This window comes from Muscardinus avellanarius, assembly GCF_963383645.1.
Source record: "Muscardinus avellanarius genome assembly, chromosome: 10".
NCBI lineage: Eukaryota > Metazoa > Chordata > Mammalia > Rodentia > Gliridae > Muscardinus > Muscardinus avellanarius.
The window spans coordinates 105,255,475-105,399,653 of record NC_137796.1 but is presented as its reverse complement, the minus strand read 5'-3'; positions in this window follow the sequence as shown (position 1 = coordinate 105,399,653).

Sequence of the window (144,179 nt, the reverse complement as noted above, 5' to 3'; positions counted from 1 at the left end):
GTATTTAGCACTTAATTACATCTTGTCTTCTGTTGTGCACTAATTGTTTCTCGTGGTTCCTCCCCTCTCCCTGGCTTCCTTGCCAACTCCTGGAGGGCAGAGACCAAGCCGTGTAGGCTGAGCACCTTACAGAGAGGCAGAGCAAGAACTTATTAGATAAATACTTGTTGACTGAAAGTTCCCACCAGGATTTCCCCCTAGGGCCTCATCCCAGGTGTCTGCAAGGCAGTGTAGAAAGATCACAAGGGACTTGCAAGTTGAATATGCATACAGCTTATGTATAATTTGCATACTCCTTCATGCAGTTGACACTCAACGATTTCATATTTAAAATGCTTCTGCTCCTCTGAAGGCTGTCTTCCTTTCTCTCTCTCTCTCTCTCTCTCTCTCTCTCTCTCTCTCTCTCTCTCTCTCTCTCTCTCTCTCTCACCTTCTTCAATGTTGTGTGCATCTCCATCCAGTAACTGAGGCATTGAATGGTGTCTAGGTTGAGCGGAAGAGGGTCAGGGTGAGGCTTCCTGCTTGCAATTTTGTTTTCTCTTTCAAGGGTAATTGTTGTCTTCATTGCTCATGCTTTTAGGCACAATTGATTGCTCACTCCTACATCACTGTGTGCATGCCACCTGCGGTGTCCTGTGCTGTCATGAATCCTGGCTAGGAATTAGTCAGCATTCTTTCAGTTGTGAGGGATTAGAGACCTTATCAACGCTGGTGCTGCCAAGAAAAGGAACTTGAGTTCATTGGGTTCTGTAACTGAGCAGTCTGGGGACTTCAGATATGGCTAGATCCAGGAATGGAGACAATGGCATTAAGAGTTCCTCAGACTCTTTCTTCCCCTTTTCCTACTCTGCTGATTGTCCCAGCTGACAGAGCCTCAGTGGCCCAACAGAAATCAGACTCTCAAGACCACATCTCATCGGTCATTTCAATCACTGGAATCAGAAGAAAAATATGTTAATTATCTAATTTTGGGTAAGCATCATTCATATGGTATGGTCCTGGAGAAGGGAAAAAGGAGTTATCGAAGTCTGGGGGCTGTACTAGAGAAAAGGTAGAAACAAATCACAGATGCCACCAAATGAGGCACCTCTCTTCCTAGAATGGGGACCCCTTGAGGACAACGAGTGGGGTCGCTTATAGAATGGAGAATTTAAAAGGATGAGAAAAATAAATCTTTGGGGCACTAGACCTTAATTTCCCAACCAATTATTGAGTGCCAAATGCCCAGATGACACTGATAAACAAAGATAGATCCAAGTCCCACCCACAAGGCAGCTCCCGGTCTTGCCGGTGGACAGAGAAAACAGCCAACTGTAATAGAGAAGAGGATGCATCATGCTAGATGTATAAACAGGCCTCTAATTTCAGCCTAGGACATTTTAGACTGCAAAGGGGTGATGACATTAACATCTTACAACCTCTTTATAAAGCCCCTTTCTACTCCTTCACAGAAACTGCAAGGATACGGGATGTGATGGGACCCTGTCTTCAAAGGAAACAGACCCTTTGAAAGGGAAGTACACCTACACCATGCTAGTCTCATCTAGATAAACTTGTATTTTACTAATTTACCCAACAGCTCATGAGGTAGTATCTTGCTTTATAGATGAGAAACAGCATCTTAGAGTGAAGAAACTGGCCCATTCACATTGGAGCCTGAGTCACCTGAGGCCCATGTGACTGAGTATTGGACTAACAGCTAGGTCTTATACTTATTACACAAATGAACAAGCAAACTCAAGGCGGGGTCAGAACTCATGCTCCAGCTCCTGGCTCCAAGTCCAGTGCTCCCTCCTTGGCCAACTGTGTCTCCCTGGGCCATACTTCTTATCAGCTGCTCAGTCTGATTGGTCATCAGGTAGCAACTCTTACAACAGGAGGAGCAGCTATTAGCAGCTGAGGCCCAGAGGGTGGGGTAAGGTGCCCTTGCTGCTCTCCTTGCCCAAGCATACATTCCTTGCCCCAGAAATGCCAACCTCCTTTCTCAGAAGGTATTTCTGTCCCTCCCATCAGTCATCACTAACCCTGTCCCAGGCGCTGGGCGGTGATGGTGGCAGTGGCGTGCAGCCAGCCACAGAGCCTGGTGGCCAGTGTGGGTGGTAGCAGAGATCTGGCCTATTTTGCTCATGTGATGAGTGAGTGTCTGCTCGCTCCTGCCTGTCCACGGCAAAAAGGAGCCTGCTTTTCTGGTCCTGACTTTTAAAAGTGCCAGATTCAAAGCAAGTACTTCAACAGGCATAACATATTCAACAGCTATGTCTTAAAGTTATTAAATAAACGAGCCAATAATCTGATCAGGAGATATGTCTTTAATGTCCTCATAATACAGGAAAGATGGAACGCCAAGTTCAAGGCAGATCTCTTCTCTCAGGTTACTGACAGCAAAACACAAATATTACATACATACGCCACGTGCCTGGGTTCAATCCCTAGTACTACACCCTAGCACTTTTTTAACATTTTAAAACAGGGTCTTGCTAAAATGCCGAGGGGCTCACTAAGCTTCTGGGGCTGGCTTTGAACCTGCAATCCTCCTGTCTTGGCCTCCAAGTACTGGGATTACAGGCATGCATCATAGCACCCAGATTACCTAAATATTTTTTAGTATCTCCTTTGCTCTGACTCCAAGTTTGATTGGCTTTATGCTGACACTTACATATATTATTGATAAACTTAGCAGCATTCCTTGAAAGTAAATACTATCACACTTATTGCATAGTAGTCAAAAGATGAACTTGACCAAGGTCACACAGCCAGGAAGTGCTAGATTCCAAACTGTACCTGATTTTCATTTACTTATTTGCTCAGATTCCTGAGCACCTACGGCATTCATTCACTTTGTCAGGTCCTGGGGACACAGAAGTGAATGGAACAGGGACAGGTTTCTCTTCTCCTGAAGCATATATTCTTCAAAGAATGAACCATGTATGTTTCTATCACTCTGAACCTCATTAGAGTGTGTAATTCCAATGCACCAATAAGAACATATTATTAAAAATGTGTCACATACATTAAAAGTTACGGGGTGGTCGGTGCTATAAAATATTAAGTAGGCTTGGGGAGCAGGGTTGGGAGTATACCTGATTTGTGGTGGTTGGAGAACACTTCTCTTAGAAGATTGCTTTTGATCAGAGGCCTGGAAGAAGCCCAGGAGCAATGAGTCAAGTGAATACCTGGAGGAACGGTGTTTCAGGCAAAGGGGACAGCTTGATGCAGAGGCCCTGAGGTGGGATGTCCTCACCAGTGCCATAGGATAAGAAGAGCCATGTCAAAGGGCTTTGGGCAGGCACTGTAAAGACTTGGGAGTATGTATTCAGAGGGAGATGAGAAGGTGCCAAAGGGCTTTGAGGAGAGCGATGGCTTATCAGAGTGTTTTTTGGGATGACTTAGATGTACCGTGGAGGATGAACTACAGCAGCATGTTATAGTTGGACTGTGAATGTCCCCCAGAACCTAATGGCCAAGAGGCAGCAGTGCTCAGGGGTGGATCCCTGGAAGAATAGCCTGATAGAGCATATTGGTGTGTGTGTGTGTGTGTGTGTGTGTGTGTGTGTGTGTGTGTCCCAGTCCAGCCCAACTGTGGCACCTGCCTCTAATCCTGTTTCTCTGACCCATGTTTTCTCTCTGCCCCCAGCCATCATGCCTTAAGGACCTGCAGGCCCAGCTCCTGTTTGGTAGCTGGTGTAAAACAGATTGCATACATATGGGATAGATAGATAGATAGATAGATAGATAGATAGAAAGATAGATATAGAGATATAGATATAGATATATACATGGACGGAAATCTCTACATCCATATGCAGAGAAATCTTGCTTCCTCTAAGTTGTGGTCAGCAGGTATTTTGGGTCACAGTGGTGAGAATGCTGAGTAGACAGGGATGGGACCCAGGAACCCAGTTAAAAAGCTATTGCAGTGATTCAAGGAAAGAAGGTAGAGCCTCAGACTGAAATGGGTGATCTGGATCTATTTCAAATGTACTTTTTTTTTGTAGTACTGGGGTGGAACCCAGGGGCTTTCTACTTCTGGGCTATACTCCCAGACCTATTTTATATTTTATTTGGAAACAGGGTCTCACTAAGTTGCTGAGAGCCCCACTCAGTAGCTGAGGCTGGCTTCGAACCTGTGTGATCCTCCTGTCTCAGCCTCCCAAGCGCTGGGATTATAAGCATGCATCACACGCCTGGTTTCAAATGCACTTTGAAGGAAATAGTGTAGAATTTGCTAATTGCTTAGACATATGCTTCCAGAGAAGGGGAAGGATCAAGAATGACTCTGACTTTTTTTTTTTTTTTTTGGTCTGAGCAACTAGTCAATGCCATTTATCAATACAGTGAGATTTTGGTCAAAGCAGAGTTTGAGCAGACTGAAATAAAGAGTTCAACTTTGTTCCTGTGAGAGTAGATACGTATTAGACGTTCCAGGGAAGATAATCAGCGGCAGTGGAATATGGAAAGAAGATGCTGGGGATGGAATGGTGGGAGATGTTACCATAGTAATGGTATGAACTGCCATGGGATGGTTTAAAGCTCTGGGGAGTCTGGGTAAGAAGGAGAGAATGAATTAGGAGATAGCCCTGGAGCCCTTCCATCTCAGAAGACAGGAAGACAAGATCCATCCAAAAAGACAGAGAAGGTGTGCTCAGTGGGCAGGACAATAGCCAAGAAGAAGACCATAGAAGGCAAGTGAAGGCAAGACTTAAAGAAAAAAGAGTGGAGAATTGCAGGAAATGCAGCTACTGCATGGAATTAGGTTAGGACGAGGAATCTCTGTGGGTTCTAGCACACTTGATACCACCGGGGACCTTTCCTGAAGTAACTTTTTGGGGTGATGGGAAAAAAGCAAAAGAGAATGGGAAGAGTGGAGACAATTGTTTTTATGTGTTTGAAATAAAGAAGGACAAAAAATTATACAAGAGCTAAACAGACCAAAAGTGAGTTTTTCTTTTCTTTTCTTTCTTTTTTTTTTTTTTTTGGTTCTGGGGTGTTCTACCTCTAAGATACACCTCCAGCTATTTTTATTTATTTTTGTTTTGTCTTAAGACATGATCTGGCTAGGTTGTGGAGAGGCTCACTGTGTTTCTGAAGCTGCCCTGGAATTTGTGATCATCCTGTCTCATCTCCCAAGTACTGGGCTGACAGGCATGTGCTGCCATGCCCAATCAGAAATGATTCTTCTGGAGACAAAAAAAAATTATTACAGCCTGGTTGTGTTTTGTGGACTTATAACAGAGAGGCAAGCTTTTATGAGGCAAGGGGCAAAAGGGGTCAATCACAGGAGTGGTGTCCCCCAGTTGGCTTCATGGGATGGCAGTCAGGGGACGGCTCTAGTGTCTGGCCTTAGACCTCATGCTCTTTTCCCTCTGCGCAGCCAGGTGGCTTCTGCCCAGCGTGGTATGTGCTTGGCTCTTCCCAGAACCACTTCAAACATCCCACAGAGTGCTGCTGTTTGAAGGAACAAAGCCTAGGACACAAGGCTTGCTATTTCTGCTACCGATAACTATGAATTAGAGAGAAGAGAAAGACAGGAGGTGACAGAGGACTTTGTCTGAGTTACTGAATTTAGGTGTGTGCTCCATGAGGAGGCTTGCGAAATCACCTTGCTGGGATGTCTTCAAGGTTGGGAGGTAGATTCACAGAGAAGTTGAGACAAAATTAACCAAAGTCACTGAAACGCCAGAGAGGACATGGTCTAAGAAGTCCACTAGAGACGTGGTACTTACCATTGCCCCTGGAACTCAAAAACACTTTGGTTTCTTTCAAGGTCATTCGTGCAACAAATGTAAGTGAAAATCTTAGGGACACCCTGGAGAGAGAGATGATAGATAGATAGGTGATAGATAGATAAATAGATAAGATAGCTTGGTCCTCAGGGAGCTGGATCCAGTGATCCTATAGGATTTTCATGGTATGGCATCCCATAATGTGCTTGGAAACAATTATGTAGGATTGCTATGGATACAGAAGCCAGAGATGGGCAACAAGAAAGAAAGGAAAAGATGAGGCTTGGGAAAGTCTTCAAGGAGGCATGGACTCTGCAGGGTCCTGTAAAGAGAAATGTGTTTCTGACATAAAGGACAGAGCCGCAGGCATGTGAGATACCAAGGCACATTCAGAAAACACCAAATACAGGGCTGGGTGGAAATGGTACTTTATCCTGAGTGCCATGGGGACATGAAAATTTCACTAGAGGGACAACTAGGGTGGATGTGTTTAGGCTGCAAAACACAAAAGAAGGTTAGAAGAAGTGGTCACATCCCAAGGCATTCCCTGCAAAAACAAGCACCTGTTCATCTCATGGGACAGTTGAGTTATGGTACTAGCCAGAATTTTGAGGGTCTAGAGGCAGATGTGGAAGGAGTTTTCTGTTACCTGGCTGTTCTACCAAGCCAGCATCTTGGGCATCATTGCGAAGCGACTTAGGATTTAGAGTTAAGAAATCAAGTTTTCTAAGCTCACAGGTCTTATATAATTGATACCCACTTTAGAACCTGCTAGTGGGCCCAGAAAATACCCACTCCCGGGTAATAGAAACACCCCTGGAAAATATGTGGGAGAGACATACCTCTGAGGACATCTAAGTTTATTTTAGGTGGTACACAGGTGAGCAAAAAGTAACAGGAGCACTGTGTGAGAAAGTAACTTGCTTTTCAACTAACTCTTGATAATTTTGAACACTTCAGTGAGAAATGCTGTTTGGTGCTAATGGCTCTTTCACACCACGTTAATACTAATCTCTCCTTTGAACATGTGGAAAGTAATCCTTAGGCTTAGAGTCTCCAAGACATCAGTAACCAGCTAGAGTTAATTAACAACTATTTACTTATTATTTTTATTGAGATGTAATTCACAACAGCATTTAATTTGGTTTCTATTTGTTTTATAGCTACCTCCCATTATTGTAAAGAAGTACTGATTGGCTCTTAGTGGTATTAACTCCAAGTTTTCCTTTAATGTGTTTTTTTTAAAAAAGTGATTAATATTTTTAGGATAATAAGTAAGGGATATTATGCTGGGTTCCATAGTGCATACATGTCATCCCAGTACTTGGGAGGCAAAGACAGGAGGAAGACAGGTTGAAGGCCAGTCTTAGTAACTTAGTGAGACCCTGCTTCAAAATAAAATATACATTTTAAAAAAGGGATGAGGGGCCAGGCATGGTGACCGCATGCTTGTAATCTCCGCACTCGGGAGGCAGAGACAGGAGGATCACGCAGGTTCAAAGCCAGCTGCGCTGGCTTAAGAGACCCTGTTTCCAAATAAAAATATAAAAATAGGTCTGGGAGTGTAGCCCAGAGGTTGAAAGGTTTCCAGGAACCCCAGTACCACCAAAAAAAAAAAAAAAAAAAAAAGGGGATGAGGGATGTAACTCAGAGGTAGAGTGCTCCCTGGGTTCAATCTCTACTCCCAAAATGAATGAAAAAAAAAAAAAGAATAGCAAAAGTGGCATGTGGTTATGATAAGAAGTTTGAAAGCAAGCAACATATAGGTATAAAGTCCTACTAATGAAATCCTACTGAAATATAAACCTTGAAGATGTTACGCTAAGTGAAAAAAAGCCACCTGAAAAATACCGTACATAGTAGGACTCCATTTAAATGAAATGTTCACAGAAAGCAAGTCTAAGTGATGACCCCAGCTGAGGAAAGAGGAAGGAGCAGGGGGAGAAGGAGGAGGCGGAGGGACTGAGCTGGGCATGAGGGTTCTTTCTGGGGTGATGAAAGTGCCCTAAACTAGCTCATGGTGGTGATTGCACAACTATGTAAAGCTACTACTAATAAAACAAAACAATAACAAAGATAATAATAGTAGTTCACTTAAAACAATGTTATGATATATAAATTAGATTTCCATTGGCCTACTTTATGTTAGGTCATATTTAATTTTTATCTTATTTCTTTTATTTATTTATTTTTTGCAGAACTGGATATTGAACCCAGGAGTATTATACCTCTGAGCTACACCCCAGGCCTATTTTTATTCTTTATTTTGAAACGGGATCTCACTAAGTTGCTGAAGGCCTCACAAGTTGCTGAGGCTGGCTGTGAATCTGAGATCCTCCTGTCTCAGCCTCCCAAGTACTGGGATTACAACCATGTGCCACCATGCCCGGCATCATCGAGCTGTTTAAAAATCATGAAAATGGCCGGGCGTGGTGGCGCACGCTTGTAATCCCTGCGCTTGGGAGGCGGAGACAGAAGGATTGCGCAGGTTCAAAGCCAGCCTCGCTGACTTAAGAGACCCTGTTTCCAAATAAAATATAAAAAATGGATCTGGGAGTGTAGCCTGGAGGTAGAAGGGTTCCATTCCCAGTACCACCAAAAAAATAAAAATCATGAAAATGGCATATGAATGTCTAAAGATTTGGAACCCTTGGTTGATTTTCAAGTTTGTCTCTTAGAGCTTCCCAGGGTCCTCTTCTCAGGGGGAGACCTGAGGATGGTTAATCAGTGCTGGATCAAGACTTCTCTAATCTGTCCCCATTTGCTTTATAAACAGTCCATCTTACAAATGTGGACCTCGCTAAGAACCAACAAAACTACTCCCCTCCCAGGGACAAAGGCAGGTCCGCCAGCACCAGAGGATGATATAAATGCTGTGCAGGGCTGTTTAAAGTCTAGGTGTTGTGGTTTATTTATGAAGGTGACTCATGCCTTATTTATGGTGTAAAGAAGGTCAACATGTCGCTTCTGTGGGCATGGAACAGAATGAGATGTGTCAGCAGGCAGATGTGTCTCTGTTTAGATGGCTGTGCCTATCTTGGGTCCAAAGTCCTGGATGAACCTTCAACCTCAAAGGACCGAGTTCATTTGTAGGTCGAGGAGGCCCTGCTCGGAACTTCAGTAGGGGAGTCTATCACAGAACAAGCGCCCTGAGCTATAGATGCCTGATGGTGGTGCCGAGGGTGGACACGCCGTCACGGAGTTTTATTCAGTTTTCTAAGCTTGCCAAATTGAAGTAATTACCGCTTGCAGTTTCCTTTATGGGTAGCCAGATGAAGGCTGTGTGATAAAGACAGCTGAGGGAAGAATGATGCGGTGGGCCGGCCTCCCTTGTGGAGATCCATCTGTGTGAGGCCAGCCCCTCGGGTTCAGATGGAGGGGCAGGAGGGGGACTGACCAGCTGTGAATGTAGCCACCTCTGTGTCTGGGACCGAGGAGAGTCCTGCTACTCATGTCCCTGACACGTGGCTTTGCAGACTGGATCCCCTGCTTTCTCCCATGGTAGAAAATCTCCCCCAAAGCCATCGTGATCCTCTTCAAACACACAGGATGAAGCCAACACCTGCTCATCACTCTCCAGGATCTTCCCGTCTTACTGAGAATAAAACCCAAAGAATAATGATGTGACAGATGAGTTCAACCTGACCTCAGTCTGTGCTGACCACAAGTGAATCCAGGGCACTGCCGAAGAAGGCTGGTTGGCATTCAGAAGTGCTGTGTGTGTGTGTGTGTGTGTGTGTGTGTGTGTGTGAGAGAGAGAGAGAGAGAGAGAGAGAGAGAGAGAGAGAGAGAGAGAGAGAGACATTCCAGATATGCATTTCTGTGTTTAGAGTATTTAAATATAGTGTGAAAAATAACATGAGCTGGTTTATTAGTGCTTCTTTTTTTTTTTGCGGGTCTGGGGATGGAATGCAGAGGCATTTGACCTCTGAGCTGTTACACCCCCTGCCCTATTTTTTATTCTTTATTTTGAAACAGGGTCTCACTGAGTTGCAGAGGGCCTCACTAAGTAGCTGAGGCTGCCCGCGAACCTCGATCCTCCTGTCTCAGCCTCCCAAATGCTGGGATCACAAGCGTGTGTCACAATGCCCGGCTATTAGTGCTTCTTGATAGTACTACTGGTAAAATAATAGTACTGTGGATCTAAAGGCTTAATAAAACATGGTATTAAAATCAATTTCCCCTGATTTTCTTTGAAAATTCAAAGCCAGAGGTAGTTATATAAGTGAACAGGTAAGTACTGCATGATCTCACTTGTGCGTAGAATATGAAAAAGCTGGTCTCATAGCAGTTGAGAGTGGAATGGTGGTCAGCAGAGGCTTTCGAGAGCAGGGCAGAGGCTGGCCAGTGGGTACCAAGCTACAGCGAGGTAGGAGTTAGAAGCTCTGGGGTGTTATTACACAGCAGGATGACTGTAGATGACACTTATGTACTGTCTGTCTCAAAAAGCTGGAAGAAAGGATGTTGAATGTTTTCACGATAAAAATTGGATAGATGATCGAGGGGCCAGGTATACTTAACTTGACTTAAACATTACACAATGTATACATGTATCTGAACTTTACACAGTACCTACCCCATTATTAGGTACAATATTTATGCTTTTATGTATTAGTGAAAAGCAAAATAAAAATGAAGTTACATTTGTGACCACGTTGTGTTTCAATCAGTCAACCCCGACCTCACTCTTGTTTCTTTCCTACCAGCTACACCAGCCCTCTTCTCTCCCTTGGGTAAGGCAGTCATGCTCTTGGCTTTTGCATCTGCTATCTCCTGAGTTTGGAGAGCACTTCACTCAGTTATCAGGGTTCATGTGCCCCTACTTGGCTTCCTCCGGGCTTCTACACAAATGTAACTCATCAGAGAGGACTTCTCTGACCACACTTAGTAAAGAAGCCCTAATCACTCCCAGTCACTATTTCACTATTTCTTCTTTTTCTTGCTTTGTTCTTGTTCGTAGGACTTATAGTCACTGATGCTAAATTGCACATTCATTTGTTTATTTCTGTCTCTCCTACTTGAAGTGTGTGTCATGGAGCAGGGGCTTTGTAAAAGAGCATCATTGGATCTTCTAGTGCCTGGAAGAGTACCTGGCACGGGGAGGATGATACCTCTGCCCACAGAATTCTTGCTTATAAAGAGGAGTTAGCAAGTCTGCAGGTCTCTTCTCTGCAGGGCAATAGAGGCTCTTGTGGGGGTGTTGTGGCCTGGGAGGATGCAGAGCACATGGTAACATACTGACCTTAATGGTCTCCCTCCCCTCCCATCACCTCTTTGTTACTAACAGAATCCCAGTATTATTCAGGGACCTATGCCTCTCCTGTGGCCAAATTCCTTATGAGCAAGGGACTCCCTCCCTGGAGGGTCTGGTTCTCCTTGCCATTGATTGGTTGAGGAGTGGGTACATGTGACCTAGTTCTGGCCAATGAGGCTATGAGGGCTTACCGAGGGAATTATGGGAAAATCGTATGCTTTCCTAAAACAAGAAAGGGTCTATTTTTCTTCTAGGCATCGTCATGCCTGCATATGATACCTGGAGCTGTCACAGCCACCTTGTGACAGCCAAGGAAGAAGGCAGTGCTAAGATGGGTCAAGTAAAGGTACAGAAACATCTCCAACTCTAGGGTGTCACTGAGGGGGCGATTGGCCAGCCATAAAGTCTATCCTACTTTAAGATTCTCCATGAAGGATGATAAATGTCTCTATTTCTGAACAATTTGAAGTTAGGCGTTAGATGACTTTCCAGCTGAACGTTTCCTGCATGTGACATCAGACTTAGTCTTTCAGGGATATCAAGGACAGCTTCTATCTTGAAATAGCCTCTCTAGGAAGGAGGCCTGAGGTGAAAATTTCCACACAGGGTGTTTCTTGGGGAGTGTCCTTGAGATGGGCCCCTGATGGAGTGAGACAGGAAGACCAGAGAAGATAGGGGAGCCAAACTATGAGAGTAGAAAGCTCTGGATCTGTGGCAACCCTGTGTGACAAGTGCTAGATGGGGGCTGATGACAGACAGTAGAGTGGCTTGAGTGGGGTAATATCTTTGGATGAAGGCATTTTCTGGAGAGAGACTTTGAGAAACTTAAGTGTAAGTCACTGACATTTACTGTACCTGGAGGTAAATCTCAGTGCTCAGTATTGGGCTTAGCATTGATGAACAGCCATATAGGGACAGGCAGCTAAGCTACTCTCTGAAAAGATGAGCAAGCGTTATCCCAGACGAAGGCTGGGAGAATGGGGACCATCCAAAGGACAGGAAGCAGTCCTGAAAAGACTGAGCACAGTGCATCCTCAGAGGCCAGAGGTGATGCTGGGCTTCATTTGGCCTGCCCGCCTTCCTTTCTTTCTTTTGATAGTGTGTGTGTGTGTGTGTGTGTGTGTGTGTGTGTGTGTGTGTGCGTGTGTGTGTGTGTGTTACTGGGGATTGAACCCAGTGGCATTGTAGCTCTGAGCTATACTCCCAGTCTTATTTTATATTTTATTTGGAAACAGGATCTTGCTAAGCTACTGAGGCTGGTCACAAACCTGTGATTCTCCTGTCTCATCCTCCCAAGTACTGAGATTACAGACATGCATCATCATATTCAGCTTGCTCTTCCCTCCCCTCCCTCTCTTCCTTCTTTCCTTCCCTCCTACCTTCCTTCCTTTCTTTCTCTCTTTCTCTCTTTCTTTCTTTCTTTCTTTCTTTCTCTCTTTCTCTCTTTCTCTCTTTCTTCTTTCTCTTTCTTTTCTTCTTTTTCCTTATTTCCTTCTATTTGCACCCACATTCTCATTGGTACCTATAGATGCTTAGTGATGGAGTCAAGATTTATATATATATTTTTTGGTAATGCAAGAGTTCATAATCTTAACACACTACAGGGTCTCTCCAGCTAAATATTTCACTATTTCTTAGCCTGTGTCTGTAGGAAGGATCTTCAAATGGCCACAGGGTTTTTTTTTTTTTTTTGGTGGTACTGGGGTTCCTGGAAACCCTTCTACCTCTGGGTTACACTCCCAGACCTATTTTATACTTTTTATTTGGAAACAGGGTCTCTGAAACCAGCACAGCTGGCTTGGAATCTGTGCGATCCTCTTGTCTCCACCTCCCAAGTACAGGGATTATAAGCGTGCGCCACCACACCCGGCTGGCCACAGGTTTTAAAATGAGGTTGCATGGCCAAGCATGTTAAGTCTAGCATGTGTGTATTAGAAGCAACTTTCATTTCATCTCCTCTGAATTTAATATCTGTTTATGAACCTTCCTTTATCCTGTCTCTGTGAAGCAGGGAGGAAGAAGAATAGGGCTGTGGAAAAGGCAGGAAATCAAGCAGTTCATCATAAACTGAATCCTAAAGATGGAAAGAGATGATTTCATTAGTGGTAAATCTGTCACCAGAAGACAGGACCTTTGTCACCACCTCTGAAGGCTGAAGGCCGGATGTGCTCTCAAAGTAAGCTCATCACATCAAAGTAGCATCCAGATAGCAGCCAACATAAGGGTTGGGAGGTATAGACAGCCTGACTCTGTTGCCCTGCCTCAGCCGCAAGTGAGCCACCAGGAGCCGCAGAGTCTCATGCAAGCTCCTGAGATCAGTACATGTCTGTTTTAACCTATCACTGTATTCTATGGATGTCACTGAACCTAACACATACTATTGTAGCTTCATATATTTCTAATGAATAGAAATAAATTTTTGTCAAGTTGGATTCAACTTCTTTGGGGTTTATTTATTTATTTATTTATTTATTTATTTATTTATTTATTTTTTGGTGGTACTGGGGTTCCTGGAAACCCTTCTACCTCTGGGCTACACTCCAAGACCCATTTTATATATTTTTTAAAATTAAAAACAGGGTCTCTTAAGCAAGCAAGACTGACTTTGAACCAGTGCAATCTTCCTGTCTCTGCCTCCCAAGCCTGGGGATTACAAGTGTGGACCACCACGCCTGGCTAACTTGGGTTTAACTTCTATTGAACTGCGTTGAATCAAAATTCCCTGAGAATCAGGGGCAAGGTAGCTGGCCCTCTCAAAGTATCACATATCAAGGTATCTAGAACTATTTATACTGCAGAAACTGACTCTGCACTAATCAATCTTTCCAGACACTTTCCTACATCAGTCATTCCTTTCTGGAAGGAAGGACACACGAGTTGATTTTGGTATGAGTTGATTGGTATGTGTGTCTCTATTTTCCATAATTTTTAAATTTTCTTTTCTTATTCCTGATCTCATCAACTACTCATTCAATAGTGTATTATTCAATCTTCATCTATTTCTATAGTTTCTTTTGGTCTTTCTGTTGATTTTGATTTTCATTTCATTGTGATCTGAAAAGATGCAAGAAATTATATTACATCTTTTGAATTTGCTGGCCCTTGCTTTGTGGCCCAGGATGTGATCTATTTTGGAGAAGATTCCATGGGAAGCTGAGAAGAATGTGTACTTTGCTGTTCCTGGTTGCAATATTCTCTATATGTCTATTAGGTCTATTTGATTTGTTTACAGTTTTCTTTAGTTCTAAAGAGTCTTAACTCATCTTTTTCCCTGAAGATTGATCTAGTGGCATGAATAGTGTTGACATTTCCCATTATTATTGTATTTGGTTCAATTTGAGGCATGATATCCTGAAGAGTTTGTTTTACAAATGTGGATGCACCCACATTTGGGGTGGAAACATTTACTCTTATATCTTCTTGCTGGATTGTTTGCTTTAATATTAGGAAGTGCCCTGCTTTATCACTTCTGATATGTTTTGGCTTAAAGTCTGTTTTATTAGATATCAGTGTTGCTACTCCTGCTTGTTTTTGGTCTCCATTAGCATGATATATCTTCTTCCATCCTTTTACTTTTAGGCTATGAACATCTTTGGTTGTAAGGATGATTTTCTTGCAAGCAGCATATATTTGGATTATGTCATTTAATCCACATTGTCAGCCTATGTCTTTTAATTAGTGAGTTAAGTCCATTGACATTCAGTGTTATTATTGAGGTATGAATTTTGTTTCCTGTCATTTTGTGTTCTATATTCTGCTTGATGTAGTACTATTTCTTCTTTGCTTAGTAGCCTTGCTGTTTGAATTCATCTCTTTTCCAGTTCTGAAATTTGCTTCTTTTTTCTTCTTATGATTTATTTCTTTAAGTGTTTTCTCTAGTGCTGGCTTAGTGTTCATAAATTTTTTAAGATTCTGCTTATCTTGAAACATTTTATTTCTCCATTAATTTTAAATAATAACCTTGCTGGATATAGCAGTTTGGGTTGGAAGTTGTTTTCTTCCAGGGTTTTTATTACATCTTACATGTCTTTTCTGGCATTCATGACTTAGGTTGTAAATTCTGGAGTAACTTTTATTGCTTTGCCCCTTGATATCACCCATTCTTTCATTCTCACTGCCTTTAAGATTCTTTTGTGAGCCTCTATGTTGGTCATTTTGATTATTAAATGGGATAAGGAGATTCTTCTTTGATCTTGTCTTAATGGTGTTCTGTGTGTCTCCTGTACATGGATGTCCAAGTCTCTTTCCATGTTTTGGTTAATTCTTTGAAATTATTTCTCTGAAAAGATTATGGTTACCCTTGGTCTGTGCCTCTATCTCTTCTTCAATGCCTTTTGTCTGTAAATTAGAAAATTTTATATTGTCCCATAGTTGTTGGATGTTTAGTTTCTGTTGTTATAATATCTTCTGTATATTATTGACTGTGCTTTCAGTTTTGAATGAATTATCTAACAGCTATATTCTCTTTTCCATTTTATCTAATCTTTCAGAATTTATTTCTATTGCTGTCTTTATTTATTGATGTTTTCATTTCATTCCAGGCCTCTTTGTAATTCCTTCTTAACATCTCAATTTCCTCTTTCATTTCCTGTACACTTACTGTGATGTCTTTCATCACACTGAAGATCAGGATTTGGAATTCTCCTTCTTGCCTTTCTTGTAGGTCAGTATTCATGATTTTCCTTATTTCCTCACCTTTCCTTGTTCTCATGTTTTCAGAATTCTTGGGTTTGTGTTTCTGCTATCTTGGCATCTTATTTCCCTTTGTTTGTGATTTGTTGTTGATAGATGCTATTCCAGATCACTGTTGGGAGAAATGGTTCCAGCTGCCACTCACCCTTTGATATTAACACTGAAAGCTATGTCTACTATCCCCTCACTATTGCTCTACCTTTAGATCATCAATACTGAGTTGCTCTTGGGTTCTTTCTGCTTGTTGTTATCATGGTGTTGATGGATTTCAGGTGTTAAGGTCAATTATTTTGTCTGCCTAAATCTTTATAGAGTCATCTTAGTGGTGTGGGCAGAATATTTTATTGCCACGGCCCCACTCAGCATATATGAGCATGACAAACACTTGTATCACTTGGCAAGGTCCAAGGAGGCCACGCCCCGAGGAAGGAGGCATCATCTCTGGCAGAAATACTCCCTGCTCTTAGATTTCTACACTAAAAAGCTCCAATGATGTAAAACAGGATTCCAAGAATTAGGACTGTGGAAGAAATTGAGTCCATGAAAGATAAATTTTCTAGTAAAATGTCTGAGCCTTCAGAATTTCCCTATATTATCCCAGCTGTAATAAAAGGCAGTCAGAATTCAGGGGTTGCAAAAATTCCTTTAGGTCTTTCCCCCCTCCACAGGCAGGTCCTTTGAGCTCCCAGCACCTCTCTACCAGCAGGGGAAGCTGCTTGCCCCATTTCCCAAAGAGATGTAAAACTGTCTCTGGAACCTGGGCCATTTGTTTTTCCTCTTAAGAGATGCTAATAAGCTCTTATCTGGCCTTACCAAGCCTATCCTTAGGACTCAGCAGCAGGACAGTAAAAAACTCAAAAGTCTGCCCCAAAATCATGCATTAAAGAACAATTATAGAAATTCAATCACCTGTGTTATAATGTTTTTGCCCTGTTTTACTAACTGTGATATAAGTATTGCCTCATAGGGGATGGCGGATCAGACAGGACCGGACAAATCTGCAATGCAGCCCATGGATCTTGATAAAGGAGGGCCTGGACTAAGCCTTAGAGACAAAAAGACTCTGGAAGGATCAAAGGAGATCCTAGAAGACTGAATTTCCCCAAAACTGACTTTGGGTGTGAACCCCCACCTTTACAGATGCCTGCCTGTTCCAGATGCCTTTCTGGACTCCAGACCTTGCCCCCTAAGGCTCACCCAAGGCCAGAAACCTGATTCCAATGACAAAGGCCAAGGGGAGTGACTTTAATCACCTAGTCCCAGACGAATCTTAAACTGTGATGCCATAGATCCTCTTTTATCCTGTTTATCTTGTTTATACTTAATGCCTCACTATTGTCCCTTAGTGCACACACAGGGTATAGGGTATAAATACTGGTGATGGAAATTAAAACTTTGTCAATTGCACGGAAGGCAGTTGTCCAGTGATTCTTTTCAGATTCCTCTCTCCCAGGTCCCCAGGGATGAGACCCCACACTTATGGGGGTGCTTGAAGGAGCTCTTACCTGCTAAGAGAGAGGAGTCTCTGCAGGTATTAACCCCTGCAGGACTGCAACCAAAGCCCTTGTTCATCTTTCTGAGGATCTTGGTCTTAAATGGACTCAGTGTCAGATTTCCCCCCAGGACTGAGCAAGTTCGTTTCAGCATTTTATGACCTATGTGCTTTTTAAAATGCAGTCTATTGAGTATTTCCTTCTATTGGTTGAAGCTAGTTTATCTTTATTGTCTGGTTGTCCTTTTCTGTGGATCATCTGTCTGATCAAATCTTAGCCATAACAATTTAGAGGTGAAAACAGGTTCATGCATGTGTAAGTAGTGTTGTTTTCAATGGTGCGGGTTAGGTGAGGGGGAGAAGCTGGAGTAATGGGTACAAGAATAGGGTACAGTAGAGGAAATGATCAAGTTGAGGAAGAGTTTAAGTATAATAAGGTAGTATCTGGTTGAGATAAGAGATAGTGAATGTATAATAGGATTCTTGTAGTCAGTGTAGAGCATTTAGGTATAGAGATATGAAATAGCTTAAATATAGAACAAAGAGATACAGAAAGAGAAAAAATATTTGCAAGAAAAGAGAAGATAGGCTAGAGGGAGGAACCTTGTAAAAGAAATGGGGGAGGGAGATAACAAACATGCAGAAAATAACAAAACAATCAACCAACTACCAATATTAACTATAGCAAATCAGTGACAAAACCAACCACCACCACCACCAACAAGAAACTAGGGACAGTGAAAAAAAGGAAATTCTGCAAATTTACACATACAGGGCCTACTTGACATCTTCAGGGATACATTCAGCCATTTAGTGTCTGTTCACTATAATGGGTTCTGGACCACATCCCAGTATCTCTCATTTGCTCAGTAACCTATTGTAAGTTTTTGGAATCACTTTTTAAGTGTTTGCACCCCTCTCTCACCTCCCACTGCTTTGTACTCACATCTCAGGGTGGCTGGTATCACTTTAAATGGGTTCTTTGAGCTTTCTGGGCTCCTACCCACACTTGTGGAAAGTGTCTAGTGTAATCTTGAAGTGACTCCTTATGAGCCTGTGTGGGTTCTGCACCCTGGGCACTATGGTCTTCTTCTGTGTCTCTGTAGGTTAAAACCCAACCACCTCAGGAGTGGAATGCCAGATCTTAGTCTGCCAGGGTCCTTGCAGCTCCTCTGGTGGTCATTCCTTGAGAAATGTGGTTACCTTACTGTCTTGCAGGCCTGGGTCTCTGGAAGGCACAGTGTGCTGTTGGAGGTGCCAGGTTCTGGTGAGTGTATGGGCTTTTGGACCTTTCTAATTTTTTTTCTCTGTCCCTGAAGCATGGTGCTGGTCACTTAAGATGTTGGAGCCAGGCATGTTGCCACACTCTTGTAATCCCAGCATTTGGGAGGCTGAGACAGGAGAATTGCTGTTAATGGACAGCCTCAGCTACTTAGTGAGATCATTTGCAATTCAGTGAGATCTTATTTCAAAATAAAAAATAAAAAAGTAGTGCTGGGGGTATAGTTCAGAGGTAGAATTCCCCTGGGTCCCATCTCAGTACTACAAAGAAAAAAAAAAAGATGTTGAAGTTCTGCCATCACTTAATTCACTTCAGGTCCCTGGTTTTCTTGCTGGGATTTTATGGGGCTGTGGAGCCATCAATTGTGGTTTGGGGCCAGCAGCTTGAGATGGTGCCAGCCACCACAACAGGTTAGGCACACACTCATCTCTTTGCTATTTTTTTTCTATCAAATTTTTGATTTTATTAATTACAGTGCTATTTTTATTCAGAACAGAATAACTGGTTTTATTCTTTATGTGAACAGAAGAAAAACTAGTGAAAACCCCTTCATGATGTTTTAACCCATATTGAGATCTTGCACATCTCCTTGAGATGATGATGATGATGATGATGATGATGATGATGATGATGATGATTTTATGGTACTGGGGATGAAATCCAGGGGCATTCTACTTCTTTTTTTAAATTTTTTATTGAACATAAATGTTCGGGACAATCATTGTTTCATTGCTGGGAGGGGGGAAGGGAAAACAGGGGCAGGAGGGGGGAGAGGGCATCAAGTATAGCTCTTTGCTATTGATCTCACATTCTGACTATTGGGTTTTATTCTGCTGCAGTTCCCTATTTTGTGTTTTCTTCACTGCTTTGTTTTTCCTGTTAAGGGGCTGCCTTCTTGGTAGTTGATTTTTGTTTGTTGAGATGTGCTATGACCCACAGTCACCATTTACTCCTCCCTATAACACTATATATATATATATATATATATATATATATATATATATATTCATAGTTCAAATTCCTTCCAATATTATGTAAAAATGCCTATTTCTCTACATCCTGGCCTAGCCACCCAATTACTGATATTTTCAGTCTTTGCCACTCTGCCTCCCTAATGATTTGACAGTTATTCATCTTTCCCTCATATAAGTCTTTCTGAACAGGAGAAATGCTCTAAGCTATATTAATAAAATTAAACTCTCTTCATTAACTTCCAGGCTCAGAATATACTGAATTCTGCTTCCAGTTGTCAATTTTCTCACTGGTGAAGGCTGCCCCTATTAGATCAGGGTTTGGTGAGTCCTGCTCCAGGTAAGACCTGGATGTTATTTTTTAAAATATACATTTATTGTTGCATTGCTATTATACATCATAGTGAGGTTATCAATGATATAAGTTTACATGCACACATCACTTAATGTGCTTGCTACAGGTTCCTTCCATCCTCACCATATGTATTAGTGAGATTAGAAGTGATACCTTCATATATGGACATAGCATTATTTGAACTGTTTCCTTTCTCAATTCTTTTTCCCCTTCCCACCTACCTCCCCCAGTTCTCCCCCACTATTCTCCTAGTCTCTCTCCTCACTTATATAAAAACCTGTTTGCTTTCTATTTTCTCTCTAGTCTATATATATGAAAGAGAATATATAACCCTGGACATACCAAAATATATGGGATACTGAAGGGAGCGTTAAGAGAAAACTTTATAGCATTGAGTACCCACATAAGAAAAACAGAGAGTCGTCAAGTAAACAACCTAATTACACATCTCAAAGACCTAGAAAAAATAGTAAAATACCTAGGGATAAACCTAACCAAAGGCATAAAAGACCTCTACAATGAAAATTATAAAACATTAAAGAAATAAATTGAAGAAGACCTTGGAAGATATAAAGATCTCCCTTGTTTATGGACAGGCAGAATAAACATAATCAAGATGGATGTTCTGCCAAAAGTGATCTACAGATTCAATGCAATTCCTATCATAATACCAGCAATATTCTTTATAGATCTAGAAAAATCATTCATGAATTTCATATGGAGATACAAAAGACCCTGAATAGCCAAAGCGATTCTCAGAAAAAAAGAGCTGTGCAAGAGGCATCACAATTCTTGACTTCAAATTATACTAGAGTGATATTAGCTAAAATAGCATGGTACTAGCACAAAAACAGTCACACAGACCAATGGAACATTTTAGAAGATATAGAAACAAACCCACACACTTATATTCAGTTGATCTTTGACAACGGGGTCAAATTCATATGCTAGAGAAAAGACACCTTTTCAACAAATGGTGCTGAGGGAACTGGCTATCCATTTGAAGAAAGGTGAAACTAAATCCTTATCTCTCACAATGCACAGGAATCAACTCAAGATGGATCAAAGACCTGGAAATCAGACCAGAGATGGTAAAGCTATTAGAAGAGGGCATGGGTTCAACATTCCAACACATAGGCACAGGTAGTAACTTTCTCAACAAGACCTCCAAAGCCCAGAAAATTAAAATAAGAATTAACAAATGGTATGGCATCAAACTAAAAAGTTTCTGCTCATCAAAAGAAATCATCAAGAATCTAAAGAGAAAGCCTACAGAATGGGAGAAGATCTTTACCACCTACCCCTATGATAGAGTGCTAATACCCTGAATTTACAAACAGCATAAAATTCTTTACACTAGCAAAACAAATAACCCAACCAAGAAACGGGCAACTGAATTGAATAGACACTTCACAAAAGAAGGGTTACAAATGGACAATCGATATGTGGAAAATGTTCAACATCATTAACAATCAGGGAGATTCAAATAAAACTATACTGAGATTCCATCTAACCCCTATCAGAGTGGAAAGCATAAAGAAGTCAAATAAAAACAAATGCTGGCAAGGATGTGGGTAAATAAGAACTCTTTTACACTGTTGGTGGGAGTGTAAACTAGTTCAGCTACTATGGAGATCAGTGTAGAGATCCCCTAGAAAACCGGGAATAGATCCACGATATGACCCAGCCATACATACCACTTCTGAGTATCTTTCCAAATGGGATGAAATCAGTGAACTACAGTAGCATATGCATACCCATGTTCATAGCAGCACAATTTGGAATAGCCAAAATATGGAACCAACCTAGGTCTCCATTTACAGATGAATGGATTGAAAAATTATGGGGAATACACACAATGGAATTCTACTCAGCACTAAAGAACGAAATTATGTCATTTGTAATAAGACAGAAAGACAAGGAGAATATTATATTATGCGATTTTAGCCAAGCACAGACAGAGAAGGGACATATGTTGTCTCTAATATGCTCAAGTTAGGGGGCATTAGAGATACCAGAGGGACTCCAGACAATGTAGGGGAAACTTCAGCAAAGCTAAGAAGGAAGGCTAGAGGAGGAAGAAGGCTGAGGCTCATTAATGGAAAAGCTACATGCAACTATGTGATGTGAATACAACATTGATAAGCACTGTTAACCTGTACACTCAGTATCTGGAGGGAGGGAAATGGAGAAGCAAGGAGGGGGAGAACCAAGTACTGTGTGAATATACGCCCTTATCAACATGCTTATCAACATGATCCACATTATGTGAGACTATAGTCTATAGTGCACCATTTAAAAATACCTAAATAGGAACATGTTTAAAAATAAAAACTAAAATAAAAAAATAAAAAATAAACTTTATATTCTTTTTTCTTTTTTCACAATTTTGGGAATTGAACCCAGAACCTTGCTTATGTTAGGCAAGCACTCTACCACTGAGCTTATACACCCAGCCCTTTTTTTTTTTTTTTGGTGGTACTGGGGTTCCTGGAAGCCCTTCTACCTCCAGGCTACACTCCCAGACCTATTTTTTAATATTTTTATTTGGAAACAGGGTCTCTTAAGCCAGCGTGGCTGGCTTCGAACCTGCGCGATCCTCCTGTCTCTGCCTCCCAAGCGCGGGGATTACAAGCATGTGTCACCACGCCTGGCAGCCTTATGCAAATATTTTAAGGAACTATTTAGTAATATCCTTCAAAACAAACAAAATATATATATTATTCAACCAAGATATTGTTTACAAATGTGCTTATATCTGTGCATAATGAAGGCGTTCATTGTTCATAATAGCATAGACTGGAAACAACTTAAGTGTCAACAATTGGGAATAGGCTAAAGAATGAATTTGTCAGAAAGGGAATGGGGTGAAAATTGGGTAAGGGCTAATTGACTGATGTGTGCATGTATGTCTCTACCATTTTGTATTCCATCAATACGTATGACTATAATACACCAATAAAAAGGAAAAAGAATGAATTTGTCTACACAGTGGTATTTGGAAAAAATAGAATAGTTCGACATTCCCTGATAAGAAGCCATATTCATGATATATTGTTTTCAGTGAGAAAAAAAACAAAGTATTCAGATCATACTTCTAAGATTAAACACAGGAATATGTAGATGTTTGGGGGTATTTCTGAAAGGCCTAAACATATGCACACACACACATACACATTTATAATTATGATTATTTCCAGAGAGAATTGGGGAGTGTGGTCAGGGCTGGGTCTAGCACTTAGTTTTCATTGCATATACTTTGTACTGCTTGAATTTCTACTATGTGCCTATATTAATTTATAGATTAAATCAATTCCTTTTAAAATGCAAGAAACTCGTTTAAGAAACTTAAGTTCATTTGTCCACTTAAATATTACTGGGCACATACATATAGCTGAAATTTGCAGACCTTGCCTTCAAAAATATGACCTAATATTTACTGAGAGTATTGAATAAAGTGATATACCTTTCTACAGTGCTCCCCAACCAAGATCACACAGAAAACTTGGCATCTCCCCAGGTTTGCTGTAGGATGGAGAAAGAGGGAGGAGAAAGGGCGACATTCTCTGAACTTCTGTTGCACCCCAGCTCCTGCCCTAGCTAGGCTCTCTCCGTGTGCCCGAGTACAGTCTCATCTGAGTGGTCTTCCCATCACTGAACGCCACGCTTCTGAATTAGAGCTTCATTCTTATTAACTAATGGAGGATCTAACGAGTCAGCAAAAATATGAGCTGAGGTGCAGGGGGCCTCTATGAAGAGGGGGCTGGTGGCCTGAGAGAAGGTATCCCTCAACTGAGCCCAAGACCCAGAGACCCCATTATGGGATTGGACAAATAGCTTTTCTGCTGCTGGTTCTGAGGAGAAAATGTGTAGAAAACACTTGGGATTTGTGCCCAGGGTATGAACCAGAAAATGGTAGACAGTGTATCCCAGAAGACACATTTAATATTTTAATTGTATGTATTTTTAAAATCTATCTCCAGGATACACTAATCAATTCCTTTTTGCTCTTATTACATCCTTTGAGTCCTGAAGGGTTTGTCTACTCTCTGGAACAGTTGTCTCTGTTGAAAAAAGTCTTGATTCTTTCACCAACAATTACTAAGCACTGTTATTAAGAGTGTTGTTGAGACTTCTGGGAAGATGGCGACGGAGAAAAGCGGGGCTTACGAGCCCCGCTAACAACCAATCTCTATTACCACAAAATCATGCCTTTCATAGCCAGAAAACACTATCAGCAGAGAAACAAAAAATGTAATTTCAAGGGACAGAGAAAAAGAGGGCTGGAAAAACGAGACTCCAGAAACCAGACCACAGTGCTGCAGCCGGAGCCGCGGCGCAAAGCGGTGGGCGCCATATTCCCTTGCAGCACCAGGCCCTAGAGAGAAGGGGAACTCATAACGGAGCTCAGAACCAGAGAGGAGATAAGCCGGACTCATGGCTGAGGACTCGGCAGCAGCGCCTTACTGCCGGAAGCAGTGGTGAGCTCACCAAACGACACCAGACCAACGCACTCAACAGCCCACCAGGCTCCAGAGAGGAGAGGCGGACAGCGAGCCGAGGTGAGCCACTGTGGATCAGCCGGGAGCAATTCAGCAGATTTCTCGGCACAGGGAGCATCTAAAGCTCCCAGAGGCTGGGCACAGCACACCCTGCAGGGACTCAGAGAGGAGCTCAAAACCAGAGAAGAAATACTCCAGCCTCATGGCTGAGGCGTGGCAGTGACGCCATATTGCTACCACCAGCAGCAGCAGCAGCAGCAAATTTACTGAGTTCACGACAGCTCCATCTGTGCACTCAACAACAGTGAGTCAAATTGTGGCCCCTAGAGGAGAAATTCCAGTACTGTACTCCCAGGGACTTGACCCAGTGGGGGAGTGGCAGTAGCAGAGATATCACAACCATAGTAGAACGCCCAACCTGGCACCCCCATGGTCTAAAGCATCCTCGATTGACTGCCTGGGTCTGAGACTCTGTGATACAACCCAGTAAAGGAGTAGTGGTGACTGAGATACCACAGACTCGAGATCCAGAGCACCTTAAGTGAAGTCATAGTGACCCAGGGAAGAACCCAGAGAAGGCACAAACTTCTGAAATCATGGGAAAGAGAAATAACAATGGAGCAATGAATGCCCACAACCCCACAACATCAGACCCTGATAAAACAGAAATTCATAGATTTCTAGAAGATCAAATCAGGAAAATAACTGTAGAAATAATAGAGGTGCTTCAAAAAGAATTCAGAGAGCCAAAGAGAGATAAAGGATGCAATTAATGAAGTAAAGGCCTCAATTCAAAGTATAAACAACAGATTAGACCACATGGAGAATATAATCTCGCTCCTAGAAGATGATCATTCAAAAAATGAACACATAGTTTCTAATTTAGAAAAAAAAATCTGACAGAAGGAATCTGACACTGAAGAAATATGGGCCCATTTTAAGAGAGCTAACCTAAGAATAATTGGAATAGAGGAGGGAAAAGAAGGTTAAACCAAAGGGATCAACAATCTTTTCAAGGAAGTAATAGCAGAAAATTTTCCAAACACAGAGCAAGAGGTCGATACACAGGCCCAGGAAACTTATAGAACTCCCTTTAGAGAGGATCGGAGAAGAGGATCCCCACGCCACATAATTGTCAAAATGACCAATGTGGAAGCCAAGCAGAGAATTTTAAAGGCAACAAAAACAAAGGGCCAAGTGACATTTAGAGGCAAACCAATTAGAATCACTCCAGACTTCCCAAACCAAGTCATGAGAGCCAGAAGGGCTTGGAGTCACATATTCCAAATTCTGAAAGAAAACAACTTCCAGCCAAAAATTTCCTACCCAGCAAAACTTTCTATCAAACTAGATGGGGAAATAAGAAGCTTCCATGACAAACAGAAACCGAAGGAATTTATGTCTTCAAAACCAGCACTAGAGAAAATACTCAAAGAGATTAAGTATAAAAAAGAAATAGGTAACACACACCAGAACCAGAGAAACAAGATTTTCCATCCAACAGACAAAAAGATTGGTTATCTGTGGAGATTAATTATTTATGTTAGTCTTTTACCTATCTCTAAATTGTATTGTTTGCTTTTATTGTTGCTAATTTTTAGGATTTCTAATTGGAATATTAATATACCTTCAGATATAGCATTTGGAAGTATTTTATCCCATTCTATCAGTAACTTTTAACTCTGTTTACATTGTCTTTGGATATACAATATTTTTTATTTTTTTATTTTTTAGGGAGTTTATTTACCCTTTTGTTGCCTGTGCCATTGAAATCATATCCAAGAAATCACTGCCAATTTCAATGTTGTGAGGTTTTATGACCCAGATTTTCTTCTAAAAGTTTATAGTATTAAGATTTATATTTAGGTCTTTTATCTATTTTGAGTTAATATTTGTTTATGTGTTAGGTAAGGGTCCAATTTTATTCTTATTCATGCAATCATTATTTTTCAACAATATTTAGTTAAAAGATTAGTATTTCCACCACCAAATGTTTGTGGAAACCTTGTCAAAAATAACTTAACAATATATGGAAGAATTTATCTCTAGGCTTTTATTTAACTCCAATGGTTTATATATCTGCCTTTAGAACAGTACTACACTGTTTCAATTATTGTAGCTTTATATGGTTTGAAATCAGAAAATATACATCTTCTAGCTTTGTTCTTCTTTGAGATTGTTTTGGGTATCTAGAGTCCATATTCCATATCAGGATAGATTTTTTCTGAAAAATAAATAAATAAATGTATGATAGTTTCACCTAAAAGAAAAAGAAAAAAATATTCTCTGGTAATAAATAAAGCAAAAAGAAATATTGAAATTTTATCATTAAGTCATCAAAAGCTTGTTATCAGACAAATGAAACTGTTATGTGAGATTATCATTTTTAATTTTGGATAAATTGCTATAAAACTAGATGTCAACCACTAAGCCAAGCATGGGAAGGAGGGATGGGGAGGGAATGGGTTGGGGATTGGGTAGGGGCTAACTGGGCGATGTGTGCATGTATGTCTACAAAAGTATTTTCTTTATCCCATTTTGATGTATGAATACATTGCATGAATAAAAAAAATAATGTTGTTTAAGGAATCACAGTAGACCTTCCCTCTTTTTGGAATAGTTGTTTCCTTCTTGGGTCTCATTGCTTATTCTGTGGAACTAGTTATTTCTTGTAGACAATGTGGGTCATGTAAAGTGTTGGGTTCTCTTTTTGTATTAGCTGCTAGGATGCACAGAAACTTCTAGCATACTTTATATTTTGTCCATGATGGTGGCTATACCTCTATCTTTTCTACTACTCTACATGATCTTTTCTTTAAACGTATTTTATCTTGTATTACAAGAACTCTATAAAAACTATTTTGGAGCAAGGCAAGCATATCTGTTTCCTTTGGGATGCTTTAACAAATAACCACTAAATACATGGCTTAAAATAGCAGAAATTTATTCTGGGGCCAGAGATCACAAATTGAGATGCTGGTGGGGTCAGAATGCTGGATAATTCTGGGGATACTGAGAAACAACTCAGTTCATGCCTCTTTCCTGGCTCCAGGGGGATGTAGTGATCCTAGACTTCGTTGACTTGGGTCCTGGTCACACCTGTCTCTGCCTCTGTCTTCACATGGGCTTTCCCTCTGCGTGTCTCCTGGTCTCTCTCCTTTTTTGTGTTTTGTGTTTTGTAAGGACGCCATTACTGAATTTGAGGCCCACCCTACCCCAAGATGGTCTCATCATTTTATTTTTTCCTGCAAATGTACTTACCCCATATAAGGTCACACTCTGAGGTCTCTGGTAGATATATCTTAATACTATGACAGGTAATAAATAAGTTCAGAAGTTAATAAAAATAGTGATATCTACAAGAGACGGAGGAAACTAAAGTAAATTGCATGAGGTCACAGCTTCCCAAGGAATTCATGACCACGTGCAGGACTACTGGCTGGCATGATTCACCTGATTTTGTTATCAAGAACATGTCATAGAGTGGAACTTTACTATTCTTTACTTATTGTCTTGGTCAACAGTCTCACTGTTGTAATATAAACTTAGAGGAAGGAAGACTTATTTGCTCAAAGGATATTTTGGGGTTTGATCCATGTGAGGCTGGAGTGGTAGGAAGGAGAGGGAGAGAGAAAGAAAGAGAGAGCGCGTGCGCGAGAGAGATAGGTTCTGCTCTCATATCAGGATAACTGGTAGCAAGAGAGCAAGCAAAAGGATTCAGAGACAAAAGCACAGTCCCTAAGGCCACACCCCAGGGACCCACCTTCTCCGGCCACAACTCACCTGCCCAGGTGACCACCCAGTAAATTCATTACAATGGATTTACACACCGATGAGATTATAGCCCGAGCAATCTCTCCAGGGGACATTCTATATCTAAGCACAACACCAATTTTATTTTAAAAGGTGTCATTTTGAGAGTACCAAGGCTGTGAGGGCTTGTCATAACCACTCATTCTGGATTTATCATGCTTTCACTGTGAATTACAACCCAGAGAGGGCAAGTAAGGCCGCACAGCAAAGCCACAGCATATGAGTCTCTAAATTCAGAGCCTGGATTCTTCCTCCTATTTTTCTAATCACTAAAATATATGGAGACTTGGCCCATCTGCCAACAAGAGTGCAAGTCGTCGTAAGAGTGCACTACATAAGATAAGCTTCAGATTATAAGAACTTCCTCCAAGAAGGAGTCTTGGGATGCTGGCTCCATGATCACAGGAAAAAAGATACACCTGAAAGATCAGGGTGCAGGCTTCTGATTTAGCTGTAAGGATGAGTTGAAAAATGCATGTAATACTGAGCCCTCATCCCACAGGAAAGAACAACAACATCCTTGTTGTTATCCCAGGGTATCCCACAAATGATCTAAGTCCTCTGCAACATTTCTGGAAGGGACTTCAATGCTCTCCTTGGCTCCCAGGTGGGGGAGCGAGTGAGTGGTTTGGACAAGGTTAGATGGCTTACTCAACATGGAACCAGGGACCAGCTGTGGTTCTTGGCCCAGCCCTATCCCTTCCTGTTTTTTTTTTTTTTGTCCTGCAAAAGACACTCTTTCTATCTGCACTTCAGTTACCCCATCTGCAAATGGAAAGGGTAGACAAGATGACCCAGAATATTCTGGTCCTAAAGTTTATGGCTTCCACAGTGGGGGGAGGAAAATTGTTGGTATGGATGAAATTATATGCCTCCAAAATCTGTATGATGAACCTGAGCCCTCAGTGCGATTTAGAGATGAGGCCTGGGCGGGGGCAATTCAAATTCAAAGTCAGGGGGGGTTCATACTTCTGAACTTCTAAATAATGAGAAAATAAATTTTTATTGCTTTGGTCTGGTATTTTGCCATGGCTTGACTGAATGGCTTCAGATTTTGGATTTGATTTTGGATATGGGCCAGGGTGAGGTGGACCAGGGTGGGGTCAGGGTAAAGGGAATGAAGGGAGAGGCTACAGTGGGCCCACACAGCAACATCCTTGCCATTTGCCCAAGGCCTTCCCAGACAGAGGGAGCCCTGGAGCACATAGCCCGGACTCCAGGAGGACTGGTGTGTGGTGTCTGCCGGCATGAGCAGGAATTCAAACAGTGTGAATGGACTGACTGGATAGGCGTGATGGTATGGTCTGGTTTGATCTTGGACAGTGACTCTTAGGGAAGGGACTTTTGGGGTTGCCTCCACAGGCTGTCTGTTGACACCTCGTGTGTGGAATTTGGGCGCTGAGGTTGAACGATATGAGCTCAAATCCTACCTCTGGTGGGACTGAGCTGTTAAATGTGAAGCAGGCCCCCCGAACCTTTTCCTTTCCTTTTATTCTCCCTTTTGATTGGCATGTGTAAATTATTAATCTTAATGGAATTTGGTGTGACATTTAAACACATGCCTATGAAGTGTCTTGATCAAATCAGAGTAACTTGCGTTTATCTCTTTTTATCACTTATTTATGGTAGAGGCCTTTGAGCACTTCTCTTCTAGGTATTTCTGTGCCTCATTTTCCCTATCTATAAAAAGGAAATAATATTAGCACTCCATGAGGTGCAAAAAGAACAGAATGAGAGGTTAGCATCACACACTAAATACTTAGCAAGGGCTCAGTGCACAGAAATGGCTTTCTCTGCCTTAATTTCCTTACAGAGCTGTAGAATATGGAGACAGGGACTTTCCCTGAAAGTCCTCCTATTTCTTGAAGCCGAGGATGGTTGTCTTCTTGCAGTCAGTCCCCAACCCCCTGCAGATGCAGGATTCCCTGCCACGGCTAGTGACCCTCCTGCCTGATCAGGGAGGCCGGGTAATACCCTTTTCATAAAAATGGAGTAAAGGAAGGTTTTTTTCTGAGATGGGCTGACTTGCCGAAGAACTCTCAGAAACCCATTAACTCCAGTATTACTGAACATCTGAATGTAATTTGCATGCTATAATAACATCTCTCTAGTTAGCAAATGTTTATGCCTCTCTATAATTTTCTTTTCCATATGAAAATAGACCTGTCATCCTACCATGGTCAGCCAGCTGCCTCTGTAATATCGTTAATAAGCAGGATGGATCGTTGGTCCTGCAGTGTGTTGGGCTGGCTGTGCATTTCTGTGCTGGACCAGGCTCTGGGGGCTACCTCCCATGTGTCATTCAAAAGGTAGAAAATGTGGACCCCAGAAGAAAGGAATCAGAACCACTGGGCTGAAAAGTGCTTGAGCAGAACTAATATTTTTAGAGTCTCTACTTTTCACCAAGCTGGGGGCTAGACTTTTCCCATATTTCAGTAGTATTCTGAGTCACATATAAATGTAAAAGTTTTTCATGGGCCACCCCCAGACTTGTTGAAAATTAGCAACCTGGTTAGTGGTGCCTGGACATTTGCATTTTAGTGTCTTTTTTGGCTACTTGATTTTCACGAATTTCAGGGTATGGGGGAAATATTTATCACACAGAGGCAAATGAAGTCATTTTCCAGGGGATGTGTTCTTTGACATAATAGATACAGATCATTAAAGCTCCTCTCTAAGATTCATTTCCCTTTCAAATAACTGGATAATTTAGATACCCTCGCCCCCCAATGGGTCTCTTAAAGAATTATCTGGTGCGGCAATTTAGTAAATATTTACCGAATGCTTGCTGAGTGCCTAGGCATATGGGGCTGGTATAGGAGTCAAGGCTCTGCCCCTGTGCAGGGTACTTTCTAGCTGGAGAGTCAGGCACAAGCACACAGGGTTATGAGAATAAGAACAGTGTTGTGAATGTGGAAGTGGGACCCTGAGGATGGGCGCCGACTCAGTCTTGGCGATCCAGGGAAGAGGAGGGGGCTAAGCTAAGCTGAAGACCGCACGTTAGCCCAGGGAAGGGCATGTACACTGGCCAGAAGGAGCAGCCGTGGCCGTTTCATCTGTCCATCTACCGTTGCCGACTCTTCGAGCTTGGACACCCTCTGTGAGCCTCAGTTTCCTCCAGTGTGCCAGGGAGATGATAATATGCCCATGTCACAGGATTGCTGTGAGTTCATAAATGAATTAACATATGTGTAGGGCTGGGAACAGTGCCTGGCACGTGGCGAGTGTGGAGTGACACTAAACAGGACAGTGTGTTTCCTTCAGCTCACGTGGACTTTGCCTCTGCAGCCACTGCTTCCTGTGGAGTGCCTCAGACATGGTGAAGCACCCTACACGTGTGGTCCTCAGCTCTCCCATGGCAATGAGTGAAGGCGGGAGCGATGGTGCAGCTTACCCTGCAGTTTGGGGAGGTGAGGTCCAGGGTGACCACCTGGCATGCCTGAGATGGAGATGCTGGATTCCGTGGGAAGTGTTCTGACTGGTTGCACACTACAGCCCTTCCCCTGACACTGTGCCACGCGCTCCTGATGGCTGTGACCAGTGACTCTGAAGGTGGCTGGATTGCTGCCAGAAGAATGGTGTCCTTGAAGGCACAATGAAAAATGCTCACTCTTCACCATCCTGAGAGCTTCTAATTAAGTCACCAGCTTCCTTTGCCCAAGGCTGGCCCAGAGAACGTTGGCTTGATAAAGGACCCTCTCTGCCGGAGGGTCAATTTTAGGCTTGGAATCTGTTCTCTTTTTTGAATCAGTTCCAATGGTCTGATTTGCTGTCATGAGCCTCTAATAAATGAGTCTTTTTACTCAATTTCCCAGAAGCTTGCCAAGAGTGAGAAAAGAAAGAAATTAAGAGATGGATCCCAATCTCTTACAGAGCCAAAGTTGAGCTCCTTCCTATGACTTTCATGAAAACACTGTCAGCACCAAAACAGATAGCCTGGCAGAAACAAGGGTAGCTGATAGGGGGACAGGGAGACCAGGGTCAGGGAGATGGGCATTGTGACTTTGTTCATGCTAGTTTGGGGATTTTTTTCTTCCAAATTTGCTACTGGAAAAATCTCAGCTAGAGTTGTCAAGAAGGTAAAATGGTATAGGAGGAGTTTTTACAGCCAGAGCTCTGAGTAAAAGAAGCATGTTGCAATGAATAATATGAAACCAGCTCTTTATTTTCTTGCTTCTATCTCTGTACTAGTTGTTTTAACAAATATGAGTCTCAAAATTAAGTAGGTGCATGAATAGGTTGTGGTCAATAGATGCCAGAGGAAGAGTGCAGTGTTGGAGTCAGTGGTCCTGGGGCAGGAGGTCAAATCTCAACTCTACTGCTAGTTATATGGCATTGGGGAAACCTTGGTTTTTATTTATATTTTCTCCTTTACACACTATGAATATTAATACCAGTTCTTCCAGGTTGCTTTGAGAGCTGCACAAGTTAGTGTGAACATGTGTGGGATAGGATTGCCACACACCAGGTGCCCAATAAATGTCAGAAATTATCAAGCTCAGGGTCCCAGATTCTAGTTTAAAAATGAAAGGTTAGGACCAGAAATTCTCTAAAGGCTGGTTGCTTCAAATTTTATAGCTCTGGAGGCTCCTAGCCAAAGGACTTTATAAAATATTTGTAAAAAGGCAGAAAGCTTCCCTCCCCTCTCTGTCTCTGTCTCTTTCTTTTTCTCTTTCTCTCTTGTTCATCCAGCCCACCATCAAACCCCTAGCCATTTCTCTATCATCTGCCAGAAGGGGTCCAAGCATGAAAGGTCAGATAACAGCTCTTCTTCAAATGCAATGATGAGCTGACCCATTCAGAAGGGGAGAACATGTCTAGTTAGCTGTCACTCATCCTCAGAGCCCTGCTCACAAGCCACTTCTAAAGAGTGTAGTCCATGGACAGTGTCATTGGCATCACCTGTGAGTTTGTTATAGATGCAACATCTCTACCCCAGACCTCCAAGACCTGCATGCTAACAAGACTCCTGATGATGCATGTGTACACATTAAAACCAGTGAAGCCCTGGCCAGGGTGTAGGCAGGAACATGATCCCTTCCCAGTGATACTCCCGTGGATACTATACATCTACTTTCTTGTAAACAGTGAAGGTTACCCTTTCTTGCTTGACTTCTGTCTTTCCCTACTGGACTGTGGGCTCTCCCCAAGAAAGGTCCCTTTTTGTCTTGCTAACCTCTGCATCCCTGAGTTATAGTGTAGTTCCTGGAACACTAAAGGGCTCACTTAATTAGCTCCAGGGAATGAGTGGGTGAAGAATGATGGGGTTGAGTTTTCTGGTGTGGTTGAGGTGTGGGTGCTGAAAGGCATCTAGACTTGCCGTGTGGGATAAGAATCAGTTGCCAGGACAAAAACAAACTAACAAACAAAAGGATCCCAAAGTGTATCCCATCCTCCATCCCTATAGAATCGCCACTGAGACCCAGGAGGGGCTGTCTGAGCATCCCATGGGTTCTATGGAAATAAGCATGGAGGGAAAGGGCCATCCCATCATATAGAGAAGGTTTGTTTGTTAAGTTTGACTAGTAAAGGATGACATGGTAGCAATATCATCGACTTAAGCAAAAGGGAAGAGCGGATTTGAGGAGGTGTGGGACACATCACATGCTCTAAATTAAACCCATTAAATGGAAATGCAAACATGTGCCCCCCAGACCTCACATGGTAGGCATGAGGATTTGTATTTATCTGCAAATTTCAATGTTTATGGCACTACGAGTCATAAATAAAAGTCATGAATAAGAGTCCTGGTGCATGAGTGATGTGGATGAAACTTGAACACGTGATGCCAGATGAAAGGAACAGAAGGCCACATGTTCCACATCAAATGAAGAGTAGGTAAATCTAAGAGATGGAAAGTAGGCTGGTGGTTTCCAGGGGTTTGGAGGATAAGGAGGACAGAAGGAGTCACTGTTTTATTTTTTTATTATTTATTTATTTATTTATTTAGTGGTACTGGGGGTGGAACCCAGAGGTTTTCTACCTCCGGGCTATACTCCCAGACCTTTTTTTATATTTTATTTGGAAACAGGGTCTCACTAAGTTGCTGAAAGCCTCACTAAGTAGCTGAGGCTGGCTTCGAACCCATGCGATCCTCCTGTCTCAGCCTCCCAAGCGTGGAGATTACAAGCGTGCGCCACCACGCCCGGCTGAGTCACTGTTTTAATGGTGGAGTCTCCTTCAGGGCTGATGAAGATGTTTTAGAACTAGATGGTGGTGGTTGCACAACAGACTGAATGATGCTGCTAAAGTGTTCCTTTAAAAGTGTTTGCTTTTAGGCTAGGTGAATTTTTCCTCAATTAGAAACAAAGATCAAATGGTAGGCTGGAAACATAGCATATGAACAGCCACTGGTCTGACTCATTTCATCTGCAAGATGCCCAGAAATGGGCTACTTTTGAAAGTTCTCCAAGAGTGCTATAATGGGCTGCCAAGGCTGAGAGCTAGGGGTTCAACAGAACGCATCCTAGTGCCTGAGGTGGGGCTTTGGAGTCCTGCTGACCTGGGTCTGAGTTCTGTTTCCACCTCCCAGTTGCTCATTTCCCAAACCTGTTTCTTATTGTAGGAAAATAAAAATTGTGATATTTATCACATTGGGACTGTTGTTAAACATCACATTAGATGGTATTAGTAATGCATGTGGGCTCAACATCTATTAGATGCTAAATAAATCACTATTATTATCATTAAGAGTAGATCTCAAAACTGATTTTAAAAGTTAAAAAAGCCATTCAACTATAAGGTAATGAGATTTTTAAAAACTATTATTCCAATGGGATTTATGGGAAGGCTTGAGAGAGGAAGCTGAATACAAAGTTACCTAGATAATTCTCTTTTCTAGATGTATCAATGTGTTTATAGGATTGTGTCTGAAATACAATCGATTAGAATCACAGTATGTGGTGATTCCTGTGAACCAGAGACCAAAAGAAAAAAAAGTAGCTCCTTAGTGTAAAAAAGGCCCTGAAACTTTCTTTTGTGTCTTTGGAAAAAATTACCAGGCAGAAGGGTGAGGGCTTGTGGGCCCCTAGTTGGGTTTTATTTTACAGCATTGTGATCTGGTTACTTTCTTTCACCTACTCAGCTCTCTCAGAATCGAATTAGTGGTTTCTTTCCTGCAGCCAATGCTGACAAATCAGAGGAATTAAGTTTATCCAATGGCTTTCACCTATTCCTAGTACTTTTACTTTCCTTCCACCTCAATTTTCTATTCAACCCATGTATTTGTTGGCTTCTTTGTACCCTTGTCTGTCTATCTAATTATCATCTATCTATCTATCTATCTATCTATCTATCTATCTATCTATCTGCCTATCCACCTGTTTGTCTGTCTATCATATCTATCATCTATCCATCCATCCATCTATTTATCCATCTATCTATCTATCTATCTATCTATCTATCTATATATCATCTAATCTATCTATCTCTAGCTCTTTCGGTGCTGAGGATTGAATCCAGGGACGTTTGCCTCTGAGCCACACCCAGCTCTTTATGTATTTGTATTTTTAAACAGGATCTCCCCAAGTTGCTAGGGGTCTTGCTAAATTGCTGAGGCTGGCTTTGAGCTTGCAGTCCTCCTATCTCAGCCTCCCAAGTACTGATATTACAGGTATGCACCACCACACCTGGCCGCCCTTTTTCTCTTCTTCCCGTGCATTCTGTACTCTTTAGCGATGTTACACTGATGTTACTGGTGGGGCTCTGGAGTCACACTCTAGATTCTTTACCAGACCTGTCTCTTCTGAGGTGTGTAGCATGAGGCAAGTTTCTTTGCCTCTCTGTGACTTGGTCCCCCCACGCCCCCCTTTAGTGACACTGGAGATTGAACCCAGGGACAATCTTTCTCCAAGAGCTACATCCCTGACCCTTTTTATTTTATTTTATTTTTTTAATTTTGAAACAGGATCTAAGTTGCCAAGAGCCTCGCTAAGTTGCTGAAGCCAACTTCAAACCTGCTGTCCTCCTGTCTCAGTCTCCCAAGTACTGAGATTACAGACGTGCACCACCCTGCCCAGCTTCCTCATCTCTTTGATGGAGACTTTAATAGTACCAGACGGATAGTTTAAGGATGTAAAGAGATGGCATATATACGAAGATCTTAGCATAGTCTTGTTATAATCCTTTGGGCTTAAAGAGTCTAGGGTCACTTCTCCAGAGCATATCGCCTGATCCCATTCATCTGGAGGCAAGAGCCTGTTTAGATACTTTACTGAAAAGCCTCCCTTCTTCCTCTGAGAAGGGAGGTTGCTGTCCTGAATCCTTTGGCTTTCAACCTTTCCCATCGAGTGGGGTGCAGCCATGTCCATGCTAAAGGCCCCACCCATGCACACGGGTAGATAGTGCCACTGTCGGGGAACCTCTCCCTCTGACATTTTGACTTTCCCGACTCACAGGATTTTTAAATGTCTGCTCCAGTTCCCTGCTTTAGGCTGGATGAGTTGAACAGCAAATTTATCTCTCCTCCCATCCAATTCCAAGAGCTCAGAACTGTTTCCTAAGTGGTACATAAGGCTGCTTAGTTAAGAGATTCATCTCCATAAAAAGCCGGTGTTCAGACGCACTGGGAATGTGTTCCTTAGAAATTAGACTCCTCAAGATCCCATTGCTCTTCTCTGGGGCTCTCCCCGGGGAGCAGAGGCTTTTCTCTGCAAGAAATTAAAGGCAGCAGCTCCATCTAGATCTAAGGAATAAATAGCTACAGGAGTGTGTGTGTGTGTGTGTGTGTGTGTGTGTGTGTGTGTGTGTGAATCCTGAGTTGGTCTTTGTGTTGGTTGTCTTCTTCCATCAAAAGGATTGATTATGTCAGCAACAGATGTCATTTCTTAAGCACAGGCAGCAAGACAGGAATCCCAATAAGTGCTTTTTCTTTAGACTCTCATTCAAATCTCACACTCCCTTTGAGGCACCTAGGAATTCAATCTTTTTTTTCGAAGACAAGTAAACTGAGGCACAGCGAACTAAGACACTTTCCCCCAAACCAAAGAGCTAATGAGTGCTAGATCAGGATGGAACCCAGGCATCTCAACACAGAACCCTGGTCTTAGCGTGCACGTATGCCTCTTCAAACAGGGTCCGTCCTTCTGAGATTGGTGTATGTCAGGTAGTCAAAGTCCTCTAGGTCCACCCATATTGTCAAACATGGTGGGATTCCCTTATTTTTAAAGTCTTCATGATATTTAATTCTATCTACACATTACATTTTCTTTATTCTTCTCTTTATCTGTTGATGAACATTTGAATTGTTTTCACCAGTTGGCAATGGTGAGTAATGATGTAATAAACCTGGGGATGCTAGAGTGAAGATTATAAATTACTAAAGATGGAAAATGAATAAAGATTTTTACAAGATGGACAGATATTCCATGTTCTTGGATAGGCAGAATAAATATAATTAAGATGGCCATTCTACTAAAAACAATCAATTCAATACAATACCTTTAAAATACTGTGGTCATTTTTACAGATCTAGAAACATCATTTATAAAATTTTATGGAAAAACAAAAGAACCAGGATATACAAAATATAAAAACCATGCTGGAGACATCACGATACATTACTTCAAATCATACTATAAAGTGATAGTAATAAAAACAGCATGGTATCGGCACAAAAACAGATACATTAGAACAATGGAACAGAACAGAAGACTCAGAAACAAAGCCTCCTATTTATAACCAGTTGATTTTTGACAAAAGATGCCAAATTAATACACTGGAGAAAAGACCCAGGATATACAAAGCATAAAAACCATGCTGGAGACATCACTCATGCTGGAGACAGCTTTTCCAACATTTGGTGTTGGGAAAACTGATTATCTATATGCAGAAGAATGAAATTAAACTTCAATATTTCACCCTGCAAAAATGTCATGTCACAATGGATCTAGAAACTAAAGCAAAAACTTTGAAACTGCTAGAAGAGGTCACACACCAACACAGAGGTACTGGTGGAGACTTCCAACATGGAAGACCAATGTGCCGACACATGGGTACTGGTAGAAACTTCCTCAAAAGATTTTTTTTGGGGCTTATACACCTGGAAGCAGTTGCTTCTACATCACCGTCTCTGCCTCACATGGCAGTTTTATTTTAAAATGTCCGACATGTTTTCCACAGCACCTGCACCACTGGACATTCCAACCAACAGTCCATGAGCATTCCAATTTCTCTACAGCCTCAGTGCCATTTGCTATCTTTTGTTTTGTTTTATTTTGATAATGGTCTTTCTAACAGACTTGAGGTATGCATATTCCCCTTATGTGATGTATTTAAAACAGTCAAACTCAGAGAAGCAGCAAGCTTAATGGTGGCTCTGTGGGGCTGGACTGGTGTTCAACAGGTGGAAGGTTTCAATTGTGCAAGAGGGAAGAGTGCTAGAGACCTGCCGCACAGCACCATGGCTGATTATCACTGCACTTGCGTTGTGTACTGAACATTTGTTAAGAGGGTAGAGCTCAGATTAAACGTTCTTGATGTAGCCCCCCCAACCCCATTCACCCCCAAACAACAAAGAGACAAAAAGAAACTTGTAGAGGTGAGAGACATGCTTGCTACTTCTATCCTGGTGACAGCACTCTGACTGTATGCACATGTCCAAACTCCCTGAAATGTGTGCATGAAAGATGAACTGGTTTTTGCATGCCAATTACACTTCAAGAAAGCTAGTTTTTGACTTCCGGGAAGATGGCGACGGAGGAAAGCGGCACTTACAAGTCCTGCTAACAGTCCAACTCTACTACCACAAAACCAGCGCCTTTCAGAGCCAGAAAACACCACCAGCAAAGAAATAAAAACGGTAAATACAAGGGACAGAGAAAAAGGGCTGGAAAAACAAGACACCGGAAAAAAACCAGCCCGAAGTGCCGCGCCCGCGCGGCGCGGAGCGGTCGGAGCAGCCGGAGCGGCCAGAGCCTCAGCGCAGATTGGGGGGAGCCACGGAGCGGAGCAGCCTGAGCAGCTGGAGCAGCCAGAGCCGCGTCGCGGAATGGCCGGAGCGGCCAGAGCCGTGGTGCAGAACAGCCACAGCCGCGGTGCAGAGCGGCCGGAGCGGCGCGGCCTACATCTCCCCTAGCAGCACCAGGCTCCAGAGAGGAGGGAGACTCAAAACAGAGCTCAAATCCAGAGAGGAGGTACTCTGGCCTCGCGGCCTAGGATGCAGAAGCAGCGTCTTACTGCTGGCGGCAGCGGCGACTTCACCGGATGGCCCTAGACCAACCCACTCAACCAGCCACCAGGTGCCTGAGAGGAGGGGTGGACAGCGAGCCGAGGTGAGCAGGTGCTGAACAGCCGGGCAGCAGTCAGCAGTTTTGTTGGTGCAGGGAACATCTAAAGTTCCCAAGGGCCGGGCACAGCACAACTGGCAAGGACTCAGAGCGGAGTTCAAAACCAGAGAAGAAATATGCCGCATCACGGCCGAGGGCGTGGCAGTGGTGCCATATTGCCAGTGGCGGCAGCAGCGAATCCACCGAGTTCACTACCGCTCCATCAGCACACTCAACAACCGTGAGTCAAATTGCGGCCCCTAGGGGAGAAATCCCAGTACTGCACTCCCAGGGACTTGCGCAGATAGTCTCCCTGGTTCGGAGATTTTAGCAGTGCAGCCCAGTGGGGGAGTGGCAGTGGCAGAGATATCATACCATAGTCACAACTCCCCACTGGAGAACGCCCAACTTGGCACCCCCCACGGTCTAAGCAGCCTTGATTGACTCCCTGGGTCTGAGACTTTGTGATACAACCCAGTAAATGAGTAGTGGTGACTGAGATACCACAGACTCGAGATCCAGAGCATCTTACGTGAACTCGTAGTGACTCAGGGAAGAACCCAGAGAAGGCACAAACTTCCAAAATCATGGGAAAGAGAAATAACAATGAGCAGTGAATGCCAACAACCCCACAACATCAGAATCTGATAACACAGAAATCCAAAGATCTCTAGAAGATCAAATTAGGAAAATAACTTTAGAAATAATAGAGGACTTTCGAAAAGAATTTAGAGAGAGTCAAAAAGAGATAAAGAATGCAATTAATAAAGTAAAGGCCTCAATTCAAAGTATAAACAACAGATTAGACCACATGGAGAATAGAATCTCACTTCTTGAAGATGATCATTCTAAAAATGAACGCATAGTTTCTAATTTAGAAAAAAAAAACCGACAGCAGGAATCTGACATTGAAGAAATATGGGCCCATTTCAAGAGAGCTAACCTAAGAATAATTGGAATAGAGGAGGGAAAAGAAGGTGAAACCAAAGGGATCAACAATCTCTTCAAGGAAGTAATAGCAGAAAATTTTCCAAACATAGAGCAAGAGGTCGATACACAGGTCCAGGAAACTTATAGAACTCCCTTTAGACAGGATCAGAGAAGAGGATCCCCACGTCACATAATTGTCAAAATGACTAATGTGGAAGCCAAGGAGAGAATCTTAAAAGCAACAAAAACAAAAGGCCACGTGACATACAGAGGCAAACCAATTAGAATCACTCCAGACTTCCCAAACCAAGTTATGAAAGCCAGAAGGGCTTGGAGTAACATATTCCAAACTCTGAAAGAAAACAACTTCCAGCCAAAAATTTCCTACCCAGCAAAAATATCCATCAAATTAGATGGGGAAATAAGAAGCTTCCATGACAAACAGCAACTGAAGGAATTTATGTCTTCAAAACCAGCGCTAGAGAAAATACTCAAGGAGATTAACTGCAAAGAGGAAATGGGTAATACACGCCAGAACCAAAGAAACAAGAATTCCCATCCAGCAGACAACTAAGCAAAGAAGAATAAACAGTATCTCAAACAGAAATAAGATCTTAACATGTTGGGAATTAAAAATTATCTCTCTATAATCACACTGAATGTAAATGGCCTCAACTCCCCAATAAAAAGACATAAAGTGGCAAAATGGATTAAAAGCCAGAATCCATCCATCTGCTGCTTACAAGAAACACACCTTACAAGTAAAGATAGGAACAAACTCAAGGTAAAGGGCTGGAGCAAGGTAATCCATGCTAATGGTACTCAAAGACAAGCAGGAGTAGCAACTATGATATCAGACAAGTTAGACTTCAAACCCAAACTTATTAGAAGAGACAAAGAAGGTCACATTTTACTGGTAAAAGGAATAGTCCAGCAAGAGGAAATAACAATAATCAACATCTATGCCCCAAACATAGGGGCAGCTACTTTCATAAATCAAACTCTTTGTGACATGAAGTCACACATAAATCCCAACACAATAATACTGGGAGACTTCAACACACCTCTCACAATACTAGACCGATCTTCCAGACAAAGGGTCAGTAAAGATGTCTCAGAACTAAAGAACACCATTAACCAAATGGACCTTTTGGACACATATAGAATATTTCACCCAACTACAGCAGAGTTTACATTTTTCTCAGCTGCTCATGGAACCTTCTCCAAAATAGATCACATCCTGGGACACAAAAGGAGCACTAGCAAATTTAAAAAATGTTACATACTTCCCAGTGTCATTTCAGACCATAATGGAATGAAACTAGAAATCAACTATAAGAAGACCCAGAGAAACAACATAAACATGTGGAGACTGAACACCACACTTCTGAATGAAGAATGGGTCATAGAAGATGTAAGAGGTGAAATCAAGAAATTTCTAGAAACAAATGAAAATAAAGATACAACATATCAAAACCTCTGGGACACTTTGAAGGCAGTATTAAGAGGAAAATTTATAGCACTGAGTGCTCACATAAGAAAAACAGAAAATCTTCAAATAAATAGCCTAACGACACACCTCAAAGCCCTTGAAAAGCAGGAACAATTGAATGCCAAAGCCAGCAGAAGACAGGAAATTATTAAAATTAGAGCAGAAATCAATGGAATAGAGAATAAAAAAACAATACAGAAAATCAACAAAACCAAAAGCTGGTTTCTTGAAAAAATTAACAAGATTGATAAACCACTAGCCAACCTAACTAAAAAAAAGAGAGAATCAACCCAAATTATGAAGATAAGGGATGAAAAAGGAGACATTACTACTGACAGCGTAGAAATCCAGAGGATTATCAGAAACTATTTTGAAAAACTATACTCCAACAAAATGGAAAATCTGGAGGAAATCGACAACTTCCTAGATAAATACAATCTTCCTAAACTGAGTCGAGAAGATATAGAACACTTAAACCAACCAATAACAATCAAAGAGATTGAAATAGCAATAAAGAGCTTACCATCAAAGAAAAGCCCAGGACCAGATGGTTTCCCAAGTGAATTCTATAAAACCTTCATAGGAGAACTAATCCCAATACTACTCAAACTATTTCGGGAAATAGAAAAAACCGGGACTCTCCCAAATACATTCTGTGAAGCCAACATCACACTAATACCCAAACTGAATAAAGACAGTTCAAGGAAGGAAAACTACAGGCCTATATCTCTGATGAACTTGGATGCAAAACTATTAAACAAAATACTAGCAACACGCATTCAAAACCACATCAAAAAAATCATTCACCACAACCAGGTAGGGTTCATCCCAGGGATGCAAGGCTGGTTCAATATACGAAAATCAATCCATGTAATTCATCATATAAACAGAATCAAAGACAAAAACCACATGATCATCTCAATAGATGCTGAAAAAGCATTTGATAAAATTCAACATCCATTTATGATAAAAACACTGCAGAGAATTGGAATAGAAGGAACATATCTCAACATTATTAAGGCAATCTACAATAAGCCCACTGCCAACATCATATTAAATGGGGAAAAACTTCAAGAATTCCCCCTAAAAACTGGAATGAGACAAGGATGTCCACTATCACCACTTCTCTTCAATATAGTACTAGAGACTCTAGCCAGAGCAATAAGGCAAGAAAAGGAAATCAAAGGAGTACAAATAGGAAAAGAAGAACTTAAGCTTTCACTATTTGCAGATGACATGATACTTTAGTTAGAAAACCCAACAAACTCAACCAAAAGGTTTATAGAACTGATCAACAAATTCAGCAAAGTATCTGGATACAAAATCAATCTTAAAAATCAGAAGCTTTCCTGTACACCAACCATAAATCCACTGAAAAAGAAATTCAGAAAACACTTCCACTCAGGATCTCCCACAAAAAAATAAAATACCTAGGAATAAATTTGACCAAGGAGGTAAAAGATCTCTACAAAGAAAATTATAAAACACTTAACAAAGAAATCAAAGAAGATCTTAGAAGATGGAAAGACCTTCCATGTTCATGGATTGGCAGAATAAATATCATTAAAATGGCCATCCTCCCAAAAGTGATCTACAGATTTAATGCAATGCCCATTAAACTACCAAGATCATTCCTCACAGACATAGAAAAATCAGTCCTTAAATTTATCTGGAATAACAAAAAGCCCAGAATAGCCAAGGTAGTTCTCAGCAACAAAAACCACGCAGGAGGAATCACAATACCTGACTTTAAAGTATACTACAAAGCCATTGTAATAAAAACAGCATGGTACTGGCAAAAGAACAGATATATAGACCAATGGAGCAGAATAGAAGACCCAGAAACAAGTCCACACACTTTCAGCCAATTGATATTTGACAAAGAGGCCAAAAACATACACTGGAAAAAAGATAGCCTCTTCAACAAATGGTGTTGGCAAAACTGGTTAACCATATGCAGAAAATTGGATGTTAATCCCACTTTTTCACCCTGTACAAAAGTCAACTCACGATGGATCAAAGACTTGGAAATTAAACCAGAGACTTTGAAGCTCCTTGAAGAGGGCATAGGTCCAACACTACAACACATAGGCACAGACAAACATTTCCTCAACAAGACCCCAAAGGCACAACAAATTAAAAGGAGAATCAATACATGGGATTGCATGAAACTGAAGAGCTTCTGTTCAGCAAAGGAAACTATCAAGAATCTCAATCGAGAGCCAACAGAATGGGAGAAGATTTTTGCCACCTACACCACCAATAGAGGACTAATATCTAGAATATACAGAGAACTCAAGAAACTCAACACTAAGAAAACAAAGCATCCAATAACAAAATGGGCAAATGAACTAAATAGACACTTCACAAAAGAAGAAATTCAAATGGCCAATAAATGCATGAAAAAATGCTCAACATCACTGGCAATCAGAGAGATGCAAATCAAAACTACCCTGAGATTTCACCTAACTCCAACTAGAATGGCCATCATTCAAAACACAAACAACAACAGATGCTGGCGAGGATGTGGAGAAGTGGGAACTCTAAGACATTGTTGGTGGGATTGCAAATTAGTGCAACCACTTTGGAAAACAGTATGGAGAATCCTCAGAAGAATGGGAACAAATCTACGATTTGATCCAGCAATACCACTGTTGGGTATCTACCCAAAAGAAAAGAAACCAAACTACCAAACAAATGCATGTGTATCTATGTTTATAGCTGCACAATTCACCATAGCCAAACTAGGGAACCAGCCAAGATGTCCATCAACAGATGAATGGATTACAAAACTGTGGGATATGTACACAATGGAATTTTACTCAGCCATAAAAAAAAACTCAATTACATCATTTTCAGGGAAATGGATGGAACTGGAGGACATTATGCTAAGTGAGATTAGTCAGGCACAAAAAATAAGAAATCAGATGCTTTCCCTAATATGTGAGAGTTAGGGAGAAAAGAGGAGCAAACAAGACAACCTAAAGGAGGAGAAATGAGGGGGGAAGAGGAAAATCTCTAAAGCTCACAATGTACTTAAACATATCGAAGTCAATCACTAAGCCAAGCAAGGGAGGGACGGACGGGGAGGGAATGGGGTGGGATTTGGGTAGGGGTTAAATCAGCGATGAGTACATGTTTGTACACACAAGTTTTTTACCCCAATAAGTTGTATGAATATAATGCACCAATAAAAAAAATTAAAAAAAAGAAAGCTAGGTTTTTAAACTGGCCTCTTCATAATGATTATATTTTTGTCCAACCCCCTTGTTTGAAAAAAAGAGGCAACCATTACTGAGAGAGGAGATAAGATTTGCCTACGCCACAGAGAAGCAGACAGAGACCCAAAAGAGAGCGAAGACTGGGACCCAAGCCTCAGGACCCAGAGCTTTCCTCCACATACCAACTTCTAAACTTCCAGCAGATGGGTGCACCATCTGAGGGAAGCTTCCTAGATTCCTCCTGACCACAGTGAGCCCCTTTTCTTCTGTGATTCATTCCCTCCATGCCATAAAGGGCAGACTGCAGGTCCTCAGCCTCCCATTTGGGATTCTAGCTCATTTTAGACTCAGGATCTCTCCTTCCTGCGAGGACTATCCATAACTGCTGACCTTTTTCTTCTCATGAGCATTTCATTCTCCAAAGATGAACAGAGACAAGGTTCTGGATCAGGGGCAGTGGTAGTGAGGAGAGACCCTTAAAGACTTTGGGGCTCAGCCATGTGCTCCAGTTGCAAACACCGGTGTGTGTGGGGGGGGGTGTTACTGGGTGACTCAGGGAGCTGCCAGGAACTTAGTGCTTTGGAGCAGAACTAGAACATTCACATTCCATCTTCTCACTGCATAATACACCCTAGATCTCAATTAGCAACCGCAATGATCAGACCAGGCTCAAGGAAGAAGGATGGTCAACTCGTGAGCTACAAGAACTTGGGTACCAAGTTTGTACTTTGACTTTCCTATCTCTGGAATGAAGATAAAACTGGCACATACCTTTCAGTGTTATGTTGGGGTTCAGTAAGGATATACTTAGTCTCGGGCTTGGCTGAAATGTAATGAGTAATGAATACTGACATTTATTTTCGCAATAGCATGAACAATTTCAGACTTTAGTGGAAGCATACATGAAGCTGCTTGGAGGAACAGGCCTCTTTTATCTTCATCTCCTGTACTGTGCTAGCACCCAGTGCTTGGCAGCATGGCATCATGAGAAAATGGGATCCTTCTTTCCAGTATTTAAAAATTATATTTGTCTGCAGAGTGACTTTATGAGAAGTGTGTGTATCCTTGCATTTTACAACTAGGATATTCTTCTCCCACCTGCTGCTTGGGCTTAATAAAAGCATGATGTAACAGGATTATATTTGGACCAGCTGAGTAAGAATTTAACTTTTAAGAATAAACCCAGCATCCTGGAGCATCTTCCTCAGAGCACAAAGGGACTGCAGCCTGCCACACCTGCTCCAGCTGGCCTCCACCTCCTCCCCGACCTGCTCTAGTTTCCAGCTATTGGGAGACAGACACAAGTGTAATGCATCTTCCCAGGTAATTCATAGCTCCAGGGTAGAAAAACAAAAATACAAATTCAGAATATGAGCCGGAACCAGGCATGAGGGTGCACGCTTGTAATCCCAGCATTCAGGAGGCTGAGACAGGAGGATGGCAGTTCATAAACAGCCTCAACTACTTAGTGAGGCCCTTTGCAACTTACTGAGATGCTGTTTCAAAATAAGGAAGGAAAAAAAATAGGGTTGGGGGTGTATCTCAGAGGTAGAATGCCCCTGGGTTCCATCCCCAAGACCACACACACACACACACACACACACACACACACACACACACAAATATATATGAGCCGGGTGCAGTGGTGGAAACAGGAAGATCTCAGATTCAAGGCCAGCCTCAGCAACTTAGAAAGATGCTGTTTCAAAACAAAAATAAAAAGATAAAAAGGGCTGGGAGTATAGCTCAGATGTAGACTTCTCCTAGATTCAATCCACAACATCACAAAACAAATACATTCAGAAAGTGGTGCAAGTTTACAGAAACCTACAATTGAAACAGAGTTATAGTCAGCATGCCTGTAATTCCAGCTACTTGGGAGGCTGAGGCAGAGGTCTCTCAAGTTCAAGGCCAGTAGGGGTAATTTAACAGGACCTCGTCTCAAAATAAAAAATAAAAAGGGCTGGGGATATAGCTCTGTTGTAGAGTGCCCCTGGGTTCAATCCCCAGTACTGAAGATAAAAAAAAGAAATTATATGTCAATTAAAAATGGAATAAAATGTAAAGGAAAACAATTAGAAATAAGCTCAGATTGCAAACTTCAGATCCACCAGGAGTCCAAGGCCCCTGTCAGATCTGACAAGTGGAATGTTTGTGTTATCTGGATGATAAGATTTCTTTTGTTCCTCCTACTGCCAAATTAATTGTTTTAGAATCCCCTGCTATGACAAGAGTTCTCCGCTGGCTTGTAAATTTTAGATAACATAGCTCTTCAAAGACCACGTCCATCTTGAAAAAAATCACAGGCTGAGAAAAGACCACTGGAGAAGATGGTGTAGAAATCCGTTCCTGTGCTTCCCTTGTTCTGTGGTGACAGGCAGGCTGAAATAAAATGGTCATAATTTTGTGCTTATTCAACTTGGCCAAGCTTTTCCGTCTCAGCTTAGAACGTGGCCATCTGATCCCCACAGCACGGGGGACACCTTAGGGTCTCTTAAAACCTCGCAAATGTTCTTTGTGTTATTTGAGGTGTCCACAGAGCAGCAATGGGAGGAATTCCAGTTACCATAATATTCAGGAATAAGGGCCTGGGGCTGCATCCTCCATCACCCCTCAGTAGGATTTCCAGGAATGGAAGGGCATATGGTGATTCAGAGATCTCCTCTGCTGCCCTGGACCTCTGTGCAGATCTCCAGCTAATTACTTTACTGAGAGCACCTTATCTTAGCTCCTCTCAGGGGGCCTGCAGCTCAGATGAAGACCTCTCTCTGGGCTCTGCATGGGAGGAGGCTGAAAGTAGCTGAGCCTTGTAGCTTCGTGCGAGACTGTGGAGTTACGCCGTCGGATGCAAATCACAATCCCATTGCTTGCCAGCTGTGTGATCTTGGGCACGCTACCTGCCTCTCTGAGCCTCAGTTCTCTTACCTATAAAATAGGGATGATAACAGTATTTGCCTTTTCAGTCTGTGAAGGTTAAATGACACCATGCATTTGTATCTGGATATTAAGGCAGTATCTGGCTCATGGTAAGTAATCCCCCCCACTAAAATGTAAGCCATTAACATCCACACTGAATGAATAAATTAATTGGGTGATTAAGCTATCTCTAATGCGATCCCAGGAAACTAACAATGTCACTTGTCTTCACCTTGAAAAAAATCCTGGGAAGTATTTCCTGGCTAGGATTCCAATGTATTCAAACTCTGGTGTCAAACAAGTGCCCTCAGACATCAATCCTGGTGCATGTTAACACTGAGAGAAGCCGGGCGTGCTAGCGCACGCTTGTAATCCCCACGCTTGGGAGGCGGAGACAGGAGGATCGCGCAGGCTTAAGAGACCCTGTTTCCAAATTAAAAAAAAAAAAAAAAATATATATATATATATATATATATATATATATATATATGGTCTGGGAGTGTAGCCCAGAAGTAGAAGGGCTTCCAGGAATCCCAGTACCACAAAAAAAAAAACCACAAAAAACAACAACAACACTGAGAGAGATTCAGTAGACATGACAGAGTCACAGAGCCATCTTTGGCAGGGACTCCAAGGTCACTGGCTCCTGCTTCTGTCTGATTTTCCACATCTCCTGTTGTTGGTCCCTTTCTACTGGTGGAAGCTTCATATCACTGACCTTCCCTGGATGAAAACAGAGCTGCTGCTCTGTGAAAGGCATTCTACTGGGTACTTCTCAATTCTTCATCTCCTGGAATATCCCCTGCTGCCAGGAAGAGTTGTGACCATTGTCCTCGTATTGGCATGAAGAAGGCAAGAACAGAGTTTAGGCAGCTTTCCAAGGGTCACACAGCTTGTAAGCAGCCTCTGTCCTCTGAACCCTTTCACTTCTCAGTACAGCCTACCACCATCAGGAAAGTAAAATGAGTTTTGCAAAACTGAATAATAGCCTTTCTTCCCCTTGGAAATGGAGGTATGGCAGTCAGGGCGTGCGTTTTAGTAGAATGCCAATTTGATGTCCCCTTCTGACCCCATTTACAGTTTCTCTCCTATACTCTCCAGGTTCCCGAAAGCCACAAGAGAGTACATTAAAGGGCTTTTTCCTGTGTGACACCTTCCTCGATACAGGGGTCAAAATCATTGGCCCCTAGGAAATAACCTCACAAAGTGAGTTTTCCTCTGAACCCAGCAGGTAATAAATACCCTGTTTTCCCTTTTCTTCAGTTCCCACCTCTTCATCTTCCTGAGTGTGATGGTGACTGGCCCTCACAAGGATGTTTTTGAACCTGCTCAGAGTTCCTGCTCCTTTTTGCAGGAGCTGAAGATGCTGGGCAGGGAGGGTGTAAATTTCAGCCTCAAGAGTACTTGTATCTTGAATTGGCCACTTCCTGGCTGTGCCACATTGGGGAGGTCACTTGTGTTCTCTGCACCTTCTCTGTAATTTTAGGGATCATTTTATTTATTCAGCATGGGTTTGTTGAGCTCTTTCAGGTTTAGATACTTTTTTCCAGGCATAGAGATTCAGTGATTAATAATCATTGTACCACTGGGTATGGTGGCACACACTTGTGATCCCAGAACTTGGGAGGCTGAGACAGAAGGTTTGCACAGGTTCGAAGCCAGCCTCAGCTACTGAGTGAGGCTCTCGGCAACTTGGTGAGACCCTGTTTTCAAATAGAGTATAAGAATAGGTCTGGGAGTATAGCCCAGAGGTAGGAAAGCCCTGGGTTCCACCCCCAGTACCACAAAAACAACAAAAAAAATTATTTTCCTGTTTGAAAGACCCTTTTGCTCATGTCAGTTGAGTTAGGAGAAAGAGGAAAAGGGAGAAGGAGAAGGAGGAGGAGGAGGAGGAGGAGGAGGAGGAGGAGGAGGAGACGGTTGAGAGGATAAAATTACAATTAAGCTAAGTTCCCCAGACAGAAGGGATGTCCTGCTTTGGGAGATATAATAGGACAATTTCAGTCTTTGAAGGAGCAGTAAAGATCCTAAAATTGATACAAGTCAGCCAGGTCAAGGTAGAAGGCATTTCAAGCTAAGAGAATGGCATGTTTACCTCCCTTGCTTGCAGGGAGATGTGTGTAGAAATGGAAGACATTCAGAGCTCCCACCATGGCTTTGGGCCATGACAAACGTTCAGGGTGCCCTACATCCCTTGGCCCACAGCCGCTTCTTCCTCTGTGTCAGATGGACATCGCTTTTCCTGATTCTCCACTGCTTGAATGGGGCAAGCCCAGGGTGAGAAGCCAGATCACATCCAGCTTCCATGTGCAGAGTTGTTTCCAGGGCCTCCACGAATACTCCACACCCCGGATGCTTAAGTCTCTCTATGCATGATGGTATAATGTCTGCATATAACCCATGCACATCCTCCTGCATACTTTTTTTTGTATGCATGGTGCTGGGGATTGAACCGGGGTGCATTCTACCCCTAAGCTCCACCCCCAGCACTATTTTATCTATTTGTTTTTTTGAAACAAGGAAGGTCTCACTGAGTTGTGAAGGGCCTCTCTAATTTGCTGAAGCTGTCCCCAAATCTGCAACCTTTCTGTCTCAGCCTCCCAAGTACTGGGATTACAAGTGTATGCCACCATAACCAGGTTCCTGCATAATTGAAATCATCTCTAGATTATCTAAAATATCTAAGACAGCAAAAATATTATGCAAATAGTTTTATACTATTATTTTTAGACAAGAATGACAAGGAAAAAAGTCTATGTGTTCAGTAGAGATGAAGGTTTTTCCACTAATATTAGTTGTGAAATCTCAGAACATCATGAGTGCTGTGTAAATGGTACTCATGCTGATGAGGATGACTATGGGGATGATGCTGAGGAGGAAGCAGTACCACAGGTGTTGATGGCGTTGCTCAGAAAGCTTTCTATCGGGGACGAAGCTAGGTAGCAGTCACATTCCACCACTGCACACCATCCTTCTTAGACAACATTATAAAAATTCTTCTCATAGCCAAAAGCCAGGAGGCTATTCAGAAAGCTCCCTTTATCTTCACAACACAGACCGCTGTGTCCCCAGAAACCACTTGCTCATCACAGTCCCCCTCCCTATATCTCAATGAGGCCTTATCCAACAAAGGCTGTCTTGGAGAAACACCTTCTTGTACTTCTCACAGAAACATTATTCCCTGTCCCCACCTGGGTTATCACAGCTCATTGTCCGGCCACAAAACCAACCATTTCCGTGGGACGCACACTTGGCAGAGGGATTCCTGTCTGAATGGTGTCTTTCTGTTGTCTTAAATGGCTTTCAGGAGCGGTTTAAAAGCTCTTCCTTCATTGACATAAATGGACTCTAAGACAGTCTCTGTCCCAGCTGTTTCCAGAGGCTTCTCTCCAGTGACAGCAAAGTCCTATCACTCCTGACACCTTTTCTTTGTGCTCAGAGGAGGCACAGAGAGAGCACAGGCTGGCCTCTCATGGGTAACCCTGCCTGGCTGCAGACAACACCATGCAAGCTGCTGACGCGCTTTGGAGAAAAGAGGAAGGAGGGATGCAGGATGGCGTCGAGGGGACATGGCCAGCCTTGGAGTTTGGACAGCTGGCTTCCCACCCAACTTCTGCAAATAGCCAGCTAAGACATGGCCAGGTGCCTTCTTCTCCCCAAAACTCAGTTTCCCCATCTGTCAAATATTATGGTCCATAGCATGGTGCCACTGCTCCCTGTGGTGTGTCTCCCTTGACCCCCACAGCAGGTCTACCACAAGGTAGGTCCTCTCATGAGTCCTGTTTTAGAGATAGAGATGATGGAGCAGAGCAGTTAAGTGACCTTCACAAAGTCACAGCCAGTAGAGCTGCATCTGGGACTATGAGACTTGGTACCTGTTAGTTTCTACCTTTAGCTGACTTTCCTCAAAAGCTATGACTCCTACCAGATCCTAAAGTAGAAAATGTTATGTTGGGCCATGCCATAAGCTGGAATGTGATGCTAACTCTTCTGTTTGGGCTCTGAGCCCATGTCTGAGGTCAATAGGAACCAAAAAAAAAAAAAAAAAGAAATCAAAGAAAGATTTCTTTTTTATTAACCAACATGTCTAAACAAGTTCCTCGACTTGACTTCATGATCAGGATAAACTGTTGAATCAAGTAAAGCCAGAAATCTCACAATAAAATTGTCTGCATCATTCACAATAGAAGATGCTTCGAGATACATGGCCTTCTGGGTTACTGTGGCAGAGGAAGAGAGTGTTACAGAAGTCACTGTTGCGATGACAAGGAAATGAGAGGATGCCAAGTTTGTGGTGTTTGGAGAAACAAAGACTAAATAAGAGAACAGAGGACACTTTACAAGGTTGATTACACCTCTGGGACAGCAGACTTGGGTACAATCCTCTCCAAATGTTTCTGTACCTGGATAACAAGGATAACTTTCACCTTCCAGAAGGTCCAATCAGACCACATTACACAGTCTGCCTATCTTTATATTTGAGTTCTACTTACCAAAGAAGCCTGAGAAAATAGAAGTAGTTGGGTGTAGGGGGTCAGAGTGATCTGAGATTAAATCTTGGGTAAGGCATTTGTTGACCTAATGACCTCTACGAATTTATAATATTGATATTTAATGTACTTCACCTTTACCCAAGATACAAGGATTTCATAAACAAATAGTAATCACTAGGATGAGATGCAATTTGTATAATTAACCTAAGACCTAAAGTGTTAAGGAAACTGTGGCTATCCTCCCCCTCTCTCTTTGTATGCTAATAGTGTACTTACTTTGTCAGAGCACTGGATACTTTGCTGTATTATTACCTGATTTTTTTGTACACCGAATGTGTACTGATGGTATATACTCAGCCTAAGCATAAGAGTCACTGTTATTTTCACATATTCATTGACAATGGTACAATTTATTGTGTAAAACCCAACATGCCCAGATCAAATTCACTGCTTATGCCGGTTGTGGTGGCGCACACTTGTAATCCCAGCATTTGGGAGGCCGAGACAGGATGATCACAGTTCGTGGACAGCCTCGGCTACTTAGCGAGGTCATTTGCAACTCAGTGAGACTGCTTCAAAATAAAGAATAAAAAATAGGGCTGGGGGTGTAGTTTGGAGGTAGAGTGCCCCTGGGTTCCATCCCCAGTACAACAACAACAACAAAAAGTGTTGCTTAATGTACTATGTTCATGTATGTTTCTATCACTAAATCTTAATATAATGTATAATTACAATACATCACAAAAGTATATTAAAAAAATAAAAAATAAAATGCCTCCTAGACTCCATGGTTTAGACAAGGCAGTCATGTTTGAAAGCCAGGTGTGACTGAAGGCGGGTTCCCTGGGTTTTGGTCAGGCATAGCATGTGGTCAGGCCCACCCAGCTGCAGTGAGTCTCTCTAATCTATTGATCTCCTGCCCCTACCACGATGCCCTGAGGACCTGTAGCCCTGGCTCTTGCTTGGATGCTGGCCCCCCCAAAATGTGCTGTGACTTCTGAAATCTTCAGAATCAAGAGCAAATAAATCTTTCTTCCTCTAAGTTGTAGTCATCAGGTATTTGGGGCCACGGTGATGAAAATGCGGACTAAAACAGTCACCTTGCTCTTAAACTCCTCATCCTGGAAGTGACACACATCTGAACTTCAACACTGATATTTATTCTCACATTTCATTGGCCAACATTAGTCATGTGGCTTGCCTCAGCCACACAGGAAGACAGGAAAGGCAGAAGGTTGTATAGATTCTGCCCCGGGTTCCATAAAAGTCCTTTGGCACATGTATAATCCATCTCCAGCCCTCACCTCACCTAGCATGTTTGGAAGCTTTATGATGGAGCTGAGATGTCCTTCAAAAGGTTAAGTGATACATAAGGCTAGTGATTACCTCTAGTGGGTGACGGGCAGTTCAGTTTCAGGAGTATAGCTCAGCAGTTGAGATCACTTCTAAGAGACTGATTCTTCTTACAGTAAATCTCATTTGCCCCTCAGTGCTCTCTGGATGGTAGTGGCAGAATGAGAAACTGATTTTGGAGACAAAACAAGAGGTGGGAACTTCTATTAGAAACAAATAACACTCCCTCATTTTGAGGATGGAAGACCCTGGTTTCCTTCATAGTCCACCTGAAAAACATGATTCCCATTCCCATGACCCTCTGTGGCTGACTGCTCGTCTTGACCTCATGTCTGGGTTTCATGCTGAAAGGACTGGCCAAGGCCGACAGCATCATTAAGGATTGGAAAAAATCATAAGAATTTAATTCGGCCTCACCAAGTCTGTCACCAGTGTTTCTGCCTTCTAGAAACAAAGACAGGGAAAGTTGAGGGAGGGCTGGCAGTCCTCCCCCACCAGACCTCCACAGGGAACTTGGTCTTGTTCTTTTGGAGACAGAAGTCCAAAAAAAGAGGTGGCTACCCGGGCTCCTGTTGTCAGGGGCTGGCAGTGATTTTGGTTGTCTCAAAATTTTAGAACTCTTCCTTTTTATATAAGGAGGAAGGATTCTAATTGAGTGATGGAGAGAAATCAGAAAATATAATTTTAAGATACTATCAGAACCTCCGTAAGAACATAAATTTCTGCAAACTTTTCAGAAAATGCACTATATATATATATATATATATATATATATATATATATATATATATTACGTATATATTTTCTATCTCCTGCACTTAAGAAATTTTCTACCTGTTGATGCAGTAATTCTGTTTTCAAAAATTTATCAGAAGAAAATGATCACAATGAAAACAAATTAGGCATATACAAAGATGCTCAAGAAAACATTATTTGTGATGATGAGATTTTGGAAATAATCTACATGTTCAGTTGGAGAATAAAGTGGTAATTATGGTATATCTGTATGACAGTATTATGTAGCTGTTGAAAATAATGTCTCAATTCTCTTTATGATGTAGGCAATGCTCTCCTGAGCTGAGACTTGTGAGCTGCGTAAAGAACACACGTGCTAATAAAATAGAATGATAACAACAGCATTCAAATGGTAACAATAAAGCATGCAGAGATTACCACTGATGTTTTATTTTATTCCTTTATATTTGTCTTTATCTTCCAAGTTCTCTTCAGTAAACATATATTGCTTTTATAATTTAAAAAGAAGCAAATAAAAGCATACATATTTTGGGGTTATATAAACCTCTTTAACTATAAAAGACCAAGAGCAATTCTTTTTTTTTTTTCACTTCTGTGGATGGAACCCAGGGTTTTATTCATGCTAAACAAGTATTCTACAGCTGAGCTATAACCCCAGCCCCTATTTTTAGTTTGTATCGAAGTTTCATTTTGAAACTTATCTCTGGCAAGACCGCTAAGTGGCCAAAGCAACAAGTGCATTTTGGGTAAAGGGGCAGGTTCCACAAAAGATGCTTCCTATTCAAAGTGATGTTGAGGTGATATGTTTTATCCAGAAGGGCTGGGAAGTAAAACGTATTTCTCCTGTTCTTTCAGGTGATGAACAAGCCCACTAGTCTCAAGTCCTACACTGTGGCTCTCTTTTTCTTATATCCACTTACAAGTTCAACAATGTATACTGAGCACAAACTACATACCAGAGATTGCCTAAGCCCCTCAATTTTAAAGCTCATCCATAGACAAGTTGGTTTTTTCCTAATAATAAAATGACTCATGAATTTCTGATGAGGCTATTTAATCAGTTGTTTGACCCAATTCAATTATTGTATTCACTTTACTCAGTCAACATTTGTTAACACACAGAGTACAGAGTACTAGCTCCATTCAAATATTATTCTAAAATGTTAGAATTCAAAAAGCTCACTCACTTAGTGCTAAGTACAAGTCCACATTTCTTGGCCCAGTTTCAAGACACAAAACCAACATCTAAAAATTCAACAGCAATGCTATATACTGGTAGCAAATTATATAAAATAAAAAAAGCAATGCCATTTCTGATAGTTACAAAAATCTAAATGCCTAGAGATAAATTTTACCAAAAGAGACCAAAGATCTCTACAGTGAAAACAAAACACTGGTAAAAGAGGACACCTCCAAAACTGAAAGACATCCTATGTTCATGGATTGAAAGAGCTGATTTGATTAAAATGTTCATTTAATCTAATAATCTCTAGGCTCAAAACAATTCTTGTGAAAACACCAGTGTTGTTCTTCAAAGAACTAGAAAAAAATCCTAAAATTTATATGAATCCCCTCACCCCCACACACAGACACACCTCAAATTGCCAAAGCCATCTTGAGCAAAAAGAAGAAATTATACACTACTGACCTTAAAAATATACTATACTGCCGGGCGTGGTGGCACATTTTTGTAATCCCCGTGCTTGGAAGGTGGAGGCAGGAGAATCGCGCAGGTTCAAAGCTAGCCGTGCTGGCTTAGGAGACCCTGTTTCCAAATAAATATATAAAAATAGGTCTGGGAGTGTAACCCGGAGGTAGAATGGTTTCCAGGAACCCCAGTGCCACAAAAATATATATACTACACTGCCACAGTAATAAAAGCAGCACAGCACGGTCATATGTACAAACATATAGACTAATGGAACAGAATAGAGAGCCTAGAAGTAAGTCCTTATATCTACAGCCAGCTAATTTTTTTATAAAGATGCTAAGAATAAGCATTGGAGAAAGGGAGAATCTTCAATAAATAGTGCTGGCAAAATTGGCTATTCATAGGCCAAAGAATGGAACTTATCTATGGCAAGACCCCTCTCTTTTACAAGATACAAAAGCCAAGGACTCAGGTGAGTGATGCAGGTAATCTTGAGCCACACCTGAGAAACTCTGCTCTGGGTAGATTGAAAAAATAAGAACAAAAAGCAGAACCTTCCCTCCAGAGCTCTAAGTCCAGAAGGATATATAAATAACTTAATTTATTAAGATAATTTAATAACATAATAAAAATAACTTCATCATAATGAGAGCAATAAATAATAGCTATCTTGATTTAAGACTTACTGGGAGCCAAGGATTATATGAAATACTTATCCCATTTAATCCTTACAAGTAAATGTGCTAGGAGTTAGATATTATTATGCCCATTTAAAAATTGAACAAGTGGTACACAGTTTTTGTGTGGTGTATTTAATCCACTATCTCAAGGCTTCTAACAACAAAGCTCATATTCTTAGTGTAATAGCCTGCACTGCAGATATGTTATGGTTATGGATGCTTCTCGTGGAGCAAGCCAGGGCCACAGGTGAGCTTTGAAGGACTTAGGAAAGCCTCGAGGAGGATGGACCAAGTGCCTAAACTGAGTCTTGATGACAAATCCAGGCTAAGTAAGTGAAGAAGGGAGAGGTGGAGCATGACGCCATGGCAGAGCTGGGCCCATGTTTGGGAGTCTGTCCAAACTTGGAGATGGCTGCATGGTGGGGAATGCTGTGTGGGTGCAGGAAGAAGACGGCACAGGATTGTAAATCATCTTCTATTCCCGCTTAGGGAGTTTGGATCTTGTACTACAATGGGAAGCAAGAAGTGGACATCATTAGTTTTTCATTTAGGAAGGATAATTTTATTTGGAGAGAAGACATGTTTCTAGGCAATATGATTACAAACCCGGGAAAGCCACCCCAAAAATAAAACTTAAACTAATGAGAAAGGGCAGCAAAATGGTTACTGAAGAAAATAAATATACAAAAATCAATACATTAGCAATAAGCAGAAAACATAATAGAAAACAATCCCATTTCCACACTGCAGCAAAAATGTATAGTTTTTAAATCTTGAAAGAATAAACTTAACTAGATAAAGCAAATAACAAAACTTTACCGAGAAACATTCAGAATTCCCCGGGCTTAATGTAGAAACGCGATGTTCTTTCATGGCAAGACACCATATTATAAATAGGTTCTCTCTTAATTAATTTGCTGGTTTAATGCAGTTAGGATATAAATCTCAGTAGGACTTTTTTGGGAAACTTGACAAAGCGATTTTAAAATTCATGTGGACAAATAAATGGGTGAAAGAAACAAAGCAAAAGAAATTAAAGAAGCTAACAAACTGAAGTCATGATATGTTTAATATCTGTGAGTGCTAGGGGTGCAATGAATTTTAAAGTGTGTGACAACTGCATTAAGATTAATGGTATAAAGAAAATCGACTAGCAGCACACCACACACACACACACACACACACACACACACACACACAGCAAATGCGCAAATGGTGCCATTTCAAATTGTTGTGAGGCATAAGGATCGTTTAATCCACAGTACTTGAACAGCTGGTTATTTGGGGGAAAAAATAGATAGCTTCCTATCTTGAGCAATATTCTATGCAAGGTCCCCTGGTGTCTAATCTTGGTCTTCTTTCTTAGTTGATATCACGCTTGCTCCAGCCTATTGGGTTTGGTGCAATTCTGTCTTGCTCCCTTTAGCCTGGTGCTAGTTGAGATAACTTGTAATCTTCTATTTGTCTGAACAGTTAAATGAACTCCCAGGAGGGCAATTGCTTTGCCTTCTTCATATTTGCATTCTCTGAAATACAGTGATCACTCAACCCATTTTCTCAAGTGAATAGAGATGTATGCCTTTATGCATCGACCTCCTTCTGGTCTATACGCTCTATGAGGACACAATGGCTTAACTTTACACTCTCCAAACCCTGTAAGTCAGGCTTCAACTATAACTCTCAATATTAGCAGAGTGCAAGACTTATGATCACATTGCAAGCAATTTCCACTTTTTCCCAACTTATTTAGAGCTTTTGTATTTTATTGTTGATGCTGCTGTCTTCTCAGTGATTGATCTTTGGTTTCTTGTGTACAATTTAATTAAAATGTGGACAAGAGGAAAAACATTTTAGCTTTTAAGAAACATTTGTTTATTGTTTCATCAAACAAATATTATTAGTCACTTATTCTATGCTATACTGTCTTCCAAAGACCAGTGGAAGGTCTATGTTTGGGTGGCTTTCTATGTATTACTTTCATTCCTTTTTTTTTACTTTCTGAATTCAGACAATCATTAGTATTCTTGAGTCATTCCTATCTTGTTGGGATTTTTCTTCTTTTGGGTGAGAGCAGAGTGACTCACACCAGGAAGTTCCTCCTGCAACAATAATCTCTTAAAATGGCTCCTTCTGGAAATTTCCATGGTTGGTCTGGAGAGATTTTCTCCTTCAAAGTAAGATAGGATAGAAGAAATACAAGAAATGGGTAGAAAAAAAGAAGAGAAGGAGAAGTAAAACATTCACTTTGATATATAAAAGTCTGGTGCTAAGTTTCCTTGTATCTTTACTCTCCAAACTAACTCTCTCTCCCAGGACTCAGGACTGTCTCTCTCAAATTCCTGAGAAATTTGCAAATCTTAAAGATAACAGCAACAAGCTATTGATTACCCGGTGTACTTTTAAGAAGACAGATACCATATCTGGGGAAACATACAAGTTAGGAAACTTTCCAGTTTACTTATTGATCAAATGACCGAGACCATGAGCAGCCTCAGGATCCAGTAGATGGTCAGATCCATAAGTGGTCTTGTGACCACGGGACTGCTGTCATCCTCACGTCCCTTCCTGTTCCCACCCTTCACCAAGTTTTCTTTAAAATAAGAGCCATGAACCCTCAAAGTGTGTCCTCCACTCTGGAGATGGCCCACCTTCTCCCTGTAATGTATGTTTCTTGTTTTCCTCAATAATCCTCTGACTATGCCTCTGTCTTGGTGCTAAAGTTCTTTTCCATCATGCAATCCAAGGACCCCCTTGGTCCTGAGCTGCAGCAACTGGAAACTCCACCGGACTCTTTACATACAGAATCAACCCTTCTCCCATGACATGCTTAAAACATATGCAGGAGATACAAGTCCAGGCCAAGAAAAGCTGCTTTTCACTTCCTTCTTTTTCATTCACAGAAACTTTAATCATTTTAGCCAGTTCCTACCTGTTACAGGCCATAGTTCCCAGCCAGCAAGAATTGTACCTCCTACTTGAGATGGAAAGATGCCTTTGACGGCTTCCTTTGCCCCTTGTCCTGCGGCTCATGGTCTTTAATCAAATTGCAGTGGTGATTTATTGAAATATACACCCCACGGGGGCCTCCTTGTCAAACCTGCTCCTGCCTCCTCCATGGGATTCACAGTAAGACCTGGGGCCATTAAACCAGAATTCTGCCTAATGTTCACAACCACCTTACACAAACCTCTCTCCCCTGAGCACCTCGAGGGCTTTAACAAGGAACCCAAGACATCGCCAGCATCACTGTTATTAACTGAGTACTTATTGTGGCTGAGCACTGTGCATTTATTTCATCCTGTAGTCTACTGAATCCTCACAGCATAGTGTTAGGAACCAGGGACTGTTTTTGAGACTATTAATTTAATACAATGTCATTTTTTTGTTTTTGTTTTGTTTTTGTGTTCTAGTCAGTCTTTATTTGCAACATAGCCAGTGGGTAGAATGTGGCATACAGGCCTTAGTTGCTGACGCTTGCTTTAGCCAAGTCCTACATAATAGAAATAGAATATATGCCACAAATGCAAACCACATCAGTAATTTTAAATTTTCCTAATTACCACATTTTAAAAAGTCAAATTAAATGAGTATAACCAATTTAACAATCTATTCTATTTAGCATTGGTATACTTAAAATGAATATTTTTATTTCAATGTGTAATTAACAATATGTTATTAAGAGATTTTATATTTTTTAACTTTTTCTTTTTATTGTGGATTGTAGTCATACATCTTGAGTACAAGATGGTAGAGGCATACAATCATACACCACTCAATTAGCCCTTACTTAATTATCACCCCATTCCATTTCCCCTCCCTCCTTCTCCAAAAGGCTTATAAAACTGATTAACAAATTCAGCAAAGCAGCTGGATACAAAATCAATCTTTAAAAATCAGAAGCTTTTCTGTATGTCAACCATAAATCCACTAAAAAAGAAATCCAGAAAACACTTCCACAAAAGTATAAAATATTTAGGAATGAACTTATCCAAGGAGGTAAAAAAAAATCTCTTTAAAGAAAATTATAAAACATTGAAAAAAGAAATTGAAGAAGACCTTAGAATATGGAAAGATCTTCCATGTTCTTGGATAGGGAGAATAAATATCATCATTGGCCATATTTCAAAAGTGATCTATAGATTCAATGCAATATCCATTAAACTACCAAATTCATTACCACAGACATAGAAAAACCAGTCCTTAAATTCACTTGGAACAACAACAACAAAAAAACCCAGAATAGCCAAAGTACTGCTCAGCAACAAAAAACATGCAGAAAGAATCACAATACCTGACTTTAAACTATACTATAAAGCCATAGTAATAAAACAGATACATAGACCAATGGAGCAGAATATAAGACTCAGAAACAAGTCCACATGCTTACAGCCAATTGATTTTTGACAAAGGTGGCCAAAAACATACACTGGAAAAAAGATAGTCTGTTCAACAAATTGTGTTGGCAAAACTGGTTAACCATATGCATAAAATTGGAAATTAATCCCACTTTCTCCCCCTGCACACGAGTCAATTCAAGATGAATCAAAGACATGGAGATCAGTCCAGAGACCTTGAAGCTCCTTGACAAGGGCATAGGTCCAACACTGCAACACATAGGCATGGACATGAACTTTCTCAACAAGACCCCCAGTGCACAAGAAACAAAAAGGCGAATCAACACAAGGGATTGCATGAAACTGAAGAGCTTCTGTAAAGCAAAGGAAATCATCAAGAAACTCAACTGAGAGCCAACAGAATTGGGAGAAAATTTTTGCCACCTACTCCTCCAATAGAGGACTAATATCTGGAATATACAGAGAACTTTAGAAACTCAGCACTAAGAAAAAAATAACCAAATCAAAAAATGGGCAAGTGAACTGAATAGACACTTCACAAAAGAAGAAATTTAAATGGCCAATAAATGCATGAAAAAATGCTCAACATCACGGGCAATCAGAGAGATGCAAATCAAAACTACCCTGAGATTTCACCTAACTCCAACTAGAATGGCAATCATTCAAAACACAAACAACAATAGATGCTGGCGAGGATGTGGAGAAGTGGGAACTCTAAGACATTGTCGGTGGGATTGCAAATTAGTGCAACCACTTTGGAAAACAGCATGGAGAATTCTCAGAAGAATGGGAACAAGCTTACGATATGATCCAGCAATACACTTCTGGGTATCTACCCAAAGAATGAAAACCAAACTACCAAACTAATGCATGTGTATCTATGTTCATAGCCGCACAATTCACAATTGCCAAACTATGGAACCAGCCAAGATGTCCATCAACAGATGAATATGTACACAATAGGATTTTACTCAGCCATAAAGAAGAACAAAATTATATCATTTTCAGGGAAATGGATGGAACTGGAAACATTATGCTAAGTGACATTAGTCAGTCACAAAAAGTAAGATGCTCTCCCTAATATGAGGAAGGTAGGGAGAAAATGGATCATAGGAAGAACCCTAGACAAAGAAAGAAAAACTGTTGATGAGCAAATAAGGTGACCCAACTGAGGTGGATGGGAAGGAGAAGAAAGAAATCTTCTAATGTGCATGATGTACTTTAACAAACATAATTAAAGTCAATCACTAAACAATGTCATCTTTCATCCATTATATAATATATTGAAAGCAATTTTATTTCCTTCTATTTTTTTATGTTAATTTTGTTATATTATAATCAATTCTGTACACATAAATATGGGTTTAAAATGTTGTAACCTCACTGTATTGAGGCTACTTTTTTTTGTGGTACTGGGGGTGGAACCCAGGGACTTTTCTACCTCCGGGGTATACTCCCAGACCTATTTTATACTTTATTTAGATACAGGGTCTCACTAAGTTGCTGAGAGCCTCACTAAGTAGCTGAGGCTGACTTTGAACCTGTGCGATCCTCCTGTCTCAGCCTCCCAAGCGCTGGGATTACAAGCGTGCACCACCACGCCCGGCTTAAAGTTACTTTTTGACGTGGTGAGTGTTTGACTCCATCTTTCCTATCTGTAAATATTTCACAATATTTTTTGGCCATTTTGACTCTACATATTATTTTTATATACTTTTATTGGTACATTGTAGTCTATACCATGTACATACATGCACGCAGCACTTGATAGGTTTTCCCTCTATGATCCCACTGGGGTTTCTGCTCTTTTATATAAAGTACCTCTTGTATTCTGATTACTGCCTACCTTCCACAGATGAGAGAAACATATAACCCTTTATTTTCTGTGACTGGCTAATCTCAACACAATCTTCTCCAGGTCAATACATTTTCTTGCAAATGACATATTTTTTTTCTTTTTTATTGCCGAGTAGAATTTCATTGTGTGTGGATTCCATAATTTTGTAATCCATTTGTTGATGCATACCTAGGCTGGTTCCTTGATTTGGCAATTGTCAATTTGTGAACTGTGCTGTATAAACATACACAGGCACATATCGCTCTAATAGGCTGATTTCTGTGCCTTTGGAAAGTTTCTAAGGAGTAGTATAGCTGGATTATATGGTAGTTCCATTCCCAGTTTTCTTAGGAACCTCTGCACTGATTTTCATTGATACTATATGTTAACCTTTAATTAAAATTATTCCCAATGATACTTTTATTTTGAGATTGTTTCTTTATAAATTCTGTTAAATGAGTGCATGTCATCATTTTTTCTATACATTATAATCTTTTTTCCTGCCTAAAATTAATGTGCTTTATTTCTTCCCCTTCCTTCCTCCTCCCTTCCTTCCTTCCTCCTTTCTTTCCTCTTCTTTTCTTCTTTGGATCAGAGCCCTGATGAGGAGCTAGTAATGGCAGGAAGTCAGCCACGGGACATGTTTAAGACAAATGGCAAAACTTGATTGGATTTGGTTGAAAATTAAGGTTATACCGAATAGTCATTTAGGAGAATCTATTTCTGTGGGAGATACTGAAATATTTGGGGATAACGGGTCATCACTGACAGGTTGGGTCCCTCCCCGGAGGGGCGGAACCCTAGAAAAGGAGGAGGAGACTCTGCTGGGTGATATCACGGGAGATATCACCAGGCAGGCAATGTCCGGAGAGGGGCAGCATTCCTATGCCTAGCCCCACCCACAAGACGTAAACCTTAAAAACAGGCATTTCCTCTCCAGCAGCAGAGGGGCTCACAGGTCTCCAGGGGGGGTCCAACCCCTAGCCCCGAGAGAAGACCACATTAAAATTCTTTTAAAGTACCTCGGTCTAACAATCACATATTTAACTCATTCACAAATGATTCAAAAGTTTTAATTTTTTAATTTATGCATTTTTCCATGTTTAAAGTTATAACAAGCCGGGCGTGGTGGCACACACTTGTAATCCCAGTACTTGGGAGGCTGAGACAGGAGGATCACAGGCCTGAGGCCAGCCTCATTATTTAGTGAGGCCCTCTACAACTTAGTGAGACCCTGTTTCAAAATAAAGAATTAAAAAAATAGGGGTAGGGGTGTTGCTTGGAGGTAGAATGCCCCTGGATTGAATCTCTAGTACCGAAAAAAAAATTGTAACAAAACAGGAAGTTCAAAAATATCTCAATGTAATGTACATTTATATCTGATGTAAACCAAAAGTGGTGCAGAAAATAATTTCACAGGAAAGTCAGGAAAGGAACCCAATAAGCAGCACGTTCAGATGCAATGAATACTAAAGAGCACAAACACGGTAGCCGAGTTTCGTCGCCTTAATTCCCCGTCCCTATTGGCTACAGGATCTCCCTGGGGAAACTCCAGAGCCATTCTCCAGTCTAGCTCATCACCTGTAAAATCAGGGCAACATTGCTACCAATCTCTCAATCCAATCTGAGCTTTAAATGAAATAAACCATAGCGAGCGTTTCACATTGGCTGATTCGTAGAAAGCTCCGATTAGCGTTCACCACTTAAAGGGCTTCATTACTTATCCGTCTTGTCGGGTCCAATTTTTGCAGGTAAAATTTTGCATGTCTGAACTTTGTCAAGAATTTCCTGTTCTCCCAACAGCTTTTAGTCAACAAGACTTTTCCGCAGACGGTTTTAGCGGCTGTCAGCTTTGCTTCCTGTTACTCACTCTACTGAGTCTAATTTTTTTTACCCCGGGTCAAATTCTTTTTTTCTTTTGCAGATTTCAGTGTCATCAAAAAGCTGTGATTCCTCCGTCGGCTTTCCTGCTAGAACAAATCTTACCATGTGAAGATTTAACACTTGTCAGTTTTCGTTTGTGTGGTGTGTTTCTGTGAGTCAAATGCGTTTTGAAGGAGACGAAACACTAATGGTGCTTTGCCTATTTCTTCCATCAGGAAACATGCATTCGGAAGTCAGATGCACAACGTGAGTCTGCTGAAGAGTCAAAATGAGAAGGTGTGAAAATTGCCCCGTGTCCGACACCTCTTCTGGGACAGGGCCTGGGTGGCTTCTTCCATACTAGGAGGAAGATGGATTTTTAAGCCCTCTTTAGCACAAAGATTTCAGATGCCGGTGGCAGGCAACACACAGAGAGAACAACACTCCAGCAACAAGCACGTGGTAACTGTGGCAAGAGCCCTAGCTTGTGGTCTAATGGCTTTGACCTGAGATGCTAGCTCTACGGAAAATATCCAGCAAACAAGCCTTGGGTGACATGCATGACCTTGCAGCAGCTGCCCCTGGTTGAACAAGAGAGTGATGTCCACTTCTAGGAGCCTGAGGAACGGGGGAGAGAATATGGACTGTGTCTTCCCTCGGGGTAGGCAATGGGTGTTTAATAATTGAGAAGTCCTGAAGACTAAAAGCCTGGAACCTACTCTATCCAGTAGAACTTTCTGCTATTGTAATTTTACACCATCTTGTGGTATCTAGTGCCAGAAAAATACATGCATACAACTCTTGTGTCCATCATAGCTGTCCTTCCTAGCCCCAACTGTAGGTAGGAGCTCTATAACTCTCACCAGGACCTCTCTCACCTTCACCCCACAAGTCTTTGAGACTGGTCTGTTACAATATCAAAGACATGTTCTGTATTGACATCATCTGTTATTCCCAACGGCTACATGAGGTGATAAAACACTCAAAGCATGGCCAGTGTGAATGAAAATTGAATTTTTAGTTTAATTTAGGTTTAAGTGGCTGTGTATGGTTCAGTTTCTGAACTACCCTTTCCTTGAACTGCAGAGTCACAAACATAAACATTCACAAACCTCTCTCTAACACATTTACATATATGACACAAAATGTATTCATGCTGAGCCACATAGGCTCTTCTGAAACGAATCCAAAGTGCTGGTCAGATATCAAAGTTTGAGCGAGCAAACAATTCTACAAAATGCTTACAATTGCACTCTTCTCTTTTCCAGAAGTGGCAATATTTTGTGATCTTCTTGGCAGCCCCAAGGCAGCAGCCAGAGAATGGTAAAAATAAGCTTCTGAGTGGATAGTGCCAAGGGCGATATAGGAGAAGTCACATTTACTTGAGGTTTGGCAGTTCTTAGATGGATGTCTTTCTCTGATTTCAGACAAGCCCCTTCCTCATTCACAGACCCGAATGCCACATGCTGATTGGCCAATCGGTTCAGTTATTCATTGGTCAAATGCACTACGAGTCCACTCTGTCTCAGGGATAAATCAGGAATTCACAAGAGACAAGTCCCCACCCTTAAACTCTCAGTCTCCTGGAGGACTGTCCTTTGAACAAGCACCCTCGATACCCTAATTCCATATGTGGCAATGTTTTAATCACTGTGGCTGGACAGCGAATCTCCCTAAACTTAGTGGACTAAAATCATAGCTTATGAGATTTCATGGTTTCTATAGATCGGAATGCAGCTTGGCTGGGCAATCTGGTTTGGGGTCTCTCATGAAGTTGTAGTGATACAGTGCCTGGATGGAGTCCATTCTGAAGGAGTCTTCACTTACATGTCCAGTAGCTGATGCTAAGTGGACTCAAATGGACGAAGGCTCACATAGGTAGGACTCCTTGGCCATCTCTGTCTCTAGAGTCTTCTTATTTGACCTGGTACTTCAGAGGTAGAGAAGAGAGAAAGAGAGAGGGAGAGAGGGAGGGAGGGAGGGAGGGAGAGAGAAAAAGGGAGGGAGGGAGGGAGGGAGAGGGAGAGGGAGAGGGAGAGGGAGAGGGAGAGAGAGAGAGAGAGAGAGAGAGAGAGAGAGAGAGAGAGAGAAGCGATTTTGTCTTTTCTGAACTAGCCTTGGGCATTTCAAGGGGAGAGGAATACACACCCTAATACTTGAGGGAGGCCGTCAATATTGCATCATCAGAACACACGGTACTGCACATGCGTTGGGTTCCCATACATAGAGTTGTACAGTTTCTGTCTACAGCTGGGGCTATGGTGGACAGCTATGAAAGACAGCCCTGTGTGATATTGGGTGCTTCTGGTGTTGAAAGCACCCCACTTCAAGCAGGATCCATGTGTTTTTTTCTCATTTTTGCCCCAGGTCTTTCTCTGATGCTGTAGGGAACTATTTTGTGTGTGTGGGTGGGTCTAAGAATGGAACCCAGGGGCATTCGACCTCTGAGCTACACCCCCTGCCCTATTTTTTCTTTTCTTGTGGGTGTGGCGATGAAACCCAGGGGCATTCGACCTCCAAGTTACACCCCTTGCCCTATTTTTTATTCTTTATTTTGAAACAGGGTCTCACTGAATTGCAGAGGGCCTCACTAAGTATCTGAGGCTGTCTATGAACCGCAATCCTCCGGTCTCAGCCTCCCGAATGCTGGGACTACAAGCATTCACCACCATGCCTGGCCCCTGCCCTATTTTTTATTCTTTAATTTGAAACAGGGTCTCACTAAGTTGCAAAGGGCTTCACTAAGTAGCTGAAGCTGTCCGCAAAACGCGATCCTCCAGTCTCAGCCTCCCGAATGCTGGGATTACAAGACCAAGTAGCTGAAGCTGTCCGCAAAACGCGATCCTCCAGTCTCAGCCTCCCAAATGCTGGGATTACAAGTGTGCGCCACCACGCCCAGCTCTATCGGGAACTATTTGGAAGCTGCTCGACATCTTGTCAGCTGGAAGTGTTTAGGAACTCTTTTGTCCACTGTCATTTCATAGTAGTACCAGGAATCATGAAGGAGCATCATAAAAAATAAAAACATTAGCCTTATTATAAAACAGTACATCAGCTGACCCCTTAAAGTTGTAGGATAGATGCTGTACAGTTTGCAATAGCCATAGCTGGTCTTTTCGAACACTTATAATCCACCCCACACCATGCTGAGCATTTTATATATACACTACATAGATACTCATTTATTTAGGGTTTTTGCAATACTGATGATTGAGCCCAGGTATATTCTGCTTCTGAGCTACATCCTCAGTCCTATTTAATTTTTTTTATTTTTTTGGTGGTACTGGGGATGGAACCCAGGGCCCTTCTACCTTCAGGCTACACTCCCAGACCTATTTTTTATATTGTTTTTATTTGGAAACAGGGTCTCTTAAGTCAGCTGAGACTGGCTTTGAACCTACGCGATCCTCCTTTCTCAGCCTCCCAAGCGCGGGGATTACAAGCATGCACCTTCACTCCGCTCCCGGCAGTCCTATTTTATTTTTGAAACAGGGTCTTACTACGTTGTAGAGACTGGTGTTGAACTTGTGATCCTCCTGTCTCAGCCTCCCAAGCACTGGGATTACAGGCATGTTCCACCTTTTTAAAATATACTTTTGCTGGGCGTGGTAGCACATGCTTGTAATCCCAGCATTTGGGAGGCAGAGACCAGAGGATTGCGGTTCACAAACAGCCTCAGCTACTTAGTGAGGCCCTTTGCAACTCAATGGGACCCTGTTTCAAAATAAAGAATAAAAATTAGGGCTGAGGGTGTAGCTCAGAGGTAGAATGCCCCTGAATTCCATTCCCAGTACCACAAAAAAATTATATAATACTTTTATTTTATGCATTGTAATTATACATCATATGGGGGTATAGAGTGATATAAACACATGCACATAACTCTAGAGCACTTCTCTCTGGGTCCCATCCCTCCTTCTCCCTCTCTGTACATATATTTGAGATTGGAATTGGTAATTTTGTGTACATAAATAGCATTATTTAACTCTAACACTCATTATGTCTCCTCCCTTCTAGACAAACTCATTTAATAACCTATAGGTGAGCAGCTTTTCTTCCCTTGGTCTAACAGACAGGCTCAGAGACTGAAAGTAACTTACCCAAGGCTACACAGCCATCCAGAGTAGAGCTGGGATTGAAAGTAGAGGCTTGGGAGTCAGGCAGCCCTGAGTCCTGAAACCCTCACCAAGCCACATTAACTCCTTAAGTCTCCATCTTCTCCTCTGGGGAATAATCAAATTTCCTACTCCATAGAGTTTCTGGCAGAACAAATGGGTTTATTCATGCAAAACCCTATGCAACCCCAGCACATAGTAGGTTTGTAAGTGGTTGCTGCTATGATTGTCCCTGTTGGACCCTCTTGTAGTTTGGACGTAGACAATGTTTATGAATATGCCAGAGAAGGGCAGCGTGCACAAACTTTCGGAAAGCACAGAACTCGATCTCCTGGCTCCAGACCGAGAGCTCAGAGGAGCAGGGAGGGGCTGGCTGTGCCACAGGACTCACCTCAAAGTCAGGTCGGAATCTTCAGAGAGACAATCTCACCGCTCTCTTCCACCCCAATGTCCTATGTTTGCTGAGAAGCGAAAAACATTTCTATCAAGATAAGAGAAAGGGGATTCTGATATGCTCTGATGGTTTTATAAATGCGTTTTGTTATAGTCAGCGGTAGTTTATCCCGCTGCCTGGATTGGACAGACAGTAAAGAACTGGTTTATCAGATGATGGATTTTGCATGAGCAACATTTAATATTTCTGCTAAGGAATTGAGGAGATGGCGTTTGTAGCATTGGAGTAACTGGAATAAATGATAAAACCAAGAATTTTCAAAAAGTCTTGCTATTGACCAGACTGGAGCTGGTGGGAGCAGAGGGCATTGGTCCACGAGCATCAATTATCTTTCCCTTCACCCACCTCTCCTGGGGTCCTTTTGGGGAGAGTCATTTCCCCCAAAGAATTTTGGTGAATGCTTAGGACTGAGCCCAAGAAAATAGATAAGCCTGGTAGATGTGAAGCCAAGACAGGAGGGCAGGTAGAGTGCATGCGGGTGTGAAGTTGGAAGATGGCAAAGTGCGAAAGGAAAATCAGAGGAGCAGCTTATGAGCAAATAGAATGGACGCACTCAAATAGAGGCTGGTTTTTTGTTTTTATGGGGAACACTGAGCTCCTCGGCTGAGGCATTTCAGGACTGAGAAATTAGGTAACAGTGAGTCAGGTGGATTTGTAATTACAGGTTGAATAAAGACCTGTGCTCAGTGAGAAATGTCAAACACAGGCAGTGCCTTGGAAATTGGCTCACCCCTGAGTAGTTTAAACAAAAGAGAGATACCTACTGAAAAGATAGCAAAGGCCCATCAAGACCCTGCAGGTGCCCCAAATACCCTAAATCATCTTGTGACCACGGGACTGATGTTATCCTCACATGCGACCCACCCCTCAGGAAAGCCTCCTGCAGAACAAGCAACATGAACCCCCAAAACACTCTTCATACCCTGGAGTTGGCCTGCATTCTTCCGTGAGTGTGTATGTTTTCCTTTCCTAAATAAATATCTGTCAATGTCTCTGCCTGGTTTATGCTGAAATTCTTTTCTGTCATATAAGCCAAGGACCCCACCATTCTGAAATTGTGTTCCCCCCTCTCCCACTGGGAACTTCTCTGGACCCTTCATGAAATCAACACTTTGCCCATGTCAATCTAAAATATATTAAAAAATAGGGGACCAAGACCACAGAGCTAATAGAAGGCAGAGTGGGGTTCAGATCTTTTGGCTCCAGGGCCCTGGTCTTAATCTCCACAACACAGAGGGCATGGGGTGGGATGTGCACATCTATTGCAACCATAACCACTTAGGCTCAAAATAGGCTCACTTGAAGTTCAAAGCTAGCCTCAGCAACTTAGGGAGAATCTATCTCAAAATAAAAATGGCTGGGGGTATAGCTTGGAGGTAGAATGCCCCTGTATTCAATCCCCAGTGTCAAAAAAAAAAGAAGAAGAAAGAAAGAAAGAAAGAAAAAAAGGATGGAAAGGAAAGGAAAAAGAAAAGAAAATGGATAGATAATTACTCTGATGCCATAAATGACACAGATGTATGGACCCCAATCCTACTCCCAATAAAACCCCAAGTTCCCACCAGTGATTCAGAGCTGGGAGCATGATTCTTCTATAAGTTTAATGTTTCTTCTAAAAATATTTTTACAAAATTATAGAAAGAAGAAGAAAAGAAATGAAAAGGGAGACCGAGTTTGAGTCCCTAGAAGTGGTTTTCAGTTCTGGTTCCATTTATTTTAGCCTCATGACCTTGTTTACCCAACAGGAGAGGCTCCTGAATCAAAGGATAACATCCACAAATTTGTGTAGAACCAGGAGGGCCCTTTGGGGACTGAGGTCAAGGGATGAAGCCAACTGGGTTTCCTGGAGTGTCTCCTCCTATCTGATCTCCAGGCTTCTGCAGAGCCAAATTACTTCCCTTGGTTTAGCCTAAGATTTCATTTGAAAAATGTGGACTCGCTCCTTAAAATGGATTGCAAAACAGTGATAGATGTCAACACGCACTGTAAATATTCCAGCAGCACTCCTTAAATTTTAATGCGCACAGGAAGCACCTGGGGATTTGTTAAAATGTACGTTCTGTCTCAGCAAGCATATTAGCTTCCCGTGGCTGCCATCACAAGCTACCAAGACTTCATGACATAAAACAACAAAAATATTTATTCTTTTACATTGCTGGGGGCTGGAAAGTGAAGATCAAGGTGTCTGCAGCTCTGGTCCTTCTCTCATTTGTAGGGGAGAATCTGTCCTGGGCCTCTCCTACCTTCTAGTGACTGCTGGAGGTCTTGGGGTTCCCATCTCTGCATCTTTCCTTTTGTGGCCTTGTGTATCTCTGTGATCTCTGCTATAAGGACAATATGCAGCCCTGTGTCCCTGTGACCAAATTACTCGACAGGATCAACTTAGTGAAGAACAGGTGTATTTGGTTCATGGTTTCAGAAGGTTGGTCCATAGTCGGCTCACTCCAAGGCAGAAAAATTATGGTGGCAGGGTGTGGCGGAGGAACGCTACTTGACACTTGGAAGCTGGGAAGGGCAGAGAGTGGGAGAGACAGAGATATGAAGGGGCTGGGGACAGATATAGTCTCCAAGGCCATGCTTCCGGTGACCTTTCTCCTCCATCCATGTCCCATTTTCCTACAGCTCCCACCCAGTAACCCATCAAGTGAATGTATGCACTGATGAGGTTGGAGCTCTCATGACTCAGTTATTTCACCTCTGAACATTTCATTGCCAGCACACACCCTTTTCTGGGAGACATGGCACAGCCAAACCATAACACCCTTATTCCAAATAAGGTCACCTTTGAGGTACTAGGTGGACATGTCTTTTGCAGGGACATAACTGTATCCACTACAGTAACACTGGATGGGGTCTGAGACTTTACATTGCTAATAAACTCCTGGGTATTACTGGTTCACACACTACAGTTTTAGAAGCAGAGATCTGAAAGGCCCATGGGATTGATTAGTTGCAGCATTTCAGACGGGTTATTTATAATATTGAAGCACACCCAGACCTACTGCAGATCACTGGCTTATTACCCAAAATTCCTGAGCTTTTCAAGAGTACAGAGTGACCATGGAGGCATCAGTAGCCACAACATGACCTGTACAGGAATTTTCCAGGTTCCTGATGCTCCAACATGATATTGACGACAGCATCTGGCCAGGGTATCGGGTATTCACAGGCAGAGTGTGAAAACAGCACAATCCGTTCTGTCCCTTAACTCTTAAGGCTTACAGAAATCTCCACAACTCCCAAAATAACTTACATGAACAATACCTGTGCCTCTGAAGGAATGTTCACAAATACCAACATGTCCTTGCTATTTAACTAAACTTACAGTATACAAGGCCACATTTTTTTTTCTCTCTGAGAGAGGACAGTCGGTGAGTGCCTGACTGCCTCTAGACTTGAGTTAACTTCCTGGGTTCAAATCCAGGTGCTACTGGTTGTTACCAGGTACATGACCTTGGGCAAGTTTATTGCCTTCTCCATATCACTTTTCTCATTTGAAAATATCTAGAATATAATAGTACTAATTTCATGGAGTTTTTTTTTTTTTTTGGTGGTACTGGGGTTCCTGGAAGCCCTTCTACCTCCTGGGCTACACTCCCACACTCCCAGACCTATTTTTTTTTTTTTGAAACAGGGTCTCCTAAGACAGGGCGGCTGGCTTTGAACCTGTGTGATCCTCCTGTCTCCGCCTCCCAAGCGCGGGGATTACAAGCGTGCGCCACCACGCCTGGCTCATGGAGTTATTTTGAAATTTAAGAGTGAATAGATAGAAAGCTCTTGGAATAGTTTCTAGTGCATCAGAGCCCTCAAAAACCATGGCCACTGTATTATATTTATTGTTATTATTATGTCCCTGTAGTCCACTCATGATTCTGATTTAATACCACCTTCTTATCTAGGTGTTTCTTTTTTAAATGGAGTGTTTGGTCCAGGGACCATGATAACAAAATCCATTTCCCTGAACCTTTTAATCTTTCATTTCATTTTTTTATCTGTTGATTTAATTTATACCCAGGCTCATCCTCAAATGGCTATGAGACAGAAAAGAGCTCTGTAATCCTTAACACTGGCTGTTTAGGCCCTTCTCTTGATTGTTTTCTGACCTGATTTCTTCCCGTGTGTTAAATGTCCATGGACATCTTATCTTGAGAAGTGCTACAAAGATGAGATTGTTGTGTCTCCCAATCCTCAGATAGACAGTGAGATATGTAAAAAATATAACCACTGATCTCAGGGAGCTAGTCTGGATGAAGATACGCTGAAAGACATCCCTATGCCTTCAAAGGCACTTGTGGCAAGCGACAACCAGAGAGACAATGTTGCCACGAGGTCCTCGTGACTGGGCCCAGTCTCTCCTTCCCTCTCTGGTCAACGTGACATTACACGGTAAGGTTTTCTATTGATTCAGAATTCATCCTTCCATGTACAGATCTTTAGGGGAATTAGGTGATGGTCCATTCTCTAAAGTTTAACTATTTATAAACCAAAATATCATTATTCCATAATACCATAGTCTTCAATTAATGATCACAAATTGTTTAATAGGTGTCACACAAAGCATCTTCTATAGAATTTCTCATTTATTTCTCATAACAACACTGTGAATTCAGTGTCATTTCTCCCCTTTCCAATGAGATAAATGAATTTTAAATAAGATACATGAATTCCCCAAGATTTCCAATTTAATATAGAAGCTGAAACTATGTGTTAACCTTTGTGGATTGACTCAAAAAACCTTATGTGGCAATACACCATAAAATACATACTTTTTAGTATGTTCTGTTCAATATAATACATAAGGCACTGCATATATACAGTTGGCCCGCTGTATCTGTGGGTTCCAGATCCAAGGATTCATCCAACCATGGATTTAAAAATATTAAAACAAAAGATTGCATCTGTATTGAATATTGAATATGCACAGACCTTTTTCTTGTTGTTATTTTCCAAAAAATACAGAACAACAGACATTTGCATCATATTTACAGTTCATTAAGCAGTAAGGATGATTTAAAGTATATAGGAGGAGGTAGGTTATACACCAATACTATGCCATTCCATTAAGGCACTTGATCATCTGAGGATTTTGGTATCTCCAGGGTGTTGTGGAACTAATTCCCCATGAATACTGAAGGAGAACTACACGGTATTTTTGAGGCTAAGAAAATTATAATTTTATGCCTCTAATGTTTTACATTTGTAGTCATGCACATTTCTTATTTTCCTAATTGTACTTTAAATATAATAATAAATACATTGCTTATAGGTAGCAGTACATGCAATATTATATTTTAAATATATTCTTGAAGATAGCTACATATTTTATAATACTTTAAAGCAACTGATGTAAGGCCGACTTCCAACATCACAGGAGATAATGATAAAAGATCAGCTTTACATAAGTTTAAGGTAGACTTCTGGAAAGATGGCAACTGAGAAAAGCAGCCTTTATGAGTCCTGCTAACACTTGATCTCTGTTGCCACAAAATCGGCACGTTCCATAGCCAGAAAACACTATCAGCAGAGAAACAAAAAATGTAAACACAAGGGACAGAGAAAAAGAAGACTAGAAGAACAACGAGGGACCAGAAAAGAAACCAGCCTGCATTGTGGCGGCAGAGCTGTGCTGGCACCATCTTGCCTCACAGCACCAGGCTCCAGAGAGGGAAGGTAAACAAGGAGCTGAAGTGAGCAGCTGAGTATCACTCAGGTGTAATTCAGCTGTTCTTTCAGCACAAAAAACATCTAAAACTCCCAGTGGCCAAGCTCATCACGCCTTCCAGGGACTCAGAACAGAACTCAAAACCAGAAAAGAAATACGCCAGCCTCACGGCCGAGGGCATGGCAGTGACACCATATTGCCAGCAGTGGTGGCGAGTTCACCATGCCCACAACAGCTCCAGATCAGAACACACAATAACCATAAGTGAAATTGCGGCCTCTACAGGAGAAATCCCAGTATTGCACTCCCAGGGACTTGTGCAGCTTTGATAATCTCCCTGGGTCTGAGATTTTGCAGTCCAACCCAGTGAAGCAGTAGTGGTGGCAGAGGTACCACACCCTAGTCGCAGATCCCCATGGGAAAACGCCCAGCCTGGCACCCCCATGATCTTGCGCAGCCTCGATTAACTCCCTGGGTCCGAGACTTTGCCATACAACCCAGTAAAGGAGTAGTGGCAGCTGAGATTACCATAGACTCGAGATCTAGAGCACCTTAAGTGAAGTCATAGTGGCCCAGGGAAGAACCCAGGGAAGGCACAAACTTCTGAACTCATGGGAAAGAGGAACAACAATAGAGTAATGAATGCCCACAACCCCATATTATCAGAACCTGATAACACAGAAATTGAGAGATCTCCAGAAGATCAAATCAGGAATATAACTGAAGAAACAATACAGGACCTTTGCAAAGAATTTAGAGAGTCTAAAAGAAATAAAGGATGCAATCATTGAGGTAAAGGCATCAATTCAAACTACAAACAATCGATTAGACCACATGGAGAAAAGAATCTTGCTCCTAGAAGATGATCACTCCAAAAATGAATGCATAATTTATAACTTAGAAAAAAAAAAGACAGCAGGAATCTAACATTGAAGAAATATGGGCCCATTTTTAAAGAACTAAACTAAGAACAATCTGAATAGAGGAGTGAATAGAAGGTGAAACCAAAGGGATCAATAATCTCATCAAAGAAATAATAGCAGAAAATTTTCCAAACATAGAGGAAGAGGTCAATACACAGGTCCAGGAAACTTATAGAACTCCCTTTAGACAGGATCAGAGAAGAGGTTCCCCACGCCACATAATTGTCAAAATGACCAATGTAGAAGCCAAGCAGAGATTCTTAAAGGCAACAAAAACAAAAGGCCAAGTGACATTTAGACGCAAACCAGTTAGAATCACTCCAGACTTCCCAAACCAAGTCATGAAAGCCAGAAGGGCTTGGAGTAACACATTCCAAACTCTGAAAGAAAACAGCTTCCAGCCAAAAATTTCCTACCCAGCAAAACTTTCTTTCAAATGAGATGGGGAAATAAGAAGCTTCCATGACAAACAGAAACTGAAGGAATTTATATCTTCAAAACCAGCACTAGAGAAAATACTTAAAGATATTAACTACAAAAAAGAAATAGGTAATATACACCAGAACTAGAGAAACAGGATTTTCCATCTAGCAGACAACTAACCAAAGAAGAATAAACAGTATTTCAAACAGAAATAAAATCTTAACTTGTTAGGAATTAAAAGTTATCTCTCAATAATCACACTGAATGTAAATGGCCTCAATTCTCCAATAAAAAGACATAAAGTGGCAAAATGGATTAAAAACCAGAATCCATCCATCTGCTGCTTACAGGAAACACACTTTATAAGTAAAGATAGTAACAAACTCAAGGTAAAGGGTTGGAGCAAGGTAATTCATGTTAAGCAGCCATACTAACAAATGTGAAGTAGTAGTTCACTATAGTTTTTATTTGTATTTCCTTAGTGAATAGCTATATTATGATAATGATGAATGATATTCATGTGTTTATTGGTAATATAAAAATCTTTGGAGATTCATTATCTACTTTAGTCTTTTACCTATTTATAAGTTATATTGTTTGCTTTTATTATTGCTAATTTTTAGGATTTCTATTTGGAATATTAATATGCCTTCAGATATAGCATTTGGAAATATTTTATCCCATTCTATCAGTAACTTTTAATTCTGTTTACATTGTCTTTGGATGTACAATTTTTAAATTTTCTTATGAAGTTTGTTTATTCTTTTGTTGCCTGTGCCTTTGAAATCATATCCAAGAAATCACTGCCAATTTCAATATTGTGAAAATTTATGACCCAGGTTTTCTTCTAAAAGTTTATAATCTTAAGATTTACATTTAGGTCTTTTATCTATTTTGAGTTAATATTTGTATATGGTATTAGGTAAGGGTCCAGTTTTATTCTTTTTCATGTACTTATTATTTTTCAACAGTATTTAGTGAAAAGATTATTATTTCCTTCACCAAATGTTCTTGGAAACCTTCTCAAAAATAACTGGACCACATATGGTAGAATTTATTTCTAGGCTTTTTCTTTTACTCCACTGGTTTATATATCTGCCTTTATAGCAGTATTACACTGTTTTGATTGTTGTAGCTTTATAAGGTTTGAAATCAGAAAATGTACATATCCTAACTGTGTTCTTTTTTGAAATTGTTTTGGGTATTTAGGGTTCATATTTCATGTTAGGATAGATTTTTTTCTGAAATAAAAAAAATAAATGTAAAAAATCATGGTAATACAAAAAATTTTTTTAAAGTAAAAATAAATAAAAATAAATTAAAAAAAGTTCAAGGCACATGAATCTGAACTCCTGGATTTCAGGGGGAAAAAACCCTCTGAGCAGGCCATTGAGTTCCATTGTCTGCCTAAATATGAGCCTCCCAATGTATGATGGATGCTTCTGTATATTTGTTGCATATGAAATATCAGTAGCTAACTGGCAAGAAAATTACCTGTCAGTTTCCAGAAAGAACAGATGTGATAAGCACACCAGACTGTTGAACAAATTGTAACACGTAGAACTTATTAGACATGTTTTGGACAGCTGACTTCTTTTGCAGTTAGAAGTTTTTATTCAAAAGATCTTTTTTTTTATTAGTTCAGTCAAGTGGACAAGAAATAAAGGCAAGAAATATGGGAACATCATATATTGAGCTTTTATGCCAGATGCTGCTTTGACTTCCCACAAAAGGCCACTGACCCATTCAGGTGGTGTTAATCTCCCCTGTCTTCTGTGTGAGGAGACTGAGGCACAGTGGAAACACTGAACTATGCTTCTCACCTTTCAGACTCATTTCCACCTGTGCCTATTCTGCACCGTGACCTGGAGGAAGGATTCTGGAGTGTCTCAGCTGGGCTCTCTGGCCATGCTGCTTCTGGTCAGGTTCAGCCAGTGCCAAGCATCAGCAGAAGCATGGGCATGGAACAGAGAGTGACCAAGGTACTTCTTCTCTCTTTCTCCCTGGTGGGCTGTGAATTGGCAGGAACAGGGCCCTTTTGCTGAAGACTAAAGACCATGTCAAGTGCTATAGTTTGGATTTGAGTGTCCACAAAGGCTCATGTGTTGAAGGCCTGGTCCCCAGGCCATGATGCTATTGGAACCTTAACAGGGTGGGGCTTCGTGAGAGAAAGTTAGGCCATTGGGGGAATGCTGTTGTAGGGGACACTGAAGCCCCAGTCCCTTCCTTTCTCTTTGTGATTACTTTTTGGTTGCCATGAGGTAAATGGGGCCGACTCTGCCATATCTTCATGTGGTGAGGTCCCATGCTCAAAGGACCATGTAAACATAGTAACCAGGGTAACCATGGACTGAAACCTCATGAACTGAAATAAACCTTTCTACCTTTTAAGCTGATTAACGCAGGTACTTTATCACAGTCATCCAAAGCTGACCAACACACGAGGATTATACAGATAGTAAAATAGGGAATATTGGAGGATGTGTCGATTTGGAGGAAGGGAGCAGAATGCTGAATTAGAGTTGGCTATGTTGAATTTGGGGTTCTTTCTAAACAATCTAATGCAGTCCCAAGAGACAGCTAAATTAAGGATCAAGATATTTCAAGAGTGGGGAGACTGAGGATACAGATGCGAATGGAAGAGAATGGGAGAGAGGTCTCCAGGGGATGTATGTCCAGGATAAGAATAGAAGGATTAGAGCTGAGCTTTAGGAAAACCAATAATGAGGGTCAGGAGGCTAGATTAGAAAGACAGGTGGGAGCAGGGCTCTGGAGAGGATAATAAAATCATGGGCATATTCAGCATCCCCAAAGCCTAGAGATGAGGTTATGCCAAAGAGGAGGGAGTAGATAAGGTCGAGTAGAGGAGGAATTGAAAGTGTTCTATTATACATTTTGTATGTGCATGTGGTAAAATGCACATAGTATAGCCTTTCCAATTTAAAGTATCCAGATCAGTGGCATTAAATATATTAATGACGTGCAACCATCGCCACTGTCTGGTTCCAAACTTTCTCATCACCCTACACAGAAAGCTGTGCCCATTAAGTAGTCACTCCTAACTCTCCTTTCTTTCTCCCTAGTCTCCTGATAACCTCTCATCAGCTTTTTGTCTCCATGGATCCTCCTGCTCTGGATAGTTCATACAAATGCACTATGTGGTTTTCCATTACATTTCGTAACAGGTAGACTATGAGTGGGGAGTGACCTTAAGGTTATAGATAGCCAGAAGGAAGACTTTGCAATGCCCCTCATAGCCCTGTGTTTCTGAGGAAATTAGCAATTGCCATAAAGTGGACAACTGGATGCTCAGATAACTGGATAGTCTTCCTTTCGTTCCTTCCATTATTGGAGCTAGTGGTTTTAAGAGATCTGTTGGGGTTTTGCTTTCCTAGAAGAGTCTAGAGTTCCCTCAAGTCTGGAAGAGTTAGAAGTTCAGAGATGAGAACTTCAAAGATGCAGGTAGTGGGCCAGGTAAGAAGGAAGACTGAATTGCCTATGGCAATTTGAGCACCAAAGAAAGATGTCCTTGAAGAGTGCGTCCATGATTTTCTTTGGAGAAGAAACATTTTCCACCAATGTTTCATGGGCCAATGTATATGTAATTCACAATGCCAGTGAATTACTGGGAAAACAAATGAAAGCAAAACAAGTCATTTTGCTATCAGATTCATTAGACACAAAATTATTCTGCAAATTGCTATGTTTTTAGCATTTGCTTTCAGTTTCTGCACTCACCCACTGTGGCCCAATACTTCATGTTTAATGTCTGAAACATTCTAGGCCTGTATGAAATACAGGCATCTAAGCCTACCTTTTGAATATAACCTAGATTCCTTTGATCGATTCATCCTTGGGTCAAAATAGCTCTGCTGCCTGCCCAAGACATAGCATTGCTTTCTCCTATGAAATTTATTGACATTGAAAATATATGAAGTTTTGAGCCAGGTATGGTGGCACACACTTCTAATCCCAGCATTTGGGAGGCTGAGTCAGGATGATCATGGTTGGCGGGCAGCTTCAGCTACTCAGTGAGGACCTTTGCAACTCAGTGAGACACTGTTTCAAAATAGAGAATCAAAAATAGGGCTGTGGATGTAGCTCAGAGGTAGAATGCCCCTGGGTTCCATCCCCAGTACCTAAAAAAAAAGTATATCAAGTTTCAAGTTATTTAGAATCAGGTTTGCTCTTTTTCTTGTTGAAGTAGCAGCTGGACCAGGATAAACTGTCTGAGTAACAATGGCAAAACTTGCCTGGTGTAGTAGCAAATCTCTGAAATCCCAGTATTTGGAAAACTTAGGAGGATCACAGGTTTGAGATCAGTCTTAGCAACCCAGTGAGGCCCTCAGCAACTTAGCAAGATTCTGTCCTAAAATAAAAATAAAATTTCTGGTGGGGGGATATAGGTCAGAAGCAAAATGGCCATGAGTTCAATCCTGAGTTCCACAAATAAATAAAAAAATACATGGAAAGTTTTAGAAAAGTAGTGGACCAGAAGTTAGATTACCACGAGCAGGTAAGTGAACAAATGTGGGGAAATAGAGATCCTGGGAGCACGGTGGGTACTCCTGGTCTATTAGGAGGGAGAGGAATGTGACGTTCAGGCAGCTTGGGAAATCTCATTAATTTTGTTCTCTTATTCACTTACACATTTGTTTGCAATTGCTATTTGAAGATGAGAGAGACATGGACATTTTTTAAAATGATGCAATCAATGGATAGGAAGAGAGAAAGAGAGCAGGTCAAAGCAAAAGGGAAAGAGGTAATGGTGAGCGCAGGTGGGGACAAACGAGATTCTGGGCACAGGGCTGGAAGGCTGCTCAGACAGGACAGGTGGCACGGGCGCCACAGTCGGGGTCAGTTAGGGCAGATGTGATCGTGGAGCTCAGAGTCCTAGTCCAGGGAGAAGGAGGGAAGAAAGATGCAAAACATAGACCAAGAGCAGGCTGGAACCAGGGGCATGAGTGGAGCTCTCCTGGGACACACTGAGACTTGCACCAGGTTCCTCTCCAACTTTAACGGTATGAGGGTATGAGTGTCCTGCATAAGCTGGGGCTCTCACTCAGCCAGCCACGCATGCACACACATACACACACACACACACACACACACCCCTGACCTGAGACAGAGAAACAGAAAGAGCATTCAGAGGAAGGGTCAGTTGGAGAGCAGCTGCTGCCTCCTGCCAGAGTATCAAAAGATCAGCGCCAGCCAGGCATGGTGGCGCACGCTTGTGATCCCCGCGCTTGGGAGGCAGAGACAGGAGGGTCGCACAGGTTCGAAGCCAGCCTCACCGACTTAAGAGACCCTGTTTCCAAATTAAAAAGTATAAAAATAGGTCTGGGAGTGTAGCCCGGAGGTAGAAGGGTTTCCGGGAACCCCAGTACCACCAAAAATAAATAAATAAATAAATACATAAATAAATAAATAAAATAAATAAAAATTTAAAAAAATCTGTGAAAAATAAAAAAGATTAGCATCTACACGTGTGGACTACAGAGTGCATGATGCGTTCTGTCTGCCTTCTGAACCTCTCTGGAAGCTCGCCCTGAAGAGGGAAAGCCAAGGAAAGGAATCCTAGGAAATGGGCTTCCGCTCAATCAAGGCATGAAGCCACGGCAGTGAGTGTCAGTGCCGGCCAGTGCTAGAGAAAGTCAAGGTTTTCCCTATCTGTTTCTAGTTTCTCTCTAGGGATAATGTCCTGTGCTGGGAGGGAGGAGGCTGCAGGTGGGCACGATGGTGGCATTGAGAGGAGAAGTGTTTGAAAGAGCAAATAATGAAACTCTGTTCATGCTGACTCAAGCTCCTCGTTAGTGTCACAAGTAAATAAAATGCAAAAGGATCAGAAAAAAGTGAAGTCAAACTATTTTCAGATGGGATGATAATTTAGAAGAGAAACCAAAGTCATCCATATGACACTGGAATTAATAAATTCAGGAAGATCACTTGATAAGAAGATAATACACACAAATCAGTTATATTTTAATTTTATGTATTTACTTATTTTCAGTGCAGGAGATTGGACACCAGGGCCTCACACATCCTAGGCAAGTGCTCTACCACTGAGCTAAACTCCATTTCTCAATTATGATTTGATTATAACTTTTATAGAAATAAAAAATTAATAATATTCTACTTCCAGTTGTATCAGAAATATAAGATACCTCAGGAGAAAGGTAATGAAAAGTTTGCACTATATACACTAGACGTTCTAAGACATTTCTGATTAAAATTAAAAATTATCTCTAAGAGGAAAAATAACATCATTCATAGGTCGGAGGACTTTACATTGTTAAGATGTCAGTAATTTCTAAATGGACATATAGATTCAATTCGCTTCTGATCATAATTTCAGCAGCTTTGATTAAAGAAAATAGAGGCTGACAAAATCTGCTTTTAAAATTTAAGTGGAACCCTTAAACTTCAAAAGAAGATCCCAGAGAATAACAGTAAATTGCAAATGTCATGACTATCCTATTATTCCTTAGCACGCAAGACAATAAACTTTATTTTCTTCCTTAAACTCAAGTGGAAGTTCAAAAGTCATAAAATACCTAAGCAATTTTAAAAACGTGACTAAATTTGGAGAACAAATGCTACTGGACTTATCTGACTTATTATACCAATACTACATTAGAAAAAGAATTGGCGGTTTCTCTCCGGTTACCTAGAGACTCCACTTCTGGGCATATACCAAAGAGAAATGAAAATATATGTCCACAGAAAGACTTGTACAAGGATGCTGTTATCAGCTTCTTTATAATTGCCCCGAATTGGAAACAAAATAGTCATTAACAGAAAAATGTACAATGTGTAGCATATTTATACAGCAGAATAGCAACTCAGCAACAAACAGGAATAAACTATTTACACATGTAACAACATAGATAAATCACTTAGATACTATGCTGGCTGGAAGAAGTCCAACACAGAAGAGAGTATACTGTACCATTCCACTTACATAAAGTTGTAAAATATGTGCAACTTGCCTATGATGTAAACCAGAAAGGCAGTTACCTCCTGTGGGAAACTGGCTGGCACCTGGGCATAGGGGAGCTTTCTGGTGTACTGGAAACCCCGTTCTCCATGTGATAGGACTGTGAGTCGATAGGTCTGGTGTATGCACTTTCCCAAATGCACACATTTGTACAATTAAGTTTTATGCAGTTCGTGTAAATTTTACCTTACACAATTCAAACTAAAATTTGAACTCTGGTTAATTGGTTTGCTTTCCGCAGCAGAACAAGGTGATGATTCTGAAACTACCTTGTGTGTTATCTTAGGTTTGGGCAAAAGAGTAAATATTTTGAACAATAATGAGAGCCAGGTTTCTCACTAGTTGAAAAAGGCAGTTTCAAATGAGGAAAGGAGCTTAGAGGGTCTAGAATCAATAATTAGGACAGGAACAACGAATCTATCTAGACACAGATTTTGGTTCTAAGTATCAGCCTCCTCTGGAAGGAACAGAGATTCTTTGGAGATTCCTTGGAGAAAAGGCCAAATCCAGGGCTGGGGAAGGGGACAGTCTAAGATGAGCCTGGAACTCCTCTAGGGCCATTTAGGAAGTACTCCAGAACCATGTGGATCTATCCACAGGACACGAGACCAAGGCGATGAAGTTCCCACTGACTTCGTTGGCCTGATACCATTTGAGGATGGAAATAAGTCATGAAAGAATATTATCATTCATTGAGTAAACTAAGAGTCTGTGAGCTCGGAGTGACAACACAAATGATGGATGAATATGTACAAATGCAAAGAGAGATAAGCTCTTCCTTAATTTCGAACGTCAACTAATACCCAGGGAAGGATTGATGGGGTTAGAAAAGCATCAGAGAATGCTCAACCAAGCTGCGAACATTTGATTGAGGGGCAGGAGAGGTACAGAATTGCATAGTGTCTGTGTGCAGATTACCTCTTGATTGCAAAGGGAAAGACTTCATGCTAGAAAAACCTGGAAGACACCTCAGTAAACAGGTGGTTTTAAGGACCATCCTACAAAATAGCTGACCCTTCCAAAATATCAAGGTCAAGAAAGACAACGAAAACCGAGGAACATTTTAGAAGAAAGAAAACTAAAGACACATTGCAGTTAAATGCGATGTGTGCTATGGGTTGGAAGGTGGGGTTGGGGTGAGGCTGGGGGCTGTGAAAGACATTGTTGGGAAAAATGACAACATTTGGACATGGACTGTGGGTCTCATGATAGTATTAGATCAATGTTAATTTTTTTTTTTTTTTTTTTGCAGGTCTGGGGATGGAACCCAGAGGGATTTGACCTCCAAGCTACATCCCCTGCCCTATTTTTTTTATTCTTTATTTTGAAACTGGATCTCACTAAGTTTCAGAGGGCCTCACTAAGTAGCTGAGGCTGGCCGCGAACCGCAATCTTCCGGTCTCAGCCTCCCGAATGCTGGGATTACAAGCGTGCATCACCACGCCCGGCAATGTTAAATATTTTGAATTTGATAATTGCACCGTTTATGGAGGGATTATTTCTTACCTTAGATAAACATCAGATGAATGAAGATATATGATTTTTTTAATTTCTCAAATGTTCCAGAAAAAAATTGAATATTGAGGAAATGAATGAGCCTAAATGTTAATAATTGGTGAATGTGGATAAAAAAATTTGAGTTTTTTTTATATTCATCTTGCAGATTTTCTCTTCAGTTTGGAGTTGTATAAAAATCAAGAGGGGAGAGAAAGAAAGAGGTGCCAGGATGAGGTTTCTAAAGAGAGAGCCTGAGGCCAGGCTGCTAAGCTCTGTGAGGCCTTGGCTAAACAAGTGTAGCCATTTCTGGGCTGGCCGGCAGGCCTTGACAGGCAGAAATTGGTGATCACAAGTCTGTAAATCAAGGAGGCGGTTTAGACCATAAAATTGGAAGTTAAGAAAAAAAATGCATGTTGAGCTGCAGGAAATTTAATTCCCCCACATATATTATTCTGAAGGTTACTTTGTAATTACAAGCATAACTAATACAAAGTTATATAGTTGGTTATGAAAGATCTTGTGGGGTAAGGACACCCATCAGGCACCGGAGCTGGCGCATCTGTGGGTGTGCATGCCAGGCAGATAGCACTTCCCTGATCTTGCTGAAAGCAAGAACTAGGAAAGGAGGCTTCATACATCACCCCGTGGCTACACCTCCAGGGACCCATCCCCTGCCAGCCCAGTCCACCACCCAGATAAATCTACTAGACTGGATCTATCCACTGCTGGGATTACAACCCTCCTGAATCAGTTACATCCACTCCAAACACCAATTTATGAGCTCTTCAAGGGCTGTTCTATATCTAACTATAATACTCACTATCTCATTACCCTCTTTTAAACGACAAACCCATCACTCATTTTGCTCAGATGGCTGTGCCAGAGCCTAGAATAAACCTTACTGCAAAGATACGGTCACTAAGTAGCCATTGAGTGAATAAATGAATCTCCAGACCCGGTCCTTGTCATTTTCTGGAATAGTCATTTCGAAAAGAAACATTGCTCTCATGGACAGAAGAGAAATTGGACATTATGTGGAGAGTATAAGGGTTTTCTACAGATGCTCCTAGGTCATAGCTGCAATCCAGTGGAGTGATTCAGTACAATGAGAAACCAAACAGGAGAGAAAGGAGATTCAAGGCAAGTGAAGTTCCCCAGGAAGTGAGAGTGGAAGGAACAGGACTGGAAAGAGCGGCCGAGCCAAACTTTGCGGTGTTTATCTTGCTATAACCAAATTCTTCCTTTACTACCCCCAATAATACAAATAATACAGTTTTCCCTCTTGTTAGCTTCTTCTCTGTGAAATTAAAAGTGGACAGATTACAGAAGGATGGATGTAGAGGTCTCAAGATTTTAGACAGAAGATTAATTCTGAGAGAGAAAGAGAGAGAGAGAGAGAGAGAGAGAGAGAGAGAGAGAAGAGAGAGGGAGAGAGGGAGAGAGAGAAGAGAGGGAGAGAGAGAGAAGAGAGAGGAGAGAGGGTAAGAGAGGAGAGAGGGAGAGAGAAGAGAGAGAGAAGAGAGGGAGAGGGAGGGAGAGGGAGAGAGAGCGAGAGAAGAGAGAAGAGAGGGAGAGAGAAGAGAGGGGAGAGAGGGAGAGAGAGAAGAGAAGGAGAGAGAGAAGGGAGAGAGAAGAGAGGGAGGGAGAGGGAGAGGGAGAGAGAGAGAAGAGGGAGAGAGAAGAGAGAGGAGAGAGGGAGAGAGAGAAGAGAGAGGAGAGAGGGAGAGAGAGAAGAGAGAGGAGAGAGAGAAGAGAGAGAGGAGAGAGGGAGAGGAGGGAGGGAGAGAGAGGGAGAGAGAGAGAGAGAGAGAGAGAGAGAGAGAGAGAGAGAGAGAGAGAGATCGTTCCCTAAAAGAGTAACCGTTGAGGTTCTTAGGAGGCAAGCTTACATCCCTTCATCCCTTCTTACAGTTCCCCATCAGCTCTTTTGTGATTGGTCAGAGTTGGGTCTTGGAGACCCAATCCTATGGGCCTGAGTGGGCTCTTCTGATCTCCTGGCACCACTTGTTTCTGGCTCCCCCATCCTTTCCCCTTTGATAGACGTCGAGGCTGAAGTTTTGTATTCCTTTGCACTGTTATCCCTTGTTATCCCTGTATTTATTAACGTCCCCTATTTCAGTTATTTATAGAGATGGTTTCTTCCTGTTTCTAGGTCCTTTGTCCTCAACTACCTAGTGTTCCTGGTTCCTCATTGCTTGTCCTAGCCCTACAAATAAAACAGAAAGTCGCATTGACTTCACAAGTCCTAGGGGGAATGTTTGATGGAATTCTTCTCTGCAACTCAAAGCCCCCCCCCCATTTTTTGTCTTGGGAGAAAAAGCATACAGCAGACATTTCTCTGGGCAGCTGCTGGAAAGAGCCCATGAGGAGGCCCCTTCTGAACACACATCTTCCTCCTCTGTGTCAGGTCTGTACAAAGTGCTTTCTGTACACCACCGTAGTAACCTCACAATGCTATTATGAAATCTGGATCATAGAATTCACACTGTAACAGGAATTGGAGGACTAGAGCATTTAAGTGACTGTCTACACGTTGTGTAGTTATTAAGAGTAGATTCCAGAAACTCAGCCCAGCTGAATGTGAGCGTATCTCAAAAAAATTAAGCATTTTATTACTTATCTCTTGGAAGTATTGGCTGAGCATCCTGGACTTAGGGGGTCCAGCCTGGAGGAAGAGCCTATATCCATCCTTATGGATTCAGATGTCTTCTGCCAGTTCGCTTCCCTAGTAAGTCCCAGAGACACGGTCTACTCTTCCCCTGCCCGTCTACAGAGAGGGACCGAGCAGACCCAGCAACTTACACCGTCACAGTGACAACAGCGTACTGTTTTGTGTGCAGAAGGAATAGCATGCTATTTTGCTTTAGTGGGGGCTAGCTTTCTGTTTCCATGGAATTTCTCAAATATACATATTTCATCAATTAAAGTGTGCCACCTCTCAACACAAGATGGGATGAACAAATCACAGCATATCCATTCATAAAAAGAACAGTCAAGTGTTACATGTAAAAGAATACAGACAGGTGTCAAAAAAAAAAAAAAAGCATGCTGGGCAAAGAAGGCAGCCAAGCTATTATACAGAATGATGCTATTTGTATAAAGTTCCAGGACGGGAAAAATAAATCCCCGGGGATGAAAGCAGAGTAGTGGATGGTACTGACCGGAAGGGAAAAGGAACACCTTTTATGGTCTGCTGGAAACATCCCTGTCCTGACCTCAGGCCTCAAGGAAAAGCTGGGTGGCTGTGAGGTGTGAGGAGGTGGGTGCGTCTCGCTGCAGCAGTATAACCATTTTACTACATATATGCTTCTTGTAACATAATGTTGTATACCTTAAATAGGCACGATAAAATTTAGTTATAAAAAACGAGGAGTGCACTTAAGAATTATGTCTTAGAGGTAAATTATACTTCGGTTTGGAAATGTGCTTTTTCTGAAAGTGTGTTCTTGGGAATCATGGTGAACGCTCAGAAAAATGGGGGCCCAGGGAGAGGGCGCTCTGTATGAGTTTTAGGGCCAGTTTAGTCTCCAGCCACAGAGGCACCAAATAAAGGGAAACATCTGACAGGGTCTGCAGAGGGGGTGGGTGAGCGGGATTCTGCAGGCCACCAGGGGCCTTGCCAGGGGAGCCTGGGTGTCTGGTATCGGGCTGGGGACTGGGAAGACACGCGGCTTGTGAGTGGCTGGGTTGTCGTCATCCCCAGAGCTTTGCTGGGAGACTTTCGTCTCTGTGCCACTCTGACTGCGGAGTGGGTGGACTGGCTCAGGGCGCCCACCAGCAGCCTGCCCAGGTTCGCATGATGTTTGTGCCCGAGCTCCTTCCCAGGAAGCTGCGGAGCTTAACCTGCACAGAAGCCTTTGCAGAATCGGTGTGTCAAGCACCCGCACCTGGCCTGTCTTTGCCCTTCCTCTGTCTCTCTCTTTTGTTATTGGCCAGCTCCGGCCATTCTCTTCTTCCAATGCTTAGTGCCAGTTTGAGGAGTATTTTTCAGAGTGTTTCAAACAAAATAACAGGACATACTCATGACCTATGCAAGGGAGAGAGGAAAGGGCAAAATAAGGGGAAGAAAGAGGAAAAGGAGAAGAGGAAATAAAAGCAAGAGAGAGAGAAAAGAAGAGGAAGAGGAGGAAGATACAAAAGAAGAGGAGGATGGAAGGTGGAGGAGGGGAGGGGGGGAGGAGGAGGAAGAGGAGGAGGTGGTGGAGGAGGAGAGGAACAATCAGGGGTGGGGAGAGAACTGAGATTTAGAGACAGGCTTTCTCCTTTGCCCAATCCCTCACCGGTTTTTACTTTAACCTTGGTATCCCCTCCAGGAGAGAAGAGTTCTGGGAAGAAGGAAGACAAGCCAGGTGTGGTGGTGCACACTTGTAATTCCAGCACTCGGGAGGCAGAGACTGGAGGATCACAGTTCCTGGACAGCTTCAGCTACTTGGTGAGGCCCTTTGCAACTCAGTGAGACCCTGTTTCAAAAATTAAAAAAAAGACTAAAAAATAGGGATGGGGGTATAGCTCGGAGGTACAGGAGGTACCAGGGTTTCATTCCTGGTACCACAAAACAAACAAACAAAAAACAACCCCCCCCCCAAAAAAAAAAACAGAGAAGGAAACCAAAAAGGGACCATTAACTAGCAATCCAGGTAAATGTGTCATTAATGTGGAAAGAGGAGGGGCTGTGCATGCTGAAAGAAGGGGCAGTTGGATTCAGTGAAGAATATTAACTGTAACGTATGTGTATGTGTGTGTGTGTGTGTGTGTGTGTGTGTGTGTGTGTAAAGATTGAAGCCAGGGGCATTTTACCTCCAAGCTACAACCCCAGATTTTATTTTTATTTTTCAAGTAGGGTCTCACTAGGTTGCTGAGAGCCTTGCTATATTGTTGAGGCTCTGCTTGAACCTGTGATCCCCCATCTCAGCCTCCCAAGTACTGGGATTACAGGTATGCACCACCATACCTGGCCTACAGAGTAATTTCTAAGGAGATAACGTTATTGCTCTCAGATAGACACAGAGGCTTAATGGAGGACCAGTTCTTCTGAGCTGAAGAGCAATGATGGGAAACTCCTAAAAACGAACAAAGAGACATGTTCTCACATATAGATGAAACAGCGGGTCAGGCCTGGCAGAGATACCAGTGTAACCCCAAACACTGTTTCTGCCTCTAGTTCTCTCCCTTCCCCTAGGATACATAATTTATACAGTATATCAAGGGCTTTCCATGTCAGTATTGAACTTGAATATTAACATAGTATCACATGCCAAGGTGATACACATATTACTGTTGTGGTAATACTGTGATAATAGTACCTCTTGAGTACTTACTGTGCATCAGGCGCTGGCTCAGGCACAGGGCACACATTAAACTATCATTATTCTACCCATTCCCCAGATCAGGTCACTGACTCTAGACAGAGAGGTAACCAAGTTTGCTCATGGTCATACTATCCTTGACAAAGCAAAGGTTCTCATCTAATTCTTTTGAAATCAGGTCTCACTGAGTTGTGAAGGGCCTCGCTAAGTAGCTGAGGCTGCCCATGAACCGTGATCCTCCGGTCTCAGTCTCCCAAACGCTGTGATTACAAGCATGCGCCGCCACGCCCGGCTTCCCATCTAATTCTGATCGCCTACTCTGTGCTCGTAACCACCGCACCAACTTACCTTTTCCTTTTGTGGTTAACAGTAGCATCGTGAGTTAGGTCTCCGCACCCTTACTTCAGAGATGAGGGGACTGAGGCACCGGGGGAGCAAACTAACTTGCTCTGGTTTATAGGTGTATGCCCTGAGGCCTCCAGGTTCAATTAATAACTCATCACATACTTGATACCCAGTAATTTATTTAATCACAGATGTCTCTCAAGTGCTTATGACCTGCTCTAAGTGGGAAGAGCCCGTGCCTCATTTATATCATTAATGTGGTAAACGTCCTCCAGCCTCCATCCAACAGGCTACAGATTCCAGCCTGATAAAATTTAATGAGTTTCGGCTATAAATATGTGAAGAGACCTGCTTGAGTAACAGCATCATGTTCTCCGAATTTTCTACTGTATTTATCAAGGTATCTGGACGGGAAACCTCTTCAGTCTCTTTAGAGGAATTAAGGAAAGACGCAAACCTCATGCTGTCTTGTACTCAGAGGTCCTGGAAGCTAAGACATGGCCCACTTTTAACTTAAAATTTTCTCTCCCAATAGATGCATCCATATCCACAGGTGTTAATTGATTACCTGCCCTATGGAGAATTCCAACCTGATTCGCTGTAGGGAGATACAAAGGAAATATAAAGAAGAGATACGCATAAATACACAATGTGTCAGTTATGACAGTAAGTATGAATGAAATATATTTTATTATTTTAAAGCCAAAACTTCTTATAAAAAAAAACTGTCTTGAAAGTTAGTGAAGCTGGGACTGGTGGTGCACACTTATAATCCCAGTATTTAGGAGGATTGCAAATTTGCAGCCAACTTCAGTGACTTAGTGAGAACATGTTTCAAAATAGTAAATAAGATAGGGTTGGGAATGTAGAATGCCCCTGGGTTCAATTCTCAGTGCCAAAAAAAAAAAAAAGAAAAAATTTTCAATGAGGCTGGGAGAACAGCTCAGGAGTAGAGAACTTACAAAGTATGTGCAATGCCTTAGACTCAGTCCTCAATCCTGGAAAAGAAAGTCGTTATGTTATTTGCAAATATCTTTAATGACAAAGATTATCATGTTTAAAAATCAACAAATAGCGCCAGGTGTACAAATAGCACACGCTTGTAATCCCCGCGCTTGGGAGGCGGAGACAGAGGATCGTGCAAGTTTGAAGTCAGCTGCGCTGACTTAAGAGACCCTATTTCCAAATTTAAAAAAGTATAAAAAATAGGTCTGGGAGTGTAGCCTGGAGGTATAAGGGTTCCCAGGAACCCCAGTACCACCACCACCAAAAAAAAAAAAAAAAAAAAAAAAAAAAAAAAAAATTCAACAAATAAATATCAGGAAAAATTTAGAAGAGAAAAGAGCAGAGTTGACCATATACAAAGTCAAAGCAATATAGCACAGCAAAAATAATTTGGATTAGCTGGGCGTGGTGGCTCACGCTTGTAATCCCAGCATTCGGGAGGCTGAGACCTGGGGGATGGCGGTTCGCGGACAGCCTCAGCTACTTACTTAGTGAGGCCTTTTGCAACTCAGTGAGACCCGGTTTCAAAATAAAGAATACAAAATAGGGCAGGGGGTGTAGCTCGGAGGTCAAATGCCCCTGGGTTCCATCCCCAGACTTGCAAAAAAAAAAAATAATAATAATAATTTGGACTTTGTACTTAGACTTGAGTTTATATTGAAACCTTGAGTGCTTATCAACTACCTTATTAAAAAATTGGAGCTGGGCGTGGTGGTGCACACTTGTAATCCCAGCATTTGGGAGGCTGAGACAGGAGGATCCTGGTTCGTGGACAGCCTCATGTACTTAGTGAGGCCCTTTGCACTCAGTGAGACCCTGTTTCAAAATAAAGAATAAAAAATCAGAAGTCGGGCGTGGTGGCGCACGCTTGTAATCGCAGCATTCAGAAGGCTGAGACAGAGGATCACAGTTTGTGACCAAATTCAGCTACTTAGTGTGGTCCTTTGCAACTCAGTGAGACCCTGTTTCAAAATAAAGAATAAAAAATAGGGCTGGGGGCATAGCTCGAGATAGAACGCCCCTGGGTTCCATCCCCAGTACTGCCAAAAAAATATTGGAGAATAAAATTTGCTCTATGCTTGTGATCATTGAAACAAATTTCATTGCTTATATTCTTAACGCAGTTAATATCCTGGCTTTTTGTAACTAGCCTAATGCAGGGTAATATTGTTGTTATTTTTATTATCACTGTATTACAATGGCTATCTGGTCTATTTAAGTAAGTTAGAAGACCACTGGCAGTTTTAAGACATAAACCCTGACATGCTTATGAACCCCTAAAGTCATACAGATCGTGGTTGTAGACTCCCATGACCCCTCACAAAACAATCGAGCCACGCATTGATAAGACCACATATAATATCGGGCTATTGAAACTGGCTATCTAGAAGAGAGGCTCAGAATTCAAATCTGTAGAGTGACCAAGATATGGAGGAAAATCTGCGAGGCAGGATGGGTATCCCAAGATGCAGCTTGTGACACAGACATGCCCCATTTATATATTAAACAGAGTAGTTTTTCAACTCCATGCTTCCAAGTTTTCCTGAAATTATGTGGTCCTCTCAGTCTGCATTTGGTTTTCCTGCACTAGATAGAGAAGGGCATAAGAAATATATTTATTTCCTCTTTGCTTGTCCTGAAGGAAAAATAATCTTAATGCAGTTATAGATATCAAGGAATATTTGGATATTGGGAGGCAATTGGGAGTAGTGGGGAGTGCTACAAGCCAGAGGGCACAGATAATATTAGCTTCAACAGATAGCTGCCAGCTGAACCCAACATCACTAAATTTCCCAGCCTTTTCAAAGACACAGGAAATGTAGATTTTTAATAGTAAATATTTTAATATTTCAATGTTGGCAACCTGAAGAAAAAATATACTATAGGTTGAGATTCTGTAGGCCAGACAAAATACATTTGTGGACACCTGACTGTCAAGGGACCCTAAGAAAAATCACCTGGCTATGGAATCATCTCATGAAAATGAGACAATTATTGATGTATTCCACACATCATAAGTGCCTACTATATCCAAGGCACTCATGTTGGACCCTGGAGGAAGCCCAAGGAGAGCGCTGTATTTGCAGTGATGGCCTTAGAATCAGCCCTCCTTGGTTGGATGCTGGCTCTGCCACCTTCTCTCTGTGTCAGATCATCAACAAAACAGCAATTAGTCCCAAGTCTCAGAGTTCTTCTGAAAATTAAATGATATAATGCATTGACTGCAAATAGCAAATGTGTTGATTGTTCACAGGCCAACACAAATAATTAGAGCCTTGTCGATTTTCTCGCCACATTTCTACCCTCTTTCCCTAGCCAGCGTCCTGTAAGTTCTGGCTGGGTTTCCTTTCTTGAGAGCATCCCCACATACAGCTACCACCCAAATTAACACAGCTCGTGTGGATACAGATGCCTCTTCTCCCGACATTTCAGCTGTCACGATGCATTATGCAGCTTCAACCTCATGGAAGCCACCGTGCCTTGCAACACGGCATTACATCCCCGATACCGTGAATCACCCCGTCCTGTTGGACCCAATTTATGTTCAGCCGCAGAGCCGTATTTTCTTGTGTCCTGTCTTGTTATACACGTCCTTCCTGGCTGACTGAAGAAGTGGCTGCAAAATCTAAATTCTGAGTCCTGGGTGGTCTGCCAGGTCCAACAGCCCTGTTTAACGATGCGATGTGAAACATCCTCACTCCAAGGTTCTATTCTCATGCTCTCTGGATGACTCCGTTCTTTCCCTACTGGAAAGCTTCCTTCCTAATGTCTCCCGATCTCAGCCGCCTGCCCTTTCCACTAAGATTTTCCCCAATGTCCATCAGATCAGCTTGTCTATCTTAGATACAGAACTGAGGTTGGTTTTTAGCCTGGATCGGTATAGCATTACATCTTCTCAAATTTTTTCCTCTACCCTTATTGAGGACTTCTAAAATGGTGCTTAATATTATGACATCTTTCACAATTGGGTTGAAGGGCATCTCCATGCAGCACGGTTACTAGGTTACTATGAACTGGTCACTTGTGACTCCCCCCTAATCCGAATTCACACGGTGAAGTTCTGAGAAGATGGTATTAGGAAGTAGAGTGTGGGGGAGGTGCATACATCTCCAGGGCAGAGCACTCAGGCTAGGATTAATGTTCTTATAATGGGCAGAGGAGATCAGAGTTGACCCTCCCTACAGTAGGAGGACATCAGGAAGAGATGCAGTCTATGGACCAAGAAGTGGACGCTTGACAGACACCCAACCTTTCAGCACCTTGATTCTAGACTTTCTCAGCATTAAGAAAAATAAATTCCTTCTGTCTTTGAGATCCTGTTTGTGATATTCTATTATAGCAGCCTAACAATGTAAAGAAAGACTGAAATCTTTGGGGTCAGACGGTGCTGTGTTTGAGCACCTGCCCCAGGGTGCCTTTGGGCTCATTTCTTCTCCCTTGAGCAAAGTCCTTGTCTACTAAATGAGGTTATTCATGGTACCGATCCACGCTCTAGTGAATATTTTAGACAGTGAGAGTGGCCGTCTTCAGTTCTGGCACACAGTCAGCATTTGCTGATTTAACACATCAAGAAAAATGCTAATTAATACCCACACCGCAGGCTCTGAACCAGTTTGCACATGTAGGGATGTCCTGGCCCTCGTGGGGTGAAGGACAGAGATGAGCACTTGGAGAGGAGGCAGTCCTGGGAGACATGCACCTGTGGCACCTGCTCCTTGTCTCCCGAAGTGCACAGAGCTCTGAACCTCTCCCTCAGCACCCACCAGATTCCCTCGGTGAGTCCTTGTGACACTTAGAGTCTCATCACTATAGGTCATCAAGACCAGACTGAAGTCTTATTCACGTGCGAGCTGTGACTTCACCCCCACAGTTTCTGATGCTGTAGGCCCAGAGTGGGGCCCAAGAGTCTTCATTTCCTACATGTTTCCAGGTGAGGCTGAAGCTGCTGGCCTTGAAGATCACATCTTCAGGACCGCTGACTTCAGGGATTACAGTGGAGTGCTTCTCAAGTGGGGTTGGCTTTGCATCTGCCAGAGGACATTTGGCAGTGTATGAAGACATTTTTGCTCATCACAATTTAGGTGGGGGGATGCTTCTGGCTTCTAGTGGAGAGGGACCAGGGATGCTGTGAAACAAGCAGCGTTGCATAGGATGGCCAATCATAACAAAGAAATATATGGGATTGGAAACACTAGATCTGATACTAAGACAGCTACTAAGTGACTATCCGTTAGGTACCATATACAGCATGGATATGACTCATATCCTAGTCAGGATGGAGTAAGATGACATAAGAATTCTTCATGCTACTCAGAAGGGAGCACAATTAAAACCTATGCGTTATTTCTTTTCTTTCATTGCTGGGGATTGAGTGATTGAATCCCTAGGGGTACTGTACCCCTAAGTTATACCCCTATCACTTTATTTTTTTCTGTTTTGTGTTTGGTACTAGAAAATGAACCCAGAGGCATTTTACCTCTGAGCTACATTCCCATCTACTTTTTAATAAAAAATAACATTTTAATTTAAATTTTTAAATAATAATTTAATAATAAATAATAATTTAGAAATTTATTATTTTTAAACTCAGAAACAGGAGCTCACTAAGCTGCTGAAGGTCTCAATAAATTATAGAATTTGGCCTCGAACCAACAATCCTCCTGTTTCAGCCTCCTAAGTACTAGATTACACGCCTGCTGCAGTCCTCCTCTTGATTTTGAGATGGGTCTTGCTAAGTTGCTGGGGCTGGCCTCAATTTTGAGGTTCTTCTGCCTCAGCCTCCCAAGTCACTGGGATTGTGATTGTCTATTTAATATTTTTTGGACCATGTTTGAGCATGAGTAGCCGAAGCCATGTAGAGTAAATCCACTGATAAGGGGTACTTCTATATTGGGAGTTGGAGTTTGGCACATGAATTTGCGGATGGGACAGAGTTTCAACCCATAACACGTGGGAAATACCAACTCAACCTTTATGCATCAGGCTCAACATTGCCACCTCCAAGAAGCCTCTAGCCCCTTCTTCAGCCTCATATGTCACCGTGGACTGTCCACATTATACACAGCACCTCTCACGCTGTGCTGTGACAACTCCACCTGCCAGCAGCCCCTGGAGATGGACGCTCTGGCTGGGCAGGCACTCTGGATTTCTAGCAGAGTCCTGCGTCCCCAGAGTGAGCTTCTCTCTTGACCAAAAGGAGGCCGTCAAGCTGGGAGTGGTGGCCCATACCCATAATCCCAGGACTTGGGAGGCCAACACAGGGGTTCATAGTTCAAGCCAGAGCCAGCAACTTACTGAGGCTCTCTGAAATTTAGTGAGACCTGTTTCAAACTAAATACTATACAATAAAATAAAATAGTCTGGGGTGTAGCTCAGAGGTAGAATGCCTCTGAGTTCAAGCCCCAGTCTGTCTGTCTGTCTGTTTGTCTGTGTCTCTGTCTCTGTCTCTCTCTGTCTCTCTGTCTCTCTCTCTCTCTCTCTCTCTCTCTCTCTCTCTCACACACACACACACACACACACACACACACACACACACACACACACACAGTCAGCTCATATTGGGTGAGCAGTTTAGAGGACCCTTTGCAACACCTGTCCTGGGTTTTCAGATGCAAGATTCAATGTCAGGTAATATTTTGTTTGATAAAGACAATTCATTCAATCACTAAATCACTTCCTCGGGTTGATTCTGCCAATAAATGCACAGCATAAATATTTTACCCTTTGGCTAGATTATATTCCTCATGAGGATGAAAAAAATACATGAACAAATCCAAATTTGGGTGCAGTGGTACACAGCTATAATCCCAGTGTTTGGGAGGTTGAGGCAGGAGGATTGCAGGTTTGAGGCCAGCCTCAGCAACTTAGTGAAACTTTGTCTCAAAATAAAATAAAATAAAATAAAAGATTGGGGTATAACTTAGAGGTAGAGCACCCGGAATTCAATCTCCAGGACCCCAAATTAAAATTAATGTACATAAACAGCACCACTAGTCAGGGAGCACTTTCCCTACGGTGAACAACTACCAGTTTTCAGAGATATTTTTGGATTCCCTTTGTCATCTCCTCTTCCAGGGAAAATTCATTTGAACAAAAATAACACTTAAGTGAAATGCACAGCAAGATGCGATCAGTCGGTTTCCCTGCCATTGCTAACTGGCATCAGTTTGCTTCTCTAGGGTCAAGCTGCTCATATAAAATCCTAGCTTAGCACGTGTAAATTAGAAGTTCTCTTCTATGTCACTAGGCCCACCATGGATGGTCGTTTAAGTTGCACACTGCACAACTCTTGGCTGTAACCCAGCTTGGTCCTCCAGACTACAGGAGCTTCCTCTTTTGGGAGGGGGTAGTCAAAAGGCTCTCAGAAGTTTGGATGGTCCAGGAGACTATCTTCTTTCATTTGTTTCCTCTAGTATGAGTAGTTTAGTGGTTTAACCTCATCCAACTACTCCAATATCTACAAAGAGGCTGGAACATGTCTGGAAGGGTTTTATTTCACTGTGGGACCATCTGAGTTTGAATCCCTGGCTATGTGATTTCAGTTCCTTGGTCGATTCAACCCACTTACTGTCTATACATTCCTGGCACCATGCTCAAAGATTATGGGTTCTTATTTTTAGCCAGAACACAGTAGGAAGATATCCTGGTTTTCCACGGCTGTCATAATGAAGGACCACAGGCTGGGTGGCTTAGACAGGAGGTCTTTATTATTCCACAGTTCTGGACACTGGAAGTCAGAGGGCAAGGTGTCCACAGGCTTGGTTTCTTCTGAGATCTCTATTTTTGTGTTCCAGGGGACTCTCCCTGTGTCCTCCCACGGCTGTCCCTCTGTATGTGTCTGTGTCTCTTTTGACCAGCCATGTTGGATTAGATCTCACGCTAATGACCTCACTCCAGCTTAATCACCTCTTTAAAGACCCTCTCTGCAAATAAAATACCATATAAAGTACCGGGGTACTTTGAAATATATAGATATTGTGGGTATACACACACACACACACACACACACACACACACTATAGAATAAGACTTAAAATATATGAATTTGGGTAGGGGGACATGATTAGTTGTGGGCAACCTCAGTTCTCTCTGAATTTCCCCATCTCTCGAAATGGGAAGGTGAGATTTACCTCAGTTCATTCAAGGAAAGCCCTTAGCACAGAAGAGGAGTTTGATGGCTACACATGTCCTTTCTAGTTCCAATGGCCTACCATTGACCCAGCTTCTGCTCCAGGAGGAACCAGTCGTTCATGCAACATTACAGTCTGCAATCTTATTCTCCGAGGTGTGGCCCCTGAACCATCACTCGGGGGCTGGTTAGAAACGCAGAATCTCTGGACCTGAGCCAGATCCACACAGGAGTCAATGGCTCGGGTCCTTAGCTGATTTGTTTGGACATTAAAATTGAGCAGCACGAGTCTAGACCAAATACAGAGTGACTCCACTGTCCCCTTCCACCATCTGCCTCTCCAGCCCAGATGGACTCTCCAGGACTGCTTTCTCTGGCCTACCCCCTTCTCCAAGTTTGTCTCGTCCTTGTGTTGCATTCCCCAGTGTCATTTTTACCAGAAGATAAGAGGAGGAAGCATTTTCTCAAAAAGACAAGTAGCGGTGGGTCTTGACATTGAAGTTTTCTTGTAGTTTTCTTGTGGTTTCTTTCCTCCTCCTCCTCCTCCTCCTCCTCCATCTCCTTCAGCTTCTTCTTTTTTTTTTTTTTTTTTTTTTTTTTTGGTGGTACTGGGGGTGGAACCCAGAGGCTTTCTACCTCTGGGCTATGCTCCAAGCCCTATTTTATATTTTATTTGGAAACAGGGTCTCACTAAGTTGCTGAGAGCCTCACTAAGTAGCTGAGGCTGGCTTCGAACCTGTGCAGTCCTCCTGTCTCAGCCTCCCAAGCACTGGGATACAAGCGTGCACCACCACGCCCGGCTAAGTTTTGTGGTTTCTAAGCCATCAGTCAGGAGAGGGGTGCAGGACAATGACCTGGTCTCCATGCGGTCCAGCCGTCTCCATCTGCATCTCGGAAGGTCACCAGGTGCAGCTCTGGGTTTATGAAAAAAAAAAAAATTCCACCGTGATGGGTCATTAACGAGCTCTAGGCAGACAGTGTGGGTGGGAAATTGTGGTCCAGAATGTCAAGCAGCTCTTAGACCTAGCTGGGGAAATGCTCAGTTAGTCCGGTTCTTTAACAGCATCCTAAAAAGCTCCACACAGAAGAGCAACTCACATTATCAGGTCTGGGAGCTGGACTCTGTGCTGATGGCTTTAGGCTCCGCCCCTAGGATCACAGGATACTGCAGACAAACCAAGCACATCCTCCTGACGGTAGAGGCTTTCAGCTGTGGCTGTGCATTTGGGACAGGGAGAGAGTCTGGTCCCGCTTTAAAAAAAAAAGACTGTATCACTATCCAACATGGCTTTCACCCCACCATTCACTAGAGCTGCTCTGCTTTGGAGAACACAGCTAATGCTGCAAAGCCCATCTGCATCTCAGCTTGCCGCCTTCTGCTTCCCAGCCTGCCCGCTGCAATCCAGATCTAGCCTCAGCGCCACCCACGGCAGATGGAAAAGCTCGAGAGACAGTAAAACCATTTCATGTCGCTGTCCACGGGGTCCATAGCAGTCTGGACAAACGGCTGAGCAGTTTTCTAGGCTCTTCGGTCTACTGCTCAGACACCCCCGCGTCCTTTGCCATGCAAACCTTGTTTCTGGCGAAATGCAACACCCTCCCTGTGAAATAGCCAATCGGAAAGTGTCAGCCAGGCCTGGGCCTGAGATCTGCTGCCCAGAGTTACATGTCGTGCTCCTTTTTGAGCACAAAGATGTTCCCTGGTCCAGAGGAAGCAGACCTGGGATTTACATGTGGTTCTGCAGAGCTGCTGGTACAGATGGGTGGCTCTGCAAGGAGCTCCAGGAATGAGCTTGTTAAACTGACTTGTTCATTCTAAAAGGTGAAAGGTTTTGACTGGATTCGAACCCTCAGGCCTTCTGACATATTTTGAAGTCTCGGTGACGAGCAGTTGAGTAATAACAAGGCCTGGCTAAGGCCAGCTATCAAAGCATGTTTCTTGAGTTAAACTATCTCAGTTCCACCTTCTATTTCATTTCTTTTATTTTTCTCATGTTCATGTGGGTTACCCGAATGTCTAGGATTCTGTTTTGATTGAACCCAGGGACATTATACATCTGAGCTATGCCCCAAGCCCTATCTTATTTTATTATTATTTTTTAAAAATTTGAAATAGGGTCTCACTAAGTTCCTGAGGCTGGTCATGAACCTGGGATCCTCCTATCTCATCTCCCCAAGTACTGGGATTACAAGTTTGCGACATCACGCCCGGCTATCAATGGTATTTTTAGGGTATTGTTTTGTATAACTTTTTGAGTTGGTGTTCTGGGTATTCCAGCATCTCTATATAAATCTGATCATAGTCTACTGGAGTTAGGTTTTCCAGGACTAGCAAAGTGTAAACACCTTGCCTCCCTTTCTGTCCCTTTGCCCTCCTCGTTTATAAAGCAATCATCCTTTGCCTGGGGTCTTTGCTCTATGCCTGTTGGCGTTTCTGAATTCTCTGTCTGTTTGCACATGTACCCGGGAGTCTGAGACAAAAGTTACACAGAGACAGAGACCACGTCGCTCCTCAGGCCCCAGGGTCCCCAGACAATCTATTTTTTTGTGTCCACCTTTTAGAATCTTCTTCGGTTTGTTTCACATATAAAGCTCACAGTTTTTAGTTGTACTTAACAAGAGGAGGAGGTAAAAAGAATGTCTACCCCATCTTCCCCGCAGCACAGAGCCCCCCGGTCACCTTTGTCATACATTATTTCATCAGGTCTAAGGTAAAATGTTCATACATTTTTATAGCAGCCTTATTAGGAACCTGACTCACATACCATGAAATTCACCCTTTAGCATGCACAATTAGTGATTCTTACTATATTCAGAAAGTCACACAACCATTTCTACTATCTATCTCAGAACATTCCCTTCATCCCCAAAGAAATCTTACATCAACGAATGTAATCTTACATCCACAAATCTTACATCAAACAATTCCGTGTTTTGCCCCACTCCCACCACTGGCAACCACAAATTTGTTTTCTATTTCCATGGATGTGTCCCTTTTAGACATTGTATGTAAATAGAATCACAGAATGCATGATATTTTGTGACTGGCTCTTTTCACATTGCATATATTTTCCAAAGCCATTCACGCCAGAGCATGTATCCATACATTATTAATTTGGGGGATGAATAATGTTCCATCATAAGGACATACCACATTTGGTTTACCAGTTAATCAGTTGGAGTATGTTTTGGCTATTTCCATGTCTGTATACTGTAATTCCACGATAAGTTTTCATGAATAATTTTTTGTGTGTGTGTTTGTGGACATAGGTTTTTATTTTTTATATCATGCAATTACTGAGTCATAATGTAACTCTATGTTTAACATTTTGAGAAATTGCCAGCTATTTCCCAAAGCAACAATACCATTTTACAATGCCATCAGCTAATGCCCGAGAGTTACAGCGTGTGTTTTTTTAACACCTCTGAAATTGAGATATGTCTTTGACTGCACTTTGAAATTGCAACTGGCTATTTTTTTCTTTCTTAGTGACACAAAAATGGTGCGTTTTGCAATCTATACCATCTTGAATCTGATGATAAGTGGTTATTGCTCACCATAAGAAAAACACTGTTGGTCCTGACAGTGAGAAAGGAAGGATGGCAGAAATTGGCAAATGGAAGAGGAGGCAGGGTTAAGGGTGGAGTTTTGATTTTATCTCTAGTTGATAGAACAAGAAAAGAAGATATGGAATGTAAAGAATTTGCAATAGAGGGACTTCTGATGTATCTGAGAGGAGGAGAGAGGTGAGGTAGTGTCGGTGAGACACATATTCATCTATCCTAGCAAGAAATCGATAGAAAATTTTAACTTCGTGAATGCATAGATAGCAAAGTAATCACATTATTTAGAAGTGTTGAAGGAGATCACTTTTGTTATTACATGTCGCTGGGTATGGGAAGGAAACAGAGTTGGTGATGTACAGGTGGTTACCCATTTATTAGTCCTTCTGTCTGCTGTTCAATCATGTATTAAATATCAAATGTGATAAATATATTAAACATCCATACCAAAATAATTTTGGTTTTTGGTTTGAGGGATTGAATCTGAGGACAATCTACCTCCAAACTGCACCCCCAGCCATTTTTATATTTTAGTTTGGAACACGGTCTGTCGCTAAATTGCTAAGGCTTTCGCTAAGTTGCTGAGGCTGGCCTCATACCTGCGATCCTCCTGTCACGTCCTCCCAAGTACTGGTATTACAGTCCTGAGCCATCATGTCCAGCCAAAAATAAAATTTTAACTAAAATTTTCATTAAATTAAACTCTCTTATGGTGAACCCTTTATGAATGATAAGAAACATAAGGTATGAACCTTGAATAAGACAATAAGAAGGAAGGAGGTAACACCAGGTGTGTTTGGCGGCTTTTTGAGACTACAGCAAATACTTGGGATAATCAACTCCAGTGGAGGAAAGGCTTATTTTGGCTCATGGTTTCAGAGGTGTTCATTCACGGTTACTTGGCCCTGATGCCTTTGGGCTGTGACGGCACAGAACTTCATGGTGGGAGCACACGGTGGTAACAGCTGGGAGGCAGAGAGAGACAAAGAAAATGGAAACTCATAATCCCCTTCCAGGGCACACCACTAGTAGCCAAAAACCTCCCATAAGGCCCCACCTCTTAAAGATTCCACTACATCCCAACAGCTCCTTGGGCTGGGGACCATTCCTTCAACATATGTGCCTCTGAAGGTATGGGGGACATTTGAGACATTGGCAACAGATTCCTACTTCTCAGATGCTATTTATACAACATAAGATCTCCTATGGCATTATTTCTGCTATTTCTACAAGACTCAAGGATAGCAAAAGGTCTCACAGAAAAAGAGGAAAGAAGTTTAGTTTTATCCCATGTTGGTGGCTCAAAGCTTCCAGATGAAGGGAGAGGGCCCTGGGATTCTGATTCTGTTTCTATCACTATACAGGTGAATGACTGAGCTAAGCTATTGAATCTCTCCGTAACTCAGTTTTCTCATCCCTAGAATGGGAACAATACTTTATTCCACCAAACTAGATTATTCTATGAACAGCAGATAAAATCAAGAATGCAAACACTTCTTGAACAGTAGAGTGCCAGTAAGCACTGTTTTCCAATGCTTTCTGCACATTAGCACGATAGGTATTTGCAAATATAATATTGGACTTTCCATATTTTTCCAGATAGTTAATATTTGATGATTTTCAGTTTTCCTTCTTCATTCAAAATATAAAACATTAAATTTAAAAACACTCATGGACCTTGCTTGCAGGAATCCTCATATCAGATGCGTCTGTCACAGATCAATTGTACAGTGTGAATAGACTGTCTTGGGCAATGTTTCGTGGACCAGAAAACATACCTTGAGCATACCCAAGGTGTTATAATGTGATAAGTGACCTAAGAGCATCTGTGTTTGTGTATTGGGAGATTCTATCTGGTCTCCTTGGAACATCATGAGGCATTCAAAATTAGCCATACCAAGACTGAAAGCACTTCCTAGACAACGATCAATGATTTAGCTTTTGGAAACATATTTTCTGTATCAGAAGATAATAAACCCTCTCTCCATCCAGAAAGGTTAGGAATAAAAGTTTGTGGGCACATGGTGTGTGTACAGTGAACCTTGGCACACAGCCAAGTACTGGGCATATACTCTCTCCTCTAACTCTTGCCCTAATCTGAGGGATGGCACTATTACTGTCCTCGACTTGCAGAGGAGAAATAAGGCTTAGTGAGACTGGGAAAACAACTCAGAGCCATTGGACTAGACAGGGAGGAGACAGAACTCAAATGCTGCCCTGGAAATGCGAGCTCTTAATCACAATGTTATACACCTCTGTTGTACATATCAGAAACTAATAGAAGCTACAGAGGAAAAAGGCATAATTCCACCAGAACTCTATTATCTGTCAGGCATTTTCAAGGACTTTCGACTTAATCTTTGCAGCAATCCTAAGTTTTTGATTTTTTATCATCACTATTATTCTTTTCTTTTCACCAATGAGAAAATAGAGAGTCTCAGAGATGCAGAGGAGAGAAGGGAGATGAAGCAGAGGTAGACTAAGAAGAGGTGGCTACAGCCTCTGGGGGGGAAGGAAGAGGAGAAGCAGGGTGTTGGTGTGAAGAAGCCACGAGGCAGTTAAGGGGTACAGAGGACTCAGGACGGTGATTCGCTTTATTCCGATGTAGTCTGATTTAAAAGAATACATCATGAGCCAACTTAATTATCTTGAAATGTGGAGCTGCCCCCAGGCTGCTGAGCTAGAAGAAAGAGAACCTGGTATCAGCCACGTCCTTGCTGGATATAGGAGCTAGTAGTACACTCAAAGCCAAGAGAGGAAGAATGAGATATCCCCACTCCATCTCAGCACCTAGATCCACCCATACCTGAGGCTCTCCCTGGACTGTTAAGTTGCCCAATACCATTCTCTATGGTACTTAACCCTGTCCATAATCGGTTTTCCTGAGTCTTAGCTGCAATACTCCTGAATAAAGAATTACTCCCAGCTTTTCATAGCACAGATTCCCAACTTCTCTATCCACAGTGCTGTGATGCTATCTGGAGCTGCCATGAGGGGTTTCCCGAGATCACATGGCTAGTGAACACAGGCTGAGATAAAACACCTGGAATTAAAATCCTGACCTCCTTACTCTTGGTTAGGACCAAAAACATAGACTTTTTATGTAATTGTTCAGCACATTGAGTTTTGCAAAGTTCTATTTCAGATAGTATTTCAGATCATGTTCCACAAACAGAGCTTCACAAAGAACCAAGGACACTTCCTATTTGTAGTACCTTTTATAATCCTTTGGAGAATAAAAAGGACAAAGAAAAGAATGAACAAAAAAAGAAAGAAAGGAAACTAGCATTTACCCAGTAGTTCTTATTGTCTAACCCCACGGAGGCATCTGGGCATAGATTATCTTGTTTATTTCTCAAAATAAACCTTAAGGGTGATTAACCTCATTCCAACTGTGCGTATGAAAGACCTGAGTCCAAACTCAGCTATCTGGCTCCATCTCTTGCATTTTTACCAGCTACACTGCAAGGCCTCCCTACACATGGTGAACTAGGATAGGGTATGGCTGGAGATGAACCTCTGGTGGGTATGGCCTTGGGGACCGAACCTCATTCACTAGCTTTTTCTTGCTTTTGGTCTCCATGACGTGAGAGCAGAGCCCCTGTTCCCTCTCTCCCAAGCCCTAAGTGAGGCAGATCTAACCTGGCCTAACATGGACTAAACCCTTGAAATCTCCAAAACTGTGAGCAAATAAATCTTCCTTACTCTAAGCTGTGTGGTCAAGCTTTTTAGTTATAGCAGTAAGAATGCCGAATAAAATAGAAATCTACAAGTATGTTGTGAGATTTGTCAAATGTAAGCAAAATGTTTCAATACCAAGTCCAATGGTAGCTTACTTTGAGCCCCATTCACTTGAATGAGTCTCTCCCTGCTTCTCAGGATACTTCTCTCAGTTCAGAGGCACTGAACTTCCCTGCCATCCCTCTTTTGACTCCCTGCCTCTGCTCCAGCACCTCTGCCTCCTACACTAGGTCTCTCTGAGTTGGAGTTAGTTTCCCTGGGCTCAGTCCTGGGCTTTCTTATCTTCTCTGAACATTGTTCCAAGTTGGTCCTGTTCATCTGCATGCTTCCAAATGAAATTTCCATTGAGTATTCTTTCTTTTCTCTTGTTACACCTTCATAATCTACCAAAAGCATCTTCCTTATTCACATATTTGCTTTATATTATCTGTGTCCTCCTACTAAAATTTAAGCTCCACAAAGACAGAGAATCTGGCTGTTTCATTCACCACTGTATCTACAGCAACCAAAATAGTGCCTAGTACTTTCTAAAAACTCAATAGGTACTTTTTATATTAGTGAGTTACCTGGTTAATTAATACAGAGAACAAACAATATGCTTATATGACATAGAAGTACATATAATCACTAATAATACAAAAAAACCCATGTTATTTTCCTGATACTAATCACCAACAATTAATACCCCTGTGCCTCTGTGATATAAGAATGAACAACTTTGTCTATCATAGTTCATAAAATTACCCACTTCTCCAGCAACTCAGGGCTCGTATTATACTTGAGAACTTGAGAAATTAATGTCTGAGCTGAACCAGATACAACAGAAGAACTCACGGTTGACTCTAAACTGAATTTAATTCACCCTGCATTTACTGCGCACCTACTATGCATTGGCTGCTGCGCAAGGTTGAGAAGAGAGAGGTTCGTAAGAAGTGATATCGAGAGGAGCATCTGAAATTCGCTTTGCAGATGTGTAGCAAGAGTCCAGGCCTAGATCCCTCCATCATCCTACTTTTGAAAGTGAGGTCTGTGGACCAGTGGCGTTTCAGGTGATGTAGATATCGGGAGCCACCCAGATCTGTCGAATCAGAATATCCAGTTGAGCAAAACCACAGATGATTTGTACTCACATTAAAGTTTGAGGAGTATTCCACATGTGTGGGCTAGTGGAATTCTCCTCTTTGCAGATCCACCCAGGTCCTATTTCCCTATAGACTCCAGGGCAGGTGAGAGAGTTATGGTGTCCTGGGGGACATAGTGGAGGATCGGTGGCATGTCGGGGAGCCTGAGCTGGGAGTGCACCTGGTCACTGAACACCAGTCCTGAGGATTTCCAGCCCCTCCTGAGCATCCTGTGGGGTCAGAGTCCTGCAGTGTCAGCTGGTGTCTGGATTTTTGTGGTAGCTAAGGAGTTGTTTGTGTGATGTGTCAAAAGTAGATTTTAGCAGTTTCATTTATTCACCCATTAACAATCAGGCAGAATCTTGTAGAGGTTCCTGGGGGAGATGGAAAGTATAGCACACAGGATGCCAGGAAAGGGTCCAGTGGCCTAGAGAGTGAGCAGCTAGGCTTTGTCACTTATGAACTGAAAAACTCTGGGTAAAGCACATGACCTCTTTAGACTTCATTCTCCTTCTGTGTAAAATCAGGGCAACAATAGTTGCTACCTTCTACAGCAGTTGTATAACTGAACAAAACAATGCAGGTCAGTTGCAAAGCTCAGTGCTGGGGCCACAGTAGACAGGATCGATACGTATCAGCTGCAGTGGCTGCTGCAGCTGGTTCCAAACCTCAATACTAGCTGGGAGGATGGCATGTCATAGTCGTGGCTGCCTGCATGCCGAAGTTACCTCGGGAGCCACGGCCCAGGCCAACTAAATCATAAATTTGGGGGATGAAAGGCAGATATCAGTATTTTTTAAAGCTCCCTAGATGATTCTAAGGTGTAGTCAGGGTGTGCCTTTTACCTTGAGATCAAAGATGATTTTAGGAAGTTTTCTCTTCCTCAGGGGAGCACACTCTTTGGGAGCATAGCAGCATACAGAGAGAATAATGATCTCTTCTGGTTACGTACAAGGAGCTGAGAAAAAAAAGGCATACGGTGCCTCTGAGCTCAAAAGGCAGGCAAAATAAGGCAAAAAGGAAACCTCACACTATTTTTCTTATTTATATATAGAGAGAGAAAGAGAAGAAGGTAACTGACCATGACTCATATCCTGGCAAAAAAAAAGTTGATTCTCACAGCAAGAAAGTAACTAGGTCAAGATAGCACAGCCTGACACCAGCTCCTGACAAACTAAAGCATCCCGGGTGCCCATTAACCTCTCCATGGCTGGACTCCCTCCTCTGTGAGAGGGTGGGTGACTGTGGCACTCTTTACAGGGCCTGTTGGATGGGGAAAAGAAGAGCCACCCTCTCCCATCTTAAAGAGGCATTAAAGGATTCAAATACAGGGAAACCAGAGACACCCTGCCGTCCAGGAAGGATGTGTGTGATGAGGACACTCCTTTGCCAATCAGCAATGCCAAACTTCCTGCACCCCATGATTCCTCCGATTCCGTTCAGAGTCTTGATCAGTCACTCCATGCCCTGGAGCTCACACCAGGCACAAAGGAGCCTGATAAACGGATTCTACCATTGCTACAGTTTGAATAATTTTCTCCTTCAAGACAGGTCCAAGTTTTCAACCCCCTGGTGCTGATTGGGTCTTCTTCGGAAATAGTTTTTTTTTTTTTTTTTTGGTAGATGTAATGACAGTGAGGTCGTACTGGGTGAGGGTAGGCTCTGAATCCAAGGGCTATTCTTTTAATGGGGAGAAGGATGCAGAAAGCAACACAGGAAAAGAGTGTTGTGAGGCTGTGAAGGCAGAAATTGAAATGATGTCATTGCAAGCCAAGGGACAGCAAGGACGGCTGTAACCTGAAGCCAGGAAACAAGGCAAGTCCTCTCCTGGTGCCTCCAGAGTGAGGCTGGCCCTGGTCACACCTCAACTTCAGACACGCAACCTACCGCCACAGTGAGCTGACAAATTTCTGTTGTTTTAAACAGCCCAGCTCCTGGTGACTTGTTCCTGCAGCCCCAGGAAACAAGTCCTGGGGAACTGGTGGCCCGTCCTTTTTCAAATAGGCACGGGAAATCACTTAGGGCCGCTTGCTCAGATCAGAGAGCTCACCCTCCGCTGGGGACTGCGTTTGAGGGGCTCATCTGTCGCTGCCTCCAATCACAGAGGTCTGAAGCTTCCCTTTGATTTTGCTCAGAGCAGAGATGGAAACTACTTTCGGTAGACTTCGTTGTAATCGGATGGATTCTGAAAGAACCTACGTGAAGATTTCTAACCACGCTGAGTCTCCCTTATCAGATGGGCACCGCCATGAGGAGCCTTCTCTACCTGCAGAGGTCCTCTGGCTTCTTGAGAGAAGAACACGCTTGGCTGCAAACCAGAGTTGCCCCAAATTAGGATAGCAACTTGTTTCTACCGAATCCTGCCTGCTCCTGCCATTACCAAGTGCAGCCCAGGATCCCTCCTCACCTGGAGGCTGGTCCTACTTCCCAGGACTTCCCCCTGTCTGGGCATGCAGATCTCCCTTGCACATCTCCACAGTCCTGTAAGTCCTGCGTTTCTACCTACATCTGAAGCAGATTTGCAGGATCTCTTCTTCGCCTGGCTGGAAACAGATCTAGATGTCAGGAGAGGAAGCGAGATCAGACCATAGCAAGATTCCTACCTTCATCAAGCTCAGGTGCCCCCTTACCAAAAATCCCATAATACAGGGACTCGGAATAACAAAGAGGGGAAATTTAGGCCCCTGTTTGGAGAGCTATAAGAAGGTAGGTAATAGGAAAAGCACCAGCGGCAAAATGTATTTTACAGCTGGGAAAACAAAGAGAAAAGAAGAATCAATTATGGAAATAAAGGGATTAGTTTTTAAGAAGCTAATGGAAGTGCTTGTCAGAGCGCAGAGACAAGGAGAAGGTGATGGGTTATTGTATTTTTTTCTCTTGTCTTTTGTGTTTGGTCACTTCAACTATTTGTGAATATTAAGATGAGGCAGTTTAATGGTGTCAAGACGGCTGTAAGTGGCTGGTTTTTATACCAAGGAAGACATTAAGGTGGATGATAAGGGCCGCCCCGTTGGTCATGTGATTTCTGACAGCTTTCCTAACCTCTGTGTGATTTGGCTTTCACATCAATATAAACTTTTACAAAAAGATAATGACGCCCACCGCTTGTAGCAGCTGTGAAAAATTAAGTGAGATAGTACATATGAAATACAGTTCCTGCAGTTATAAGTACTGTTAGATATTATTTTCACAGGTCAAACATAATATTGACTAATAACAGGGTTCTTATCTGGCAGCTTGGATTCACAAGCCCCTCATTTGTTTCTCCTACAGCAGCCAAGCCCAGTCTTTCTAGCATTTTCTTATCTTCAATTGGGAATTCGAGATGCTCTACTCTTTCTGCAGAGCCGATTGTACTTCTATGCTTTATTCATCCAAGAAGAATTTAGTTAGTGCCTCTTCCTGGTGCTGGGGACAGAGAAGTGAATGTCCCTGTCTTCTTGCAGCTTAGCTTATATTTCCAGCGATAGAGAAAAGGGAAATGTGAATAAAATAAAGTCAGGTGGTGTTAGATGTTTTGAAAGATGTCTGAAGCAAACTTAGCCAAGAATCGCTGGATACCTCCTAGGCATCCGGGGCTGTGGGGGTTGGAGACACAGCACCTGCCTGATGAGGAGAGCTGGCATTAAAAGCTAGACTGATGTTATCATACAAAATGAGAAAGCTTTGTTAAGGGATCAAGACTGTCAGAGCATAGAGATAAACCCAGGCATGCTGCTCACCCAGCAAAAGCAAACACTTGCTGAAGTCAAGTGTCTGTGTATAATCCATACACACTGTCCTCCAACCCCTGGCCAGGCTTGTTCTAAACCCAGATGTAAATTTGCAGGGAGAAGGAGAAGGGGAGGGAGACAGAATAGTATGAAAAGGACAAGGAGGAGGAAGAGGAGGAGGAACAGCAGGCTAAAAGAAAGAGAAGGAGGAGGAGGAAGAGGAGGAGGAGGAGGAGGAGGAGACCAAATGGCTATGCAGAAGTAAAATTGGCCTTGATCTTTTGGAAAGGTCAATGTAGAGTTTTGATTTCATCTCTGGAAATGGAGGTAGAGGTTTTCCCAGCATAATATGGAGAATATTGCTTTTTCATTTAATTAGGAAATACCTCTAGAAGTGTTTTCAACCAAAAAAAAATGCAGTTATGTATAATTAAAAAGATAAGCATGTGAATGCCCAGGAAAAGGAATCCATGGCTTGGGATGAAGGGAGCTTCTTGTTGCTCTGGGAGGCTCGCCGGTGACCACCTCTACCTCCCCCTGCACGCTTTGCTGGTACAGTGACTTTATCTTCTCAGCCAGGTGGAGGGACCAGGCCCTGAAGCAAAACAGTACATCTAAGGTGGGCCGTCCTGCTGGGGATTTTGATCAGCACTTGGAAAAGGGCCCCCAGCAGTGCCCTGCCCTAGCACAGACACTGAAATATTTTTCTCTCCTCCCTCTTTGTAGCCCTTGGCAGTAACAAAACACTGCTGCTCTATGGAACAGAAATCTGAAAATCCCTCAGAGTTAGAAAAACATGAGCCTGATCATCCTCTCTGCCAGTTACCGGCGGCTTGGCCTTGGGCAGTGGACTTAGCTTCTCCTGGGTTCTTCTCTTCTGCATGAAAGTATCTGTGCTTAGAGATAAGCAGCAGCCTGGGTGCCAGTTACCTAGTGCATAATAAGTGTGCAGTGGCTGGTCTCCAGTGCCGGCCTTCATTGACCTTGGATAAGGAAAGCCTATGGGTCCTGACAGCAGAGAGGGAGTCACGGCTTGGCCAAGGATGGAGCGATGATCCCAGCAGGCAGAGGAGAGGTGCAGAGTTTGGGAGCTCCAGGTCCTCTGTGTCTGTCTGGCTACCTGCTATCACTTACAAACCACCTGAGGCTGTTGCATCCATCCATCCTCATGTGCAAAAGAAAGAATGAAACAGGTGGGACAATTCCCCCCTTCTTTTTGGAGTTGTTCATCTGACTATCACTAGTGGCAGAGCTGGTGCCTTGAAGTTCAGTTGAATTTTTTTTTTTTTTTTTTTTTGGTGGTGGTACTGGGATTCCTGGAAATCCTTCTACCTCTGGGCTACACTCCCAGACCTATTTTTATATTTTTATTTGGAAACAGGGTCTCTTAAGCCAGCGTGGCTGGCTTCGAACCTGTGCGATCCTACTCCGAAGGATCCTCCCAAGCGCGGGGATTACAAGCGTGCGCCACCACGCCCAGCCCAGTTGAAATTGTAATGACCTGTGGAGTACTTTACAACTTTGGAGGAGACGGGATGACTTTTACCTATATCATTTGATTTGATCATCAGAAACATTTTTGATACTGGGGATTGAACCCAGGGGCATTCTACCTCCAAGCTGTATCCCCAGCCTTATTTTATTCTCTATTTTTGAAACAGGGTCTCACGAAGTTGCAGAGGGCCTCACTAAGTAGCTGAGGCTGGCCACAAACCTGTGATCCTCCTGTCTCAGCTTCCCAAGTACTGGGATTACAAGCGTGCCTCACTATGCCAAGCCCATAAACATACTTTGAGGTCTCATTTTCCAGGTAATCCAGAACTGAGGTCCCAGAGCCTCAAAGGGACTTGTGTCAGGTCTTGGAGAGACCCAGAACTCTTGGTTATGGTGTTAAATGAAAATCCAGAAGGGGTTCTCCACCACTGTGTTGAGCAGCATGCTGGCACACAGTAGGCATGGATCTATGCTAAAGCAAAATGAATTAATATCCGGGCCCAAGGTGTGGGCCAGCAGTGCTCACCTGGGCTGGCCTGCCCTCTTCTCAGCACAGATCACACATTGGCAACATCTGTTGCCTTCCCTGGCTTTCTCCTCTGCCTTTTGCTTTGATTGATCACGATTCATATTGCTTAATTGCCTTCCAAATGGGTTATTTCTGGGTGGTAACCTTATGAGGGTAGGTTTGTGAGTCTCAGGAGCATCTTAAACATGATGTGGCAAAGCTACAACTAAATGAAGCCTCATCTCCTGGTGACACAAGACAGACAAGGAGGGTGTCACTTGTGTTCCAGAGTGACGCTTCTCCATTGAATTCTCTGTGGATCTCATTTCTAGATGCAAGAAAGGCTGAAACACGTCCCACGTCTGCACTGTCCACTAGAGTAGCCACATGTGGCCACCGAGCCCTTTGAATATGGCTCATGTAACTTGAAACTAAAATTTTAACTTTATTTAACTCCAATTAATCTGAATTCACGCATACACAGGCTCATGTTTCTTGTGGGCACCCTACTGTAATCCAAAGGCTTAGGATTCAGCAAAACCAGGTACAGATCCTCATTGGCCGGGAGTGGTGGTGGACATTTGTAATCCCAGTATTCGGGAGGCTGAGACTGGAGGATTGCAATTTGTGGGCAGCCTCAGCTACTTCGTGAAGCTCTCCACAACTTAGTGAGACCCCGTTTCAAAATAAAGAATAAAAAATAGAGCTGGGGTGTAGCTCGGAAGTAGAATGCCCCTAGATTCCATTCCCAGTACTGCATTAAAAAAACCTCTTTGGATATGCCAATTAAGCTCCTTGGGCTTCAGTTTTTCCACCTCTAAAGAAGGTTTAGGAATTTCTTTTCTTTGCAGCTACTGTGACAATTTTATGGTCTATTGAAGGTTTACTGAAAAGAATAATAGGAGGTACATCAAACAGAAACTCTTTCTGTGAGCGCTATTAATAATGTGCATCCGTCCAGTGGGTGTGAGAGATCTAATGCACATTTTGCAGATCAAAATCCTGAGCAGAAACATTTCCTTCTTGTGAGCGTTCATGGGCAGAAGGAATCCAGGGATTCTGGGATTTATTTATTTATTATTATACCCATTCCTAAGGCTATTATGGAGACAGGGCTGCAGAAAAAATTTTGTCAACTTAGAGCCCATATTAGAGTGTGTTGAGGTCCAGAGTCTGTGGTGGCCATGGATGTACCTTAGGAACACTGGGGGTCATCAGTTCCTCTCTCATATCCTTGACTGGACTCTGTGCAGGGTCATGGGGCTTTCAGTATGCAGCTTCCAGGTCTAGTCTGCATGCTTTTCTTCTGCCTGGAATATTATCTTGTACTCACAATAGCACCCCCATATCTACGTTACCAGTTTCCTCTTCTCTTGAACCTTCTTATAGAATCAGTTCAAACGTGATCCTCTTGAAAACTTCATCTACAACTTCTCTTTGCTCCACAAGTAAACCTTCATCCTAGCACCTTTGCCCAGCTTCCTATTAGAGGATCACATCTTTCAAGTTCTAGAAATTCTCAGGGCTTAGGACAGATCCTGGTATGCAGCAGGCTCCATTCATGTTTGAAAAGACAGTAATGATGACTCTATAACAAATGATTATGATGATGATGAGAGTGGCGGTGATGGTGGTGATGATGATGGTGGTGGGGATGATGGTGGTGATAATGATGGTGGTGATGGTGGTGGTGGGGATGATGGTAATGATAATAATGGTGGTGATGGTGGTAGGGATAATGATGGTGGTGGTGATGATGGTGGAAATGATGATGGTGGTGGGGATGATGGTGGTGATGGTGATGGTGGTGATGATGATAGTGGTGATGGTGATAGTGGTGATGATGATGGTGGTGGGGATGATGGTGGAGATGATGGTGATGATGGTGGAGATGATGGTGATGATGGTGGAGATGATGGTGGTGATGATGGTGATGATGATGGTGGTGATGATGGTGGTGGTGATGATGATAGTGGTGATGCTGATGGTGGTGATGATGATGGTGGTGGGGATGATGGTGGAGATGATGGTGGTGATGATGGTGGTGGTAAGGATGATGGTGGTGATGATGATGGCGATGGTGGTGATTACAAAGATGACAAAGATGGTTTTGATGGTAGTAATTATGGTGTAATGATAATGATAATGACAGCAATGGTGATGATGATGGTGGTGATGCTCATGATGATGTTGATGGTGATAATAATAAAGATAATGATGGCTATAATGGTGGTGGTGATGGTGATGGTTATGATGGTAATAATGATGATGTGATGATGACAGTGATGCTGCTGCTGATGGTGGTGATGTTGGCAGTAATGGTGGTGGTGATGGTGGTGGTGGTAGGCGATGATGATGATGGTGATAATGGTGGTGAAATGGTGATGGTGTTGATGATGGTGTTGATGATGGTGGTGATGATGATGGTGAAATGGTGATGATGTTGATGATGGTGGTGATATGATGATGATGGTGGTGATAATAATGATGATGATGGTGGTGATGATGATGATAGTGACCAAGGCAATGGCAACAAACTTTTACACCGTGTCCACATTCCAGGCGCTTTTATAAATGCTTTACATATGTTCATTACATTGAATATATTTAATCCTCATAATAACTCTTAAAAGGTAGCTACAAAAATTTTTGCCCTCATTTTATGGATCAACAGAACGGTTGAGCAAGTTTAGACACCTTTTGCAAGGGAAAGCAAGATTAGAAGTACATTTCTCCCTGCTCAGCACAGTGGCTACACCTCCGAGAGTCAGGGTGCTCCAGGATCTGCTCCCAGGAGATCTGCACCCCTGCATCTTCTTCCTCTGAATCCCACCATGAGAACAGATGCTGTTCTGATTCCTTTTGGTTTGGGATCTAAGTAAACAAGCCCCTGGCATTTCAGCATAAATTTTTGAGACTTAGAAATAGCCCTGCATGGCTCCCAAGGACTGGAGCTCATCCCCATATCCCTTCCCAATTCCCAGGCACTTATCACTTGGACAGCTGCAGTAGAATGATTTACAACCACTGGGCATTTTCCACTAGGAAGCTGAAAAAATGCCATGTACCATGGAATACCAATTGCAGAGCCTTTCACAGAAAGCAGTCCCTGAGGCTTCCTGCAGACTCGAGGCTCTCCCTCACCCCATACTCTTCATACTGAAGGGCTCAGCAGGTCCCAGGACAGTCCAGCCTTGATGTGGCTATAAGCAGCAGGGAGGAGAAAGACACTAGAATCAGGACTGAATGAGATAACATGCATATGTTGATGGATCTGATGAGCAGGGAAATCACTGCATGACTTCACTGAGCTGCAGGGGGGGTATTTTTCTTTTCTTTTCTATTCTCCTGCTATCTATAACAAATTGGCTCACTTAAACAAGATTTATTGAGCTCCTTTCATGTGCAAAAACATGTGCTAAGTGCTGGGGTCACTGGTTTGGAAAAAATACGAGCCACTGCCTCAGGAGAACTCTTGGTCTAAGGGTGGTGGGGATAAATGTTTTCTGTGTAGTGTGATACACGTTGTGACACTCTGAGCCTGCAGTGTCTTAGAAGCACAGGGAGGCCATCCCACACTGCTTGAGGGGATCAAGGAAGGCTTATGAAGGGGGAGCATTTGGTCTATGCCTCAAAAACTCACAAGACTGAGGAAGCAGGGAGGGAAGGCCCAGTGAAAAGCTTGTGCAAAGGCTTAGGGTGAAAGGATGCTAGGACCTCATTTCAAGAGTCAACTAGGCAGCAGCACTGAGTTGTCTAATCCAACACTAACTCAGGTGTTGCTATGGTCATCGGTAGATGCGATCATTATCTACCCATCATTACTTGGTTCAAATGAAGGGGGTGGCCCTCAACAGCATGGGTGGGCTGCATCCAATCAGTTTAGGAATTTTAGTGCAAAACTGAGGATTCCTGGAGATGAAGAAGTTCTGTCTGGAGACCACAGCATACACAGTTCCCGCCTGAGTTTCCAACCTGCTGCCCTGCCCTGTGGATTTCAGACTTACCAGTCTCCACCATCATAAGAGTCAGTCTTTGAAATCAGTTTCTCCTTCTGCATGTGTACATGATATCTATCTCCTTGATTCTGGTTCTGGGCCCTGACTGACCTGGGCATGGGGCTTCAGTGATTTTTTTTGTGTCTGGGTACAGGAAATATTGTTGGGGGAGGAGGAGGATGAAGCTTGTGGAGGGACAGGAAGGAGACTTTTTTTTTGTTGTTTTTACTGGTGCATTATAGTCTCACATCATAGCGTAAATCATGTTGACAAAGACATACATGCACACAATACTTGGTGCTCCCCCACGACTCCTCATTTCCCAATACCTAGTGTCCAGATTGACAATGGTATATTCACATGTATACACATAGTCCATGGTAGTATTTCCATTAATGGACCTCGGTCTTCCTCCTCCCTTACTCTTAGATCTCCTCCCTGCTCCACTGAGATTCTCCTCCATTATCTGGAGTCCATCTGGTATCCCAAATACTCCCTAGCTCATGCATATTAGAGGAAACATATGCCCCTTCTCCTTCTGTGCTTGGCTGATCTCACTTAACATAATGTTCTCCAGGTCCTTCCATCTTCATGCAAATGATATAATTTTGTTCTTATTGCCGAGTAGAATTCCATTGTGTGTATTTCCCATAATTTGGTAATCCATTCATCTGTTGATGGACACCTTGGTTAGTTCCATAGTTTGGCTACTATGCTGCTATGAACATGGATATGCTTATATTACTCTAGTTCTCTAGTTTCAACCCTTCTAAAAAGATACCCAGTAGTGGTATAGCCAGATTTTATGGTGGACCCATTCCCAGTTTTCTAAGGAATCTCCACACTGATCTCCACAGCAGCTGAACTAGTTTGCACTCCCACCAATGGTATAAAGAGTTCCTATTTTCCCTACATCCTCACCAACATTTAATGTTATTTGACTCCCTGATGCTTGCCATTCTGACTGGGGTTAGATGGAATCTCAGTGTCAGAGACAATCTTTTCAAGAGGATGCTGAGAGCCATAGAAGAGGTGGGTGAATGGCTGGTGGTAGCGCATGCTTCTGAAAGATCATCCTAGGTGCTATGCAGGGGATGCCCTGAATTCTTTCTGTCTCATATCCCTTCTTGTGAGATGATCACAACAATATTACAAATGAGCTATTGAGCTATTGTCCCAAATAGGAATAAATAAGAACAAGAATCCTGAAATCAGACCACCCATCTGGGTACCAGCTCTCAAACGTACTCAGTGGAAAACCTGGACAAAGCTCCTGAGGTCTCTGAGCCTCAGCCCCTTCTTCTAGAGGAGGAGAGAACATTCTCCTTCTCTCTGGTCACAGAGAGGATAAAATAAATGGCAACTGCAGGGTGTGCTGAAGGCCTCCTTCACACTTCTCCACCCTCTCTGTGCCCTCTCTGTGCACCCTCCCTGAGGCTGCCTTGCCCTCTGGTCTCCAGTGGTTTGGTCTGTGAGAGGCACAGCAGGGATTGGGAAGTGTCCCTGGCCCCTGTGCCCTCCTGGCATCTTGGGAAATTAAGGTTAGTAAGGTTAGTAAGTTAATACACTTGTCCAAGTTTCCATGGCCAGACAAACACAGACTGGATTCAAACTTGGAACCCTGGCTGGGTGTGGTGGCGCACCCTTGTAATCCCCGCGCTTGGGAGGCTGACAGGAGGATCACACAGATTCGAAGCCTGACTCAGCTACTTAGTGAGGCCCTCAGCAACTCAGTGAGAGCCTGTTTCCAAATAAGATATAAAAACAGGGCTGGGAGTATAGCCTGGAGGTGGAAAGCCTCTGGGTTCCACCCCCAGTGCCACACACACACAAAACCTTGGAACCCTGGGATCTGGACCACCCTGCAGTGACACTGCCTGCTTTCCATCCAGTCCTAACCCAAGGTTGATCCTCCATGCTGTGTCTTAGCTCAGTCATCCAGGATGTCTCTGGTGCTCATCACAGTCACCTCCGGCTTCTGAGTAGATACAATCAGACAGAGGTCATCTGTCTACAGATGCCAGGAGGGATGAGGTCCTGGGGCAGGGAACGGCCATCTTAGTCAGATGTGTGATTTATTGCCAGAAGCCCCTGGAATCACACCAGACCATTGTCTCTAGATCTTTCGAGGACCTCCCCTGTTGGCTTTAATTATTTTGGCCACCAGGGAGCTTTGTCAGGTAGCCTGAGATGTTGACTCCCCAGGACTGGGGCCCATGGGATGGGTCTTATGGAGCCCTCTGCTGAGTGGCCCACAGCCCCGCTGACAGTCTCAAGAACTGAGGCTTTTATGCAAATGGTCTGGGTCAATATTGCACTTTTATCAACTACTGCACAAGGCTCAGTGGCCGGCCACCCATCATGACACCAAGAGAACCCTGCATCCTCTTCTTCCAGCTCAGAGCCTGGGGAGCCACGCTCAGAATTAAAAGGCTCCTGTTCTATCTTTCAATTTAAAATGTTTTGTAGTGGAATGGTTGCCACTTATGGGGCTGGAGTCTCATGAGTATTTAACGGCAGAATAATATGACTTTAAGGTTTAGCAAGTCTTTTCATCTCTTTTCAATTTCTTTTTCTTTTACTGCATCCAAGAAAAAAATTGATTTAATATTGTATTCCAAATGAAGTCAGGATACTATGATCCCATTTTTATAATTTCATATTTCTATCTGTTGATCTTGTTCCTATGAATATAAAAGATGATAAAATGTGAGATTAGCATAAGATGTCTAGAATGATCTTCATCAAATGTCTGTGGTTATTTCTGGGCGGTGGGATTTTTTTGGGAAACTTACTTTGTGTGTGTGTGTGTCTGTCTGGGGATGGAACCCAGAGGCATTTGGCCTCTGAGCTACACCCCCTGCCCAATTTTTATTCTTTATTTTGAAACAGGGTCTCACTAAGTTGCAGAGGGCCTCACTAAGTAGCTGAGACTGTCCACAGTGATCCTCCGGTCTCAGCCTCCCAAATGCTGGGATTACAGCGTGCGCCACCATGCCCGGCTCTTGGGGAAAGTTTTGCACTCCTTCCCTGCACTGTTCTGAATTCCTTTATAAGTGTTTCATGACAATCATGTATCATTTCTATGAAGACAGTCCTAAGAGAGGGAGAAGTCTAGATTCTGGGACAAAGAAGAGGACCTTAACAGTCTTCAAGTCTAAGCCTATATAATACCAATAAAGAGACAGAGACTCAGGGGGAGCTACGGACCTGCCTAAGTTCAGACAGACATCGATGGTGGAAGTGAGGGCAGAACCGAGCTGTGAATCTCATCTGCACCCTCCCACAGCATTCATGAGTCCATTCAGCAAAGGTTTAGTGGACTCACGCTTGGAAATCGGATGGCTCCAACACAGTCCCTGTCCACAAAGAGTCAGGCTTCTATTGCTGTCAATGGAATTATGGAGGAAATCACAGAAGCTGTGAGAACACAGAGAGGGAGAATGGGTCTCCTGGGTAAAATCCGGCCATCATTGGTTGGCTACAGAAGAGGGTAGAGAAGGGGTCCAGGGCAGAAAGTGCTGCGTGCCATCCAAGGATACAAATGCAAGCTAGGGCTGGTTGTCCAATCATGGATGGTCGCCACGTGGGTAAACACAGGTGAGAAGTGGAGGTGTGGAGAAAGTGACCTGCAGAGCCAGGCTGGGCAGGTGAGGCCCCGCATCCCTCAGAATCCTGTGGAAACCAGGTGAGGACAGGGGCTGCTGTATCCAGCCGCCACGTGAATGCTCCACAGACATTTGCAACATTAATGGCTCATCCAGAGCGACGCTTTCCAGGGAGCCTTCTCTAACCCCCTCCCAAGTTGAGCACTCTGGCATTTCTATTCTTTAGGTTTTTGTCCACTCGTTTAAGCACCAAATAATGCACCTGCAGAAAAGATCATGCTTCCAGATTATATGTCCTTGTTAGACCACATGCTTTAGAAAGCAGGGCAGCAGGTCTGACTCACCTTTGTACTACCCTGGAGTATCCGGCTCAATAAAGACTGGATTTAAAGACACCTGTTAGCCACCCCCTCCTGGTCCCAAATATTCTACCCCAGCCATGCAACCTTATTCACAGCTAAATGTTATAAATGACTTGAACCTCTGCGGATCAAAACAGATAAACAGTGATGCTAGCTTCATATTATATAATACCATTTATCAAGTAAAAGAAAGGAGCTGTGGTATATGCAAGGCATACATCACATATATATCACATATATATCACATCGATGTGATATACATAAGCTTCACAAACACCGTGCCAGGTGAAAGAAGCCAAACACGGCACATGATCCCTTTTATATGAAATTCTGTAAGGCAAACATTCTGTGGTGACAAAGAGTGGATCGGCAGGCATCGGAAGCTGGGGGGCCAGGTATGAAGGAACACTTGAGGTGGGGGTGTTCTCGATTGTGGCAGAGGCTGCACAGGCATAGACATTTCATCAAAATCAATGAATGACACACTTACAAGGTGACATTTTATATTATTTATAACTCAAGAAAGTCAACTGAAAAGAGATGCTGGGATACAGGGTCTGTAGACCAGGTAAAAAGTCCCTGCTTATAGAGTGTTGAATTTGCAAGCCCATTTCCTCTCAGTGTGGGCAATTCTGGCTTAAAAATGATGCTGGTGCTTTTCTTGCCAGCTAATTGGAAAGATCGAATTAAATAAAGTCTATTAGATGTAATAACCATAACAGTGATGATAAGGAAGAGGAAGAGAACAGAGCGATTTACTGATGACCAGGTACGGGCTGGGGTGTACTCAGTCCTCCAGCTTTGTACATAAAGTATATATCATTATTAAGTCCATCTGACAGATAAGGAAATTGAGGCACTAAGAATGTAAGCCACTCGTCTGAGTTCTCCAAAAAAGTAACGGAGTTCAGTCCCAGATGGCCCGAGGACAGACCCCCACACACTCCAGGTACGACATTTTCCAAGGTATCAGTCTCTCTTATGAACTGTTGAAGCATAGACATGTCTGAATATAAAATGTGCAAATGTCCAAATCCAAGAACATGACTTCAATTCCAAGGTGTTCCTTCTCCACATTTTAGAGTTCAGAATCCATCTTAAAACTGAACAATAAAGACGGGAAATCCATACGCTATGCTGAGCAAAGAGTCCTAGAAGCCTTGCAGGTGCGAGAGACAGCCATCACTACACTTAGTTGCAGAGTCTTTTATATGGCAGAGAATCAGTAAATATATAACTCATTTTCCCCCACCTTTTCTTATTTGCTTTAATATTTGCTACCAACCATTGTCACAAAACCAACCAACAAGTTCAAAATGACAAAGGGGTAATGAGTACTGGGCTAGCCTCTGCCTGTGGTTTGCAAGGGTAGACAAGGCAGAGGAGAGCTCGGGATGACTCGTTATCTGAAAAGTCCTCAACAGCCCCTGGGGTCCCCACACATTGGAGGGTGAAGTCCCTGGTACTAACACAGCAGATTCAAGCATCCTATGTGGTCAGATTTGTCTGGACCCTGGAGGCAGCCATCATCTGCCCTGGGGTCAGGAATCCATGACATCTCCATGCTGACTTGGTCTGGCACAGGAGAATCAAGTCCAGAGGGTAAAGAGGCAAACCCGAAGGCACTCGATGGCTCATCTGGTGAGAACCGTGTCCCCTTTAGCACTGGGCTCATCAACGCTTCTAGGAAGCAGCTGGCAGAGGAAGAGTCTGTCCTGCGAACCGGAGCTGGACTTGGGCAGTGGTAGTCACAGAACCCTGGATCTAGAGCCCAGATGTGGTTCCAGCCCCAAGGGGCTCCAACCTGGATGCGGTCAGTTTTACGGTGACTCTGGGATGGTGTGCTGCCCATTCTTTCCCTCTGTTTCTCGGTCGCTGCTGCCTCAGTTTGAATTCGAGAGTGCTTAGCTGAGAGTCTGAGACACAATAAAAAAATCAGTCGATGCCATAATCATAGGAATTGTCTCCGTCCCAAGATGCACCCTCCTCACACATCAGAGTTCTGAATGCATCTTAAAACGGATCTATGATCTTTCATAAATCTAAAATTACCCACAATAAAGAGTGTGTTTAGAAATTGATGTATCATTTAATGTGGTAATGAGACTCTCACTAGTTCTCAATTTTTAATTCTCAATTTAAAAAAACTTCACCATGATGTATGATCACAATGCACCAATTAAAAAAGAGGGAGACATAGAGACAGAGAGAGGGAGAGAGAGAAAGGGAAGGAGAGAGAGAGAGAGGGAGAGGGAGAGAGAGGGAGGGAGAGCGTTAGCTCAGATAAAGGAGTAGAGATGCTACTTGAGAGGCTTTAGGGAAAGAAGAGGATAGAGACATAATGAAAGCAACAGTTTAAATAATGCTATTTACATAAATGGAGTCGTATGTATCAATATAAGTTGCATGTACGAGGACGGGGAGGGGTAGGGTGGGATCCAGAGGGAAACGCTCCAGGTATTCTGTGCACGTATATTTCTATCACTCTGTACCTCACTATGATATATAATTAAAATTCACAAATACAAAAACTGAATTTTCATCTGCAATGAAAAAAAACAATGTAAATAAACCAACAGGGTACCTGAGGATCATGGGCACTAGGTACTATGGAACCTTAATTTGAGCTATAGATGAGGATGCGGCCTGTTTTGAATTGTAGACAGATGCCCACTGAAAGGAGCTACACGGTCATTTGTCAGTCCTTCAAGTGCTATTCCCACCACAGGGCCTTGGCGCACGTGCTCTAGGTCTCCATCCTTCTTTCTTTTTTGTTTAATGCCTCATCACTCATTCGTTTCCAGCTTTAATATAATTTAATGTAAGTTAAAACTTTCTAGGATCATTGTCATCCATCTTAGCCCTGGTCACAGTTGCAATTTTATGTGTAAGACCCAGATATTCATTCACTATCTTTTGCAACTGACTTCAAACTCCTTGGAAGGAAGAGACTGTGTCTTCTTTTGCTCATCATGTTATCTCTAGAACCCAGCATGTCTAGCTCAGACAGAGGAAGAGCAGAGCAAATATCCTCTGCAAGGATGAATAAATAAATTAATGGGTTTTGGATACACCATGCCTCTGGTTTGAGCGGTCGGTGTTTTGATTTTTAGCACGCATTTGAATGGTAATTTTGATTCACTCCCCTGCTACCTGAGCTCAGCAAGGGCAGAGTTCTTGTCTGCTTTGGTCTATTGTAATTCAGCACTTGTCATGTTTTATTTTGCATTATAATCATTTCTGTCTGCCACACCTTGTCTCTGCCACCTTGAGAGCCATGAGAGCAGTCATACGCCCATCCTTTGTGGCATGCTGAACCATAAATCTGCAGTCGAAGCTCAGATTTGTTCCCCAGGCTTCGGCTCAGAATAATCATCTCCCTTTTGGACGTTGCCACTTGGCTCTCCATGGACGATTTAATTTGAGCATCCTCAGAGCTGGACACAGCATCTCCCTAAATCCTTGTGGAGCCTATTCCTGGGGCACAAGCATTAATGCATGCTTTTAGGGTATTCAGGGTTCCCTCGCGTATCACAGATGACTTACTAGAAGATATTAACTTCTCCTTGCCACCATATTACTGCATGGGCAGAGGCAGCCTGCATCCAGCAGCCTGGAGTGGTGAGAAATATGTGAGCTGAGGATCAGCTGGGAGTTCACGCTCTATGTCTGTTCAACACGTAGAAAAAAGGAGTAAATGGGAAAGGGGGTTATTAAGTAGTATACTTGACATGAAGACCTTTCACATAACTCTCTCGTTCAGTGTATAATAGATGTGTGCAGTGAGCTCTACTGTGCCATTTTAATAACTTAAAATTATAGATGCAGAGAGTAGAAATGGCTTAATTGAGGTCACCCCGCTGTTAAGTAGCAGGGCAGAGATTAGAACCCAGATCTGTCCGACCTCAGAATGGAGCTCTTTCCTTTCTGTGACCCTTCTGTGACCCTGGCTATGTGACCTTAGTAAGATGCCTAGCCTTTCTGATCTCTCATTCCCTCGTCAATAACAAGGATGCTTACCAGGCAGACTACCAACGCCCGCCCCTGAGGGACCTACAATAATGCATATTAAGGCGGTATATAAATGCCAGTTATTACTGAACTCAATATCCACAAACAGGTAGGGCAGGAGGCACAAATTCTTTTGTTGGTCTGTTTAAGATAGACGAGAGCTCTTATTATTCCTGAAAGAATTATCACAGCTGGAGAAGCAGCAATACAATCCCCACAATAAAAAGAAGGGGGCAGCATTCAAAGTGAATGCAGAAACTCTCTCTTTTCCAGCCCAGCCTATTTTTATTTTCTCTAAAATACAGTTTCAGAATCAATGGCTTATTCTTCAGTGAAGGTATGAGCATTTATAGCCCAGCTGTTCTCTGTGCCTTGGTCCCCGCCAGCCACCCAGTAGATAGCGTGGCTGAGCCCACAGGAGCCTGCTCCTTCTCCAGAGTTCTCTGGTGTCCCTGCATCTCCCCACCTGGTTTGCCTCCACTCTACAGGTGCTGGTCTCCATAGGATTGTATTTAGACCTCTGCGTCCTCACCTGATGGAATGAACATCATAGCCACTAGGTTAGGTGTAGATGCCAAATTCTGGCCGGCATCAAATGGTGGCAGTTTTTTTTTTAATAACAATTTTTTTTATTGAACATAAATAGTATACATTTACACTATATTTGGTGCCATCTCCCCCCCGCCCCCATCTTCTCTTCCCCCCTCCCCACCAATGGTTCTCCAGGTTAACCATGTCTTATTCATAATTTTACACATGTTCAGGTGTAGACCCTCATTAATCAAGACCGGCCTTCCTCCTCTCCTATCTTACCATCCAAACTTAGCTAATATTTCCCCTTCGATATCTGGAGTCCCACTGGTATTCTTTGTGTTTCCTAGTTTGGGCATATTAGAGGATCACCATCAACAGATGAATGGATAGCAAAACTGTGGGAAATACACACAATGGAATTTTATTCAGCCATAAAGAAGAACAAAATTATATCATTTGCAAGAAGATGGAAAGCCCTGGAGAACATTATGTTAAGTGAGATCAGCCAAGCACAGAAGAAGAAGATACATATGTTTCCTCTAATATGCCCAAACTAGGAAATGGTGGCAGTTTTAATCCACTGTCCACCCCTTTTCTGGCTCAGCATCCGTGTTGGCTGGGATTTGTTTCTGAGTGAATTTTTTTTCCCACAAGGTTGCTCAGAAACGCAGACTCTATTTGTAGTGGAAAAAGGAAAGGGGAAATAGCATACTACGAAGCCTCCGTGACTGCCCTCAAAAAAACGAAGACAGATAAATGAATGCATAAAAATAATAGCAAACACTTGTAGGTTGCTTCTGTGCTAGGCAGTGCTCCGTTAGATCACCCATCACATTTCTGCCTCACAGTAACTCCGAGAGGAAGGTACTATGACTATCCTACATTTTACAGATGGGGAAACTGAGGATGATTGGTCCAAGATCACACAAAGAGATGGTAGAGGCAGGACGCTAGACTTCCCAAGTGTGTGCTCTTAACCGTTACACTATAGACCCATATGATTAAAATAGAGCATAGACTTACTAGAGGGAGGTTTAACCACTGTTCATGGACAAAGGTGTCTTTGGTAAGGAGATGACTTGTGCAAAGGTCCAGAGATGCCCGAGGGGCTTGCACCTGCAGGGACCATTCTATAGTTCATTGCGTTTGGAGTACATGAGGGCGCGGAGGGAAAGTGAAGATGGAGAGGAGAGAAAGGGATGTCACTATTGGGGTGGCTTCTGGGTGAGCTGGAAAGAGATCCAAATACCAGGCTAAGACCTTGGACTCTGACCTACTGAAACTGGGGCCCATTGGCGTTGAGGCAGAGCAGAGACTCCAGGAAAAGGGAGACTTAGGCCGGGCATGGTAGCGCACACTTGTAATCCCCGCGCTTGGGAGGCAGAGACAGGAGGATCACACAGGTTCGAAGCCAGCCGCGCGCGCTGGCTTAGGAGACCCTGTTTCCAAATAAAAATGTAAAAATAGGTCTGGGAGTGTAGCCCGGAGGTAGAAGGGCTTCCAGGAACCCCAGTACCACCAAAAAAAAAAAAAAGGGAGATTTAAAAAAAACATCTGTATAAGGAACAAAAACAGGAAAGGTTAATAAGATATAGGGGTAACAATGACCAGACAAGGACTATGGAAATCAAAACAAAACTCCAGCCCCTTAATATAGGTTCCATTCTGAAGACAACTAGTGTATAAAATTCTAAGTATGACCAAAGGGAAAAGAATTGGGGGAAAGCTGCCAAGTAGAACCAGGAAATGAGAACCCTACCAGCCTACAAGATAATGATTAAAATTAACAATTAAAACTGAGTAAACGACATTGGTTCCCTAAGAACCAATCCTGACCAATCATAAAATATCAGGAGAACCCCAAGAAAGGATAAAAGCTACCTCCCAAGAATGTCAATAGCTACTCCTTTTTTAGAGTCCCTCCCCTGTGCTAAAGCTGTTCTGTTGTTCTATTTTCTGCCTTTCCTTGGCTCACCAATAAACTTTTATATTCCTACACCCTTCATTAGTCCTTGGACTTCATTCATTGAAAGCCACTGGACAGAGCCCAATGAAAGGAGGAATCATGTGTCAGCATTTAAGAAGGGCCTGACATGCACAGCTTGAGTCAGGAATAACCTTTTATGACGTAGTGTGAGAACAGACCTGAGACAGAGAATGGAGAGAGAATGAATGGTGTCAGAGGCCAGGCTAGGTGGTAGCAGGAGATGGGAGGGGTCTCCATCTCCTTCCGCCTCCTGCGGAACATAGGTCCCTATGCAATCCAACCCCACAGGAGTCCATCGGCCTTACTTGGTATCTTAGCAGTAGCATCCGTCTATAGAACCAGCACCTTCATATAAATTGAATTTTAAGGCTTCCAAGGAATGAGATTCAGCCAGTGACATCACCAACCAGAACCAGCATGCCCTTCCAAGTCTAATGGAAGAGTCCAATGATACAATGTCTCTTCCAGACGCTTGCAAAGGAAAGGGAGACATTGCTGATTGAAAGAAATTTTGCAGGGCATCTGAATTTGGCCTGCCAGGGGGAAGTTACTCATCTTCCCAAGGAGCAAACTTCATGGTGTCTGCCTGACAGCTCCCGCAGCTATAAGGACGACCTGGACCTGGCCAGTCATGGACCCTTATGCTCCCAAATAGAGTGGCCTAAGGGGTGGACGGTTTAAGCAACTAAGACTAAGCGAAATTCTTCTGTGAGACTGGAAATATGGATGCTGGGGCTGGGTGTAGTTTGAGAAGACAGCCAGCCACATCAGAATCACATGGACTTAAATTGTGGGTGAGTGGCTTTCTGAGCAAAATTAATGCCCTACTCCCAGAAGAAGAAGCAGTTGCTGGGTAGGCAGAAAATAATATTCTCTGCCACCTTTTGCAACACAAATGTCAAAATTACATCAATCTTTCAACACTCCTGAGTCCGTGAACCGGGTTATTTAGAGAACAATTCCAGTAAGGTGAGCACTCTTGGGATAGGTGGCACCTGGCAAATGGCCCTCGTTATTCCAGCCTCCATGTTCAACCCCATGTCCTTGTTACTGTGTCCCGCTCGAAGCCACTGGGTCAGCTCAAGTGTAAAACGTGCCTCTGAGAGCCCCCGGCTTCTGCTTCCCACTGTCCACTTCGTCCTCACATTAGCATGCATGAACTCAAACTGTCAGAGCCTCCCATAATTAGAGGCGATAAGCAAATGCTAATTAGCACTCCGGCTGCATTCAGAGGATGCCACAGGCAAGGACCCAAGCCCTGCATTTAGGTTTCCAGAATCCTCACCTCCGAGAACTCTTCTTCATAAAAGTAAGAGCCTAGAGACAGCACAGCATTGGTAAAGGCATGGCCATTTCAGAGGGACAGAGGTGGACCTGGTCCCAGCTCTGCCATGGAGGTGTGCCATGTCCACACACACATTCCTTACTTTCTCAGTCTCAGTTTTACGACCCATAAAATGGGAATAATAATAATCTCTGATGTGTGCTTTATGTGAATGAAAGAACGAACGCAATACGTATGGTTGTTGGCATGTGATACGTCTTCGAGGACGTTTTGTGATTATGGGTAACATCTAGAGCAGGTCAGATATGAAAAACAACTCTCCTCTGCTACACCCATCCCATGGCTTCTGCTGGGCCTGGAGCATCCACACCTCCAGGGCACACTGCTGCCAACGTGCTCTTGTCTGGTATCCGGTTTCTTCTTCATCTCTTTTCTCCAAATCATTCTGCATTTGTTTCCTGGGGTGAATACAAGCTACCATGGCCTGTGGCTTACGCATCACAAGTTCATTTCCTCAAAGTTCTGGAGGCCACAGTTGCAGGATCAAGGCAGGGCCAATTCCTTCTGGAAGCTCTGAGGAAGAATCCACCCAGCTCTTCTCTCGTAGCTGCCACTGACCACCAGCAGCTCTGGGTGCTCTGTGGTGGGAGGTGCTTGCTCCCATCTCTGTCCCATCTCTCCAGGGACTCACCTCTCCATCCCCTCCCCTCTGCATGCCACTGTCTCCCTTCACTCTTAAGAGAACATCTGCCTTTGGATTTAGGGTCCACATAGGTGATCCAGGATGATCTCATCCCAAGATCCTTGTTTATTACATCTGCAAAGACCCATTTTCCCAAATGGAGAAATCCCAGGTTCCTCGTTTTATCACTTGGACATATCTTTTCTCACCCTTTGGTACTAGGGTTTGAATCCAGGGACATTCTACCTCTGATATATACCACCCCCACCTAATTTTATCTTTTATTTTGAAACAGGGTCTTGCTAAGTTGTGGAGGGCCTCACTAAGTTGCTGAGGCTGTTTTTGAACCTGTGATTCTCCTGTATTAGCCTCCCAAGTACTGGAACCACAGGCATGTGCCACCATACCCAGCTTGGACAAAACATTTTTTTGTGTGTGGTACTAGAGATGGAACCCAGGGGCATTCGACCTCGGATTTACACCCCCAGCCCTGTTCTCTTTTCATTCTTTACTTTGAAACAGGGCCTCACTGAGTTGCAAAGGGCCTCACTAAGTAGCTGAGGCTGTCCATGAACCACGATCTTCCTGTCTCAGCCTCTCCAAATGCTGGGATTACAAGCATGTGGCACCATGCCCGGCTTGGACAAAACTTTTTGATATGTTCTTTCTGCCCACTGTGGGTCCTAGACTCTGTGTGAACACTTCAAGGTCAACCTTGCAGAAACAAACCTCTAAACCTAATCTCATGTCAATCCATGCTCAAAGGAAAGCTTTCAGAGAGTTCCCAGTTCAACTTGGGACAACAAATAACCTCAGCGATCCTCTGAGGACCCCCAGAACATCCCCCACTGCCCTCTGTGCAGATGCCCTGTGTTACAGGCCCCACCTGCCTCCCACCTCCTCGTCCGCCTCCGGGAAAGCCTTCCCTACAGTTTTCAGCCTGGACTGTTAGTTTTTTATCACTATAGAGTGAGTTACTACCAACGTCATGGCTTAAACAGCATGATCCATTCTCTCTCCATTTCTGAAGGATCAGACATCCAGGCTCAGTCCTCTGGGTCTTCCATCCAAATTCCTGCAAGCCTGTGATCATGGTGTGGGCCACTCCACATGGCTAGGAGGAGGTGAGGCCAGAGGATAATCTACTTCCAAGCTCTTCAGGGGTTAGTAAAATTCATTTCTGGAGGACTGGAGGCTTTGGCTTATTGGGGGTTATTTACTAGAAGCCAACTGCCATTTCCAGGGACCAACCCAAGATAAGGTCCCTCTTTAATGAACTCAAAAATGTTGTAGACCTTAACTATACCTGTGAAGTCCTTCCCCTCTGTTCTACTCTATTGCCAAAGACTCATCACAGTTCACTCTATTTTGGCAGGGCAGGTTGCCAGGGATGTGCACACTATATGGCCTGTATCTTGCAGCCGCCTTAGATTTTTGCCATGAACTCCCTCCTGTACTTTCAAGGGGAGTCTCCCAATGTGCCTCCCCAGTGAAGCACTTGCTCTTTCTACTTAGCCAGATCATTTCTTCTTATTCCTGCTGGCTTTGCTTACACCCCTTTTATGGCACTAGCCAGTTTGTTTAAATGGTATTACATGAGAGATAAACAAGGACTCAGGAGGAAGTCAGATGGCCTGTGTCCATCCTAACTCCTTTCCCTACTATCAGAGTGATGCCGCCCTACTTAACTTTTCAAGGCTCAACTGAAGATAGGCAGATGAACCTCTTTGTGTCATTATTTTGATGATTGCATGTGCCAATTTTGTGACACAGTTAACACTGTCTGGTTCATAGCAAAGATTCAATTTTAGCATTTTTTTATGAGTCAGGAAATGCTAGGTTATGGTGTTATAACAAATAGTCCCATATCCCAGAACAGCTCGGGGGGTTAAAACAAATGTTTTGGGGTTTTTTTTTTTTAAGCTGAACATAGATGTATGCACTGTAGGTTGGCAGGGGAGTTGTGTGCGTTTTGGTCACCTGGGGTCTCAGGCTAATGAAACAATCATCCTTCTTGAATGTTGCTCGTAGCACAGTTGGAAAAGAAAGAGAGCTCTAGAGGGTTTTTCCAGGCAAATAAATGGTCCATCTCAGAAATGAAACGGGACACCTCTCACTCAGAGGTAGAATGCCCCTGGGTTCAAGACCCAGTACAGAAATAAAAGAAGAAAGGAAAAATAGAACAAATCCAATGTGCAAAAGACTACACAAGCTTCCTTATAATGTGTGCTAGAGGAGAGGAACATTTCTTTCTACCCTTAAATATCTCCCCTTTTAGCTTGCTGCCATGTCTCATATTTCCCCACTAGCATGGTCTGCTAGGGCTTTGGAGGTGTGTCTGTAATAGCTAAGGACCTTGGGCTGCCTCTGCAGGAGGACATGCTTGCTAATGTGCCCTCTTCTCATATAACCCATCACCTCTGCAGCTATCTGATTGAACCGGCCTCTGCTGTGTCCAGCATTGAGCCTCAGCTCGAAGCTGGGGGCAGGATCTAATGTGACCCCAATCCTCAAAGAACTCATCTGGAAATCTTTGACAGACACAGGACCTAGAGAATGACAGAGACTGATAAGGATTGAAGAAAGAAAGAAATATGCTACCTCACGATGACAGCGTGCTGCTGTGGGCTGGAGATGGTTTGAAGGTTCGCTTGTTGAAAACGGGGTGCTCTGTGTGATGATGTTGAAGTGTGGGGACTTTGGGAGGTGGTCATGCTTGGGTTAAGTCATCAGGGTGGAACCCCCATGATTGAATCCTGATAGCTTTACAAGGAGAGGAAGAGATACCAGAAGAGGCGCACCTGAATGGGTACCCTATCATTTGCCAAATGATGCCCTGTGCAACCTCAAGACTGTTGTCAACAGGAAGGCTATCACCAGATACAGCTCCTCCATTTCCCACTTTCAGAACTGTGAGCTAAAGAGACCTCTTTTCTTTATAATGTGACCTACTCTTGGGTATTTTGTTACAGTAACAAAATAAATGGATAATGAAAGTGCTTTCTGGGTGCCCAGCTGAACAAACACAGATTTGTAAGATTTAATCCTTGGATCAGCCCTAGGACAATGGAAATCAGAATCTCCTTTTTTTCAGCTGGCAGATTAGAGGCTTTCCACTGCTCCCGCACAAGACCAGTCTTATTACGGCTCAAATCATGTGGGGCAAGAGGACCCAGAACATGGTAGCTGGAATTTTTTGGGAGCTACCTCTGCTCCTATTCCTGCCCCTACCACTTCCTAGCAGTGTGACTACTAGAAATGTCCTCAACCCCTCTGAGCCTGACCCTCAGATGCTCAAAGAGGGAGGCTCAAAGCAGAGTTGCATTCTCTCCCTCAGTTGCCTTCCCTTCCTTAAAGAGCAAAAGGCAGCATCAGAAACAAGGGGCTGATTGGGCTCCCTGCTATAAATTAGGACCACCTTAAATAAATGGAAAGTGATTTTCTTAAAAATTCATTTTAAGCCAATCTGCAAAGAAGTTAAAAATTATTTTCAGAGCCAACCAAGAGCACTGCTTAGGTTTGGGAAGGGAAGATGGAAAGTTTTGTAAAACACAAGCTATTTAACTCTATTAAAAACCCCTATGTGCATTTTGTGTGAGGAGAAAATAAATCCAGCCTGCCTGGCTCCGGCTCCAGCAACTGGGGGGCGGCTGGATCCCAAGCCGTGCACGCTGCAGGAAGTAGGCACAGTGACACAAGCATTTTCTTTGCCTTGAGCGACACACTAATACACATTGGGGACTTGGCGGCATGGGGCGGTGAAAATAGTTCTTTGGAAGTGAAGAGAATCAGCAAAACATGAGAAAAAATAGACAAAAGAAGAGGGCAAACAGAACAAGAGAAAAGATGGCTTAGGTGGACCCATCTCTTTCCTCTTGTGCGGTTCCATTTTTGTGGCTGGTGGTAAATGCGCATCTACTGATGTTTTTCCAGAGTTCTTCTTCATTAGCGGGGCTTCATCTTGGGAGGGATAAGATTGCATGTGGGGTTGCTTGTCTCCTTTTCTAGGAAGAACCCCATCTATTAACCCTGCTCTGCCCACTCTACACACTGGACATTCAATAAGTCCCTCCTCTGTGTCCAGGCATGAGTGAGGATCAGAGTCCTGTGCAGGAGAGAGAAGGAATCAGACAGTGATAATTCTATGCCTGTATGTGCTTTTTGAGTGCCTACTGTGTACCAGGCATGGCATACTTTGAACAAAGGAAGAACAGGTGCTTTGTGGACCCAGATATAAAGTGTCCCACCTTTGCAGGGAGGAATAAAGAGAAGGCTTCTTGGAGGAAGGGGCTAAGTCTTGCAGACAGGCAGTAGTTCTTGGGAAAAAATTACACAGGGTCAGGAGGAGTTTGAAGGCAGCAGGGAAGGTGTGAGCAGAGGTGGTATGATGGCATCTTTGAGTCCAAGGAACTGGGAGTCATTGGACCAAGATGCAAGCTTCCAGGAGTAAGGGTGGAAGATGCTGGTGGCAGCCCTATGGAGCTCCTACAGTGTGCTGGGGGCTGCCCCTCAGGGGGGATTGTGTCTCTTCTCCCCTGGGGACATTTGACAGTATCTGGAGAGAGGAGGAGGAGCCAGTGCAAGTGGGGATTCTGCTACCCATCCAACGGTGCACACAGGACATCTCCTGGGCCAGTGGTACAGGAGCAGGGACGCCCAGACAGGTGCCAGCCTCCCACCAGCCACTTTGTGACTTTGCTTTGCTTTTATTGGGACATTATAGTCATACATTATAATGTGAATCATGTTGAAAATGACATACACGCACACAATACTTGGTACTCCCCTTCTCTCCCCATTTCCCTCCCTTCCAATACAGAGCAGCAGATTGACAATGGTACATTCACATGTATACACATGGTTGAGGGTAGTAGTTCTATTACTAGACCCTCGTCTTCCTTCTCCCTTCCCCTTCCTCCCTGGCTCCACAGACGTTCTCCTCCATTATCTGGAGTCCTTCTGGTGTCTCAAATACTCCCCTGTTCAGCATAATTCATAACAGCTAAACTATGGAACCAAACCTAGGTCTCCATCAACAGGTGCATGGATTACAAAATTATGGGAAATACACACTGTGGAATTCTACTCAGGAATAAAGAAAAACAAGACTATGTCATTTGCAAGACAATGGAAGGACCTGGAGAACGTTATGTTAAGTGAGATCAGCCAAGCACAGAAAGCGAAGTGCTTATGTTTCCACTACTATGCGGGAGCTATGGAGTATTTGGAATACGTTGTGACTTTCAATCATAGAATCCTCACACATCGCTGGTAGGGTATAGAGTAGTGTGACGGCATCTCAGATTTTTAAACACAGCATCACCATCTGACCCAGACATTCCCCTCCTAGATGTATACCTAAGAAATCTGGAAAAAAATATGTTCACTCAAAAACTAATACAAGCGCCGGGCGTGGTGGTGCACGCTTGTAATCCCAGCATTTTGGAGGCTGAGACCGGAGGATTGCAGTTCGTGGACAGCCTCAGCTACTTAGTGAGGCCCTCTGCAACTCAGTGAGACCCGGTTTCAAAATAAAGAATAAAAAATAGGGCAGGGGATGTAGCCCGGAGGTAGAATGCCCCTGGATTCCAACCCTAGACCCCCCACACACACACACACAAAACTAATACAAGGATGTTCATAGCAGCATTTTTATAACAAAAACTTAAAGTAGAAACAGACCAGATGTCTATCAGCTCGTGAATAGATAAAAATAATGTGACCAATCTATACCATAGAATATTATTAAACCAAAAATAAAAATGGAGCTCTGATACAAGCTACAACATGGATGAACCTCCAAGTATTGTGTAAAGTGAAGAAATTGGGTGAAAAAGTCCACATGGTGAACCAGGCGTGGTGGCACACACTTGCAATCCTAATACTTGGAAGGCTGAGACTGGAGGATCACAGGTTCAAGGACAGCCTCAGCAATTTAGTGAGGCTCTCAGCAACCTAGTGAGACCCTGTTTCCAAATAATAAATAAAATCAGACTGGAGATATAACTTAGAGGTAGAATGCCTCTGTGTTCAATTCCCAGTATAAAACACACACACACACACACACACACACACACACACACACACACGTATACACACACATACATACCACATAGTGTATCGATTGATTTATATGAATTTTCCAGAAAAGGCAAATGTATCAAGTTAAAAAAGTAGATTTGCGGCTTAAGGACTGGGTGGAGTGGGGAGATGGGGAGCAACTACACTTGGGCATAAAGTTTCTTTTGTGCAATGAAGGGAATATTCCAGAGTTAGATTGTTCTGATGGTCGCACAATCATGCAAGTATATTGAATAACATTGCATGGTGGAGGTAGTGACTTGTGTGGGATGTAAATTATAGCTTAATAAAGATGTTAAGAGATGACTGCTCCATTATCCCAACCAGTGAGGGACCACCCCTAGATCCCAAGCAATCTGACCCCAGATGCCGTCCTTTTATGCCCATAGAGCATGGCCTTCTTTCAGCATTAGAGTAAATCTCACTGGTATCCTTTGTGTTTCCTAGTTTGGGCATATTAGAGGAAACATATGTACCTTCTCCTTCTGTGCTTGGCTGATCTCACTTAACATAATGTTCTCCAGGGCTTTCCATCTTCTTGCAAATGATATAATTTTGTTCTTCTTTATGGCTGAATAGAATTCCATTGTGTGTATTTCCCACAGTTTTGCTATCCATTCATCTGTTGATGGTGATAAGGATACCGGTGAAAGGATACCAGTGGGACTCCAGATAATGGAGAGGAAATACCAGCAAAGTTTGAATGGAAAGATAGGAGAGGAGGAAGGCTGATCTTGATTAATGAGGGTCTGCATCTGAACATGTGTAAAATTATGAATATGACATGGTTAACCTGGACAACCATTGGTGGGAGGGGGGAAGGGAAAACGGGGTCGGGGGGGGAGAGGGCACCAAATATAGTTTAAATGTATACCATTTATGTTCAATAAAAAAATTGTTAAAAGAAAAAAAAGAGTAAATCTCAGACTTAATAGTCTCCTTTTTTTTTTAAAAAAAATATACTTTAATTGGCACATTGTAACCAACCTGACACTGGGGTTCAGCATGATAGGAACATACACGCACAGAGCACCTGGTGCATCTCCCTCCAGATCTTGCCCCCTCCCTCCAAGTTATAATGTTGAAATTGATATTGATGGTTTCATGAATATACTCAGGATTAATCTAGACCTTCTTTTTCTTATAGCATGCAGGAACCCATCTTGGAGAGGCCAACCATGACCAGTCCCTTTGGTGCTGGTGGAGAAAGGTCTCACAGTAGCTCTGAGCGGCTTCAGTGACCACAAGCCCGGAGGCAAAGGCTCCTCCACCACCCAGGACACCTCGAGTGTGACTAAGTTAGCAACATGGCCAGCGTGCCTGCGAGGCTTGGATCATGGCTCCTGCGTCTGGCCAGCCTGCCCTCCAGAACACACTTTGCAAGGATGAGCGGCCAACTAATTAATTGTTGCATCAATAAAACCAGGGTTTGGCCACCTCATGACAAATTACATGGTTTCAAAGACCTTAACAGCTGCATTAGAGAATGAAAACAAAGGAAATCAATAAAGGAGAATTTCCTCCATCGAAGCGCCAGCATTTCTCAGGGGCTAGAGGTCAGGATTCGGAAAGCAGAGACAGTGCCTCGCAGCACGGCCAGACCTGGTGAATACTCGGTGAATATGTAGCTCAGAGGCAGGATTTAAAATGAGAAAAGCGGGATGCTGCTCCCCAGAAGGAGTAGGAAGTGGTTGGCACAAGACTCAAACTCTTGAGTTGGTGAGCCCAACTCCAGGAACTGCTCTTCCTGGCCACGGAGCTGGGTGAGCTGTCCAACCCGGGCCTCAGTTTCTCCCATTTGCAAAATGGGGACAATAAAAGGATGTGCATCTTAGTTGGGTGTGGTGGCACACGGCAGTAAACTCAGGACTTGAGAGGCTGAGACGGGAGGATCACAGGTTTGAGACCGGCCTCGGCAACTTAGTGAGACCCTGCTTCAAAGTAAAAATAAGTAAATAAAATAGAACTGGGAGTGCAGCTTGGGGGTAGAATGTCCCTGGTTTCAATCTCCAGTAAAAGGAAGGGGGAAAAAAGGAAGGAAGGAAAGAAGGAAGGAAGGAAGGAAGGAAGGAAGGAAGGAAGGAAGGAAAACATAATATCAGGAGAATTAAATTAGATAAAATGGAGACTATTGCAGTGCTTTGCTAGTAGGCCTTCAATAAATGCTGTTACTTGTGGACTACTTTCTCTTATTAAGGAGTTTTCAGGTGCAAATGCACCATTCCTTTCTCTTACACGACAGGTGACATTGTTAGATATTTAAAATTTAATGTCAGCCACTTGTGGTGGCGCAGGCTTGTAATCCCAGCATTTGGGAGGCTGAGACAGGAGAATGGCAGGTTTGAGGCCAGCCTCAGCAACTTAGCAAGACCCTGAGCAACTTAGTGAGACCCTGTTTCAAAATCAAAAGACAGCCAAATGTGGTGGCACATGCCTGTAATCCCAGTACTTGGGAGGCTGAGACAGGAGGATGGCAGGTTTGAGGCCAGCCTCAGCTACTTACTGAGGCCCTCTGCAAAATAAAGAATAAAAAATAAAGCTGGGGGTATATCTTAGAGTTAGAATGCCTCTGAGTTCCATCCCTAGTACCACAAATAAATAAATAATTAATAAATAAAATTAATTAACATACCTTACACAGTAAATTAACATACATTATAGTGATCTTCTTTCTGATGTATAGTTCTGAGTATTAACACATGTATACATTGTATAACCACCATTGTAATCAATACACAGAATCAGTTTACCAACTGCCTAGAATTTTCTCATGATTTTAATCAATTAATTAATTAACGATACTGAAAATTGAACCCAGGAAAATTCTACCTTGAGCTATACCCCAAGCCCTATTTTATTTATTTATTTTTATTTTGAAACAGCATTCTTATGAAGTTGCTGAGGCTGCTCCTCCCATCTCAGTCTCCCAAGTACCGGGATGATAAGCATGTACTACTGTGACTGGCTTTTCTCAGGCTCTCTGTAGCCATAAAGCTATTGCTTTTTAACCCCTGGCAACCACTGGTCAGTCTTCCATCCCTACAGCTTCCTGTTTTAGAGTGTATCTTTCATTTTCTTTGGGGGTACTGGAGGTTGAATCCAGAGGTATTGTACCTACAAGCTACACCCCCAGCCCTCTTTTATTTATTTACTATTTTCTTTTAATTGGCATGTTGTGATGAATTCAGGGTGATGGTGGCCTGCGTGCTCGCGGTACTTGTTGGGCCCTCCCGCGTTCCCATCCCACTGCCTCTCCCTCCCATCCTGCCGTGCATGACACTGTGAGTATGTAACCTTGTTCTTTGAAGTATTCCCCTCTTCCATCTTTCCTCCTTCTCCTGCCATCCTTAGTTAGGTTCCCGTTCTCACCCCACTAAGGTTTCTCCTCCTTTGTCTGGAGTCCCTCCTGTGTCCCAAGTTTCCCTAGCTTCCACCGAGGAGGGAAAATATCTGACCTTTCACTTTTTGTGACTGAGTAACCTCAGTCAGCATGATATTCTCCAGTTCCATCCATTTCAAAACAGGCTCGTGCTAAGTTGCTGAGGCTGGCCTCGAACCTGCCTAACCCCAGGTCACAGTGAGGTCCAGATTTTTCTCCAAAAGTTTTATAGTTTTGCCTTTTCATCTAGGTCTATAACCTAATTTGAGTTAATTTTTAAATAAAACTTGAGGGTTAAGTCAAAGATTTTTTGTTGTTTTTTTTTTTGCATAGGGACGTACGATTGTTTTGACATCATTTCTCGATCAGAACATCTGAGTTGTCAACTGGGCACATTTACCTGGTCTGCTTCTGGACTTTCTATTCTTGTCCAATGATCCATGTGAGTGAATCATTTTGCCAATCTCGCACTGTGTGGATTATTATAACTTTATGGTAACCCTTGAAAGTTATTGGTGGGATGCCTCCAATTGCACTCTCTGTTTTCAAATTCTTCTGGATGTTCCAGGCTATTGGCTTCTCCAAGCACATTTTTTAATTGGGGTTGAAAAGTTATCTTTTGGAAGGCTTCAAACTATTCAACATATCATCTTACTCCAATTAGAATGGCCATAATATAAAAGAAAAAATGACAAATGCTAGTGAGGACTTGGAGAAAGGAAGCTCTTATACATTGTTGTTGATGAAAATAGAAATTAGTAAAGCGCTATGTAAAACAGTAGGGAGAATCTCCAAAAATTAAAAACAGAACTACTCTATGATCCAGTAACCTCACTACTAGTATATAGGTATATATCTAAAGTAAGTGAAACTAGTGTATCAAAGAGACACCTAGACTCCCATGTTTGTTGAAAAATGATTCACAATAGCACAGAAATAAAAACAACCAAATCTATCAATTGATAAATAGATAAAGAAAACGTGGTAGATACTCATGAAGAAATACTACTTTGCCATAAAAAGAAAGACATCTTTTAATCTTCAGCAACAGGGATGGATCTGGATAATACGAAACAAAGTGAGCCAGGCGCAGAAAGATGAACACAACATGATTTCGCTCATGTGTAGAATCCACAAAGGCTCTGCTCATAGAAATAGAGGTTGGAGACTGCCCGAGGCCACGTGAATCAGGAGAGAGGGGAGAAGTGGAGAGATTGGTTAATGGAAACCAAGTCATAGCCAGGTAGGAACAATCCATTCTGGTGCCCCATTACCCAAGAGGGTGACAACATCACATTGTATAATAAAAAAGAGGCATGAGAGAATTTGGAATATCTCCGTCACAAAGAAATTATACATATTCAAGATGTCAGATAACCTGAATATGCTAAGTTGACCAGCAATGTACAAATGTCCTGGAACATCACACGGTACCCCACGGAGAGTGAGCCTATCATTTCTTAATTAAAAAACAATGAAAGTCATGGATTCCATTTGTTGTATAGACTTAGGTCTACTTGGGTACCTATTTAATTCTGGTGAGTTTAACTGTTTTACTTTTCAAAGAATTGGCCCATTTCAAAGGGGTTGATGGATTGTGGAGTTATTTGCAAGGTCTTCTTAGCATCCTTTTGATTACAGGGTGTGAGGCGTTATCTCTTTGCTCATACCTAACATTGCTATTTGTATCTTCTCACGTTTTTCTTTACTAGTCTTGCAAGAGGTTTATCAAATGCATTGATCCTTTCAAAGTGTCAGGACTCCATTGATTGTCTGTATTTCTCTTCTGTTGCTCATGGCTTGCTACTCTTACCCATTTCCTTGTTAAAAATATAATAATACTGTTCTACTTGCTTGGGGTGTCTTTTCTCATTATTCCCATATTAAAGTGGTGGCTTAGAAGAGTTGACTTGTGACGTTTCTTCATTTTAATTTAATCATTCATCGCCGTAGCATCCCTTGTAGACACAACTGCATTTCCCCCCAGGAACATTAATATGATGCGTTTCATTTTCATTCAGTTCTCAGCATTTTCTATTTTCCTCAAGATTTCCTTTATGACCAGTGAGTTGTTTAGAGGGATATTATTTGATTGCCAACTGTTCAGAGATGTTTCTGTTATTTTCTAGTTATTGATTTCTAGTCAAATTATATTATGGGCAGATAGCACACTTTGGATGGCATTCTTTGTATTAACGTTTATGTTTTGACTCTAGATATAATTTTCCTTGGTGAGCATTGTCTGTGGATTTGAGAAGTAGACTGTGTACTTCTAGGTTGAAGTGTTCTCTGAATGCCAGCTTTACCACGTCCTCCAGTTCTATATCTTTGATGATTCGTCCGTGAGCTGTGTTGACGGATCTCACTGAACACATGGATTGGTCTATTTCTCCTTTCAGTTTGCTCAGTTCTCAGTTGGTATTTCAGATTGTGTGTGTGTGTGTGTGTGTGTGTGTGTGTGTGTGTGTGGTGCTAGAGATATTTCTGAATTGCACCCCAGCCCTATATTATTTTTTATTTTGAAACAGAGTCTTACTAAGTTGCTAAGGGCTTCACTGATTTGCTGAGGCTGGCCTCAAACCTGCAATCCTCCGTCTCAGCCTCCCGAGTACTGAGATTGCAAGTGTGTGCTATCAAGCCCAGCTTATGCTTTACATATATTAAAGCTCTGCTTTTTACCATAAGATGTCTTCTTCCTGATTGACTTTTATCATTATGTAAAATCTGTCTTTATTCTCGCTAACTTTTTTTGCTCCGAAGTTTACTTTGCTTGATATTAATATAGACACCCAGCTTTACTATTTTACCTTTTGCCACATGGTCTAACATTTTTATCCCTTCTACTTTTAACACACTCCTATCATTATATTTGAAGCCAGTTTCTCATACATAGCATACCATTGGGTCGTGATTGAAATGGTTTCGATTTAGAATGTTGCCCTGGCCTCATGGAAACAAGGCAGCAATGTTGGGAGCAGGGCTTGATTGCTAAGGAAGACTGTCTGGGGGCAAAGCCCTGGAGATTATAAAAGACCCTTCTGCTCTTTCTTTTGCTTCCAGCCACAGTGATGTGAGAGCAGAGCCCGCTCTCCCGCTCTCTCCCTCTCTCCCTCTCTCCCTCTCTCTTCCTGCCGCCATGCCCTGACCACTACAGACCGAACCTGATATAAACTGAAACTCTGAAATCTTTGAAAACTAATAGAAAATAAATATCCCTTCAAGTGGTGAAGTCAGTAAGAATGTTGACTAAAACAATATTTACCTGGCTTGTTAGGCCACTCATAGTAGTTCCAATCATTGGCATCTTTGGAAATAGATACACCACTCTAACATTTGCTGTCTGTCTATTCTCTCTGGATTTTTACCCTCTCTTTCCTCTTGTCTGGCTTGTTTTATGTTATTTGAACTGGCTTTTTTTATATCCTAATTTAGCGTATCTATTTTGCTTTATACTATAACACCCATATAGTATTTTCATAGTGGTTGCTCTAAAAATACTTACCATTTCACAGTATATTTGGAATCAATATTTTACAACTTCCAGTGGAACACAAAAACATCACTACATGGTTCTTTTTTTTTCTCCCTCCTATGCATTGGTGTATCTTATACATTATATCTGTGTGCATTCAAAATTCTCCTAGAGAATATCAAAGCCAGGCACAGTGGTGCACGCTTGTAATCCCATCATTTGGGAGGCTAAGATGGGAGGATCATTGTTCGCAGACAACCTGAGGCTCTTTGCAACTCAGTGAGACCCTGTATCAAAATAAAACGTAAAAAATAGGGCTGGGGATGTAGCTCAGAGGTTGAATGCCCTTGGGTTTCATCCCCAGTGCCACAAAAAGAGAATGTCAATATATTTGCTTTCATCTGTGGAGTCTATCTTTCAAAAAGAAAGAGAAGAATAGTCTACTACATTTATTCGGCATTTACCATTTCTGTTGCTCTTCCTTCATTACCAGTGTTCCAAATTTCTTTCTGGATTTGTCTCCTTTATGCCCAAAGAGTTTCCTATAGCAATATTCTTTTTTCCCTTTTACAGATCAGCTGGCAACAGATTACCTTGTTTTTTTTCCATCTGAGATGTCTGTGTCTCACCTTCGCTCCTGAAGGATATTCTCTCTGTATATCCTATTTTGAGTTGACAGCTCTTTTCTTTTACATTAAAAATATAGTTCCACTTCATTTGTCCTCCATAGATTCTGATGAGACACTCATAGTTATGCTTTTTGGTTGTGTTTTAATATATACTTTTATTGGTGAATTTTGTAATTATGCATCATACTGAGGTATAGCGTGATAGAAATATACAAGACGTGGAGCATTTCCCCTTGTTCCCACCCTCCTCCCTCCCCTTCCCCATACATGTCTTCGAGGTTGGCACTGGCAATTTAATATATGTACAGAGCATCATTTTCACTGTACCTTCTTTACATCTCTGTTTCCGCCAAGCCCCTTCCATCACTCCACTGGAGTCTCTGTTCCTCTAGCTGAGGTTTCTTAATTTCTCTCTAGCTTCCACATATGAGATAAAACATACAACTATTCTCTTCTGCAGCTGGCTAATCTCACAGCATAATATTCTCAAGTTCCATCCATTTGTCTGCGAATTACATGGCTTTGTTCTTCCTCAGGGCTGAGTAAAGTTCCATTCTGTGTTTGTACCACAGTTCTGTTTTCTTATATAACACACTCCACCCCTTTCTGGATGCCTTCAAGACTTTCATTTGTCTTTACTTTTATAGGATCTGTCTGGGCACAAAGTTTTGAAGTATATCTTATTTGGTGCACACCAAGCTGTGGTAAGTTTAAAGTGTTTTAGTAATTTTGTCAAAACTTTGGATTTTTTTAGAAATTTTTACTTAAAATATACATATATATGTATAGATAGATAGCCTTAAACTCTTTGTTCTATTCATTGTTCCATGAATGTTAGAACTTTAATATTGTCTCTGAGATTATGATTTAAAACTATTTTGTCTCTGTTCAGCTTAAACAATTGCTACTTTCCTCTGTTATTTCATTCCGATATTATAATTTTTTGGAAAGTTTTCATTTTTGTTCCTGTGTTTTTCAGTTCTAAAATTTCCATTTGGTTCTCTTTTAAATAATTTCTTTGCAAACACACATAGATAGCTAATAGTTGATAGATAGATAGATGATGGATTATGCATAGATGATACATAAATAGAGATGCATCTTTTTTCCTCATTTTGAGGGTACCTATCTATTGGAACATTTTTATCTGGGATGTTTCTACCTCCTTTTTAGATAATGAAACACCTGTGTCACCTAGGACTTGCCCACTACTGGGTCACCTTTTCCCATAAATACTGCTTTCCTCAATTCTTCATATG